Source organism: Antedon bifida, chromosome 10, assembly GCF_963402885.1.
Source record: "Antedon bifida chromosome 10, ecAntBifi1.1, whole genome shotgun sequence".
In the NCBI taxonomy this organism is placed as follows: Eukaryota; Metazoa; Echinodermata; class Crinoidea; order Comatulida; family Antedonidae; genus Antedon; species Antedon bifida.
In genome coordinates, this window is record NC_136235.1 from 14,896,971 (window position 1) to 15,041,149 (window position 144,179).

A 144,179-nucleotide genomic window follows, 5' to 3' on the forward strand; every position below is an offset into this window, starting at 1 on the left:
CGAATGATATTATAAGTTATAGATAAAACGAATAAAACAATCGTATGTCACTACCAACTGTTCAATGCGTGTAATACAGTGAAAACGTCTTAATGAATTCCACACTAAACTATACAGGATTACATAGATCTAGTATACCACTTCACAACCGGATTTTATAGTCTAAAATATTGTTTCCATTTATTTGGAATGATATTATAATAACCGGAAGTTTATATGTAGGATGTAGTGGTGATTATAAGCATTTTGTTTTAAGTATTGGAAATGTCAGAGTTTCATGCCTACGAATTTACAAATTATGAAGATTCATTGAGTGTAAATATATTAATTAGCGTTAAAATAACGTTTCCAGGCTTGTTATCGTTCAATAACTCCTACTTAAGACATTGTTAAACTTTTTAAATTTTTGTATTTTATAAAGTGAATAGAAGTAGGCCTAGCCCATAATACATCATATTAAACTTGAAAACATTTTTTCGAGGTTTTATTTATACATTTTTTGATCGAATATTGAGAAGACTTCAAACTACTTATATGTCAGGCCTACTAAAATAAAATTTGAGGAGTTAGGGTAATAGCTAATGTCGTCTCAGTTAAAAGGTCTGTCCGTCAGTGAAATCATTAACTTACTCCGACAATTTAGTACTATTGAAAATTCTCATCGGTGAATTACTTTTGTGAATGAATTGAAACACATTTGTTCTCTCTTCGTGAAACAGAACCTTTACTGCCAACCTATGCATGGTTTAAATTAAGTACCACACAACAGCAGAAAATAAGACAACAAAAATCAAAAGGAAATCATGACACAATCATCATCAACAGATGAAGTCTATCGTTGTCATGCATTATTATCAACATCTCCGCCATTATGCCTCCCATTATCCAGGGAGTTGTAAATAAGTAAAGTAAATAATTATTTTACAACTCCCTGTTTATCCACCTTTTAAACACTATCACAGCTGCACTTTCACCATTATCAACGTTCAATGGAGAATTTGAGAAAATCGTAATTGAATCAATTGTGTTGAATCCGTTAAGTTGATTGATTTTTAATATGAAACCATTGTCATATATTGTGCATCACTCTGCCCTGGTCATATTAATAATGGTGTATACAAATGCGATTATGATTTCGTTATATCGTAAACAGTAGAACCTCTCAGGAACACTGTAAATACAACATACGATCCTTTTATGGCGGAGAAACCGTAACGGTGAGTTTTGCCAAATTGTATATTTGTATTCGATCGCTAGTAACAATTGTATGCAATTATTGGTCTTTTCATGTGCTTGATAGTACACACTATAGCAGGCCTAGTGAACTAATAGGCTTATCATCCTCCTCCTCGGTTGGTGAATAACTATAAGAAAAATAAATCTTAAGTTTTCCCAGGGAAGAGGTTCACTCTTTCCGGGTTCTCCATTATCACAATTCATGTGACAACATATTATGATGTACCAATATAATTGGACACTATAACATCATATCACTACCATATTGGGCATATCACTACCATAATTGGGCACATCACATATTTTTTGACAAACTAGTTTGATAGTGTATACAGAGATTTACACGAGTGCTTTAATGGCAATGACGATAATAATGAAAATTACTTTTGTTATGAAAGATTATTATTATCTTCATTATTTTCTCACAGATGTTATGTTATTTTCTAGTAACATACGATAATATTTTTAATAATCGGTTTGAACAAATTTAACACTTGAAAAATATGAAAACATTCTAATAACTTAACTAAACCATTGTATTTACAGATGACATTTATTTCAAAATGACTGTCGAAATAATAAAGTAAATTTATATATGTATGTTTATGGTGCTTATTTTTATAGATTATAGTACATTATATAATTTGTGTTCACAGGACATGGAATCTCGTTTAATTTTGTGCATCCTTCTTACTTTTGTGTGTGGTGGTATACTATCAACTTACGTCCCGCATTTCAAGATAACACTAACTGTGGGATACACCAACCACTCAAAGATCACATATGTTTCAAAGATGAATGACACAGTAGAGAAAAGATTGGAGGCGAACAACGAAGTTAAGAGCCCAAACGAGAGAGTGAGAAATATAAATGATATTTTTGAGAGAATAAAACTTAAAGAAGATCAAAATAAAGAATGGTTCAGCAAGAGAAATCAACCAAAAGGAGAAAATGATAAACTTTTGGAGATATTAAATATTATTGAAAGAATAAAAGAAAAAACAGACATTATTAATACATAAGATATTCGGGTATTGTGTATGTATACAATTTTTATAAATTAAGCCTAAACGCTTTCTATGATAACACACTGCCATCTCAATAGAGGAGGAGCAAGGACCATAAATGGTGATTCAACTGCTTGTTGACATTGCACGTATTCAGAGGTTTGCCGTGGATTCACCATAGCTCACGAACAACTAGCTAAAATGACTCTTGTTCTGTTTTGGGCCAGATGAACTTCTGGGAGTAATGGGAAATATCCAGAATGCAAGAAACTATATCAATAATACTCACAATTACATAGTGTTTAGTGAAGCGATCTATCTATACTGTTGGCATATGTGTATACTTAAATTGTACTAAAATGATATAGAGCAACTGTTGCAGAAACAGACAGTTGTTTCGGTAAAACATATTTTTGAAATTCAACAAATTACTATTGCTTCTCAGAAATCTAATGGACGACCTGCAATGAGTAAACGTATACTGCAAAAAGTTTACCTTAGAATTGTAGTCCGACATATCTCAAACGTCCCTTTAGATTAACAGCATGCTAAATACGTGCGCCTTTAGAACGCTACTATCATAATTATTATTTCTATCAATTTAAAAGTAAACAATTAGTTTGATGTGCCACAAGACACACGAGAGGAAATTGTATAATCAGTATAATATGTAATAATAAATGATTACAGGCCTAATATAAACTTAAGCTATTACTAAATCCAACCTCAATTGTGAGATTCTTTATACATTAACCATACAAACACCAAAATCGAAGCCACTGCAAAGATTACGGCAGCAGAAATAATAAGAGCAATTGCAACTGTGTGCGGTTCCTGTTCTTCCGGCGGAATGTCAACTACAAACGGAAAAAAAATAAACAAAACAAAACAAACACTGTAAGTTTCTTTCTCATTAACTTGTGTAGTTAAATATGTATTGGTGACTAATGAATATCAATTGTTTGATTATAAGTTCTAAAATATAGGTATGACAAATTTATATATGCTAGTTGCTTGGAAATAAATAATATTCTGGATATAATCCTAAAATTACTACTGGTAACTTATTGTTTCTGTTATTATGACATGCGATAACAGGAATACTCGTTATAACAATGCTTTATATATTAAGAAAAAGATTATGTAAAACTTACAATATGTTCTGATTCCCCCATAACCAGTTCGCCCTCGAATGTTTGATCCATCTTCGCCAATTACAATAGGAGTAATCTAAAAATATTAACATAAAACAAACCATGGAGGAATTAAACAAACCGTAGATGAAGTAAACAAACAATGGAGGAAAATAAACGAATCATGGAGGTAGTAAACGAACCTCGGAGAAAGTAAACAAACCATAAAGAAAGTAAACGAACCAAGGAGGAAGTAAACGAACCAAGGAGGAAGTAAACAAACCATGAAGGAATAAACAAATCATGTGAATTCACTAATTGTTTTTCGAGAACTGCTAAAGATTTGTTCCTACGCAACGCGAGCGTGTTGACCAATGACAAGCGACAGTTCGAATAATCCATCACTTGTGATTGGTCAAATCACTTACGTTACGTCCAAAGTTTGTACCATAATTTATATCTGTGGTAATTCATTATCACATCTATATATAAATTTACGTAAGGGCAAAATTCGGTAAATCGCGCGTTATTTCCAGAATGTTTACTCGATGGTATATAAAGTTGGTTAGAATCTCGGTACTGATTTTAACCACCTGATGTAACCCTGTTTACTAATTAAATTTAGTTAGATAATTAGTTATTGACAATTAAAACGAATTTAGGTTCAACGATTTGCCCCAAATAGGGGTGTTTTCCGATCGTGGTATACACTGTCGAATGGATGTCCTCATGAAAAATACCTGCACACAATAATACGAGGATGCTTCGCATTTTCCTATCTCCTCCTACGATAATTGTTTTTAATAGCTGAAAACCGGTTGAACAGCTCGAGTACAGTATCATAATGTTGAAGACAGGCCGATTTTCTTTAAAAAATACTATTTTGATAGATTTAATATACGTTTATACAAATGTATTGATTTGCGATGAATGGAACATTCCAATCTCTCAGACTCCCAGTTTGTAGGTAAATTTATGAGCCCTTGGTTTAACACAAGTAGGTAAATTTATGGGCCCTTGAAGAATAAAACTTATATATAGTATTGCAATACTTTGACAATATTGTAAATACTGTACGTATTAACCATTTTTGGTCGCCATCGAAATTGTCTTACTGTGAATGTGAAAAGAACAGTTTAAAAAAAGTATTATAAATCGTAAATGTTTTACTGTGTTTAGTGGTATATTATTGATAGGCCTATAAAACATTTAAAACAATATTTCGTTACTGAGTGGATAGAGAATATATTTAAAAATTGTTCTTCCCATCTTCTTCCCCATCCCTCAACTCTAATGTTATATACAAAACACAAATTGGTTTTGTTTAAATGAGTTCAAATAAAAAAATTGGACACATTTTTAAGACAAGGCCTAATTCCCAGGGTGCTAATTTTACACAAATCATCGTGTCTATTTAATCGTTTCTGTAAACGACAATGTACTATATAGTCCTGCGGTACGTACATTTTTTACGCTGAAATTACTGTGTATTCGAGAACCATCTGTGGACACGACCTAGATGGTACGCAAGCGAAGCGAGCATACCATCTAGTTCTTAACATTTTCCCGAATAGCCACATTGTGTGTTGGACTCTCTTGCACTCCAAATCCCCTGCGAGGCCTCTGAAAATCTATAAATCGAACTGTAGTTTGATGGACCAACTCCATTGTCTTGGGTTCATCTCCGTTGTCTAGATTGTGCCACGAATTTGACGCAAAAATAACTTCCATTGTAGAGCCACATTATTATTAATTCGTATCATAATAATATTTGAATTCTCGGATTAGGCCTAAATGTAACCACAATCATCTATTTTTATTCGCGCAACCTCATGTCTACATAATCAAGAATGGTTATATGAAATGTTCATAAAACTTAGGTTTGTCAATTTTTAAAATGGTACTTACCGACAGTGAGTACGATGTATGCACAAGTAGATTGTTTAGTTCTGTCATAACGTATCCTCCTGATTCATATGAAATGTTCTATGTAGTAAAGAAGAGGCATTAGAGCAAATAGTATTAAAACATTTGAAGTGAATAATACAACGGCAACATAAACTAATTATTAGACTTTATTATATAATATTAACCCAGTTAGTTAATTTTCGCAAATCTTAACTATTAATCCAGTGTTACAGTTACGGGCCATCGTATATTCTAGTATGAGATTGTCATTTCTGGGCAGCATCAGTAACAAACTCTCAACATCAGTATGTAGACCCATTCATTAACAAATACTAGACTCAACTTGATGTGTATCTTCTTCATCGATAAGTATCCTCTCAGGTACTCTCTCGCGTCCATTCAGACATTTTCTCTATTTTAACATATTTAGTAATAATAACTTTTCTTAAAGCGCCCCATAAACAACTTACCAACGCGATTTGCATTTCCGTTGAACCTCCTTTCCAAATGAATTCATAATAATTTAGAGGTGTCTCTGGGTTGATGTTTGCTGACTGACGCCATGTTATTAAAACAGTCACGTGTTCCCTGTCGTCGTGCAACTTAATATTTGTATCTTGAATATCAAAAGGCTGCCCAGCATATTGCACGGCTAAAAACGAAAACTATATCAATAACTGTATGCAATCCAACGTTTTACCAGTTATACTTTAGACAAATTTAAAATTACATTACAAATTAGTATAAAGCTCTGTCTACACTATCAAACTAGTTTGACAAAAACAAGTGACGTGCTCAAATAAGGTAGTGATATGCCCAAAAATGGCAGTGCTATGACATCATCATGTCCATATATTTTTAGGCCGTCCATACCTTGTTCCTGGCAGAAAGCGAAGTTACGCGTTCTGTAAATACAATCTGAAATTATTAAAGTAAAAACAAAATGTAAACGAGATGGTATTATACAAACTGAATCTGATCTGTAAGCGATGTTTGTTATGAATTTGCAAGAAAAAATATCGGCAATGTAACTGGAATAACCATGAGGCGGAAGACATGAGAAGAAGATCAGAAGTGAAGACAGAAGTGAAATACCATCACCAGACTTGCCCAAAACAGAATAGAATGGAAGATGGTTTCAGGCCTTTGCTCCATTGAGGCGCTATCAGTTAATAAAATCGGTAGTGAATACAAATCGACTTAATGTTGTTTTAGAGTGATGGTTAAGAAAGATTACTTTCCAGGAGAATCTCGAGTAAGACTAGCGTATGGTCCTCTTTGTACTTCTCCAGCTTTTACAAAATACACCTACAGAAACCAAAACAAAATACAAACATGCATTACTTTTAAAACATGGCAACTACACAATATTTAGGTTGTAATAGAAAATACAGAAATAATTACCTTAAGTCTGTATAAGAAACCAAACTTTAAGCCGTCAACAACAATCACGTTTTCATTCTGCAAAAAGAAATCAACAGATTTACAGGACATGAAAAAAAACGGTTTAAAAATAAAAATAATGGTGATTTAACAGACTACACAGTGGCTATAACGAATGCAACGCTTGTCAATAGAAATGTTAGCATTCAGAGAAACACTTCATATACTGTAGTGTTTGTTACTAAAAGAGTGCTACTAACTACTGTATTGATTTTAAAAAAATCTATAGATCTATTCCCATTCTAATTGTTTCACATTTATATGTAAAAGTCGCCGACAGCTCCCTATAAGCTGCCATAATAATGACAGCGTCGTATAATAACATTTTTTTTCAGGCAATGAACAAAACATTATAATACGCAATATAATGAAAATAAAAGTGAAATAATGAGGCGGGGTTACATATGCTATGAAAATTCGAGAGGTATTTCACATTGTGACACATACTCGAGTATGTTCTCCGTTAAACAACATAACTTACGGTAGCATTGCCTTGTAATGTACACTCAGACGAATTGCAGTCCGAGCTGTTACCAGTTGGCGCACTGTACGGCTCAAATTCAACATCATATCTAACATAACCTGTAAGTTATAATATACATGGTTTCATATATTCTACCGGATCAGGAATAATTAAACTTTCTTTAACAACATTCTTCATCTTATCTTATTTTCATCTTATCTTATTCATTATTTAAGTTTTTGAAATATGTAGTTTAAAAAGAAATCTTAAGATAGAAATGACATGCATTTCATAAGAAATAGCCCTTTTTTTACTCAATCAATCATAATGTTTTAAAATGTATTATTGATCACTATGTATTTTATATATTGCAATTATATCCAATCACAATTGATTATAATACAATATTTAGAAAATTTAAAAGAAATATTAGAAAAATTTTATATAAACATTAGGCCATAGTATTATCCTGAGATGAGTAGTAGTAATTTGTCTTGTTTATTTTATTTCATTTATATGTAATTTTTACTTTCTATGGACCAGAGATTCCGAAATAAAAGATTGAATGAATGAATTATCCATGTTAAGTGTTAATGGAAATAGCAAGTTATATGCACTACGCCGAAGGCCCTGTGTCTCTACATACAGTACTACAATATCCATCAAGTATCATAGGAATATTTTGTAATACAGCATCTCATTCATATCACATGATGTGGCGCCTGTATCATCAAGGTAGATTAAGGGCTAGGTTATGGTATGATACTCGAAGATACATGTGACACACATATATGATGTTGAATTACCAAATGTATTATGATACTGGAGAAATCTAAACACGTAGGCCTATATTATAACATAATGTAAGGAAAAAGAATGATGTGACTTACCATCTACAGCTGTCCAGGATAAATTGGCTCGTAAGTCCCAAAACGAATCGTTCAGTTGAACTGTATAAAAGTTTATTATAATAGGCCAATTGCTTATTTCGTCATAACCTGTAGTAAAAATAATAGTTATCTTGTACAATTTTAATTAATAAAAACTGTTAAAACCATTTAAATCTGTTACTTCTTTACTTTACTTCTTGATTTGGATTCTTTGGAAATAGGCGAACGTTTGAATTTTATCGGATGGAAATGAGTTAACATTTTGGGACTTTTTTGGTGTTTATTCTATAATTGTTTTCAATATAATATTGATAATAAACTATCTGTATTTATTTCACAGCTTTCATAACCCATAAACATGTCAAGCGGATGAATTCACGTATAAAATGTCAAAGAGAATTCCAAGTGTTCACCTTCTAATTCGTCACAACATGTTTGCTGCGCTGCAGACAATGGTAGGCATGTGTAGAAACAGCAGATCAGAACAACCAGCGCTGCAACGTATCTTCGTATCATTACGATAGTATCTATAGCAAAGTTAATAACAATAACAATTCAGATGACAAAATTTCGTTTTTGTAAAAGCTAAAACGGAGTACTTACTCTGACGTTTCGATCTCTATCAGAGATCATTCTCAAATGACTGCGGAATGTTAATGCAGCTTGGTCATGTTTGACGTCATCTGTTGATGACGTCGTACGCCTCCGGTTGTAGATTGGAGGTTGTGCGGGGCTCGGCCAGGTGATGTGTGAAGATAGACACATCACCTGGCCGAGCCCCGCACAACCTCCAATCTACAACCGGAGGCGTACGACGTCATCAACAGATGACGTCAAACATGACCAAGCTGCATTAACATTCCGCAGTCATTTGAGAATGATCTCTGATAGAGATCGAAACGTCAGAGTAAGTACTCCGTTTTAGCTTTTACAAAAACGAAATTTTGTCATCTATATAAAATCGAAGCTAAATGAAATTTTTCCAAGAAATAACAATTCATTTTACTAAAACGACACTTGATTAGATGGTGAATTATGATCCAAATAGATGATCCAGTTAAAAATTCAGTGCGGTCTATTGAAATATGGGTTTGGTCTCTAGACCTATATTACTACACATCATAGAGATATTATATATCTCTTATGTACACATGTATGGTAGAGTAGATAGGGCTACTATACTATGATTATGGTTACTTATAGTAATATTATTATTCATTCTTACCTTTTTTATCAATAACAATTAAACTCTTTCTTGTATGTATCGGACACTGCTAGGCTAGGCCGAAGTCTAACAGCAACTGTCTAAAATTCATTCCAGAAACGCTTGTTTTTGTTTATAACCGGATTTATGAATACTGTATATACATTAAACCACAACAACCGGATTGTGGGTTCAGAAACGTAATTGTTAATCTCAGCTCCGGGTTAGTCATAAGTTGTATTGTTGTTGAAACATGCTGAGACATGCGCAACGCGCTGAAACGGGAGATTTACGTAGGCTATAACCATGCTGTATAGCTTTGTTACCAATTGTTTGCCTTTCAAAGAAATTGAAAACAGTAAAGCCATAGTACAGTATGCCTATTGTGTAAATAATCCCCTTTCTGACGTAATAACTGGCATTGAATAATCCAAAATGTTGAAAATATTTTTCCGGTGAGAATAGTATGCGTAATACAAGTGTAAATAATCCGCTTTCTGGTAAAACGCAAAAATAAGATAGCATGGAACGCGTGAAAACCTCCTCTTTACAATACGTTATATAAAAATAAAACAAAAACTACACCATACAAAACAAAATTAGATAAAATGTTTCAAATTCAAAATCATTTCAAAGCAGATACATATTGCGGACAGCACATCGCCATTCATAAGAAACTATTAAGTACAATAAAATTACAAAATCTGATAAGCTAATATTATAAAACCATTAAACTAAAAGTTAAAAGAGACTCAAGGTGATTAAAAATGGATGGAATGTGGGTTACAGAATGAAAGAATCTATAAAACATTATTACAATTTCAAGAACGTAAATTAATACTATAAAGTATAGGCTATGAAGTAGGTACACATAATATTTGGTTTAAGATATATTTTTCCAACGTATATCGTATTCATAGAATAATATGATTTGATTTTTTGCTGGAATGTTTAATGTACTGAAATCAAATAATACTTTCCATTATGAATATGTTAACATTTTAACTTGGAGTAAGTTTTAAAATCGTCACTTACACTATGAACAATATATGGAACAATTAAAATTAATAAATAAATGAATAAATGTCATTTCATTTCATCAAGTCTTTATGGACAATATAAAAATGGACGGCTTAAGGAGACAATTTTTATGTAGATGACAGTTCATTTTAAAGTCAAATATAATACGGTACATACTTCTAAACGGACGGATTAGAATTTATTTTGACGTTCCTTTTGGACGGTATTAAACTAAAAATACGTTTTATTTTCGAGCATTAAGCAATAGTGGACGGTTTTATAAAGAGAGGTATGGTTTGTAAAATTATCCATAGTCTACCATAATATATAACAGCTTCATGTTCATGCATAAGAGTAATGTGAACAAGAATATTAGATAAATTACATTATAAATATGTTTTTAACTTTAGTTGATTGTGACATGTTGCAAAATAAGTGATGTATATAATTTAAATTTGTTTAAATAATTTATATACAACATAACATTCTTATGCAAATTAATTCTAATAGTATGGTAAATTAAATATTTTGATATTAAATTACTTAAGTCCACATGATTGTCATACATAATTATACAATTATTCATAATATTACCAGAATATAATTAACCCTTGACCTAGTAAGTAATAAAATATTATTTGCTGCATTACCTAGAAACCTATAAAAAATAAGTACTATAATATATTCTTAATATACACTCACACACGCACGCACCTACATTATAATAAAACTTATGTATGTTAGACAAATTATCCTAGGCTGTAGTTGTGCCTCTAAAAGTCTGGAGCTGCACAAGATTTATGACTAGTAAGGGCCAGAGAATCCCTGGCTGCTGCACTCAAACATGCACATTCCTCTAATATACATTACTGTATCCGAAAGACAAAGCTGGTTAGCCATAGTCATCCTATATATTGACCACAAATTCCAACTATAATATATAAAAAACACCACAAATTTAAATGACTCATTGATCAACAATGATTCTTAACATATCCCAAATGAATGTAAACACTTTAAATCAAATCTTAATTTGTAAGAGACATCATAAATTATAATGTTGATGATATATATTAGTGTATAATAATGGACATAATTATTAGTAATAAATGAATACAAAATCATTGTACAAAACAAAGCAATAAATAAAAAAGTTATTAATAATAATAAACACAAAAATCAAGCAGGCTAAAATTATTATTTAATAACAGAAAAATACCAAACAAGCAAAATTGGAGACATTTGTTTAAAAAAATACATATTTACATATAATATATATTTTCTTGAAAGTTGGTTTTAAGATCAAAGGTGGGTATCAGCGATTGAAATTCTTTGGAAACCATAGGGGTCATCAGGGTCATTTTGGGATCCAGTGTCACGTGACACGTTGTGCCAATCACTAAGACGTGAAGTTGACCGTTGGTCTGAATACGTATCGTCCTTTGCTGGGCTATACGCACCACCGGTTTTTAGAGCAAAAATCAAATCATCAAAATCTTGCGAATCTGTTTCATCTTTGTCATCGATTTCTGGTGGAAATACTGGGTTCTGATGGAATGATGGTGTTGGGTTCTGATGGAATGATGGTGTCGGGTTCTGATGGAATGATTGTGCCGGATTCTGATGGAATGATTGTGCCGGATTCTGATGGAACGATTGTGTCTGGTTTTGATGGACTGATGGTGTCGGGTTTGATTCAACAGGCGACACTACTGGATTCTGATGAAATGGCGCTGGTGCGTACATGTTGCCATTCTGGAGGGATGAACGCTTGCTTCGTTGGCTTTGCCGACTTCGGACACTGTGATGGCTCTGGTTACCAACAGACTGGGCATCCCATTCCAACTATAAATACAAATAATATATTATTAATACTGTACCATTATAATTATTTTGTTTAGACAGATATTTCAATAGACTGTTCAATATTACTTCTGAATCTATGAACATTTTATCATTTATCAGCATTGTTGATATTATTATCTTATCATTATTATTCTTAATGAAAAATACAAATAATAAAATATAGAATACAGTATACTTTTGACAATTATCAAGAATACTAATAATATATGAACAATTGAAAGCATATATAGTTCAGAAGAAGAACATACAAACAATATAAAAAATAAATAGAAAGAAACTGACTATTACTAGAACTTGATAATATAAAACAAAATAAAAACTGTAATGATAAATCTACTACAAAAGTCCAAAGTGTACAAAATACTACGATTGGAATTTACACATAAATACAGAAAAAACAGGGAATATTATAGTTAACAGAGTTATTATTACTAAATAGTAACTCAACTAATCAAAAACATATTACCAAAATATATAATTAAATGAAAACATATATAAATAGAGATTTATCAAAATTGTTATCATTTTAATCAGTAATTTATAAAACAATTAAAAACATTAATCAACCAATTAAACAATACATTAACAGAGTAAAGTAAGAATCTTATGTACAAAATAATGAAAAATCTATGTGCAAGCGGAATAAAAGCACACATACAGGAACATATATGAAAGCAACTTAGAAACATCACCTTTTGTAGGGGTGGTGGTGGTGGATGGGGAATTTGAGAAACAGAAGAAGACGGCCGAACCTGTTGACAGAACCAGCAATTCATTTAAAGAAATTTGAAAAATTATAATTGTTGGTGCATTTAATTAATAAAAGTGAATTAATATAAACCAAAGTTGGGTAATAAAACATTAATATAGTATATTTACAATAATAATAATAGCAGATATTTGCTTAGTGCTAATTCCTGAAAATCAGTGCGCTTAATAATATTATTATACTATTTATAACAACAATGATATAATTGTATACTAATACATATATTATTATAATGTTATAAACCTTTTCATTACTCATTGTGCATTTTGGGATTGGACCGTATATGGTATGGTTATATGGTATGTCTTTTTCTTTCTATGTATGTACATTTTTGTGAGAATTTGAATAAATAAAAAAATAAAATAAAAATACAATAATTATTACTATATTAATCTTGTATGATGGGAAAGTAATGCAATAGTGATGTGATAATGGTGAACTATTTCAAAAATTGCATGAAAACTCCACTCCTAAATTGATAGTGGTAATTAATATACATGATCAAAATACCATAAATAATAAAATTGTAAATAAATAAACAAAATGTGGATATTGATCCAAAGCATTTTGTCTCAATGAGAATGAACTAATAATATGCAAAAACCCCAATGCATGTACAATAACTTACCTAGCATTAGTATAAATTATTCATATTAATTATCAATTAATTAAAAATTATATTAATAAATAATACTAACAAAGATTATTCATTCTTCACAACATTTCTAATGTTTAAGAAAAAAAAAACTGAAAAAAACTTGATGTTCCATTCAAGCATAGGATAATTCTCATGGCCAAAGGTCAAAGTTCGAACTAATGTATGGCATAATTTGGTATTAAAAAAACTTACATCTTCAGTGGCTAGCATGGCTAACCTAGCTTGGTCTGCCTTTGACAATGATGGTGGACGTGATGTTTTATTGACACTCACAGCATTACCTGCTCTGTCAAACTGGCTGCTCTCAAGTAGCATAACCGTGTTGTCGTAGACGTAGTTAGGCGAGTAGTTGCCTTTAGAAGGACGGCAGAGTTGATTGCGTAGGATTGTGTAGATCAGAAACACAAACAAACCCTGTAATAAATGATATATAGATTGAAGATGTACTATGAATCAAATATGTCCTTTTTTTTCTTCAATATTTTAACATTTGCATGTGTACTTTTTGCATGAGTTAATAGATTGAGGTTTAACAAATAGGTGGTAGCAATGATGTTGGCATGGGGAAATATATTGAATCAGTGTACTCAAATTATTAAGTCATAGAATGACTAGTTTATAACCATAAGCTAACACAACAACATTATAAAAATGCATACCATAATTAAATTGAAGAGGACTAATAATACAAGCATCCATTGTTTACTGTAGTACATATGCAAGCCTCCAAACAACCATGTGAAAATTAACAGCATCCAGAAAATCAGCAACAAGCGGACCTCTGTAGAAAAAACAAATTAGCATTAACAAAATATATATCGTCGATTTGAGTGGCCGAGCGGTTAAGGCAGGTCGCCACAATCATAGCAATGCAATGGGCACAGGTTCAAGGCACTCCTCGACCATTGTTCTGGTGGTAGATTCTTCTTGGAATGACGAATGGGTGCCATTTGGTGGCAGCAGTCGACACTAAGGGACGCTTAGGAGAGAAGACAGTTGTGGTATGTGTCGTCTAGAAGGCAGGTTATTCCCCTATTTACGTTTACATATACTAATCTTAACCAAACAAAATAAGTTTGAAAGTAAAGGTTGAGATTCCAGTCACCTGACACAACACAAAAAGTGAATTAAATGATTATCTGTAAGTGGTAGGCATCTTCTTATGCTTACACGCCAGTAAACTGTAGCGCAATATTATTTAGTAGAATTAAAATAAAGTACCTGTACACCAGATTTAAATTATGTTCAAATATTCATACATATAAAAAATGAAATGAATGAAATAAGAGTCCATAGCTCGAAATCATACCATACATGTCCAAAGTTAGGGAGGGAGGGTAAGAGAAAGAAGCTGGTAGGAGTGAGTGGGACAGGACTTGAACCTCTAACTTACTGGTTTTACACCTCACCGGTGTCTTTGCAATTGACTCTGATACATGACCACCTGGACTGGCTAAAATGTATTGAAGTAGTTTCACACAAATTATATTCTTACAAATGTATTACAATAAAAAGTGAAATAGGCTTAAGCATGGGTCTAGGCCCTTCCGAAGTTTGCTCTAAAGGTTAGGAGATTGATTTTTTTTTTCTTTAATTTTTATATACGTATACAGTAGTATACATGATTAACTTTTGTTTTACCAATAACTAACTGTAGACTACACATTGCTATACCCAAACTAACAATACACATATGACTAACCTGTTGTATTGTAGCTACCCATGTAGACATCATCGTAACGCTTCCATTGTGGTTTCACAAGATATGCTTGAATGAATACCGTCATAACAGCCATGATACATAATACGACTGGTCCAACAACACTGGCAAGCATAGCATTTACACTCGGCATAAAACAGCTATAGAGAAAACAATATACATGTATAATATCACTCCATGAACAGGGTAGCCTGGATCGTGAGTATTGAATGGCTATGCAATATGATGGAAAAAAATACTTACATGTCACCATTGCCGTGAACATCACCATAAATAACCTCTGGGTTGGTCAAATTAATGAGTAAGCTATCTTGATGGAACGGCCAGTCAAATATGGAGTAAGTGATAATGATGTAAGCAACGATTGCAACTGCTGGTGTACCTTTGAAGAAAATAATTGTTTAAAAAATAATAATCAATTTAATCATTGGATCATATTTGTAATAAAAGTATTATACATTTGATAATAACAAGAAACTCTCTTGAAAGCAGACTTTTCTTGAGGCCCAGAGGGTCGCAAATTCTTTTTTCGCATTAAAAACAAAATAAAAATACCAGAATTTCTGGAAAACTAGAAATGTTAGGCCATCCTAAAGGTGTCTGGTATTGGAAGAGTTGGCTGTATTACACTAAAATTATACAATATTTGAAAACGGTTTTAAAATATTAAATGATAAACTGAGTTCAGTAACTTACCCCATCCCAAAACAAAAAACAGGACATAGAACCGGTCTGTGTGCTCATCATTCAGCACAAGAATCTTCCATAAATTTATTGACTAAAAATAAAAACAGTAGTATATTAATTAACATTTGGAGCAAACATATCAATGAAATGAGGTCAAATATTGAAAAATCATGATGGCCAACTTTAGTCAGCATAGTCATGCGTCATTTATTTTAGTCCAGGTAAGATTATGCTATTATCCCATCCCCTTTATTTGCAATGTATGTAGATGCAATCATGATTCCTACTGTATAAGCCATGCAGAAAATATTGAAAACATTAAGGTTATAATTGTTTTGTATACAGTAGAACCCCTCCTTTGGGACACCCCTATTGAGGGGACACATTTTTGTGTCCCAGAGGTGTCCCCTTAATAGGAATTCTACTGTATCTATAAGCAAAGGGAGGTAAGATAGGTTTCTTAAACAGCGTTTATCCACCTGCCATTCAGGCACTGAATGCTTTTCAGTAGAGTTTCAGTGAGTACAATTTTAATTGTTTTTTTAAATCTCTTTTAGTATATCTCAGAGCAAACATAATTTCTATGTATATTTTATATGCAAATGACAATGAAAATAATTTTCCACTGATGAATGAATGAAGATAGAGGGACAACATACAACCTAATTAATTAAATACCAAATAAAGACTGCTTGCATTTTTAAGTGGCAGTTTACTTACCTGTACTAGCATCCATATAAACTGAGAAAGGAAGAAATAATGTAAGATGGCGCCCAATGCTGCACACGATTCTGATGAGACATTGTTACTGATATACGCTGAAACTACAAACACGATCTAAAAAAAATAAAGATATATAGCGTGTGTGATGTATGTTTGTCGTTTAATATGTCCCTTTCCGAAAACCATATTTCTTATAGTGTAAAAAGTAAAGGTAAACTGGGGCTGTGTAGTATTTCGAGCTTTTGAAACAGGCGATGCATGACTGTACAATGTGCAATTTACTGTGCGACAGGCTTTGCAGGAAGGAATGCGAGGTAGCTTGTGACATCACGGCATAAACACACAAGATGCAGAAATGGATATTGAGACGATTGTATCTCATAAAAATCGAAACAGCTTAAGTTGAGGCACAGAAGACATACAACCTCTCATCTCTCCACATCACTATTTCGATAGCATCCTATTATCTGTCTAAATCTGTCTAAAAATGTCTTTTGTAACCATATGAATGAAATAGCATATCAATCATCTGGGATGAACAACATTATAATGACTTTAATACTCCTAGAATCTTACCTCGGTTGCCATGATAGCAAAGATGAGGTGCATAAGTAACTTGGCTGCAAACATTGTATGAACTGAGCAGACATGATGCGCTAACAGCGCCATCAGGAGGCAGACGATGGTGATAAAACATGAAATGTAAATGTAGGTATTATAACCAACCAGATCATCTGTCTCTGCTAGGACAGCAAATGCAGATAGATGGTCACATTCACACTCGACATAACCAGTCTCAACACGCTGTGAAATAAATCATCGTCATAATTGATAAAGGTATCGGATATCATTATTATTATTCCATTAAATTACAACAATGAAATGAAACACTAATATCTATAGTATTGAGAGCGTGCTTATTAGATAAGTTCTTATTTCAATGAAATTTTATTGGACCGATTTTTATTGGACTGATAAACTTACTCATTGAATGGCAAAATAATATATTTGGGCAAGCTAAACTGTTCAAATTAATTTGTTATGATAATAATTATTGTTTTGTAATAGTATCTGGTTATAGTTAAATATATATTTATATAAATATATTATTATCTTTTTATAACAATTGATAAACTATGTCATCACAATTTTCTATTACCTTCGCCTCACAGAAAGTAGACAACCATCTTTCTGATGGTCCGTTAAAGATCACACACTCTGCTCCTAGAGGTGTAACTCTAGCATCTTCAGTGTAAACACGATATGTTACTGGATTCAAAAGATTACTGAAATCATCTTCACGCCCTTTTATTCCAACCGACAAAACCTATAAAAATAAATATCAACAAAGAAATACGTAAATGTTATTTGATGCATTCACGTCTACAAAAACAGTTGTAATTACAAACTGTATGAAAGAAAATTTGTTAACATCCCACAACAATTTTGTTTCCTACAAATAGCCATTATCCAACTGAACCAATGTGTATATGTACCTGTTGATTAACTGTAGTGGGCTCTGTGAGTCCATAGAACCATTGTTGAGAACTGTACTCAATAAAGTGTATATCTTCACAAACGCTTGTAGGAACATCACCTCTACCCACCGAGTTATCTTCCATCAGTAAGTTGCTTGGTAGTGCAAATGTATTTTTTCCTCTGTAAATATTAGTAAATTATTTAAATACAAATGTTACATTTACATATTCAACATCTTGATGATTAAAAGAAAAGGATAACACAACACAAATAACACACAATAATAAAATATACATGTTACTGTTTTTTTTATATTTAGACTTATTGACAAGGATAACCATAAGCAAATTCAGTCACTATCCTTCATAAGATGGTAATCCTGTTCACAAGACAAACATATACACAAGATGCTCTACATAAACAAAGTCTTATTACAAGTCTTTGAGAGTGGAGTTGTAATTTGTCATTAGAAAAAATCCTGATACTGACAGGACTTTTACCCACGACCCTTGGATTGGTAGCCGAGCATCATAACCACCAAGCCGCTCAAACTCCACTCAATTTAATCATTTAATCTTTATTTGAATGCAATTTATGTGGCATTATGTGTATATTTATAGGAAACTTTTTTGTAGTTTCCTTCTTCTTCAGAGCATGTAATAGTTTCATAATATTGTTACTGACCTTCCATTAAATGAATGTCCATTGATTCTATCAGGCAGCCATCGAGCAACCTGGACATATGCCAGTGAACATGAATCTAGGATCTTTGGTTGAACGGTTTCACAGTTGGAATCTGTTAACAGTGTGTATGCAAATGAGGTGAAAGATTCGGCCAATCCAAAAGCTCCCCTATAAAAGATATAAAATGACATGTTGTATGATGTAACTACTTAAGACTTCAATGGTAGCACTGGGCTTTAAATTTCTATTGTTTATATACCTTTGCAACAGCATTGATAATTATCTGACTTATTTTTCATCAGCAGTGAAGCAGAATGAGGGTTGTGAAAGAAGTTCCTTTCTTAAAAATGTGTGGCGACTGCTGCGCGTTAAAAAACAAACCTGTACTGGACAATTATCTACCGGCTCTACCCTGTGGTAAAATTTAGAGTGCCAAATTTTTGTTGTGATGGGCCTATGGACTAGCCTTCAAAATACACAGTAGGTGTGTTACAAAAAAAAAGAATAATTCTTGAAGTATTTGTGGAATATTCTCATCCATTGCACTTATATATATATAAACATTCATCATTAGTATAAACAATTCCATATAGTATGATCGCATGAAAAAAAGGATAATAAATGAGACAATAACAAAGAATAGTTTCTAACCTGGTGTCGGATCGGTCAGAATTCATGAGCTCACAGTAAACATCCATCATGTCTTGTTGAAGATTGGCTGGTAGTCTAATATGAAAGAAGTTCAAATACCAAACGTTATGTATTATATGTTTCTTTTATTATTTTTATTGTTTGTTGTTTTCAGATTTTATTTTCATGTATCATGAGACAAGGTTTTGCTTCTAATGAGGGTCCCTGAGTTATTCTTAACTGAATAAATGTGAAATGAATGTATGAATGTGAATTGATACAAGATTTGAAAAAAACAAAACAAAGTAAACCAATTTAAACTTTACAAAACAGTTTCTGTAGATGGATAATTCAGGCCGTAGCCCTGTTTTTACCACCCACTCCAATACCCCTGTACAGATCGTCATATTTATATTAATAATTATATTTAAAGCATCTTTGCCTCGTCTGTTTTTATCCTCTCGCTACGGCCTTGTAATTTGTAATAGACCAAGGGTGGAATCTCAAATTAAGTCTTAAATTATAAGCATTGTACTTACAATCTTCGCTCAGCCTCCCCAATAACATTGTTTAAAGTTTCTATGGTAACAGCAAGTTGTTCTTCTGTCAGCTCATTTCGAATTTGATTCATAATAGACTGCAGAACTCTAAAAGAATATCAAATAAAATATTTTTATTATTTATTAACTTATTAGTACAGCTAACTAAAAACTTACTTTGTGTACTGTTCCTACAAAAAGACCTACACATTGTCGAATTATTTATCATGACACCTCGATACTTGAGCTATGACAGTGTTCTCCCTGAAGTACAACCCAATATTTGCCACTGTCCTTTAGATAGATCGATACAATGAAATTGATGAACTAGCCTGTTCACACTCACCTGTTTATACCATCATCAGACAAGTCTGTCAACGCCTGTTTCCATGTATCCCAAACATCATTGGTGTCCTCATCTTCAACAAGTGTTATGTATGCTGTTTTTTCTTCCTCATCAATGCTATGAATACAGAAATATAACATACATTTATAACATAGAATATATCAATACCAATAGGAATGACAGTGGCCAACTCAGACAACAAGTTCTGACTATTTACAGGTTAGTCATGTGTGTATTTAAGTAAAAAGCAAACAAATTTATCTTTATACCAGGGCCAGTGCAACCAGTACAGTTTTTTTACAGGACACAATAATTATAATTATTAACAATGGAATATTTATTCCTCAACAAAAAGTCATTAAAATGTGACTAAAATAAAAGAATGGAGTTCCTGCATCTCCACAATGCTTAGTTGTAACTTGTAGAAACAAATCATTGTTTTGTACTGTGCTTATTTGAGTGCAGTGATTACCGCATGAAGAATACTCAATTAATTTACCTTGCTCCACCAGTAGGATTGGACAGTACCACCTGGAATTGCTTTGGCCAAGTATCAGACGATGCAGGTGTTGATGACAAGATTATGATGTCAATAGATGCACTCCTCTGTAAAACCAAAGGGAATATAAGAGTATTTATTGGCCAAATATTGAAAATAGTCTGATTATATTAACTTTCCTTGCAATTTAATATAATAACAATTACATACATCTTCCAACTAGTGTATAAATAAAGAAAATTCTATCTAAAAGAACACATTACGTTACCTGCCCTACAGCAAAATTAATAACTCCTTCATCAGGTGCATAGTCAGCATCTTCAATTGCAGGTTGAGTCTGTACTCCACCCCATTCTATGCTGTCTGTAAGCTGTCTTGTACTCCAGCTGATTGCCACCTCCTTTGTACTACCGCCCTCTCTTTGGACTGTCAGGCCCACTATGTTTGATTTGTAGTAAGTTGATTGAATTCTGTAATTAAATAAATATACAGTATTATTAAAACACTCTGGACAAGTTTGAAAATTAATAGCATTCTGCTGAATTATAGTATAGCTTAGAATACCATAGTTACTTTCCTTTATAAGGTGATTCATTGTAAAATCTCAATACTACTTGAATGCAAATTGTATTAAGCTCTACCTTGTTTCTGTAGAAAATCTAAATATTCCGTAAGGATAGTCACTTTCTAGCACGCTAATGTTGGCATATTTTGCCTCTTCCTGGATGACTGCACCTTGTCCTACCGACAACAATTCCACCAGAAAAAAGCTGGCAAACTCAGGTTTCTGTCAAGAAAGCATACCAGGTATAAACATTTGCATGCAATTTTAATTTCTTTCCATAATGAAGGTTGATGTCTCCAGATTATTTTAATATTGAAACAAACTTTAGTTACAAAACTTACATCATCTTCCTTTAATGTGATTGGTAGTTCACACTGAGCTTGACCTGAAATGCAAATTATTTGACCTTCTGTAGAAAGCAGTTGTTCATTTAAACCTTCATCTGTTGGTGTTGCTAAGCTCTTGATAGCTCGCCAGTTCACAGTCACATTGTCAAAGAATGCTGAGCCTCGGTTTAGGTAAAGAATAACAGTGGGTGCTAGATCTTCATCAATGGTTGACTGTGTTGAACCAGATGCAAAGCCTATCTCACCATTGTGATCATCACTGCCTGCAATTGTTATCATACTGAATCCCTGAGAAGAGAAATATAAGTATATTAAATTATAATACATATTTAAGAGAGAAAGCCTACAAGTTTAGTAATAATGAAGTGTCAATAAAGTTGAATTGAATTGATGTAGTACAAAATAATAAAACATGACATCATCGTATCTATGATAGATGATTCAAATTGAAAGATTTCATATTTTTATTACCTTTCTGCCTCCATCCGGCTGACCTTGAGCAATGCGAGCACCTGTTGCTGGTTGTACAAGATATACAAAGAACACTTCAGCAGGCTCTGCTAGATTATCATCATAAAGTTTCACCTGGAATGTCTCTTCAGTCTCACCCTCAAAGAAGATCAGCTCTAGTTCAAATGCTTCATAGTCAGAGCCTTGTGTTGCAGCATTTGCATTCAGCTGAGCATCTGCCAAAGCATCACTTATTGTATTGATGGTATCTGTTTGTGGGCCAATGAGGGCGTCCTCCCATATCTCTCCTCCTCCTACAGTTCTGACAGTTATACGCTGCTCAGTGAAAGATCCACCTATAAACAAAAAATGTTATATATTAGCCAAGGCTTAATGGGAGAAAGCTGAAACATACAATATAATGACTTCACATCAAAGATATAGTATGCTCTGCTTGAATGATCACCTGATCTGAAAAAGCTATCAACTTACCTGTTCTGATGGCTGCCAGTGTAACCAGCTTAAATGACCCATCAATGCTTTCTGTTGTTTCTACAGATTCAGGTGTCAAGTAGAATACACCATATGGATCGTTGCTGGCTTCTATCGTTACTTCAGCAACAGGGTACAATGAACTGATCCGTGGACTGATACCTATAACAAAAAAAACAAAACATTAAGGTATTGTTATCATTACTTAATTACATTTTTTTATTTAAAAATGTTAAATTAAATACTTACTTAACACTTTACTTAAGTAAACATAGAGTAGGGCCTCTTTTTTTGGGACATCCCTATTAAGGGGGCTTTTCTGTGAAATGAACCAGGGAAAATATATGTTTTACCACTATGGATAAACCCTACTCTGAGGACACCTCTATTAATACGGACACTTAAGTTTCAAAGGTGTCCACAAGGGTTCTACTAGTAAAAATCATGTATTTATATGCTAGGCCAAAATATAAATAAGTAAAATGATCTGAAAACTATTACAAACCTGGTGCAGAAGCGGTTGACACTCTTGTACTAGTGATGTTGACAAAGAACACCTCTGGTAGTTCAGGATTCTCTTCTTCAATTAGAGTTATGAAGATCGTTGCTGAACGCTCCATGTTACCAAAAGTAACAGCGCCATCAACAATCTCCTGATAGTCTTGTCCAGGTAGTGCAGTGTAAGCGTATGTGATGTAACGAACCAAGATATTATCAAATGTTCCAAGATTTCTCTCAAGTGTTAATGAAATCTAGAAGAAAAGAATGTGAACATATTAGTGGGATGATTGATATTTCAAAATAATTGAATATATTGTGTTCTTTATTGAAAACCATACTGTATATAACTTTGTACAATTAAAATATAAAATTTCTTTATCATGTATTTTTTAAATTTTTAAAATTTCTCTATTGTTTATATCAGTATATTAGAATATGAATTCAACGAATCCATGATTATTAATATGAATTAATGTTAACAAACTATATCTCAACACCCAGACGTGACATGTATTCTTACCTGGCCATTAACTTGTTTTTAATTTGTGTGCTCTGCTTGGAAAACCAACATTTTGTTTGGCCTAATTAATGCTTTAATTAATACATTTTATCACAACATACAAAGTTATAAATTTGTAATAATATTTTTCACAAAATTAGGCTTACCTGTCCATTAACTTCAGTTACTGACATTGATCGAGAATTATCTGCAAATCCAACAATACCATGCTTTTCAATTTCTGCTGTGATGTAACCATCCCGGAGGCGAGCTCCACCATCAACAGATGTGTCGATTACGTTGAGAAACACAGCAAACAGCTCCGAGGCAGAAGAAGTTGGACTAAGCTGTATCAGAATGAAATATACCATTTGCAAGAGTTATTTTATATAATATATTATACACTTATTATTATTATTAGTATTATTATTAAGTATATACTATAAAATCTCCTTGTTAACAGTACTAAGGAGTATTTGTTTTAATGTTGTATACTAATTAAAGAAAGAAATTAAATGGCAATGAAGCACTGTATACAGAAAATTCATATTTTGTTATGTAAATAATTGAGTCATGGTTTTATCATTTTTCTAGATATATGTGTAGGATAGACATAGTGATTTCTTTCAATGTCCTCAAAGGTGGTAACCCAACCACAGCAAAGATATACACAAGATGTTCTATATAAACAGTCTTATTAAAAGTGTGGGGCTGACAGGCTTGAACCCAGGACCCTAAAGATGGACAGAAGGAAAGAAAGGAAAGGTAGCTTACTAGTATAGAAATAGTTTCGACAGCTTGTCCATCATCAAACACCACTTGACCATTACTAGGGATGATGTTACCAGGAGTAAATCCTGCTGGTAACTGACCTGGTGGGTAGCCAGCTGTCCAAGACACTGTCATGCTGCCATATGAACCGATTCTCTCAATGGTCAAGAAAGTTTGGTAAGTCTCTGAAAATGTATTCATGAAGACAGTGTAAATAGGTTGCTCACATTTCTTTAGTCAATAATTCTTAAATCGCTGGTTTGCATTTTTTTCAATTAGTTTATAGCATTTAAAAAATAATGATACAATGAATTTCTTTCTGCATTTAAAAACTTACTATTGATGTTATTTTAATCACGATTAATTAAAATATAAATTAAGATTATTATATTAAAGAGACCTTCATACACAATAATTACATTTAAATCAAAGCCAACAAAAGAGTTTGCTTTTAAAAACTTACTATTGATGCTATTTTAATCATGATTAATTAAAATATAAATTAAGATTATATTAAAGAGACCTTCATACACAATAATTACATTTAAATCAAAGCCAACAAAAGAGTTTGCTTTAAAAAATTTACTATTGATGCTATTTTAATCGTTATTAATTAAAATATCAATTAAGATTATATTTAAAATACCTTCATTCACAATAATTTCATTTAAATCAAAGCCCACAAATGAGTTTGCAACTTCTTGCGTCACTAAGATTGTGGCAGAACCACCACCAGGCTTGATCACTGGAGGAATGTAAGCTGAAAGTAAACAACCATTATGAATAATAAACACCATTTTACTCTGAAAATGCTTGTTTTATTATTTCAAATATATCGCTAGACATCAGAGACTATAGGAGGCATTTTAATATGTGCTGTACAAGGAAACAATCAAGAGGAAGGCAAAAGATGATATGGATGGAGAAACAGCAAATAATGGTTGTAAAGATGTGGAAACAGTTGGCACAAGATCATTAGGAATGAGAGGCTGCTCAACGTTGGCACTGCTGCTCTGACATCCTGAGTCATCTGTATAATTGTTCCAGACACAGTTTATATAGCAACTTAATAGGACACTGAAAATAACTTACGAATTCCCACATACTCCACAGATGTCAGACTAACGGTAAACGTGCTGTCTCGTGCTAAAAATACATTGTTACTGACCAACAGAATTTCAGCAATACACTATAAGAAAAGAAAATGAAAATAATTTGATACGTATGAACATAATATTTACATGTAATAAAAAGTGATTTTCTTCAAATCTACTACTACTACTACTTTTGGTGTATGGCATTTTATGTTAAATCAAACAAACTGATACAAGCTTACCTCTGATTGGCCATTGGAACAGACTACAGTGGCAGTGTTCTGTATGTATTCGATTCCTGGCTCAGCCTAAAAAAAATAATTAATTAATAGTTAATAATTGTCATACATAGGATTTATAAAAGAGGGTTATAACTGATGAAAACTGCTCATTTGAACAAAGACATCTTGAAATGTCATCATGAGTCAGTAGATCCCATATTTACCAAAAATAAGGGCAGTCATAAATACCTGATCATATTCAAGAGTGAAATCGACCCTAACTTGACCTTCAGTTCCAGCTTCACGTGTAACCACAACTTTTAGATACCTGGTTCCATCTTCTTTCATCAAGACAGCCTGAAGATCATCCTGAACACTGAACAAGCCGTGTGGGTCATCACTTGGTCTATGGATTAAAGAAATAAATATATTAATGAGGACAATTAAATAGACAGCAAGAGGGCTTGTAGGGGCTCTCAGTGAACTGACCATGGCAGGCACTGCAATCTGTGGCTGCTATGGACCTGTAGGTGTGCATAATTGGCCATAGGCATCATCTATAGATGGGTATTGTGACCGACAATAAAAAAAGTTATTATTAGTAATAGCCACACTCTGTAATGTGATGGCCATGCAGCTCAAAGAAGCAATTTGTGTGGTTACTCACTCAATGAAGAAAGTTGAAACATTGAAATTTGGATCAATTTCTGCTCCTCCATCTACAGAGACCAAGATCATCTGGAGTTCTTCTCTCAGCTCTGGCATTTGATCAGCAAGAATGTTGATAGTAATCTGAGAAGAGGCTATTCCATCAAGAATTTCAACCGAACCACTTGAGGGCGACACATCTGATGAACTATCACCAAATGTATTTCTAACCTCCCAATACACCTGGAAGTAAATCCAAGAAATATGCCATTAAGGTTAAAGGTTTATTACAGCGAATGTACAAATACATAATAGGATGTTCTTTCTTTTGGCTTATTATGCTTTTAAGAAGTCTACTCTGTCGACTCTTATTCCCTTTCACATAATGATTATTAACACAGATAAATTAATTTAAATTATTATGCATTTATTTGTGCGTGTTTTTCAGCACTTACTAGTACATCTCCAATGGTTCCTTCTCGACGTCTTATAGGAAAGACTGCGGGTGAGCTACCACTGCTGCCTGCAGGTTCACTGAATGAGCGTGTTTGCAAAGAGTCAGCGTAGAATTGTACAATACCATTGGGATCACCAAACTTCAAAATCTGAATAAAAAAACAACATTTTCAAACTAATTATTCTTTATAATCCAAACAATTAGTTACATGATTCAATGTTTTGTTTCTTATTTAATCATAACATTTAATTTAACATTGTTCTTCTGATAAAAATCCAATTAAACATTTAAAATTGTAAATAAGGACATGAACCATTACCTTTAACTGAGCTCTAGAATTCTCTTCTGTTACTTCACCCGCTCCAACCAATTGGTAAATCTCAATGATGTATGTCTCTTCCACCTCAGGGCCAGGATAAGGCTTAACAACCAATGTGAAACTCTTTGTTGTCCTTTCACGTGCGGCAAAGGTCAGCGACCCTTGAAGTTGGCTTGTTGATGTTGAAATGTCATTGGTTTGTTGGAGAACAGATTCAGAATTTGGACCCAGAATCCTCCACTTCACCTATATAGCAACACAACAAAATTATTTATAGATAGCCATTTTTATTCTTAGTTATAATGCCTCTTATATTGGCAAAACAGGTCGTCACTTCATAACGAACATTTAACATTTATGTATGTTTATACTGCATATATTTTTTGTTTTTAGCTACCAAATAAATAGTTATATTATAATGGTGAGCATCAAAATTGTTGATTCTCTTGTCCAATCAACCTTTTAGACAATATACATATACCTGTACAACCTTCTCTATTGCTAGTATTGTTTTAAGAACATACATTCCAGAGGATAAGAAAAAAATGTTCTGTATTGCACAAAGTCCCTAAGACCCCTCTTTTAAAGATGTATTGTCCCCCAAAAATATGAAAAATGAAGATTAATTAAATCAGACTTTGAATAGGTTATTTTGTAGTTTTAATAAAGTCAATCCCTTCCGTAAAAAAAACAACAAAATAATGTTTTCTCAAATTCAACCAGCCAATTTGACTATTTTTTGCTTTAAATTACAGTTTTTTTAAGTAAATAAATTTGTTTTCGATTCAATTTTTGTTCAAAGTGGATAACTATTATGTGACATTAAATGGCATATTGAAACAACAAAAATGTTAAAAATTATTTTTTCAGAGGGACAATACATCTTTAACCTGTAAGCTTATAAATAAAATTTATATTTTACCTCTGCTCCTGTAAGGAACTCATCTATTCCACCTGAAAGCTCTACTGTGAACACCATTTCCCGATTCAATGATGGGTTTGGTATAATCCTTGACAGATCCGATGGTATAAACCCAATAAACCCATCTGGTCCGTCACTCTTTGCTATGGTCACTGTTGCAGTCAAAAACTTTTGCTGCCCAAGTGTAGCACCACCTTCAGTATGTGTCAGTGTTATTTGAAATGATTCTGCAAACTCTTTGATTTGGTCATCGATGATGTTGACATTGATGTAAGCGGTAGATTGACCATCAAGAAATATTGCCTCACCATCAGTTAGGATGTAGTCGACACCACTTGGTATGGCAGTACCTCCAACAGATGTAAATGCAACGCTGACTATGCCGAAAGAACCACCAGTTCTGATTAAAGGTACCATTGCCGAACCCACACTTTCTTGCACTAAAATAATTAAATACGAAAAATAAACAATACAATAAAGCACATATATTTTTTTTACAATGTTAAATTTATTTTTTTATTGATAGTGGCAATAAAAGGATTAAAACTAACATTGAAAAAACATTCATTGTCTTTTCAAAATTATCTCATTAAAAAGAACATATGTGAAAGCTGTGAAGTGACCTAAATGCACAGTTAATTTAGAAGGTAATTGAGTGAATAAGTTAAATAATTATAAATATTATATATATATATAATGATGCTCAAATTATCTGCCTTAAGTCAAGTATACACGGACACCTAATATACATACATTGGTGCTTATTGATCATTTCCCTACTTTTCTAGATGGAAAACCACAGTATTACATTTGTCATCGTGTAACTTACCCTCAAATGTTTCCGCTGCAAATTCAATCACACCTTCAGCATTGTCATTCTTCTCAATAATAACAGTCTTGACTGATAAGTCTCCAAGGATGGGAGGCATATCAAGTTGTAAGCCACCTTGGTCGCTGTAATCATTACCACTGAAATAGATTTAAAAATAAATTAATAAACATTTAACATATATATATACAATATGGGGATAGGCATTTCACTAATAAATATAATCGTAGCATGTATAGTTGAAAAATTGATCGCCGCCAATGTTATACTAGTTGGAGAGAACAATTTACTTTTTGACAAAGCCAATGTCAAATCTACAGACTAATAAAGTATATCATGAGATGTAATATTTTAAATTCAAAGATTGAAAACACATAAGAATATGCTAGATAGAACCACGAACAAGAGTAAATTGATTGGGGCCAATGTTATAATAACTCGATAAAAATATGTTGTCTTCGTTTCAAGAAAACAAAACAGACAAGGATGATGATACATTTCCTATTTTCTATATCTGAAGGAGAAATATAAAGTATTTATTATAATGAGATCAAATTGACTGTTGTCTGGGAGACCCATGTCTTTGCTCGCTGGAAACCTGGAGGACTGTGGTGGGGTAAATGTGTATGTTTATTTTGCCACCTAGGAAATAGCAAAACCTAGAACCAGTGGAGCAGTAGACTTCAACAATGAAGTTTGCTCCTAAATAGAAGAAGAAGACTTACCTTGGTGACCTTAACTGGATGGATGTAAGATTAACATAGAAGTCCTCTGGTCCTTCTGGGACATCGTCAGACTTCAAGTTGATGACAATGTTCTGTGTATCATCTCCATCATTGAACGTAAGGGCTGGGAACAAAAATATAACTACAGTTATTTACATGAAAGTGCACCCTTAATTTTGTCACACGAAAAGCAACATATAAAGCTCTGTCTACACTATCAAACTTTGTGAAAAAATTGTGATGTGCTCATATATGGACATGATGATGTCATATCACTACCATATTTGGGCATATCAGTACCATAATTGGGTACATCATTAAGATTGCACAAATCAGTCAACTTTTAATAAAGATTGTGTAACAAAATTGTTATTATTTTTTATTTCCATATCGTACTTACATCCTGATTTTGAATCAAAATCTTCTATTTCTGATGCTGTTCCTTGGATAGTGGTGTAAACAACATGAACAACACCAATGCTGCCAGCATTGCGCACAACTTCCAAACTCAACTTTAGAATAAAATATTTAATTAAATCAATATATCATAACATATTCTAAATAAATAACAAAACAAGTTACAATCAAAATACATGAAATACATCAACTCCAAAAAATATCAACTTTAAACTTGTATTACCTTAGTTTGTTTACAGAAAATATACTGTGTATGAATAAATTTCACTTACCTGCAGACTGTCCTCAGATACAAGTACTTCCTGTTGACCTGCGAACTCAAACACCCCATGTGGGTTATCACTGGCTACAACAGTGATGCTTGCCCTATCAGCATTGTTTGAACTATCAATGGTAGCTCCACCCACAACAGATGAAAGGCGTAATGTGTACACTTGCTTCAGCTCAGGTAAATTATCATCCAAAGTCTAAAAAAAAACAACATTAAATGACAAATCTCAGGAATTGGATATCTGCATCCTGTCTGGAAATGACTTGTGGACCTGTTTAAGTTTCACAAAATGTTGTTCTGTATTGCATTGTAAGACATTATAGCAAACACCCACATAATTTATTGTTTTTAACAACAATTAAGTAAAGAAAAAGTCTACAAGCTATTATCATACCTGTAATTGGATAAAGGCATCGGCTTGACCATCGCTGAACTCTACAGAGCCGAAAGCTTGAGCAAAAACACTTTCATCTCGTGGATCTAACTGCCAATTGATAATTACTTCACCAAATATACCACTGCCACGTGTCAAACTGAAAACAAAGAAACCATTAATTTAATTAGTTAGATTTACATATTTCTAAAAATTAAATGGCTATCTATTTTAACTGTAAAAAACGATATTATATTAGCAATATTCAAACATACAAAGTTAGTTTATTGCTGTTATACTCACCCTACAACAGCTATGCCGTCATAGCCATTTTCAGGTTCACCAGTGAGAACTTGTCTTGATTGAGGCTGGACAGAAATTAAACCTGCTGAGCCTGCATTGGCCTGGATAATGATTGTCATAACACCTACAAAAGAAAAATAGCAATCAAATTAATGTTTTTATATTATTGTATAGGCACTTCATTATTACACAACCTGATGTGATACTATTTGGTGGAATGCTAATTAACAAACACAGTCTTATGTTGTTAATGTTGATTCAAACGACGAGGTCAAACAATTCTATTTTAATAAATACTGCATCGTTGTTACACTACACATGGGTATTTTTAATCACCATCAAAGTGATCTTATTAGTTAGTAAAACAAGGATATTCCAACAAAATCTATAAAAAGTAAAATGAATAAACTAACCATTAACAGGAGAGATTTCAGCATCATCAGTAACAGATTTTATAGCTACCATAAACCTTTCCTCTCCTTCTAAGATGTTATCAGGCACAGCTCGCACGGTAAATGATTGGCTTGTTACACCCTAAGAATGAACAGATAAGTACATTACTAGAGAAACAAGCACTCATTAAAATATATATCTATATATGTAATTAGTATATTCTGACAATCATAAAATATGTACTTTCACATGTTTCTGCATATATTCGGAAGGGAAAACATAGTATGAAGTTTGTGTAAATGTAATGGAAAGCCATTAAGAAGATATTTATTAGAGATAGCAAATGAATGAGATTCAACACAGAGCTAGGCATCATCAACCTTAATAACAGAACATCATTTACAAAACTTATATGATTACATATAGAAACTCACATTTGGGAAATTAAGTGTTCCACTGCTGGGTGTGATGTCATCAACTCCAGATGCATCCAGCTCCCAGCCAAGTTCAACATCACTTTGCTGACCTTGTGTGCGCTGAATTGTGATGGTGATGACACCGTTTGGATCCGAGTTAGAGGTTGATTCCGCAACTGTTGTCTATATGACAAATAAAGATATTAATATACAATCCAAAATAGCTAGATGACACAAAATTAAATGTGGTATTTGGAAAATGATCCATGGCAGAAATGCCTGACCTTCGGTATATTGTTAAGGCTTATACATAAATAAAATAATATATAGTTATTTACCTGTGTGTTTGTGAAGCCAAACAAGCCTTTAGGAGAATCATTCTTCAAGATCTTAATAGTTGCAAATGTATCACTGCCAAGAACAGCGCCACCACTTGGGCTATTTAACTGGACAGTAAATGACTGTTGAAAAAAGTAAATAATTATGGATAATGATAATCAGGAACATGTTTATGTAAAAGAGGTTTCCCATGTGTAGCCATAGTGTAATTTAGCATTCAGACGATCAGCTGAACAAAGTGGGTTAGTGTCCTACAGTTTATACTCCGTGTGTGAATACTAAAAGTCAGCTATACTCATCTTATATTATTCTAAAGTAACATACCTCATCCGTTTCATATAAATTATCATCAATAATTGATATATCAATAACGGCTTCTTGCTGTCCTTCTGCAAATGTGATGTTACCAGACACAGGTGAGTAATCAGCTGTGGTGGCTGATGCTGAGAATGCTAGCCAGCTCACACTAACAATACCAAAACTACCAGCTGATCTTAGAACAGGCAATGACAATATGCTGCTAGTTCCAGAGCCTTCGTAAACTTCTACCTCATTTGCCGAATTCTGTACAAAATTATCAGTATAATTTAGTATATATTGATCAACATTATAGTGTATAAGTGATCAATATTGTGTATATTTTTGCAATGTAGTAAATCAATATAGAACAATCAAAATAATTCCTTTAAAAAGTCTTCAAATAAAGGCAAAGAGTGACATTCTAACAAACCAAGTAATAATGATGAAATAATGTTGAAAACTGAGATTCAAATTTTAATTCTTTTTGTATTAACATAATCAATTCTGCTGAATCGAAATTATAGACAATTATACATTCCTCTGAATTTAAACCACTAATACTTACCCTTTCTACACTAAACTGTAAGATACCATTAGCATTGTCATTTTGTGATATAACAACCTCTGCCACATTCTGATCATTCTTCACACTGGGTGGTGCTCCACTAATGGGACTTCCTGTTAGTAATTCAACTGATGTTAAATTTACAAAGAATGTCTCTGGCCCTTCTGCACTAGTGTCCTAGAAACATGAGAACATTTAGAGTTAAATAGTGGATATAGAAAAAGAGTAGACAGGGCTTGATTTTTAAAATTTAGTTACTAGACCACAGGACTCTTAGTTCAATGGTTTAGTAGCCACTTTCATGGGCTTATAAGATGTTAGCTTGACTAGGATAACAACATTTTTATTAGATTTTGTATATTGAGCTAGTGAAATATTGAGCTAGTGAAATATTGAGCTCTGGTACACTCCTGAAAATCTTTAGTTCATAACAAGAAATAGACAATATCTGTCTATGCTTTTTAGAAGGATAAGTTATAATAAAAGTAGCAGATGAATTGAATAAAGTTGACTTTAGAACAGAGTAGATGTGTCATAAAACAAATAATAAATGTTTTGTATTCATTGAAAATGTTGAAAGTCTGACTGTTCTATCAATAAGCCTATCTTTTGAATATAGAAGCAATGTTTCAACTCATGAAAATATCCCCATTCAACCTGCAAACATTCATTATTTGTATAGTATTCAATTTACATAGACAGACATAAAAATAGAATGGAAAACGTTGTTATATATAAATGATATACAATTACTTACAGACAGAATAGTGATAGTCACAGAATCTGATGAAATTCCATCTCCCATGGTTACATAGCCTACACGAGAAACATAGTCCCGGTCACTCTCTGCTTGCTGGGCAATTGGAAGACCAACTGCTTCAAAAGTACTAACAATAAAAAATAGATAATTCTAGTTATAAAATGAGTAATAGGTAAAGAACTGTTAAATGAATTTCAATATTATAAAATATGTGCAACTATGAACTAGCAAAACGTGTAGTGGAGCTGTAGCTTGGTGGTTAACATGCTTGAATTCTAATCCCAAGGTCCAGGGTTCAATTCTGACCTAGTACCCAGGGTTGTAATTAACGACTCTTTCAACTCCACTCTCTAAGCTTCAAATGAGACTTTATAAGCAGGATAAATTATAAAATAGTTTATCCATCCTGTAATTGGCGAGTTTTTACTCGCTGTTGGATGTGTATGAAATAAAAAAATAATAATAAAAGAAATCTTTTGGTATAGAGAGACCTGTGGCATAAGGCTTACAGGTTTTTTTCTTTCATTTAAACTTACCTATAGCTGACGGACACTGTTCCTTGCAGCCCTTGCTCTCTGATAACCTGCAGCCCGACAGTGAACGAAGTCTGCCCTTCCGGTTCAGACACTGAAGTAAACAATGATCCAACTGACCAGGCAAACACACCATGTGGTGAATCATTGGCCAGTATGGTCATCTTAGCAGTATAATCAGTGGAACTTATAACAGCACCTCGATCAGAGTGAGGCGTGCCAGGGTTGACTACATGCACCAATGAAACAAACACAGTTTCGTCAAGTTCTGGTGTACTGTCTGCTTTAATAGTGATAACGATAACAGCAGTTGACACTCCATTGGGAAATTCGATCTATATAAAGTAATTTTTGGTAAATAACTCAATGTACATAATGGGAATTTCATCATCAATTGGTAATAAATGAGAATATCATTCTGCAGATTGATGGTGGCATTTCAAAATATGCTATACATTAATCAGTGCATTGAACCAAGTGGAGGCTCTTACAATAACTGTTTATGAGACGCATCGTGATGTCATAGATAAATACGGTCACTGCTGGAAACAAAGGTTATGAACTTAGCATTCTGAAGTTGCCATTTTGTTGGAATTCAAACATAAACAACATCAAATCAGTCTAAAGTTTATCCCACAACCTCTAACTTGCCAATAAGTCATTTAGAAGAATTTCAAAGTCATTCTCACCTGTCCAGAAAGTGGTGATATGTCATTGATATCATTGTCACCACTAGCCTGCCATTCAATGACAACCAGACCTGCTGACCCTCTCTGACGCTCAACATTCAGTACAACCACGTTATCAACATTCAGTTCATTTACTTGCTTATCTAATGAATCCTGAAACAGAATACATTTATGGTAGTTGATGGTAGTCAATTTACAATGATTATTGTTGCTTTCTGTATGTTATGTAGTAGCTCAAATTTGGTTGGGTCATAAAACTGTAATGACATATTATGTTTCAAAATCATAAAATCTGATAGGTATAAAAATACATATATTTTACAATTAGCTTGTAGAAATAAAGAAATAAGTAATATTACATTTAATATTCAGATAATTAGTTGCCACAACAGTGTAGGCTTGCATCTAAAATAGACTGATTTATAACTAAATAAATTTATAAATAAATTGTATTGTTACCCTTGAAAAAGCAATCAAGCCATGTGCATCGTCATTAGACAGAATGTTTACAGTCACCTGACTCTGTGAGCCAATGATAGCACCACCTGTTGGGTTACTAAGAGCAACACTAAAGCTTTCATCATTTTCTGGATCTGCGTCATCAGTGGCTACCACTGCAAGCGTCAATTCTGTCTGACCATCTTCAAAAGTAAGCTGACCAGACCTGAAACATAAAATAGAATAAGTGAAGCAAGTGTTTAGGCAAAATATACAGGTAAAAAGGGGAATGGCGAGTTACATTTGGCCAGTTCTTGACATGAATGACTGTCCGAGTAAGAATGCTTGCATGAACACATTTATACATATATTCTAAATGTGTAAAGTGTCTTCCATCATTGAAAATCAATCAAACAAAACATTACAGGTGAATTACCTTGGCACAAAATCAGAATCAACAGAAATAGAGACAGCTTCATATATAAAAGACTCCAAAGCACTTGAACCATCACCGTAATTAGCAGAGGCAATGTACAAGTCCACAGAGCCAGCAGTTCCACTGATCAAAATAGGTTCTAAATCATGTGATACAGGTACACTTGCCAGCTTGGTGAACGACAGTGCAAATGAGTTCCAGGCCCAAATAGTGGAGTCTCCTTCAAGTTGAGCTACAACTAAGTGGGCTGTACCGTCTAGGCCAGTGTAGTGCTTGATGCTCTGAACACCAGGGGTTGAAATTGTCTGGTGCTGGGCAAACTCGGCATTGGCAATGTTCCACTTATAGATAACTGATGCTCCTTCAGTGCCTTCAACTATAAAGTAATATAATAGCAATTATAGATATAGATTACTGTAAACAAATTTGTACAACCGCTTAACTACAAACATGTTGCAAATAGAAAAAGTGCCTAATTTACTGTTAATGTTAGACAAGACACAAGATTCCAAATGATAATAATAATATTCGTTCTTATATAATATAGCACTTATTGCACAATGCTTCTAAGCACTTCACATTATTCCCACGGTAACTTTTTTGGATCAAACACGTATGGAAATACCGAAATGCAGCTAGTAATCAGCGCAAAGTTATGTCTTGATCTATTCTTACCACTGGTTCGGCTATTGCCGATCACTAGATAAGTACTTGAGCCAATCACAAAGCTCTCAACAGAAATTGCACCATTAGTGTCAATTGATTGATATTCCACTAGTTGACCATTCTGAAGCCTAAAGACAGTTGACCTACAAAAGATAAATTTATATTGACAATTTAAAACTTAGAAACTTGCAATACAATATTACTTGTTTTCTGTATGAGCCATTAGATCAGATTTTTTAATGGCAGTTTTTTTAGCCCAATTTTCCAAATCCATGACATAACTTGACCCACACACATTTTTCAAGTAGTCACTCACATCAATGATAGAAATTTAAATTGATAGAAAAAAAAAGAAAAAGTATCATCCAGATACAATGGATGAAAATCAATAATTAACAAATTAAAACCTACTGTATCTGTGTAGTTCCAAGAATCTGATCGTACGAGTTTGCCACCGCTACAAACTGATCAATACCGATTCTGAATGCCACTACGTCGAGGGCACCGGACGTTGTAACTTGTTGGTGTTCGGTGAATATAACACCGTTCCAGATTAAGAGAACTGAATTGATTCTAGTTGCTTGAGTGTTGCTGATTTCATTTGTAATAAAGAGGTACGTGTTAGAGCCACTTGAGATGAAAACAGCATCTGAAGCGCCCTCTGTCTGAATATCTTGTATCTAAAAAATACAATAAATGATGGGTTATTTACCAATAAGTAATACCATTTGTATATTTGTCCATAAGGTCATAGGTCATTGTAAATCGTCCTTATTGTACAAACAACAATTGTAATTAATCTTACCACCGAAAGTTCTCCAGTTAAGCTAACACGATATAAGCGAGATGAAGTCTGAACTCTACGGAACCCGCCATGATTAGCAACAACCAGATAGGTTATACCATTAATCACATGACTTGAAGACTTGCGAGCACTGTTAGTTTCAATAGTCTGTTGAAAGAAATAAAATGCATTTTATAAAAAATGACCATAACAATAGAACAATAGAAATGCTATACAAGCTTATAATATCTTACACAAACATTTTAGGAAAGTACAACAGAATATATGCCTTCATTGTTTTTATATAATTCATTTAGGTTTTCCAAGACTGAACTGGTGATAAGCAGTGTTCAACCAGACATATTTAATTTGTCAGATGTTTGCTCTACTTTGACGTAATTGTACTTGATGCTAAAAAAAATAAGTAATTCTCAAGTGGGACTCAAACCCATGGCCTCCAGATCACTAGCCTGGCCTCCAGATCACTAGCCTGGCATTCATGCCTCTAGAACACGAATGTTTATGAGTGGACCCTATATAAGGGCATATCTGTAATCTATAGCAGAGTGCTCTCATGAAAAGGATTATTACTAATTTAAAACCATTTACCTGTACTGGAACAAAGACTCCTTGCCATCGATATATCATAGAATCCACAACTGGTGTGGCATCAGTATCACCAGATGATCCATTACTGCCAATGGTTGTTGTTAGTTCTCCAAGACGTTTACTATTGGTTAACACCAAGAACACTTCAGATTCTATAGTAAAGCTATACCAAGATTGAGCTGATATTGCAGTGATGTTTTGAGAAGCTGCTACAGTCAAACTAGTACCAACTGTGATGGAATAAAATCATAATATAACTAGTAAGTAATAATGAGATGTGAGATTCCAATCCCAGGGTTATAATCTTGTCTGACCTTGTCAAACTTTTGTTTGTAAATCTTTAATGTACATTTTTGTTCCATGAATGGATTGACCTACAATTTGGGACAGATTTTTTCTATTTTTTATATTAGAATGTTCTTTTAATTTATTCCTTTTATGGTCTTGTAATTTCTTAAAATAAGTAATTTTAAATAAAATAATTGTCCATATATTTCGCAATTCAGACTTCTGGCTGTCATATTCTACATGATTTAAAACTATTTATGAAATCAAAAAAAAAAAACAAACATTATATTTAACATAAAAAACAAAAAAAAACATTTTTACAAACAAAGTGTGATGTGCCCAAATATGGTAGTGATATGCTTAAATATGGTAGTGATCATCATTATGTCCAAATATGGGCACATCACATTTTTTTGTCACATAAATTTTGATAGTGTAGACAGAGCATTATCAAATAACCAATGTTTTTTTTGGACAATATTAGAATACAAATTTCTTATACAAAAAATGAGTCACTAGGAAACGTTTATTAACAGAGATACATATATACTATTGCATTAAATATTCTACTTATAATAAACTATAAGTTACATACCTGAAGCAGTGGCTGTTCCTGAAATGGTTTGCCAGTCTACTGTAATTTGGTTCAATGTTCCATATGACCTTTCAACTGTCAAGTACGTAGGTTGACCTGTCTCTTCAATGTCAGCAATACTTGATCTAAAACAATAGAGAATAGAAATAAATGAATTAATCATCTGAAGAAAGGCAGATAGCTAATAATATATCAAGGATTGCTGAATTGAAATGTTTACAACATAACTATATTAAAATGTACATACAGTACGCCTGGCTACTGTTACATTTTGATGGTGATCTCTCAATTAAGGTAAAATGGCAGTATATTATGAACAGAAAGTCAATGACTACCAAATGTCTTAAGAAGATGGTTAAGCAGGAGGAAATTAATGCAATGTCTGGTTTGGTTTCCCAAAGTTTATATCATCATATATCAGAAGTCAGAACGGATTATGCTATTATTATAATTATCATTACATTATTTCGTACATAATGTATCTTTTTGCTGATTTTAGAATATAAGAAACAACAAAAATAATAACTGTACCTTGAACCTTGTGGATAGATTTGTATCAAACCATAAGGGGAATCATTGTCTGCAACAATAATAGTAGCATTTATGGTTGGGCCCAAAATAGCACCACCAGTTGGTTGTGAAAGCTTGACGAGAAACTCTTCCTGTAATTCCGGATCATTGTCAAGTACAGCTGATACATGTAACACCTAGTTCAACAGAAAAATATAATATATAAAAGTATAATATAAATAGTGTAACTCCCTATTCTTCCTAAAGATGTACTGGGTTCTTTAAAGTACACACAAGCCAGATGTGTATACTGGACCTCCAGTTTTAAGTCGAGAAGATTTGTTCTACCACCAGAACAATGGTCGAGGAGTGCCTTGAACCTGTGACACTCGACTCAACTAAATAATAATTAAACAAACATTTGACATTTTAACCTGTTAAGTATTTTTACCTTTGTTTATAATCAGCAGGATAGTACACATTATATTTGGTAAAATGTTTTTTATTAAATTAAATTTTTTGGGTTCATACCGTGGTTGAAATTCCAGGTGTAAATATAACAAATCCTGTTGCCGGGTTCAAATCATTAATTGCTGACTGGCCATCTAACTGCTGGACCTCAAAGGGTACTTGCACCTCTCCAAATGTACCTTCTTCTCGTATAACAGTAAACTGAGCCACACTATTGGCAGAGCTCATGTCGGTAGGTTCGAGGATAGTGATGGATGTTGGCCCAGTGAAAGACACAATGCCATATGCATTGTCATTGGCTAAGATTGTGATAACAGCTGTAAAAGAAATTAGAAGGAATATTATTGTAATGTACATATCATCTTTAGTAGTAAATAAATCAACTGTTTCAGATGATTCCTTCAGAAATTGAGACCAACCAACATGGTCCACAAATATGCTATGAATTCATTAGTTTCTATGAATAATGTAAACGGTAAACCTGTGTAGGTTTTTTAACAGATGCCCACATTAGGTGTATTTTTACAAAGACCAATAGACTCTTGATCAAACATATCAGTCCAAATCGAACAAAGTGTCTATTTAAGTGAGTACAGTCATTTTGTTTATAGATTATAAATAAATCTAAAATATCAATACCTTTTCTGGGATCTCCAATCTCTAATCCTCCATATGGATTATCCAGGATAATCTCAAATGATTCATTATCCTCTGGAATAGTATCTTCAAAGATCTGTACTGTAACTGTTTTAGTGTTCTCACCACTGGCAAAGCTAAGGACCTAATGGAAGAAAAAAATAATTATTATTTTAAATGCAACACTTGCCCATAATACTAGCTAATGTACTGACTGCATAGCAATAAACACTATAAGGTAATCATTTTATTATACTGTAGAATATGGTTCACATGGAATATTCCATTTATTTTCGAGGGATGTCTGGCTTTGGAATATTGGTATACTATGGAAATGGTAATTGTCATACTCTTATTTAGCGCATATTCAGTAAATTGTCTTTAGCACTTCAAAATCCATAACCATGTTATGTAGTGTATATGCAGGGTTAAGGGTCATTTACCTTGTCGTTAAAGCTATAGTCACTGTCACGAGTTGAATCAAGAGGCTGGCTATAAATAAACACTGAAACATCACCGTACGTTCCTTTATCTCGCAGAACAGTCAATGTAAGGTTGGTTATACCTTCTTCAACAGAAATACTAGAAAAGATAGATTGATTTTTAAAATAAAGTGAAGACACTTGTGCATATGCTTCCTTATTATTTGTACACTTACATAAAGTATTAACCAATAGAGTGTGGGTTACACATATTCTATGAACTTAATAATTTGAAATATCTTACCTAGCCGTGCTCTCAGCAAACTTGACAATACCTTGTGTCCCGTCATTTGCTCTTATAGTGACCTCCGATACTGTACCAACTTGATCTATTAAGATTAGACATTTTCATAAAATTAGCATGAATATCATAAGTATAGAGCGTTCACTTTGTGATGAATGAGGAACTGAGGAGTAATATTACATGACATGCTAATTCATCGTGTGCATCCTATCCATCCTTCCTATCTCACCGGATGGATTCTGGTCCAGATGAAATCAATGTTACAATATGCATAGGTCGAAGGTCGTCACAAATCATAAGCTCCCCATCTTCTAGTCCAAGATGGCAACATACTAGATTCAAAATTGAAACCCAAACAAAAGTATAGGTTGGATTTCAATTTTTTCAATTTTTTCAATTTCTGATCAACTCACTGAACAATTAGCTTACCAAGTTTAGGAGGTGTGTCAGTAGTTGCTGGATCTAGAAGTTGTATGTCAGTCAAGTTTACTAAAAACTTTTCATCAAGTTCAGGAATTTCATCCTGAAAACAAATAAAAAATTAATAATAAAAAAATAATGTATACAGTCGTGAGGTGTTTTCCCAAATGATCTTGAAATCGAAACGGTACTGGGTATGATCAACAAGTGTTCTTATCACCAACTAGCCACCCATTCATAGAAGTACAGACGTAGTAGCCTATCTGTATGGCGACTTTAGAATGGCCTTGAGACATGACTTACCATGAATTTTGGTAGATAGAAGATTGAAAAAAAATGTTATGAAGAGTTGTACATGGATGTTTTATGAAATTATGTCAATAGTGTTTTATACATACTAATCAATTAACAGTAATATTTGATAGTATAAACAGTTTTGAGTTAATTTAGATATAAGGAAGAATGTATTTTGATGAAGAATGCATGACTATGGAAATCTACTGTATGGGTGTGGTATGCCATAATCAGTATACTTTTACAGGTTAGTGAGAACTAACATTTACATAAATCTGCCGATAAAGTCTATGATGTATGAAAGTTCCTTTACATAAATAAAATAAATATATCATCACAAACAATGATACATGTGCTCACAAACATTCAACAAATGTTTATCTCTATTTTGTATTTTTTTTTAATTTTCCAAAATAGTCATACATTTCTCTAAAGTTGAAACAGAACATACAGACAGTTTGGTCTAATTACGATAATAATAATAATAATAATAAATAACATTTATAAAGCGCAAGAGACAAAGGTTTCAAAGCGCTGTGTTTTCCAAGATATGTGCAAGTAGTAGCGTGTGATTATGCTTCTCTGAAGAGATGAGTTTTGAGTTTAGTTTTAAATGTGATTACAGATTTTGATGATACAAACAATTGAATACAATATTTGTAGTAAACTTAAATAATATGTAACCTTACCTGTAAAATTGTAACCATGATGGCAACATCACTAACACCATCTTCAAAGTCAACAAATCCAAAACCATCATTGAAATCCTGACCACTGAGAGCTTGGTTGAGAACTGGCAGGGGGTCAAGGGTCAAAGATCCCTCAAGAACCTCATAGTAAACACGAACTGAGCCTAATCAAGCATTAACAATTATTTGTTAATGATATTTTTATCATAATTTCGTTTATTGATATTTATATAAATTATTATTATTACAAACTTTATAATAAAATGTGATTTGTAGATTTCTCCTTGAATAGTAATAGTATTTTAGTTTCGCAGACCAATGTCGAGGATTTGGATTACGCCCTCCACGGCAGTCAGCAGTGCAGTGGCAACCCAGAACAAGAATGAGCTAGTGTAAAGTGTAATGACCAAATGTGTGTTTGTATACACAGTGAAAAACAAAAATATAGAATTGAAGTGTGAAACAGATGGTTCCTTTTGTTTAATATCGCTATGACCCAAATTATTTACCTATGTTTCCAAACTTCCTATCAACAAACAGTTGAAGAGTTTCTTGGTCTTCCGAAACTGTTATCTCATTGGATCCTTGAGCAAAGCTAAAGACACCATGTGGTTCATCACTGGCACTGATAGTTATGCTAGCTACTGAACCTTGAGGATCCAACTCAGCAGCACCAGTGGCAGACACACCTGAAAGTTAAATATAATACTCATATATAGAATACATTTAAATACAGTATCCCTATATAAACCAATGTTCAGAGATTCAAAGATGAATGTGAAAATGTTGAGTTGGTATTTTTTACACTACAAAAAAAAAACATTTTCTACAGAATTCTTGTTTTCAAACATTTGTTATGCTATAAATCTGGATTTCAATGATCTGTTAAATAATGCAACATATTGTTTTAACAATTACAGGTTACTGTATATTAAATATACTAGAAGAAGATACTATATATATAGAAGAAAACACATGGTTTACAAAAATATATTTTCACAAATTCAAATCTGGTTACAACTGAAAACAATAGTTTATTTTTTGTTAATAAAGACAATGCACAAGGGTTAGCCATTATAATACACTATTGGTAAACAGTACACTATTCTTGGTATTATTGTTTGCGAAGAATGAGACGATGCATGTGTACTACATAAAGCAGAATCTGTAAATATTTTGTCTATAAAGAGTGATCAAATTAATCCCTGTTCATATACTAGCATTAAGTGTCCCTGGGGTGTTCAAGGTATTTGGAATATTACAGTACCTTCAGTCTCAACATTAGACAAAATGATGGTAAACTCTTCATTAACTTCTGGTGTTTCATCAGACAATGCGTACAGATAGATGACCTGTTCAAGTTGACCTTGACCAAATGAGACTTTGCCAGCAACATCACGGAAACTCTGAGAAGGATCAAGATCACCAGTTCCTTGGATTAGCCAATCGACTGAGACTAGACCGACAGCTGGGAGTGATCTATCAATGGTTACATTGAATGCTTCACCTAAATTATAAATAGAGAAATAAAAAAAAAAACCAGAGTAAATATTAATTTTATTCAAATGGTGAATAATATCAATGCTCTTTTATAAATATATTAACATACATTAAAATTTAAAAAAAAAGGTGTTTTATAATGTGATAAACAATCTACATTTGGTATGTTTGCCTTAATGTAATGTTACATTTTGTATATTGTCATTGTGTACGAAGATAGATACTATATTAATTTAATCAAGAATAAGAAAGGTATGTATCTTACACTGCTGCTACACCCTACTGAATTAAATTTTCAAAGAATTCAAAGGCGTATAATAGGAAGTAACAAATGATGTAACCTCATTCTATTGTAAAGATTGATAACAAGCCAACACCTAACATTGTCATACACCCTCCACTCTAAACAATGGTACAGTCCATAATGGATGGGTATTATCCTGGTGGTTATTATCCAGGTGTTTATTGTTCGGGTAGTTATTGTACAATTTCCTGAACATTAAACAGAAAAAAACAACTTACCTTCCATGACAATATAAGAAAGATCAGCGAACTTTAGTGTACCAGCAACAAAATCATTAGACAATATGACAACAGATACCGAACTATCAGTTCCAAGAACACTGCCCCCTTCAGGTTCGTAAAGCTCAATTACAATTGTTTCATCAACTTCTGGTATTACATCATCCTTAATGCTGATACTAATTACTATAGAACAAAACAAAGAAACATTTATCAAAGAATATTAAATATAAAAAGTCCACTGTTTCAAAATCCAATTCTCTGAAAATCTGAAAACTCTCCAAAAACTTTAATTTTCTACCATTTAAAATTCCAGACTTCCTAGGAATCTGGTTTTAGAAGAAAATGGCAGCCTCGTTTCAATCTGTAATTCCAACACCTATTTTACAAAATAAATGGTGATGCCTTTATTGGGCATATAGCATATATATTTTGTGTTTCAAAATCTTACCACGTCGACTTTCACCATTGGCAAATGACAGAGTCGCACCACTAGCAACGTAATCATCACCAATATCAGCTGAACCTCCAGAAGCCTGCCAAGAAATTCCAACATCACCAATAGTTCCTCCTATAGAAACAAAAATGTATACATAATATGCAACCTTCATTATTTGAGATTGTGGGCTTTTCAGCCCTATGAGTAATGATCGTTGGAATGGAGCTTTTAAAATGGAATGCTTGATTGATTTATTTTATTTACTTTGCTATGAATTACTAAGGTACACAATCAACACGTTTATGTTGACCTCCTAATCAAAGGCTAAAAATAATTGCATTCATCTGATAATTAATCAATTTGAATACACTTATTGTTATAGAAACTTGTTTCAAATTAATGACAAAAATAAAAAAGACGGACCTGTTCTCTCAATGGTTAACTCCACTCCAACTGATATGCCATTGCGTTCTTCTACATGTATCGTCTGGCCATTATCAGTTGCGTCTGGACTATTGCTATATATACGCCAAACTCCGTTAGCATCATCGTTGGTCTCGATCACAACACGTGTCTCGGATTGTTCTCCAATGCTGGGCTCATTCTGCAATGTTGCTGTGCTCCCAACTAGCTGAACACTGTCTAGTTTTAGCTGTGAATGCGATCAAGTGATCATGATATGTATGACAATGGTGGATGGATATTAGACATTGTGATCACAAATGATCATTGCTAATAATATATACTGTATGAGTATGATAACATGGTTGAAAATGTGTATGAAGAAACAAATAGTAAACACTAAATTAAATTCATTTAATTGAACACTTTTAACAACAACTAAATGCCCATTTACACAGACGAGCAGTAACTGTAATAAAAATATAGAATCTGTTATTCCTTATGACCATTTACACACAACGCTGAGCGGACAGACAGATTTGCTCAGGATAGATACAGATTCTAAGTGGGACAAGGTTTTCCGCTTACCCTTACCACTTGTCTGTGTAAATTGGCCTTAAAGTGAAGCTTGATTATGTACACCTAAAAACAGTGCATGTTGAAAAGTTCACTGAATTACAAACTACAAAAAGAGAGCACTATATTCTCAGACAGCTTTCATGTTTGATAATTGTAAATTACAGGTAAGATAAAAAATTTAATTATTCTTACATTGAATGATTCTGCCATTTCAGGTATTGCATCATCAAGTATGGTAACAGTCACAGTGCCTGTGTTAGCCCCATCAGGTATGCGGACAACCTGACTCATTACTGGAGTGTAGTCTACACCAGGCTGGGCTACAGAGTCATACAACAACTGAGCCTAAAAAAGCCAAAATAAAATATTTAGAACTTCAAAAATATCTTGAAATAGTTATATAGTATAAAACACAAATGTTAGTTGAAAATCGATATAACTTTAATGAAAAAAAAAAGAAGTTTAAAATATATGCGATACATGTTACAAACATATTTTTTATAGCATTTATGTTGTGTTTAACAAAGTTAGTAAGAACATTCAATGATGTTGGTATGAAGAGGTAATGGCACCTACGATTAGTTCTTTTTTCTGTTTAAAATAAATTGCTGTGTGCAGAATATTACCTTTGCAACATCTTTAATGTACAGGGTAAAACCAGATCCAGAGTCAATATTATCCCCATCAGCTATCACAGACCACAGGCAGCTAACTGTAGCATTTGCCTCTTGGAACTCAAGAGCCGCACAAGCCCTTTCCCTCAGACAAAAGTCAATGCACATGCCTAAGGGGCTTGAGGCTCTAGATACATCAAGGACAGTCTTAGAGACATCCATCTGAGAGCCTTGGATTGGTGCATGGTAAAAATCAGTTGGTTCTAGGCCAGTTAGATAGGTTTCATCAACAATGTCAAGTGGTTCACTGCTATAGATAATCTCTAGCTCACCAAATAGTCCAGCACTAAACCAAGAAAAAACATGTTTCAAGTTGTTCGTTTACAACTAATGAATGTTTATGAGTGCAATGGGGCAATTCATTTCATGAGGTGAAAATAGGTTTCTCACAACACAACAATATATGTATATTGAGCATCACATGACCCACAATCTTCCAATCAAATGACAAGGATCTATTCGGGTGTGTTATAATATTTATTAATATTACTCATAAAGAAATATCTACACACGATAACTTAATTAATATTAAAGTTTTATTTACCTTCTAATGATTTCAATATTTGCCAAACTATTCCCATAGATATCTTCCAGTACTGGACTCACTGCATTGGCGAACTCTACTGTTCCATGTGGATTATCATTGGCGCTAATTGATATGATAGCTGTTGATTGGCTGCCAATTGAACCACCTCCATCTGCACTAACAAGGGTCAAAATAATATCCTACAGGAATAATAAAAACAATAATTAATATATTAATAATAAGATAATATTAATAATTTAATTAAAATTATTCATAACATATACCATGAATAATCCTAATGGTATTTAAAAAAAATTGTACATCTTTAGGAACATCTAGCCAAGGATTACCAATAGTAAACTAATCACTGTCCTATCATATAGGTGGTAATCCCCCTGATACAGGGGCTATTTGTGAAACAGTACACCGGAGTAACCCCTACTTGTCTTGAATGATGAACTAGGTTCTTTAAAGTGCACACAGGCTATAACTATGTACACTGGACCTATGGTTTATAGTCCTTATCCGAAAAGATTTGTTCCACCACCAGAACTAGGAGCGAATTGGCCTCAACACATGCTGATATTCTTAGCTCTTTAGGTATGGTAAACATCGCGTATGTCTCTGTATATCGTAATAAATTATTACCTCATTTTCTTCTGGGATATCATCTGCAAGAATATTTATGTTGAATGTTTCCGTTGTCTTTGTTGTCAAAAAATAAAGAGTTCCTCCAGTTGGGAAAACATCTTCAACAGCAAGTTCACCTAAATAAAAGAAAAAAAAACTCATAAACATGTATGACATTTAACAAATGTTATGTGTCCTTTGGTTAGGAATATAATTAAGTTGGTGGAACAAGGAACTAATAGGGAGATAATAGGGATCTTTTGCACAAGCACATAATGTTAACGGATGACATCAACATTCTACTCATTTGCATAACAATGTAGTTCAGCAAACAGTTGCGTTATCGTACTATTATGAAGAAAAGAAAACACACCGTTGATTGTGGCTTGCCATGTGACTGCAACCACACCAATATCACCAGCACTGCGGATAATACTGATTGTCAGTTCAGTTACATCATCTCCTTCTGGTTCATTGACCTCTAACTGTGATTGTCCAAAACCTTGAAAATAAAAAACATTGATATAAAAATATTCAGCCTATATGGCCCTAAAATTACATTAAAATGTTGTCATAGATACAAAACATAAAAAGCCTCATAAAAATCATTAATTTTCATTACATATTCAAAATGAACTAATGTTAAAAAAAGCCACAGATTGAACAGTAGACAAAAATATACTTACCAAAACTGCCATTAGGATCATCAGAAGGAGTGATAATAACAGAGCATCTACTGGGTGAACCTAGAGCAGCACCTCCAGTAATGTCATTAAGCAGAATGATCTCAAACTGCTCCTCAATCTCTGGTACTGGATCATTCAGAATCTCAACTGGCAGTGCTTTGGTTGTCTCTCCTTCCAGGAACACCACATTTGATGAGGTGATGCTGTAATCAAGACCGCGCTGGGCAGAGTCAGGCATTGTTTCAAAGTTCACAGAAATCTGAGGGACAAAAATGAATTGTAATAAAGCTCTGTCTACACTATCAAACTAGTTTGACAAAAAAGTGTCTAAATATGATCACGACCTCAAATTAATGGTACGTATTTTAAGATTAATCTGTGGACGACGGTGGGTTCCCGCTGTCTACGACCAACTCATTTCATCTGAAAAGCCGAAGAACTTTGACAAATAAGGGGCACTAATCTGCAACCAGCGTAGCTACTCCTAGCAATCACTAACATCCAGTCATTGCCAGATGAAGACCTGTTAACAATTGCGCACACATATCTTTTATGGTTAAATGTAAAGAATTGTATATATATTACATAAAATTAGATGAAACCATTTTTTGAAGATCCAACAGAATGGCAATTACAAATTGCTTATAGTCACTTAATGTTAATTTTTTTGATGTATATATATATATATTTAGGCAAATTGCCAAGGATAACCATAAGCGAATTTATTCACTATCCTTCTTAAAGGTGGCAATCCTGTTCACACGACAAACATTGTCATATACACAAGATACTCTACATAAACAGTCTTTGGGAGTGAAGTTATAATTTGTCATTAGAAAAAATTCTGAAACTGACAGGACTCGAACCCAGGACCTTTGGATTGGTAGCCAAACATCATAACCACCAAGCCACAACTCCATTCTGTTAATAATTGATATTCATTAATGCTTTACTAGTTCATATGATCACATTGCCTATTGCATATAACAGAGAAACTGACCTGGCCAAATGATCCAGCTGTTCTTGTAATGTTAATGAAAGTTCCAGAGAAGTCTTCAGATACAGTGATCTCACTCACAGACAACTGAAGGATGCCATTAGCATTATCATTGGCTGGGATGATCACTTCAGCGATGCTTTGCTCACCAATGCTAGGTGAATCTATGACTACAAATCAATTCAACATTTATTTCATCAAATGCCATACAAATAATACAGAGCATAACATGAGGACCAACCTGGAATTAAACTTGTTGGGCCCTTTGACATGGTTACAAAAAATAATAACAAGACAACAAAAAGATACAAAATTAAGGATTTACAAGGATTAAATTAGAACGTGTAATGTTAAAAAATGTATATATTAGCTTAAATAAAATGACTATGAAACTACTTTAAGGTAATATATTCTGTATATTTCCCTAATCAGTAATTAATGTGGTGATCATTAATTGCTCTGGTCATGTAAATAATTTGGAAGATAAAGATTTAAGCAAAAAGATTTGGAAGCATGGTGTGTGCGCTCTTTTAAATTTGTATAACTTTGACGAAAGAGATGAAAAAACTACTTTTTAATTTCAACTGGTTATATGATCGACAGAGAGAGTTTAAAACACTGTTTTTACTGTATTAAGTAATACATGTAATACATATTGTCATCAAGAAAAAAAAATGTCTACATTGATTGATGTTGTCTACATACCAGGTTCCAATTGTGGAGAATCTATCAGTGCAACTCTTGTTAAATAAAGAAACAATGTCTCCTCAGTCTCTGGTTGGTCATCCTCTAGAAGTGTGAGCATAACAGTGGCCTCTTGTTGACCGTCTGTGAAAACTATTGACCCTTGGGCTGCTTTGTAATCTACACCTTCTGATGCTCGACTAAAACAGAAAGAATATTCAGGCTTTTTAATTTCAAATTAAATTTATTAGCATTTAAGTAGAGTATTTTTTATATCAATTTGTTGTTCTGAACTACATTGATGGAATGACCATGAGTGACCATAATGACCAAATATTATCTCTTCCTGTTTTTCATAAGAAGAAACATTATAATTAAATAGGCTGTGTGCCTTATTTGCTCATCAGGACACTCAGCTCGCTTTGCCAAGATAGGAACTCAAAATAGTCCTTTGATCTTATGTCTGGCTGTGATAAATACCAACAGTACTGTACTATGTACGTATTCTCTGTGGCGCGGTGTCTGTTAACCAAACATTTGAGAAAGTCAATTAACCAATCGAAAATCTGTCTAGGGGCTGTGGAACTGATTGTATCACAGCCACAGATCAACCCTTTGATCTCCAGGGCTCAGAATCCTGTTGTTAGATTGCTTTGGTTAAATTAATTACAGGAGTAATTACATAAAATTGTGAATACAAGAAAAATAATATAGAAATACTCACCTTGTAAATGGTGGCATGTTAGGAAGTTCTTCATCATCTCGCAATGTTGAATAAAAAACCTGAATAGTGCCCACAGACCCAGCTTCACGAATAATCTACAATAAAAGAAGGTCATTGTATTTAATATAGGAGCAGTATTATAAAGATGCAGATAGCAAGCTTAAATAGTTAAAGGTCAAAACACAACAAATTCAAGAAGTTCTAAAGAAATTATAGCTGTTAAGAATCATCCAATCAAATATGCCGGTTTAAATCCCACCCCTTGCTCAGCTTCATCACATAATGCTCTATTGTGTGCAATATTTTTGTAACCTCATTATTTCAATCTTTTTTTACCAAAATATACATTTTTTTTATAAAGAATACCGTATTCATACATTTAAAGAAACGTTCTGGTTGGCCTCAACTTGTACGATCTCGAGGGACTCTTGACTAAAGATAAACCTGCCATATGGATCATCACTTGCTCTAATGGTCAATTGGGCAACCAGGTATTGGCTTTCTCCAAGGTCACCATCACTGACTGCGATGAGATTGACAAAGAATATTTCATCAAGTTCAGGAACCTGCAAAAACACATTAAGAAAGTTTGTAAAATTAATAATAAATGTACACATATACACACACATTTTTTATTTTGTACTTTTGCAATTATGACCAGCATCAAATCAAATACTCTTTGAAATATTGTAGAGTTTGAGCCATACTAAAATCTGAAATTATTGAAACAAAACTTGTTATTTTGTTCTATTATGTGACATTAAAATGGCATATTAAAAAAAAAATGTTTTAAATTATTTTTCAGGGGGACAATACATTTTTTAATTGAGATGGATTCTTTCGTACTACTAACTTCCCCTGTTTCATTCTTACCTTTAGTAGTTTAAATATCTAGTACATCGTTTATAGATAGATTGAAGGGATCGTAGGGGAAATGATTTGGGTCCAAATTAAAGATAAAATCAAGTTGAACCAATTTGGTTGCTCTAAGGGTGTGTCTACCACTGACGCTCTTATACTTTTGTTAAACGAATGCTTTAATGCTACTGACCAAGGAGATGAAATGAGATTATTATTGCTTGATTTCAAAAAGGCTTATGATTTAATTGACCATAATATATTAATTGATAAGTTGTATAATTTAGGGGTCGAAGACCATCTAATCTCTTGGATCTATGCTTTTCTATGTGATAGAAAACAACGTGTTAAACTAGGCGATGAATTGTCCCCTTGGACAGTCGTTAAGGGTGGTATCCCCCAAGGATCCTGGTTGGGGCCCATGTTGTTTATCATCTTTGTCGACGATCTTCTGGATGGGGTGCCGTGCATGAAATACATGGACGACACCTCCATCCATGAACGCGTCGGCAACGATGGGGCAACTGTACTCCAAACCACTCTTGACGAAACTGTCCAGTGGGCTAAGGATAACAATATGTACCTTAATATTAAGAAAACGAAAGAGATGAGAATTAGTTGTAAAAGGTCAAAGACTGCTTTTGAGCCACTCCATGTTGGAGATTGTAATCTGGAACGTGTTGACGAATTTAAACTTCTTGGTGTAATTATTTCTCATAATTTGTCATGGCAACCTCATATTGATCAAATGATTAGTAAATGTAATTCTAGAATGTACTTTCTCAAACAGGTGCGGAGGGCAGGCCTGGATGCCCCCGCACTTGTCCAATTTTATACTAGTATCATTAGACCAATATTAGAATATGCGGCCCCAGTTTGGGGATCAAATATTACGAAGCAACAGAATCAACAACTTGAACAAATTCAGAGAAGGGCCTTTAAATGTATTTTTCCGCATGCTACTTATTCCGATGCCCGCAGCTTCCTTGGTTTTTCTACCTTAGAAGACCGCCGTGTTCGACTGTGCAAGGATTTTTTTGTTAAAATCAAAGACCCCAGTCACAGATTGAATCATTTGTTACCGGAGGCTCCTTCTGCTGCTTATAATCTTAGAAGACTCCGTGAGTTCTGTATCCCTAGAGTTAAAACTAACCGTTCAAAAACGTTTATTATTAATCACGGATTATTCCAAAAATGGTAAACATTTTGTGTTATGTTTCCGCGACCTTCCGTACCTTTGTGTGTAAATATTATTGAAAATTTTTGAAGTTTTTAACATTTTTTAAATTTGTAAACATTTTTAATACTTTTAAATTTTTATCCTGCAGGCCTATGTCTTTAGCTATTTGAATTTTATATTTATTGTTTTTATAATAAGTGATTTTTTATTGTAATTTTGTTTTAATTTTTTGATTGTATGTTCTACATTTCTGAATGTCTTTTATATTTGTATATTGCATTTTATTTTTCTGAGTGAAACGCTTTTGTTAAACTTCAATCTTTCGTTTGATTGCAATAAAGTTCTATTCGTATTCGTATTCGTATACTATTAAAGACTGGTATTATGTTTAACTGCTAAATTAATGAAGAATATTGGACTTTTCAATAATAGATAATAAAGTTCCTTACTTGATCCATAATTGGCTGGATTTCAATATTTACTGCCCTCTCTTCAACATTGAATGTAACATTTCCATCATATTCTTGTAGGTCTGTTGTAATGTTTGCTTCTGGTGAGTTTGAAGTTACTTGCCAATAGACAACAGATATGCCAAGAGCACCACCAGTTCTTGTTACCTGATAACAAATTTAAAAGTATTATGCTAATTATTATACTTTCTCTGCTACGGTTACCAAGAGCAAATAGGTAATTCGTTGTCTTAACTAACAATATGAGAAAAATGAGTACATTGTATACATATTAAAAACATAATATTTAAACAAGAGCACCCAAGATGAGGTATAAAGTTTATTGATTTGGTTGAGTTGAACAGAAGAAAGAAAAGGAAAAGAAAAAAATATAATTCTTAGTAACCTTATTTAAAGGTCTGCCTACACTATTGAAAAAAATTGTGATGTGCCCAAATATGGTAGTGAAATTCCCCCAGATATGGTAGTGATATGACATCCACATGTCCATATATGGGCACATCACATTTTGTTGTCACATAAAGTTTAATAGTGTAGACAGAGCTTAAGGAGAGTAAATACCTGTAGTGCAGCCGTCTCTGTTTCACTGATGGTCACATCAATGGAATTTTCAGCAAATTCAAACTTTCCATAAGCCTCATCTGAATTCAAAATTGTTACTTCTACAGTTGAACCAATGTCCAGATCAGCTGAATGTGGAAATTATTAATTATTACCAAACAAACATTAATACAAGAATATGATAATAATAAGGTAGATAAACATATATACAGTCAACTCTCCCAATATCCAGACACCTTTGGGCTGGCCAAATATGTCTGATTTTCTGGTATTCAGAATGTGTTTTTAATGGTAAAATTAATTTGGAAGCTTTTGGTTTTGGGAGAGTTTCCGGTTCTCAGAAAGTCTGGTATTGGGAGAGTTGACTGTATAGTTGTATACGATTTATCTTTTGCAATTTTTGATAGAACAAAAACGTGGTTGGGAAGGGATTTGTAAGTCTATAGATATATGATATTTGTATCTTTGAAAAGTCATAAAAAGCAATAGGTACAGGAAATATAAAAAAATTGTATATTTAAGTAAAACTAAACCCCAAAACTACAGATATTAAATAAATGAATAAAAGAGTGGTATCACAGTGAATTATACAATTCTTGTAAATGTAAAGAAAATAAAGTCAATGGTTTTAAAAAGATCTGGCTAGAAAAACTATATTGTCGTGCACCTTTGAATGAACCAGTGATGGAATAAACTTGAAAAAATGAGGAATAAAATTGTGAAAGGGGTGGAAAGGGTATCACATAATACAATAGGTCAAAGGTTAAATGTAATATTTGCAATTAATACTTATTACGTATGCAGACACACTGTGAAAGCCTCATGTTTAATATCCAATATTATATCCAAATCAAACGTTATTTTCATAATGTTAGGATGCCTTCGTTTCAAGCAAAATCTAATTCTTGCTTTGTAGAGACTATTACAGATTTTCTAATGTTTACCATTTGACTGCGAGCTATTGTGTTCCATTTAAATTTAAATATCATTCATGCTCGGCTTTAAATATGATTTATTTTTACTTTAAAAAAGGGGGGGAAAACGTGCAGAGTGGATATGACATGCTGGTAATCATGCAATGAATGAAATGTAATAAACTCACCGTCTGATTCAGATTAAGATGAACAAAAACATGACAATTATTAATACATATTATGATAGACACACAAACTACAATGTATAAACTATATATTCTATTTTCAACTAAAACAGATTAAAATACTTGACATGCAATGATATTTACAAATGCTAACAGCAAATACATTTTTTTAATCAGAATTTTAATATTTTTAAAGATTTGAAAAATGAAGCACACATCTTTTAGACCAATCAGTATTGACAATTAGTAAGTGCAATACAAAACTCCAATAGATTTACTATAAAGAATGGGTTTTAAAAAACACATCATTCTTTGAAATATTATATCCAGATCAAGTGTTTCCACTACCAAATGTATACTACAGTATGTACAAGCTTTTGCTATTATTTATATTATGTATTTTTTTATACATAATTATATTGTGTATAAAATCATATATTAATAAAGTTTGGTAAATAGTCAATATTAAATTTGTATCATTAGTAACTGACATAATTTTTAAAAGGATTTGATTAAGATACAGATATGTTAAGTATGTGAGACTAATTAACACAACACTCTTAGATGGTCACTTCTTATTTCTACACTGAGACTTACCTCCACCTGTTGGGTTGGACAGTTGAACACGGAAGGTTTTCTCCAGCTCAGGGATATTGTTGTCAACGATGGTGATGTTGATGTAAGCATATCGCTGCTGATCCTCAAAGGTCAAAGTTCCTCCAGCACCCTAAAAATTAACAATTATTGTGAACTTATTTAACTATCATTCACACATTTGATACTCTTACAGGAGCCGAAACACGAGTATTGGTCTAGGCAAATCCATTTATTTCATACTAATTTCTGTTCAAAATTCAAAGTGTTAAATCCAAGCATCATCTGACTCCCTATGACATACAGCAAAGTTTTGCCCTTTAACCTTTGTGAGGACATAGGGTAACCCCTTCAACCATTGATAGTGACCTAAGGGAAATCTCCTCTTAAGGCAAAAAGGCAAGGACAATTTAAATGTTCCAGTTATGTCGTTTACTTACAACAAAGTCGATTGGATCTTTTCCAGCAGACACAGCAGTTCCGTCAAGAGTGCTCCATTCAACTGCAACAGGTCCAAGTAATCCTTGTGCCCTCACAACTAAAAGCTGGATGAACTCTGCCTCCTCTTGTACGGACACTCTAACAATGTCCTCTTCTACTGGTATTAAAGGATCACCTGCTTCTGGTGGAGAACCAACTGCAAACTGTAGAAGTCCATATGGGAAGTCATTCAAGGCAAGAGTGAGGTTGTTTTCAAAGTTGACAGGATCGATGCTGGCACCACTTGTGTCTGTGGATCCAATTATGCCATCATCAGACATAGGATGCGATGTTAGGAGCATGATGGTAAAGTATTCTGTGAGTTCTGGAACTAAGTCTTCAACAGCAACAAGAGTGATTTCCTGTTAAAATTAATGTTACATAAAATAATTAATAAAAAAAACAAAGCATATATCAATGGAAAACTATTAAATTAACATAAAAAACAATTTATATAAATTCATTGTTTGGAAGCGTGGACAGGAACTGGCCACCCCACCACATAATGCAGATGCTAGAACAATGAGCTCCTAACAACTATTCCCTTACATTCAGAATGAACACACATTTACCTTTGGTTTGAAATATATTATTATTATTTGAAATATTGAGTATATAAATGTGGTATTATTATTATATATTATAACTTACACTGAACATTACAGGGAACATAAAAACATGATGATAAAATTATAAATTTTTAAGTTAAAATAATAGTAAATGGCATACCATTTCTCTGATGCCATTTTCAAAAACCAGCAGGCCAGAAGCATTTACAAAGTCAGTTACAGCAACCTCTCCTGTCTGCAGATTTGTGATTTCCCATGGAATGGACACAATGCCCTCATCACCACGGCTACGCACAACTGGACATGTGTATGTGACAGACTCAGAGGAGAGTAAATCTGCTATTGATGATGAGCAAAGACCAGAAAACCCAAACAATCCATTTGCGTTGTCACTTTTTAGTACTGAAATTAAAAGTAAATAAAGTTGTCAATAAGTTTCTGCTTGATTTTCATATAAGGTACAATTATAAATTATATGATTTCTTATGCTCTGTCTACACTATCAAACTTTGTCAAAAGTATGTGATGTGCCCATATATGGACATGTGATGTCATATCACTACCATATTTGGGCATATCACTACCGTATTTGGGCATATCACTACCATATTTGGGCACATCACACTAGTTTGACAGTGTAGACAGAGCTTTACACACACATTAGCTAAATTTAAACACAACAAGGATGTAATAAGGAAAAGAACAGAATGTATGGGCATGCAATTAACAGACTGTCTGCCAACAAATAGTTAAGTCAGCTGAAAATTAGATCACAATTATGCATGTTATAAAAGTATGCCTTAAAATCTTCCTTTTCTGAAGTCAGTAATAATCTGGAGAGATTCTAAATTATGTTACCTGTAAGAACAGCAGTATTGTCCTCCAAGTCTAGTCTTGCTCCACCATTCACTGTGAGGAGAATGACAGTGAATACTTCATTACCTTCCTCTTCGGTGTCCTGAATGGAGGATATATTAAAGCCTTCTATGCTCTCATCAGGGTTAAAGGTCACATAGCCTGAGATTGGTGTTACATCTTTGGTAGCAGGGTTGTTCCAAATTTCACTTATTTCACTAAAGGAAAAAATACAGAGAAAAAAGAGTATTATTATATACAGTATTTTGTATACTGGATTGTAAATGATAAATAGTGATAATGATAATAGTTTATCAATAAGGCCAAAAAAAAAAAATTGTTGTGTTGGCCACGCCCGACCGACCCTAAACTGACGAAAATGAAGGTCGGCATTTTTTTTTTTTTTTGTTGGGAGCCAAACGGCAATTGTGAAACGAAATGGTGAAAAATATTGTCTTATTTGCCAAATTGGCGAACATATTTCACCTGCCGGACGTGTGAAAAAGAAGCGTGCAACAACCAACCGTGAATCAATCATGTGATAACCAGAATACGCGATTATCAATTTTTGGGGGATCCAAGTTTTAATTAAATAAACGCCTTGATTACACAGTGGTTGAGACAGTTTTTTAATAGTTATCACATTTTTAAACACCCTCTTAATTAATGGACTCTACCAACGTTGATCTGCAGCATGCAAAGAACAACATATCGTACATCGCACGAGGTTGTTGATGCAGTGATTTTTGGTTTTACTGTACAGTACTACGATCCGATTACGAACTTGTTAAATGATGTAAAAGTCATGGATTCGCCAAGCAAGTAGGCCTAGGCCTATATACGTTTAATAAAAAATTACCTAAGATTGTCGTAAGCTCTTTTGTTTAAGCTTGTTATTTATATAGCGATAATCCATCTGTTCCGGCATGTACGTAGCCTCTAGGCCTCTAGCCGGCGGACCTCTAATAAGCCTATGCCTACTCCTCGATCGATCGATGTCTCTGGTTGAGGGAATTTCCCCCCGACATTTTAATGTTATATCTTTAATGCCAGTGTAATTACGTATGGATAAAACAATATAAAACTCAATATTTTTCATCTAAAATAATATAATAGGTTATGTTAACTTGCCGCTTGCGTAATGCAGCATTAACACGGAAATAGTTTATTTCGACCTTGATTGTTTTTGTTGGAAATGGTAGCTAGAGCCTAGGCCTTTTTGCCTAAAAAAGCTAGGCCTACGTTTATTTAATAAACATTTTTTAAACTTTTGTTGAAACAATTATAGAGCGTGAGCCTATGGTGCTATGAAAAGTGTTTAAAAAGTCTTTTTGTATCATTTGTGTAAATTGTTTATTATTTTGCCGGCAACACATTTTTGGTCTGGAAAAAAAAAAAAAAAAAAAAATTTTCGTACCGACCTACCCATTTTTGGGATTTACCAAAAACGTGGCCAACACAAATTTTTTTTTTTTTTGGCCTAATTATAGAGTGTGGAATTTTATTTCCCATAGTAATAATAAATGAAATACATGATGACCAGTAATATTAGTTCTAAAACTCACTTCAATGTTAGCCTCCTACTGTACAGTCTTACATCTTGTAATAATCCTTTGTAGTTATCACTGGTTGGGAGTCTAGCACCAACATACACCAAGCCATCACCATCAGCATTTTGATCACTGAGGATCCTGAGATGTGGAATAAAAAATAAAGTTGTTAGTCCCATGCAAGGTAGTTTATGACGATTATTTCATATTTACATTTTTTTTCTTGGGGTAAAGAAGGCAGTATTTGTATGGCAATATTATATTAATGAAGGATTTCTTTCTCATTTTAGATATAAAATAATAATAAAATATATAATTGGCATGGAATGAAAATTGTACAACAAAATTGGATAAGTGATAACTGATTATTTAATTTTACCACACTTTAAATATTGAATTTATATGACTAAGGTGAAACTCACAAATCTGCCTGGAGTTGACCATCTACGTACACCTTGACCATGAGGTCACCAACCACTGCAATTAACTGATGCCATTTGTCATCAGTCAACATTAAATTACTGAACGTGGCACCTGCTGATAAATTCACCTGTAAAAGTAAATATATTTTCAATTACCATTAGGTGAGGTGGATGTACTGTAATGACAATTATTGTTATGGTTTTCATTTTCAAACATTATATTCTTGATCATGTTGACACAATGTTACAGTCTTCCAAAAACAATCATGGTTGTATATAGTTAATAAAGAAATTATCAATGCAGCTGTCAACATGCTAAAAGAGTACAGGGGCTGCCTCCTGCACAGTATGCTTATCTGCTAGTGTATTTATCAACAAATATCTTGGCTGGTGTTTATGTAATTTAGTTTTATGTGTTAGTTTATGTAAATTTTTAGTACTCAGCGAACAGTAAATAAATAAAGCATAATCCATTAAAAGTTGAAACTCTGTTTAAGTTTTACAGTTATTAGTTCAATAAAAAACCATGTCGACAATAACAACACCATAAATTGACTACTCACAGAACTATCACTGGAATATCTAAATTCAATATAAGCAGATGATGTACTCTGAATTTCTAATTTAAGACCATAAAACATCTTAATGTTGTCAGCCGCTGAGACTTTACTGATGATAAACCCATTACAATCTAATGTAGGCTTCACCCAAGCACTGATAGAGAACCCTGATGTAATCACTGATGGGGCTAGATGGTATTCGGCAGCCACTGGCAGGTATGAATCTGAAGGCAAAAAAATCAAATCTAGGCTTAGCAAGAAAAATTACTGGTACATTATAAAATAAAACAAATATGATATTTATTATTATTGTTTAAATTAAGTTGTTTTTTCTTGGATTATAAGTTCCCAGTATTAATAAACTGAAGATTTTACCAAGTACAGTATTATTACCAAAAAATGAAGCTAGGCTACTAGACATGTAAACACATTATTGTATAACTGAAAGATGTAATGGTTATTGTTTAAAGATCTACTGAATTAGAAATATGTCAGCTAGATGCTATGATATAAATTGAATAGATTAAAATTTAATTTGTTCTTGAAATAGTTATTTTTAAAAACCCAATAACAATAATTGAATCAGATACTCTGGGAACATACCTGATCCTCCAGAAAATGAAAACACATTTGTTCCTGTGTGAGGTCGTCGTTGGTCAGGAACTGATATAACTCCACCGCCAGGTATGTATTCAGCCACAAACAACAAGTCGGTCACAGATGGTAAACCACCAGATATAGAATCTGTGAAAACTTCCCATAATGCCTAGACAAATAAATCAAGTTTTACTTGAATTATTATTATATTGTTAAATTTCTCTTCTGAACCACTTTGGAAATCAATACTTTAGACAGCATAAAAAAATAAATTAATGTAAGAAGATTATATCAATGTACATACATTATACAGAAGGAATGAATGGCAAGTTACTTGGAGATTATGCATTATTATACATTTAAATATATCTTTGCTATTTGATTTGTTGATTACAATTCGACTGCCAAGCATTAGTTGAATCCATCCTTACAAATGGAGTACATTTCACGTCCAGGTTTGTGCCGACATTTTGAGAATTTGTGTGCAATGAAGCGTTTGGCGCAGTGTGTTGGACTACTGATCGTGAGACCGAGGTTCGAATCCAACTCTCGCCGCATTGCTTGTATCCGTAGGCAAGATACTTTACTTACGTTTGCCTCTCTCCACCCAGGTGTATAAATGGGTACCCGGTTAGATCAAGACACAACTTTGCGCTGATTACTAGCTGCATTATGGAAGCATGTTTCCATACGTGTTTGATCCAAAAAAATGACTGGGGTAATAATGTTCAGCGTATTGAGAGCTTGCTTATATGCGCTATATAATAATGAACTATTATTATTATGACCAGTGTTTAAAATAAATAAAACTGTATACATTCACATTTATTCAGCAATGTATAGTTATATTGTTACATACAATATTACAAAAATCTTACAGAGAAAAGTTTATTTTCTGTAGTGATAAGACCCTTGGAAAAAAAATCACAAAGAAAATCATTAAGTAAAGTTTCATACAAGTTGAAAAAAGAATATAATAAAATATTTACCCCAACATCTGAAAACAGTCCCTGGTCTCTAACAATGGTGAAACTTGTTTCCGCAATCGATTCATCTCCTGAATAAAAATCTTCAGCAACATTTTTTTCTCGAGAGTTTGAAGGGAATCTTAAGACTCCATAAGGGTCGTCATTTGGCAAGATTGTGATCACCACTGATAAAGGTCCAGTCTCAGAGAGTCTTGGTACATCATTTGGATATCCACCTGTGTTACAGAACATCAAATACAGCTGTTAATTGTATTCATGCCTTAGATAAATACTTATTTAGACAGTGGTGGATACAGGATATTGAAGAAAAAAAAAGGGGAAGGATTGGGGTGGGGCAAGACCTAAAAAATGTGAAATGAAAGGCTGAGCTTAATATGATGTCCTATCTTTTACATTACAATTTGTGAAATTTAGGATGGTAGGTGGGGCCCAGGCTGGTGGTATCCACCACTGTCAGACATACACACTCATTAGATAAACATATTTGTTAACATAAAATAATTTGAAGATCTACGTAAAAGTAGACGTTACCGGTCCCTCATATCTCGTACAGATAAGTTCTGCAACAGCTTCCGTTCCGCTGTTGGGGCACAGAATGTACGAGAATGATATTACTTTTTTTGTCGAGATGGTTGTACTTTTTTTTATTTGTAAGTATTTGTGTCTCAGAGGAACACAATTTTCTATGTATGTTATATATATGCAAATGATGATATGATTATATATATGATAATGGAAATGATGTTTCCACTGATAAACAAATATGAACTGTATTTCATTGCTTTATCAAAAGACATTAAAAATGGAATCATCTTTCTTAAACGCATTTATAAATGGTCAACTAACCTGAAACATTTACAAGCTGGACTTCATAATACTCAGTAAATTCAGGAATGGAATCAGCCAAAACGTTGATACTTAGAACTTGTTGTGATTGACGGTCAGCAAATTCCAAAATGCCCTCAACCTTCTCAAACTCTTGCTCTTCATTGACCATGTCGAGAGTACCGTTATAAACTATTTGCCATCCAACTTGTACAACACCATAATACCCTCTATCTCTTTGAACACTGTGTATATAAAAATGATTACATGGTTGTATAATATAGTATTAAAATACAATTAGACAGCACAAAATCAACAATTAGGAGGATACTGTATTAACAATATTATAACATACATCCTTATTTATACCTAAGATACTAAAATAAATTGTGCTTGGAATTGAATACCCATTTGAATCCTTGTGCCAGAAAAACAATGTATGTAAAGTATCTAAAGCTCTGTACACTATCAAACGTTATGTGACAAAAAAGTGTGCTATGGACATGATGCCATATCACTACCATATTTGGCCACATCACACTTTTTTTATAGTGTACAGAGCTTAAGTCAATAAAGTACTGTAAGCAAATATTTCAAATTATGTCATGAATGTTATACTAAAACAGCTTAACTGTCGCTTCCATGATGTATTGAATACAGTAGCAATTGATGCAATTAACTTGTTAGAAAACATAAGACGCAGGAAAAAATGGAATAAAATATTGTATTACGTACAAGAAGTCAACAGATACGCCTTCAGTTTGTGCTGTCTGGAACAACGGTTGACTGAAACTAAAGATACCACTTGCATCGTCATTAGGTACTATGGTAACCGTTGCTACAGGTTCACCATATACAACAACATCACCTACGATGAAAAAAGATGTAACATAAGAAAACTGTAAACATTTAACGCTTTCTGAAACTATTAATAGACGATGAAATAATGATAGGAGAATGAGAAGTGGTCAAACTTTAGATGAATTTGCTACAGTGTGTATTTCCTAATTCTTGCACAAAGTAATTGCTTTTAACTCTAGCAAAACTTAAAATGTGTATAGAAAAATTCTTGAAATTAGATCTGAATAATGTGTTAACAATATTTGTGCCATACAAATAAATAATACCGGTATGTATTCTCATTTTTTTTTACTGTTATTGGTATTGTTTTCATATCATTTTCCTTTTTTTCAGTGTTTAAATTTAATAAATAAAAAAGACAATCTGTTAATACCCATTAATAAAAACACAACACCATCAAAGCTTAAACAATTCTATGAATGGCATTCAACCAAAGATTGAGTGTAAATGCTCAATTATGTAAATTAGAATCCTTAATTAAAAAAATTGGCTGAAGAAATAAAGGTCAAAATCAAGAAATTGAGGAAAGGGTCGAAAAAGAGCCAAACTAAACCAGCTACTCTGAGAGTCTAATAAACCAAATTTTCAAAAAATAACTTCACTGCTTTTCAATTCAGATGGATTTTAGAATATCAAATTGAAAATGTAGTTAAACCAACCAGGCAATGCAAAGAATACATGCATCTTTTTCAGTACATTATATACATTTTTTTTATTGTAGAAGTCTGCTTAGCCGGAAGGTTAGGTTTAGTAGGAATTACTATGCATGTATTAAAAAAAAATCATGCAATAAATGTTTATTCAATAAATACTTACGTCCTCCAAAACTAAGGACTTTAAACAAAACAAAAAAGACAAGAAAAATAGGAGTAAAGAAACAAAAGTTAAAGAAAATATTTAATTTAGTTTTATGGAAATTCATGCTCAGTTCAGTGAAGTTAAATGCTTATTCTACTCTTTAAAATGTATTTTGGAAACAAGGCTAAAACAGATTATTTTCAAGTCCCACAATTGCATTTGGGAGACAGTACTAAAAAAGTAATATTAGCCATTACGACCTGTGACCCCAAAATTCAAACATCACCATGTTGGTGAAATGTTTACGCTGCAGTACATCTAGCTAGTATTACAGTTTCAATCTAAGCTCGGTCTACGCTATTAAACTTTATGTGAACAAAAAATGTGCCCATATATGAACATAATGATGTCATATCACTACCATATTTGAGCATATCACTAGCATATTTGGGCACATCACACACATAGTTTGATAGTGTAGACAGAGCTTTACTTTAATTGAGTCAACTAGAGAGATATTATTTTTTTTTCTTTAAACAAATTAAATGTATATTAAAAATATGTTTCTTACCTATAGGATTGAAGAGTTCTACAATAAAAACTTCAGCTTCTTCTGGGTTGTCATCCTGAAGAATTGACAGTGTTATTGTCTGAACTTTAACCCCGATCGAAAATGTCAAAATCCCAGACGCATTCTCATAGTCTTGTCGTTGATCCAGAGCGGTGACACTAACTGTTCTATACTGAACTGACACAACGTCGGTGGCAGTACCATTGCGTCTTACACTAAGAACGACTGCACTGGGCTCCATGGCATCAACTTCTACTGGTTCTAAAAATGGCATTGTAATAGAAAACATCAATGTTTTAATGAAGATTTCATTTTTTAATATACTGCATTACAATACAATATTGCATATCTTTAAAATAAAAAACAATTAAATCTAAAAAGAACCCACCCTAGATGTAGTGCCACCTCATCTATACACTGGCATTTTTAACAAACATAATTTGAAATTGTTATATCAAAACAATAACAGTTTTTATTTAATGAAACAAAAATTAGTATTTTCTCAACTACGAACATATATCGGATCATACAGGAACCTTTTTGAACTAAAGGAATAATATTTTGTACAACCAGCATTTTTGTAATATTGTGTTTCATGACAAATTTAAACAGTGATATTAAGCTTACCTTCAAAGAAGATGGCATCATCATTTTTATTGATGTTAAGGTATGCTTCTGCATTTGTGCCAATTTCACTACCACCCGTAGCATCGTGCAAAGTTATTGTAAACTGTTCAGATGCTTCTGGAATCTAAAAAAAGCAAAAGATGATGTTAATAAAAGTTTTTTTAACTTATTTATACTGTATTATAAATATATATAAAAATATTTAATATAATAAACATTATGATTATTCGATATTACTACAAAATATTATTGTAAAAATGTTTACCTGATCATCTTGGGATGAGATTTCGATGTAAGCTAAAGTTTGACCTTCAACGAATGTTAGTGACCCATTCACTGGGTTTACATCAATAGGTGACATTTGAGGCGACACAGTCCACGACACTGTCACAGTTGTAAAGGAGCCTTCTGAACGAATGACTGGAAAACGTGCAAGTTCTAATGGTGTTCCTTTACTCTCATCAATATAAATAACAGTTGGAGTTTGTTCAAATTGGAACACACCATACGGCTTGTCATTCTCTAAAATTGTTACCATTATGTTTGAATTCGGTCCGATTTCACTCGGTACTGAACCAAAACTTTGAAGAGTAAAGTTAAAAACCTCATCTAACTCAGGGATATCATCATCAAATGCAAGGAAAGAAATGTTTTTGATTGTTTCACCAGGTTCAAAGGTCACAACATTTGGCACATTGATAAAATCAACAATATTTGATTGCCCTGAGGTGTCAACCATAGAATACATAACTTCACGCGTCGCTAGAGCTGATCCGGTACGGATAATTGAAACTTGAATAACCTGAAAGGATTCGGTTGTCACGTATGGTCCTGAAGAGAAAGAAGCAAATTCGAAAACTCCTCCAGGGTCATCGTTTTCAAGGATAGTAATCTCAGCTGTCACGGATCCTTCTTTGAGTCGCTGGTTGTCAGGGTTTATACTGTACAATTCCACTTGAAAGAGCTCCCCAAGTTCAGCAAAATCATCAGCATTAATTTGAATATATATGTACCCTCTTGCAACACCTAGAAAAAAGAAGTCAACAATAAAAAATATAAATCTGAAATATTTCTTAATCTAGTAATCAATTTCAAGAAAATGTTCCTGTAATTTCAATGTTTTTTTTATATTTTATAAGTTAAGGTAACATCTTTAAAAAAAAATGTAATCTGGTAAACCGGGCTTTATTTAATGTCTTTAGGCACATGTGGCCAAGGATTACCAATAGTAAACTAATCACTGTCCTATCAGATAGGTTGTAATTCCCCTGATACAGGGGCTATTTTGTGAACCAGTTCTCCTTACTCGTCTCGATTGATGATGAGCTGGGTTCTTTAAAGTGCACACAGGTTTAACTGTGTACACCTGACCTACTGTTTATAGTCCATATCCGAGAAGACATGTTCCACCACCAGAACAAGTCAGCCTCGAACCCATGCCGATATTGTTGGCTCTTTAGGCACGGTATTTTTACAGTATTCTACTATCAATTATTCTCTTGTAAAATACTACAGTAGCCAATATAACATGTGAAACATGATATTTACTGGAGGTTGCCTCTAGCTTACCTGGTGGCATGTAAACTGTTCCAGATGATGGGGACAAATCAGTAATTCTGTCTGTAGAGTTACCACCAACCTCTAACACACGCCATAGAAGTGATACGTAACCAGATGTACCTTCTCTTGTTAAATTCAATTGAATCTAAAAAATTAACAATTTTTTCACATCTTATAAACCAAAATATAAATCCATAAACCATATATAACCATAAACAAACAAATAGAAAACATAATATTTTAGTTAATTAGTTTGCAACAAAACAGAAGTTTAACAATTTTTTAAACCCTAGGACTTGTTAAAGCTCCAGAGATAATGTACAGTATTATTACAACTTGTCCCATATTCATCTATGAACGTACAGTGAGCTGTTAGCTCATTTTACTAAGCCTTGGCCTTATGTGGTAGGGTGGCCAGTTCCTATCCATGCCACCTTATAGTCCCTAGTATTTTCAACCAGGTACTCATTAACAGCTGAGTAGACTGGGAGTTGTCGAGAATTGAATCTAGGCCTCTCTGTATGACAGTCAAGTGTCCTAACCACTCGTCTACCCAACTCCAACAAAAATATTTGTGAACAATATTAATGGTGAATTATGCCGATATGTTTTGTGTATAAACATGAATAAATATACATTCTACAAACTCTCTAAAATTTAAAGAAGAAATTATTATTCAGTATACAAACCGTAAGAGCATCTTCCTCTGGTTCCTCAACCTCTAACTTAAGACTATTCTGATCAAATCCAACATCACCATTAGCCTCTGCTGGTGACACTTCCAAAGATACAACATCTTTTACTCCAATACGTGGGCTGGATGGTGGCAGTATGGTATCGTAGTTCAGAAGATCTACCTCTTGTATGGTTGCCTTGAAGACTGCATTGACACTGAGGTACGCATCATTTTGAATATTGATAGAGAATCTATGAATGGAGAGATCTTGAGGAAATACAGTGGTTTCTGAAGCAATATCCAAAATATCTGAAAGTAGACATTTTTCTTGATTAAAAATGGTTAAGTTTAATAACATATTGAGGTTATTATAAATCTAACTGCAAGAATAAAAATAATTGTTAACATCAACTACTACTGTACAATTTTATTTTCAAGTATATTTCTATGTAAAACATGGATTAAAGACACCAGAAAAAAAAACATATTACTGAGCCATGTGTACAAATCTGTCATGCCAAGATATATATATATACTGTACTGTGTAATTGGTAAAATCATCTTTTATTTCAAATAAACATAAGAATGTAACAAACATCCCAGATCAAGCATATGCAAAGAAAAAACAGACAACAAATACAAAACACTTACTAATAAGAAGGTAAAAATATTAGAAAACACACCCAAAAGGCATACAATGTGGTTTGTTATAAAAATTTACATTTAAATTAGGGAATAGTTTTCTCAGAATAAAAAAATTCTCCCAAACCAAACTTTTCCCAAGTCTCAATTATTAAGGTAACACATTCTATAGCTAAAAGACCATGTTACATCCTTATTAATGCTGACAGTACATAAAATACAACCTGAAAACGATGTCTGTGTTATCTTCAATCTTACCTTCAATTCTTATTGTTGACTCTTCCTCATCTGGAAGTTCATATGTTACAGTAACATTGACTAGAATATCTCCTATTAATCCTCCACCTCTAGTCAGAGTTAACTTTAATTTTCGAGGTGACTCAGAGGCTGCAATACTTTGATCAATGTCAGATGAAAACTGAATAACACCATAAACATCGTCACTATCAACGAGCAGCAACTGACCTTCAGTTGGCGCTCTCACAGATGCTCCACCAGTTACCGTTGATGGAAGAATTCTAACAATATATCTCTCGGCTTCTTCTGGAATGTTATCGTCAATAAAAGTTATATTAATTTCTGAAGATGTTTGTCCTTCAGAAAAATAAACAACTCCTTCAGAAGGAATCAAATCATTGCTAATATCATCAGTGTTCGAATCATTTCTAACAATCTCATAATTTATGCTGACATCGCCAAATGTCCCGCCAAATCTTTCAACAATAAAATTTGTATTTACACCGGTGTCTTCACCAGTCGTCACATACAGGGATGAATCTTTCAAAAATAGCACTCCATTTTGATCATCATTTCCTAAAATTGTTAAAACAGCTACAGATGGCTCAGCAATGACAGCATTTGAGCTGGAGTTTGCAAGAATAATTTCAAAGTCTTCACCAATTTCTGGTATATTATCGGATAAAATTGTAATAGTGATTGTTTTAGTATATTCTCTTGGTAAGAAAGTCAAGGTGCCATTTGATGCTACTGCGTCCAGTCCTAGAGTTCCAGAACTGGAACCCATAAAATAACCTACTGTGACAGTCTCATCATCTGGGCCTAGCTGAGTAACTCCATCTTCTGCTAGGCCTCTGTTAACAGTTATCAAAGCAGTACCAGCATCCTCTTCATACAAGTAAAATGCCTGGGCGAACCGCAGTGGACTATCATTTTTCAAAATCTTTACAGTTATTTTTGACAATGATCCATCTAACTTGGCACCATCTGTTGCTTCTAATAACCTTATTTCAAATGTTTCCTCATTCTCAGGTATCTAGTAAACAAAAACAAATTTAAACGGTGGTAAACTGAAATATTTATTTTATTTCAATTGTACTGTACATCCAACAGCCAATTACATGATGTCTGTAACAGTAACATTTTAAAAATTCATATTATTACACAAAAAAATGATTGGTATAGTACATTAAAACTATAAAAGTTACACACATAATAAAGATAAAAGTACTGACAGTATTAATATTATTACATACACAAAATAAATAATTTAATGGCTTCTTTAATTCCTTGAAACATATATTGTTTTAAGCTAATTTTTCAACTTAATAAAAATAATATATTCTTTATTAATTTACTGTACATCATACAATGGTGTAATGATTTGTTAAAATGAATGTAAATAGAAAATTAATTTTAACCTGGATTGAGATGTTTTAAAGATTGCTTATTTTATCCAATCTAATTCAAGTAACTGCAAATGGTCGGTCAGGTATTTTACTATTTGTAGATTGATTGGAATTGCGTATGGAAAAAGGATAATGACGAACACTCTACCTGGTCTGGAATTATACGAAGTGACAATATGCTTTCACTTTGATTATTCTTGAAAACCACTGAGCCAGAAGAAGGTAAAATGTCATCAGGACCACTGCCATCAGTTAGTTCAATACCTATTATCTGGAGAGAGTTCAAACAAGACAAAATATTAGTAAAAGATATTAGAACTGTTTACAATGCACTCTGTAGATGTGTAAAAAGTGAAAACTTGAATTGATATTTCTGTTTGTTTAATTAAAATACATAAGTATAACATATTAAATTTGGATCACTATAATCTTTTATGAGCAATTCAAATTATTTTTATGAAGGCATTTTATTGGAGCTATCTTTAAGACTAGCAATATATATTATTTGTCATACCTTACCAACACTTAAAATGTTGTAATAAACCTTTAATATCCAATTATGGTATAGAATTTAATTTAGTCCAGTAAAATTTACCTCAAATGTGGCAGATACCGATGAGAATGCTCCTCGTTCACGAGAACAGGTTACATTAATGATGGTTCCTTCAAATGGATCTTCAGAGATGACCAATGGCCCAACCTATAATGAAACAGAACATAACTGTCAAAACCTCTTTCTTTAATTCTTTTTTACAATGTCCAGTACAGGACCAAGATCAGCATACTGGCACAGCAGATGTAACACATGTACTGTACACAGAACAGGTGTACATCAGATGGACAATTTAATGAAAGAGGTCTTAAACCCTTAAACCCATGCCTTTATAATCATAATCTAGCCATTCCTACAGATTCTGCTCTCGTCTAGAAGCTCTTGTCTATCCAGAACCCGTCTCTGCACAGATACAGGACCATTTTTGAGAAGTTTGTCAGGATTTTAAAAGAATGAGGAGACTGTATTTTTATTTTCTGGAATATTAAATACAGTGTTATTAATCATTTTAAAACAATTACTAATTTAGCTTTGAACAAGCTCCACAACTTACTGAAGAAAAACCAATAATACCATAAGCATCATCATTAGATTCTATTGTAACCCTTGAGATGCCTTGACTAACAGTTACTTGTCCAGCACCAGACAAGACACTAAGTTCAAAGGTGAAGACTTCATCATCCTCTGGTATATCATCATTCAGTATGTACCATGTTGTTTCTATTGTTTCCACTGCATCTCCTGCACTAAATTCTATAAACTGATTGTATGGCACTCTGAAATCATTTACAATTCCTTCTGTAGGCTAAAAAACAAAGAAAATTGAATGGTTGGAATGTCCTAACAAGAGTTTGAAGGAAATCTGATAAAACTCCTAGAAAATAGGAAGCCTTTTGCCATTTTTCCCTGACTGTATGTTGTTGAAAAATATGGCAATGTTATATGTGTTATAGTTAATAGCAAAAATTCCAAGTTTGGTATATGGACCATGCTTGATGAACACAGGCTACCAGTACCAAGCACTAATTTATTAATAAACTTGAAACACTTACCCAATATCAAAGATTATCACCAATTTTCTACTGTGGACCCGATTTTATAATTTATAAAATAATACTGTATGATAGATAGTCACATATGGCAGGGGTCCAAGACCCACATTAGGTCCCTTGTGGGGTTAGTGAGGCTCAATGGCTTTAAATGCACTAATCCTTTTTAAGTTTTTCTTTTACATTTTCCGTAATTATTTTCTATGATAAAGCAAAACTATAACATTATGTACAATAGAGCTGGCTAGTACCAGATAAGGTTCCACTGTACAACCATAACATTTTTGACATACTGTAATAGTACAGTATTCATATTTAAGCGTTCGATGTTTTGTCACAAATATATTGTGTAACATCATACGGTCATACTGTATATTCAAATTCTATTCCATAAATAAGAAGTTTAAACCAATTGACACTTACATCAACTAATATTGTAATGCTTGTATCACTTCTGCCTGTTTTCTGTACTCTTAAAGTAAATGATGAGTCATCAAACTCTCCAACAGATATAGCGGTTTCTAAAAAGGAGACTTGTGCATTCTGGGCCAGCAGAATGGCAATCTGGGATAGCAGTACCACTAACAGCAGCATGATTCTTCTTGATAATGATGTAATCTTAAAGAAAAAATAAATAAATATTAGGTGAACAATTAATATATTTAATAGAATTATATATTAATAAAACAATATACAGTTCACTCATTTGCAGGTAAAATAAAGACAAAGTAGGCACGAGAAAAAAAAAGAATTGGATGACCAGGTGACTCGCAACCCAAAGTGCGTCACCCATCACCACGTAGAAGGCTGTACAAATCCCCTTAACTACCCATCCAGGCGAAGGGTGATGAAGATACCTCCAGACATCAAGAGTGAATTGAGAGGAAATTCAGAAGAATCAATTTGATGCGTTAACATTGCCAAATAAAAGTCAAATTAAGTTCAATGACATTATAAATAAAGAATATATTGATAAAACACATTGATAAAAATTCAGTTACTGTATGATCATTACAGGCTATTGTGTCAAACAGACAGTAATGCATTGATATCAGGATTGCCAGTAAGTTTAAATACTGTACAGTACATTTTTTCTGACGAAGATTCAAGCTAAAGTCATTAAAGTGATGTGTTATATACTGTAAAATAAAAGAGTTAATTTTAATCTAATGTACAGTGTATTATCTATGAAATTGATTTTTGACAAACCATGGATTTTTTTATAATTAATAAATGGATAATGGGTCAATTGTAAAAAATAATAATTTAAATACAGTACTGATAGTAGGAGTACTGTATACAGTTAAGGAATATAAGTTAATAGTACTGTAGTTGACATTTTATTTTACTAAAATATGTAAAAAAAACTGTACAGTATACAAAATTTACAGTAACTGTTGGTTTTAATCCTTCTATACGAACTGCCACAGCTTTATGGCAATTGTGCAAAAATCAATAATTAACGTTAGCAAACATGCTATTTCTATGAATCATTGTATTGTAGTTTTAATGACACAAAGTACTACATATACTGTACAGTATTTAAGACAAATTACAGTTAATAAACTAAGACAAGAGGGTGTGCCTCTCTACATAGTAAGTGTACAGTACATGTGTGGTTCTCAGAAACTGTAATAATGCCTTGTTGTGTGTAAACTTGAGCAATGTATGGGCATTGCTAACACCGCAAACCTTAACAAATTTGGTTAAACAAAAAATGATGTTTTATCCCAAAAATACAGTAAGTAGTTAACAAAAAAAATTATTATTATTTAATTGACATCAATCAAGTGTGTAGTACACTACGCAATTCAGTAGCTTTTAATGTTGGTTTGATGAGGTTTGCTATGTTTTTTGTGAGGTTTGCGGTGTTTAGCAATACCACAATGTACCTACAGTACTGTACAGTAGATGAAAACAACGTTGATACTTTAAAATCAAATTGAAAACTATCAGTAAAGAAGATAGTAGTAACCATATACTGTACCAAGTATGAGAGCGCATTTAGACAAATACAGTAACCATCAATATAAAATTGAACCATAGACCAGCTACTGTACTGTATTTTAAAAAAACCGTCATCGCAAGACGGCACAAAAATATGGACCCAGTTCATGTACAGTACTTGGCTGAATGTGGAAGTAACCATTTGAGTTGTAAGCACATACCGTAGTATAGTAGAAGCATAAATTCTTCATTTTGGGGTGTTTTGAAATCAAAAGCCTCAAATTGAAAAAACTCTACCTAAAGATATGCTACACAAAATACAATGAAAACCATGTAATATCAATGTACTGTAAATTTTATTTTATACTGTAAAACAATGTTATGTTTAAGTATGCTGATGCGATACTGTACAGTACTGTAATACGTGGGTGGTATTGGCCCAGGTTCCCAAGTGTCTTGCCTAAGGATAAGAAAAGCGACAAGCATTGGATTCGAACCCAAGATCTAACGATCAGCGTTTTAACGAATTTCCAAAAAGACGAATAAATCTGAATCTATAGTTTTGGTTGTATTTTAGACATTTCTGAGGGTCGTTGTTTCAAAACATTTTGTTATGTTAATGAGACAAATATGAAACAATATTGTATGTATAACCCACTGGAACATCTGTTTATAAAAATTGCATTATTTCACAATGTATGTCTTCCCTGATGTACAAATTCTATAATAAAAAAAAAATCTATCTAGTTTCCTGGTGCATAGGTTACATCTGTGGTTAAAAAATACATATAACTGTTTAGGGCTATTTTGAATCAAACTGTATGTATGATAATACAATAATGCTCTCATCTATGTAAACAATACGGACAACAATACACCCTACTTTACATGACAATAGGAACGCATACGTTGACATGCTGTTTGCAATTTCAAAATAAAATCAATTGTGAGAGATCTCAGTTTACAATGTAGCTGGGATATACGCCTATATATGTATCAATACAGTTGTGTTTCATTGATCCAGCTAGGCCCAGTACTTATATCCCACCTGTTGATTCGATACCACGGCACCTAAGAAGAGTAGAAAGACTAAAATAAAACAAGTCAAAATTGTAGGGCCTACTGCTGTTTTGGTGTTACAAACAAGCCGAAGTAGTGGGATAATTCACACTCATGCTAAATATTAAACTAACCTGGGATCTCACCTGTTAATTTAGTAAATTTGATATTGTTTTAGCCCAAAATAACTTCATTTCTGCCTATATTTGGGAAAGGTTTAAAACATCTTACTGGATTTTCGACTACTAGCCTATACTTAATAAATTCCAAGGCGACGCGACGCTTTTCTTGTTTTGCTCGAGAATCGACTTGGACTCCACCAAAATGACTCACTTTATGGCGCCCTCTATAGGTTTATTATGTTCTTCCAAAGATCTTATACTAGGAGATAGAGGGGGCATATCACACAAGCACGTCGTCAGTCACGAATCAAACAAGCTGGTCGAGTTGTTTCAGCCAGGAGGCCTATTATTATTAACAAATTGTTTTGACGTTCTCAAATTATATTCTTTAATGAAATAGAGAATTCCACTCATATCTCGTCATCTCGTCGTCATCGCAAACGCCAACATCATTACCATCAGCATCACCACCATTTTTGGACATCATTTCCTCTATTATATGTTTTATTAAAAAAAAAGGGGGTAACCCAAAACAAATTGCAATAGTTTTCAAACCTTTTTTATCTGATTTAGTACCTAGTAGGACACTTTCTCACCAAAATCTACCTTCAGCATCACCACCATTTTTGGACATCATTTCCTCTATTATATTTCTAATAAAAAAAAGGGGGTAACCCAAAACAAATTGCAATAGTTTTCAAACCTTTTTTATCTGATTTAGTACCTAGTAGGACACTTTCTCAAAATCTAATTAGTGGAACATATAATTTAGGGGTCATTAGATGTCAAATATATCAAATTTGGTATTAATTAATCACGTTTATATAATATGACTGAATAACATATTTTATCAAATGAAGCATCCAATAGCTATTCAAATGATAGTAAACTTAATATGTTTACATGCACACATGGTATAGTTTTTGGGTGAAAATTATAATTATTTTACATTTTTATCCAAAATTAAAATTTTTCAATAATTATATTTTAGTAAAAATATAAATTAATGACATATTTTTTAAACAAAGTTTTACAGATCTTTTGCCTATAATTTAGTTATGTAAAATTTACAATATAAAAACTGAAACGTAATTTGGTACGGAATTACAGGCATTTAAATAGAAACAATCAAAATTTGAGGTCAACTAGGGACATTTTTTGTATTAATCATTTTTAGACATAACTTATGACTGATGTAACATATTTTATGAAATATAAAGTATCATATAATAGCAATTATAATTATCTATCTAATGATACCAAACATGATATGTTTACATGCAAAAATTGTAAAGTTTTTTGGGGAAAATGGTATTTTTTGAATTTTTTTATAAAAATTTTAATTTGTCAAGAATTATATTTTTAGTAAAAATGAAATTCAATTACATATTTTTTATAACACAGTTTTACCAAGATTCTGCCTATAATATAGTCATTTTAACTTTACAATATCAAAAGTGAAACGCAATTTGGTACAGAATTACAACATTAAATAGAAACACTCAAAATTTGAGGTCAAATGTTACATTGGTCCAACCCAGGACAAAACTGCGATTTTTCCCTGTCAAAGTTTTCTCAATAAAATTTTCCACTCGGAATTTTCATCCAAATACCATAATCTTTTGAGCCACGCTTCCTTTTTTTCCAAATCCAAGATGGCATCCAAAATTCAAAATGGCTGCCAAAATGATATAAACTGTATTCTTAATGGCTACCCAGTCAAGACATGATATAAACCACATATCACTATGATATCAGAAACATCTCACACGACTGATATCGTACATGTGATACAATTAAGATATCAGTCTGATATCAAAAAATTCACACTAATGATATCATACACATGATACAACTCAGATATCAGTCTGATATCAAAAAATTCTCACACTAATGATATCAAACAATATGATATAATTGAGATATCATTCTGATATCAGAAACTTATCACACTTTGATGTCATACAATATGGTAAAACTCAGATATCAGTCTGATATAAGAAACTTATCACACTTTGATGTCATACAATATGGTAAAACTCGGATATCAGTCTGATATAAGAAACTTATCACACTTTGATATCATACAATATGATATAACTTAGATATCAGTTTGATATCGGCAACTTCTTACACAATTATATCATACAATATGATATAACTCAGATATCAGTCTGATATCGGCAACTTCTCACACAATGATATCATACAATATGATATAACTAAGATATCAGTCTGATATCGGCAACTTCTTACACAATGATATCATACAATATGATATAACTAAGATATCAGTCTGATACCGGCAACTTCTCACACAAATGATATCATACATTATGATATAACTCAGATATCAGTCTGATATCGGCAACCTCTCACACAATTATATCATACAATATGATATAACTAAGATATCAGTCTGATATCGGCAACTTCTTACACAAATGATATCATACAATATGATGTAACTCAGATATCAGTCTGATATCGGCAACTTCTTACACAAATGATATCATACTTATGATATAACTTAGATATCAGTCTGATATCGGCAACTTCTTATACAAATGGTATCATACTTATGATATAACTAGGATATCAGTCTGATATCGGCAACTTATTATACAAATGATATCATACTTATGATATAACTAAGATATCAGTCTGATATCGGTAACTTCTTACACAATGATATCATACAATATGATATAACTAAAATATCAGTCCGATATTGGCAACTTCTCACACTAGTAATATCATACAATATGATAAAACTTAGATATCAGTCTATTATCGGCAACCTCTCACACAATGATATCATTCAATATGATATAACTAAGATATCAGTCTGATATCGGCAACTTCTTGCACAATGATATCATACAATATGATATAACTAAGATATCAGTCTGATATTGGCAACTTCTTACACAAATGATATCATACAATTCGATATAACTCGGATATCAGTCTGATATCGGCAACTTCTTACACAATGATATCATACAATATGCTATAACTAAGATATCAGTCTGATATCGGCAACTTCTTACACAAATGATATATTATACAATGATAAAATTCTGATATCAGAAACTTTTAATTTTATGATATCATCCAATAATCTCAGACTTACATCAGTCTCATACCTTGGGATAACATTTTATTTCATACCTCGCCATGCTCATTAAACTCTAACAAAATATATCCCTGGGCACAGAACATAATTTCAAAGTTGAATCATGAACGTTAAAATTTTGTTGATGTGTTGAAATGATGTTAACAGCGTATTCTAAACGTTGATTCAACGTTGAAATAACATTGTCTTTTTAACTAACCTTTTACCTTTATTTATCAATGTTAATTTAACGTTGAAATAATGTCAAATTTAGTTGACATTTTTGTTTAAGATTACAACACGTTTTCAACGTTGAAAAAAGGTTGAAGTTATGTAGTGTTTTTAACCAACTATTATGTTTGTTTATCAGTGTTATTTTAACGTTAATTTAACGTTGGAATTCATTTGACAATTTTGGTTAAAATGACAACATGGTTTTATATATTATACAGTATTTGTTTTAATACAAATGTTCTACATAATGTATAGCCTATACCAGTTGTATTGAATCAAAATGACCTTTCACGCAAGATCAAATTTCATAAGATACAAGCTTGTCATTGGTTGGTTTCATTTTGATACACTTTTTAAACTGTTGTCAGTTGCTTGGTGTTGATGGTGGTGGTGTTGAGACAAAGACTCATCTTTTTGATAATTGTAAATAAAGGTAAGAAAACAATGTTGTTTTTATTTAGTAATCTACTAATTTATAAGCTTAGTCCTTACAGTTTAACTAGTTTACAATAATAACTATAGCCTTAGTCCACTTGGCTTGTGATAATAAGAAAATAACTAGAGCCTGGCAGGGTGCTGAACTCAACTGTATTACAATTACTGGATACTATGCCAAGGATAACTCCAGTACTTTTTATGAAGGTTATAAAATTGTATGTTGTAGGCCTGGCTAGGCTGTCTGCAGCTCCTATAAACACATGCTTATTTAGGTATCACAGCTATACAATACACTCACTCACTTTCTTTTTTCAGATGTAGAGCCTAGTAAGTAGCTAAGTAGGCCATAACAAGCCATTAGCTAGAAAAGACAGCAATGGAATAATAACTGTTTTAATACAGTTAACTGTAAAGTGTAATATCTTCTGATATACGTTGACGTTTGTTTTACATTAAAAGAAGAAGTAATACACTGATACTGTTGAAAATAATATGAGCTTTATTGAATTGAACTAATGTTGCTTGTCGGAAGACTGGAGAGAATATTATAATCTATAAACTGTTCACTGAGTTGGTATATTGTGGAATTTATAATTGCTCTAATGGGATTTCTGATGGGAGTTACTATAAACAAGTGTTGCTGTCCAGTGGTCCAATTTGCCCTAGCTTTCACTGAGGTGAAGGTGATGTGACATTAACCTTCTCCATGATGTGCATCTAAATATACAGATGACCATTGAGATAATATCTCTATGGGATGATCAATGATTTCAGAAATAAAAGGTTGGTATTTAGTGCTTAACTCACTGACTTGATAATATGTTGTGCAATAATTATTACACTGTTGTAATATTATTTATATTCATTTATAATTTGATATATAGTGATTGTGTATGCATTATTTATTTAGTACAGCAGTACTACATATTGAACTATTTATAGGCCATACATAACCTTTCAAAAAAAAGTGCTGTAGCCCAATGCTTATTATAAATACGAGATTAAATTATTGATTTTCAACGTATAATGTGGTTGGAATCTATAACTATTAACTTTAAATCTGTTAAAAAATGTTTAAATTTTAAACATATTACTGACCAAACTCTGTAGTTTTTATAAAATAATTTTAAAATAGTTTTAAGTCCTTTTTCTAGGTACTACATATTGAAATATGTATAGGCCTATGTAGATGTTTAGTAAAATCTGTAGCCCAATTCTTATTAGAAGATTATATACCCGGTAGTATTAAATAAATAACCTTAACAATAAATGTTATGAGCCCAATGCTTATTAAAATAGTATATTAATTATTTTTTATAATGTGATTGGTATCTACTATTAACATTAAATGTTTAAATTTTAAACATATTACTGACCAAACTCTGTTAAAGATATTAAAAGCATTTAAAATAATAGTGGTTTTTTCTTCGAAATAATGGATATTACTATTTATACGTACATGTTAAAAGTAAATATTATATTGTAGCCCTTGCTGTATTAGTGAGAGTATATGGATAATTGTAGTCATTGACATGTACAGTAAATATTTAATTAAATAAAAAGCATAAAAATGATATAATCGGAGAAATATGGGCCAAGTAGTAAATACTCTAAAGGGAATTTATAATCTATGCTATTTAACACAGTGTCCTAACTTCATAATACAGTACAAACTAAAATCGAAGTGTCTAATCTAAAAAAATGTAAATCCAAACATGAATAAATGGAAGAAAAACTTAGCATAAAGACAGAATACATTACACAACAGGATATATTGCAGGCGTGACTGTACACAAATATCAGCGAATTAGAAAGCTGTGTTTTGCAGTATTTGAAAAACTTTTTATTTTTACTTGTTTACAGTTAGGTGTAACATTGGTTAGATTCCAGAAAATTAATTAAAAGGTTGCATACATGACTGTACACAAACTATCAGCGAATATTAGGAAAGCTGCATTTTGCAGTATTGTTAAAACTTTATTTTGATTTTTTACAGTTAGGTATAACATTGGTTGGGGCGGGTAAGGGGGTGTCAAACTTTAGTGGGTGGGGTGTCTGTAAGGACCAAGGCAGTGTATAGGTGGTCTGTAATAGGCCATTTGGTATTCCATACAATGTTCTATATCATGGCATTTATTGCTGGTCGTATCTATATCTAAGGCAGGCTACTTGGGGTAAGGGGGGTCTCTAGTCAAACTTTAGAGGGGTCTGCCAGGGCCAAGGCAGTGTACAGATAGTCTGTAATAGGTCATTTGGTATTTCTTACAATGTGCTAAATCATATAACATTGGTTGCTGGTGGTATCTACAATATCTAAGCTAGACTAGTTGGGGAGAAGAGGGGTCTCTAGTCAAACTTTGTCTGGCACTTGCGGTGCAGCGGACAATTAGTCTGTCGTTACCCATTTAGTATTGTATGAACTCAACTTGTTCATTTGGCATTAATTGTGAGTGGTACCTCACTCATCTACTGTATGCTATCCCCATTATTTTAGGCCCTCCCCTGGGGGTTTAGCGGGCCTATTGCAGCGGAGAAAATGTCTGTCGTTTGTGATATTGGTATGAGGATGCCATTGGGCATCCCATGGTGGTGAAATTAGGTGGTATCTCTCTCATCTAACTGTTACCGATTTTTTAGCACCTTTCGGGGTCCCCCAGGTCTATACGCAGCGGGGGCTACCCGGCAGACTCCCATTTTTATTGACTTCAGGTGACCCCTAACACACTTAAATAGTCAGATATTGGTACCTGTGCTGCATCCAGATCTCACTCAAGATATAAGTGTACAGTACTGTACACTATTAAAGCTAGAAATGCTTAGTCCTGTGAGTGGCCCGAATCTTGGCGAATTAGATTTGCTTTTGAAAGGGGGGTGGCACATATTTCTCAAATTGGGTAGTGCAATAACTGATTTTTTAATAAAATGAAATATAATATATTATTTATTTTGCTGTTTCAGCTACAGTGAAACACTTCCACAAGGATGACAACATAAAAGTGAAGAGGGGAAAGGAGTATATCAATACAACAGTAAAAATGGAAGCCGGAAAACAGATGGAGGTTTTTCTTTCAAATGCTGCGAGCAGAATTAAAAGAAAAGCAGCCCGGCCCCACCAACTCCAAGACACACATGGAACTACTATTTTTTTAACAATAACATTATTATAACTCAGCTTTAACCACGTGCCGTAGATCCGATAAAATATACCAACAAACCAACATGGAATAACAACTTTTTTCAGATTCCTTTTTATTTTTAATAGACACTTTGCTTACTTTTTTTTGTTTTAATCAAGATTTTAAAATAGCTTGTAATAATAAAATGTTACTTGCCTATTATTACATTACTTGTATTTGGTTTATTTATGACTCTCGCGGTATGGGGAGGATCATGTTATTGAGAGTGTAACATCTAGTCCGCAAGAATAGGCACTAAATCAAGGATATGTCTATGGTATATTTATTATTGTCACTCTGGTATCTATTTGTGATTTCAGTATGATATCATAAGTGATCTCTAAAATATCTCAGAGGCTGACATCAATGTTGAGATCGCCATGAGACCATTCTATGATATCAATTGCTGATATCACTCTGGTATCTATTTGTGATTTCAATATGATATCATAAGTGATCTCTCAAATATCTCAGAGGCTGACATCAATGTTGAGATCAACATGAGATCATTCTATGATATCAATTGCTGATACCACTCTGGTATCTATTTGTGATTTCAATATGATATCATAAGTGATCTCTCAAATATCTCAGAGGCTGACATCAATGTTGAGATCGCCATGAGATCATTCTATGATATCAATTGCTGATATCACTCTGGTATCTATTTGTGATTTCAATATGATATCATAAGTGATCTCTCAAATATCTCAGAGGCTGACATCAATGTTGAGATCGCCATGAGATCATTCTATGATATCAATTGCTGATATCACTCTGGTATCTATATGTGATTTCAATAAGATATCATAAGTGATCTCTCAAATATCTCAGAGGCTGACATCAATGTTGAGATCGCCATGAGATCATTCTATGATATCAATTGCTGATATCACTCTGGTATCTATATGTGATTTCAATAAGATATCATAAGTGATCTCTCAAATATCTCAGAGGCTGACATCAATGTTGAGATCAACGTGAGATCACTATGAGATCAAATTCTTACCTGGGTATTTTAATATTATTCTAAATTGAAAGATACATGCTTGCTGAAGAAAAATGTTCTTTCCCAACTTTTTAAAGTGGATATGTCATCCTCAGCAAGCATGTATCTTTTAGTTTAGAATGCAAGTTCAAATCCAAGATGTCCTTCAAAATCCAAGATGGCCACCAACATTTTAAATGGCTGCTAAATTGACTTTTATTTGACATTTAATTTTGCCTATTAAATAGCCTTTCTAAACTGTTTAGATGGGTATGTCATCCTCAGGCATGTATCTTAAAATTAGCATGAGACTCAACATCCAAAATGGCCACCATATTCATTAATTGTATGGAGTAAGAAGCGACTAACATTCTTAATAAAGGTATCTATTTCTTAGGTTTATCGAAAACCGAGACCACCCTATAGAACATAAATATTGAGAAATGTTGACGGGGTCTCTACTCTATAGAACAAAAATATTCAGAATTTGTAGTGGGGTCAGTCTTTTAAGAAACCTTGATAACATAACCACCCTATTATATAACTAAATATTGATAAATTTGCAATGGGAAATGTCCCAGGGAGAAATCAGCCTGCTCCCCCTACTGTGTACTGTATAAATGACATAATATTGACAGTTTAGTGGGGTCTATGTTTTTAAGTAATATTGGACTCCACCTAAAACACAATATTGAGAATGTTTAGTAGGAATCTCTGTGGTCATAATTTCACAGAAACAGAGAAACACCACCCTTATCTTGAACATAATATTGTGAACTTTTTGTGAGGAGGGGTCTCTATTTTCAAAAACCCGGTACAGAATATAATATTGAGAAGATTTTTGAATAGAGATCTCTGTTTACAGTAAAATTTTTCAATAATTGTGTTAGGTTGGTCCCCCTGTTTTCAAGGTCTCTCAAAACCCCTACTGTGTTTTACGACAAAACAACAAAAATCGTAAAACTTAATATTGTAAACTTTTAGTGGCAGTCTCTGTTTTCGAAAACCGCACAACAGAGACCCAGTATAAATACAATATTGAAAATATTTTTAGTGGGGATCATCGTCCCCCCCCCCCCCCCCCGCCCCCGCAATTAGACTACACAACACTGACTTTCAAAGATAGGTCATTAAGTCTGTTATCGTTATACTATGTATGAATGATTTAATAAATCGAATCTGAATCTGAAGCTGTGTCTACAGTATTCTATAAGGTGGTCTCGGTTTTCAAGATTTCTCAAAATCATATATCGAAATGTTTATTGTTGATCTCTTATTTTACAGATCTCTGGGACGGTCCCTAGAACATAAGATTGAGAAGTCTTAGTGAGGTTTTCATGAAATCTCAAAAACAGAGACCACCCTATAGAACACAATATTGATAAGTTTTAGTGGGGGTCTGTGTTTCGAGATATCTTATGGTCTCTGTTTGAAATGTATTTTTTAAAACAGAGACCGTCCTAAAGAACACAATATTGAAAAGTTTAGTGGCGATCTCTATTTTCGAGAAATATCGATAATCACACACAATAATATTGGCACATTTGAAAAGATTCTCTGTTTTCAAGATTTCTCAAAAACTCAGACCTTCATTAGAACACAATTTTTAGAAGCATATTTCATGAGCTTTCATTTGATACCCAACAGTTCTTCCAAACACAGAGGCCCCCAGTAGAAATTCTCAATATTGTGTTATAGGGTGGTCGATATTGTGTTTCCGAAAAAAAAAATATCACTAAAATTTGTCAATAGTAATACTAGTATGTTCTATGTTTTTTTTTCAATAGATAGCATATTTTATGCTCTTTAATTTGTCCATTTACATTTTAAGGAATAATTTAACCTGACAATGTATTTAAAAACATTTGTCAGTAAAAGAATTTCCAGTCATTTTATGGCTAAAAGTTGTGTTAGATCAAATATAAATATGTATATTCTGAACAATTTAACACCAAAAACAAATCTGTATGACAAGTGGTTGTCAAGATATAAGAACCACACATCTTTAACCTTTGACCCTGATTTTAGCCATTTTCTTCCCAGATAGCAAATTTTTCACACATCCCATGTTGTTCTTTGGGGTGAAATTAACCTATAACAGTTGAGATATTCTCTCCTAAATTAATTGCATACATATCTTACTCGGGTCCTTGACTAAGAAGAAATTAATATTTTTTTCCCAAAAAAATGTTAAAAATACAATTTTTATTGTAAAAATATACTTTAATCAAATGTAAATGTGATATATTTGATGTCATTTGGTAGATAATTGAAGTTAGCTACCATGTGGTACCAAACATGATAGTAGATAGTATATCAATCTTAGTTTATATTGTTAAATATTGATTATTACCAGTTTTAGACACATTTGACCTCAAATGACCTCTATAATATATGTTCCACTAAACCGATTTTAGTAGATTTTGAAAATAAAACACTGCAATAACTACAGAATCAGAAATAACAAGTTTTGAAACTATTGCAATTTGTTTTGGGTCAATCCACAGATTGCCTGGACTATTACTCCAATGAACAATAATAATAATTATAACAACAATACTAACAATAATTCCATTTTAATAATTTTGTAAACATTAATCATGTTTAGTTGTTTATTATTTCTGATTATTATTTTTCTATAATTGTAAGTATATACATGTAAAATATTAAAATAATGACGTACCGTACATCTAAGCTAAATATATTATTGTTCATAATTATCAAATATAAAATCATTATAGTTATCATTATACTCAAAAAGTCAGTGTGGTATTAATTCACGTCACGTATTTATCATTGTTATTAATTTTTCTTAAATTAATTGATTAGGCCTACTAAACGCCATTCATCTGACTAAAAATGTTTTATATAATGCCGTATCATAACATTACAGAAATTTATATTGATTGATTATTATGACAATAAAACAGATAACAATTATAAAGAGGAATTGTATTATACATTAAAATTATGATATATTTACATGTAATTTTACTATTTATTTTGTGGCACTATTTGTATAAAATAATTTATTTTTAAAATAACAATGACGTGAAAACTGAAAGTAATTGAAAGCACGATTGCTCTCCCTCTAGCTCTTCGAAAAGCCTCATCATAATGATTACCACCAATTCTGTGTTGTTTTGTATTTGTTTAGCGTAAGTGAATATATCTTGCATATCTCCGGGATGGTAGCTAGCTAAGATGAATAATTAGTGGCAAAATCGTAAAACGCCATAGATCATTCATGCCTCGGAGAAAAATCATTTTTCCCTTATTGGGCACCATTTCAAATTGCGAATGTGTCACTGTCACCTGGGTTAATGATATCTGAGAATTCGACATATTTGTGTTCCTTTTTTTAATTTTAATTTGTATAAATCTATACCGAACCATTTATAAATTATACATAACATATAGATAATTTTAGAGCTATTAAATCAATTTAATTGATCGGATTAGGACCAAGAAATATTTAAAAAAAGATCGTTAGGCCACAAGAAATGTCGACATCTTCAGGAGGCCTAGTATACCCTATGGCAAATGGTATGTTACTCAGTATATCGCAAAACAAATCAATTGAATTGAAAACATTGATATTATGTGAAAGCAATGACAACAGGAATAATAAGGAAGGTCTGAAAGAGAATTTGGAGCATCTACCATGAGTAGTAAAACAAAATATTATCCTGATTAATACTACTGTAGCCTACTTAATGAATTGTGTATGTTATGTTAATATAATACTAAATAAAGTCACAAATTAACTAAAACATTAACATAAATACACTTATATACAAATGTTAAACTAGTTGGCCTTTATTAAGCTAGCTAAATACATATTTTTTCATTATTTATATAGGCCTAGTTTTCATATTTATAATTAAATGAGATGAGTTTCTTAAAATTTACAACAGACATTTACCTCCATTCATTTTATTTAAAATGCAATGTAGGCCTACATCTGAGCTAATTATTGTCTAATACTGGGTCTTAACTTCTATTCGTATGACATTTTATTTATTTTCTTGAAATTGCACAGAAATTAGGTGGGCTACTACTGTATGTAGCCGATGATGCATTGCTGACTCATCTGCAGAAAAAAAACATGAAATTAATTACGCATAAGTGAATTCTCTAGTATGAGTATGCGTAAATTAACACAAACACGGCGACAATTTGAAAAGCGTCTCGTGCTGATCGTGCTTGAATCGTTGGGTCCCATAGTTTTCGTTTATACGTTCCTTTGTTACGTTGTGTTGCGGCAGAATTGTTTTTTTCTAGAACCATGTACGTAATAGGCCTATGACAACTTTCAGTAGACCTAAATCGCTTAACCGAGTTTTTTTACTCAATTGTGTAGGAAGTGTGTACATATTATTTCGAAATTCACTAATTAATGCTTAAGCGTGGTTCCCACTAGCGACGCAACACAAGGACGTAACGCAACGCAAGTGAATTGACCAATCACAAGCGATGGCTTATTCGCTTGTGATTGCTAACTGTCTATAACTTCGCTTGTCATTGGTTAAAACGATTGCGTTGCGTTTACGTCCTTGCGTTACGTTCTAGTGGGAACCAAGCTATAGTAAAATTCGTTATCTGAAAATTAAATCCTTTAAATTAATATATTATTGGTAAAATTGGCAGATCTGTTAATGTTTTATATGTTATACATAAAAACAAGCGATAGAATACTAATATTTATGTCTGCAGTATTAATGATTGGTGAACGCCTGCGCAGGCTATTGCCGTAAGTGTAAGAAAGTACAAAATACTTCACGCAAGTGTGGAAGGGGTGTAGGCGTATGGAGTATTAACATTACCGGAATTGTACTGGAAAATGTTTTAAACTACATTTGAAAACTGCCAGTGAGGGGGTTGTGCATTTGAAGCAATGTGATATCAGCATACCGGAATTATACTGGAAATGTTCATTTGAAACAGGTTGTTACATAACCGTAATTTGTAATTTTAACTACCGGTATGGTTTATAATTTTAAAGGGATATAACATAACCGGAATTTGATCCCGGGAAGGTTTTAAATTATGGGGTGATACTGACGCATGAGGTATAAGAATGATCGTATTTGTATAACTTGGAGGTTTTTAAACTACAATTGAAAACCGGCCTGGAGCGGGTATAGGCCAACTTGCTAGTAGTGGATTTTGGATGTAATTTCACTCTTTCCGGATCTTATAGGCCTACGAATTGGTATTGTTCTGGTTGCATCATGCGTATATCGGAGCACTGAACAATGGTATTCATGACAACGGGAGTACCATAAATTATAAAAAAAATCAATATTACAATGATTATGTGCGCTGTACATACTCTTCTTTCTCATTATATGAATTGGTTTTGTTCTGGTTGCATCGGATCAAGGTACGTATTATAAAGTATATTAATTTTTTTTATTGTAGGCCTAATAATTAATCGTTGAAATTTCATATTGTAATAATCTAGGCTTACTGTACACTATAAACTATTACAACACATCTGATATTCTTGTAATTTAATAGTGATATAATTATTGTAGGTTCTAATGCACGTTCAGCTTTTTGAAAAGACAGACCAAGTTTAAGTCCCACCGGGGAAGCAAAGACCGCCCGGGAGGTCGACTATTGAACATTCCTCTTATTAGCATCGATAATTCTAAAGAGGAGAATACTCGGTAATACTACCGCAATAGTTGACGGGTACCGGCCCGCTATGGTTCTGACCAGGGGTCCCGACTCAAATAGGTCATGAAGAAACCGGGAGAGGATCGATTTCGTAACCGGCACACCATCGATAAAACCGCTTGAGGCGGCTGTTGTATTGTGTTTTTGTCGAATCCCGTCGAGACTGGGCTGCCAACATGGCAGGCCCGTCTGGAATTCCTGCACTTCTAAGGCAATTCCTGACAAGGGCCAGGTAGTCAGCGTTTGTGTAGGCCCAACCGGGCCCGGGATTGAACTAGGAGATCGGGCCGAATTGGCAGTGTCCTGGGCTGAGAGTAAAGAAGACTCAGCATTGTGGGAAACCAAGTTTGGCGAGACCACCAAGGAGCTACCAGAAGGATTTTGCATTGAAGGCGGCGAATGTTAGCTATGGCCAGGGATGAGGGAGAGAGGCGGAAAGGCATACAGATTGACAGAGCGTCGGTGGTCCAGGCTATGGCTTCTGGGTACCGGGAGCAAAAAATCGGAAGTTGAGCATTCCGGTTCGTCGAAAACACGTCGATGAGAGGTCGTCCAAACGTTTGACGACGGCCGTCGATAACATCCACTCGGTCGGAAGTACAGAGCCATGGCGACGGAAGAGGGCATCGGCAACCGTGTTGAGTTTGCCGAGAATATGAATTGCTTTTAGGTGGATCCCCTGCTGATGGCACCAGTTTAGGAGCTGCCATGTGCAATAACACAGGGTCGGGAAGTGCGTCCAGCCCTGACGGTTGATGTAAGATACCACCGTGGTGCTGTCGGACAGCACCAGGACGGCCTCTCTGTAACATAAGTGGAGCAGGCTTTGTAGAGTATTTGAAATTGCTAGAAGTTTCAGAACATTTATGTGAAAGGCTGATTCCAACATGGTCCAGGTTCCCGCTACCGGAGGGCGCATGACCGCCCCACCCAGAGAGGGAGACGTCGACGGTGACTCGCACCGACGGAATAATAGGATCGGAGAATGGTTTTTCCTCGTCCAAACCCCCTGGTTGAAGCAACCACTACTGAACCTGAGAAGCTACGAATGTACTTAGCAGGACCTGGATGAGAATGTCCCTGGAGGAAGGGGAAAAATGATGGAGGAGGTGGAGTTGCATCGGACGCATGTGAAGTCGGCAGTCCGGAACTAAATCTACGAATCTCGAAAGGTACCCCAGAAATTTCAGCCAAATCAGGGCTGGAGATGACGGTCGGGACAACAGGAGTTTTATCGCTGCCCGACAGGTCTCTATGTGAGCTTGTGATGGGAACGCCACATGGGCACGCCGAATCAGATCTAGACGGACCCCAAGAAACAGCGGGGACTGAGACGGGGTGAGAACTGATTTTTGATAATTGATAACCTGCGGCCTCGGTGATCTTCAAGGCCTACGTGGTTTAAGAGGACTTGTTTGGAATTTGCGAGAATTAGCCAACCGTACATGAAGATTCTTACCCCCATCGAGTGGAATACTTCCTCCGACGTGCTTTGACTACCCGCGAGTGAAGATCCGTGGGGCAGTGGACAGTCCAAACGAAAGGGCTCTAAACTGGTATAGTTCCCGTCCAGGAGAAACCGTAGCCAGTGACGGCCCTCTTGGGATGGGAATGTGAAAATAGGCGTCTTTTAAGTCTAGAGATGCTGCCCAGTCTCTGGGAAACAGGCCACGTAGGACCGTGACCAGCGTTCCCATTCGGAACCTTACCGGGATTATAAATTGATTTAAACTTCGGAGGTTGTGAGAGTAATACGCCAACCCCCCGATGCCTTGTCTGTGATGTGTAGAAAGGTAGCCTTTAGTACGGGATGTGAGGGGGAACCGTGAGATTGCTCCCTTCTGCATTTATTTCTTTGACCCCGTCGAATAAGGCCTTCTTACTGATTGGGCAGGAAGGAATTTGAGTTGGCCTCTGTGGGCCCATATGCGGAAGAGAGGTGAATTATTATCTTGTAACCGGCGTACAGGGTACTTACAACCCAACAGTCTACTCCCATAGACTCCCAGACCTGTGCGAACATCCCTAATCTTCCCCACCAGCTTGGTTACAGAAGAACAGAGCCCATCTCCATGAATGTCACTTCTGTTTCCTACGGCGACCCCGCCGCCGACCTCCCCCACGGGAGGCATGTGGGGCCGGGTGGGAACTGGCCAGAAAGGGCTGGGGAGAGTAAGCTGCAGTGCCCATGAGAGGTGGTATGGAAGAAGTGGAATGTGGCTGACCTTGAGGCCTCTGTTGGCGTGGCACCTGGTAAGGGTTAGTGGCCCAATGTTGCGAGCGAGAAGTTCGACAGTCACGACGCTTTGCGCCGCGCCAGATGAAAGATATTAATTAAAGCATATCCGGGCTTAGAAGAGGCTGCGGCATTACGGGCATACATGCTACAATAAGGTTACTGTTGTTTTAGGGATCTCACAAAATAGACAATAAAAGTTTTGTATTCGTTAAATGGATAAATATTGTATTTGTTAAAAGATTGACTGCAACTCTAGAAATAATATCACCATCCCAACTTATAAACATTCATTATTTATATATAATCACGTATGCGAGTGATACGAAATTAACCAGTCAGATAATAAAGATACAAAAGATGTGTTATAGTGATTGATTAATTAACTAACTAAATGTTCCTTTTTTTACAGAAGCTGTGTTTTCTCTTATTTCATATATCGCTTGCTTACATTGAGGAGACTTGTATTTATACACGAGGATGAATTTCTTAAACATGGAAAACATGTAGGCCTACGATTTTATATGTTTTACGTACTTAAAGATCATTTTGCCCAACAGACAAGTTGTAGAATCAACATCGTTAAAAAATGTTAACGACTGAACTCACAAAAGGAGGGCTGGTAGTTTATTTCTTTATTCATTCATTCATTTTACTTTCATTTTGGATTCGTATGCTCATAAAAAACAAACTGCCTATAAAGGCTAAAAAATACCGCCGGTATCAGATTATCTCATGATCTCCATCATTTTTTTAAAGTCAAAAGATGATAATACCCTAATAAATTGTATAATTTCATTTTGGCTATTAAATAGTAATACATTATTATGTTTACCTTAGGAATCTAATCAACAAGAAATATTTCTACAAAAAACGCCGCTCGCTTGTTGACGTAACAGTTTTAAAGATTACAAAAATTATACATTTTTTTTCTTCAAATTTGCTTTTTTGAATGTGTCATTTTAATGTCACATAATAATTATTCACTTTAACGAAAACAATGGATCGAAAAAAATATATTTACCTTAAAAAATGTAATTTAAAGCAAAAAATATTAAATTATCTGTCAGACAATGGTTTTTTGTTAAAATTAAAGGTTTCTTTCTCTTTTTATAAGGGTAAGTGAAATAATTGTGTTGTTTTGTTTTTTTTACAGAAGGGAATAACTTTTAAACTGCAAAATTACCTAGTTAAAGTCTGATTTTATTAATCTTCATTTTTCATATTTTTTGGTAGGACAATACATCTTAAATTATTGTTCTTTCTTCAGAAATAATTATTTATTATCAATTATTTTTGTTTAACAACAACTAGTATTAAACATTTTGTGTAACGTAAATATTGGCCTACTGCACAGAACACAAATATAATGATAATCTAAACTATATATAGTGTACTGTGAGTAGATAGTAGTTCACTTAACCACACAAAAATATAACAATAAACCGTGAGCCCTCATAGACTCTTTTTTCCCAAACGTTTTTTGGGTCCAGCAGCTGGGATCTATAAATTATAGTCGAGTTTACAAAGTCGCAAAACTGTCGGCCTTAGATAGTATAACTGCTGCTTGCTTTAGCTTATGAATGAGTAGTCCTCATGGTACGTAGCTGGCTAGAGCAGCAGCGTGAAAAAGGTATCCACTTCACTCAAAGCAAGTACCGCCAATGTGGGTTATATCGAGTTATAACCAATACGTTATTTTATTGCTAAGGTCAAGTCTGGGGGTCGATGTAGATGTCAACAAGTGATAAATGGCCAGCGATACCCAAAAGTGCTAAGGGACATCCAAGTGTGAACAAATTGTATCCTATTACAAGTGGCGTGACGATAATTATTTTCATTGATGTTTTATTGGGGAGGTGTTCCGGGCGTTTATTCAAATAAATACCATCCTAATCGGTATAATTAATACATTATTCCGCGACACAGTGAGCCGTTTTGGCCTAAGAAGGAAGACGTTTTAGACGGCTTGCAATATAGGCAGAAGTATCCAGGGTCCTGACGGGACACAGATAGCGCATAGTATACATGAGTCCTGGCAGCTTACTCAACAACTCGGCTATCGGGTTTTCATTCGATTTCAAACAAAAGCTCTTATCATTAATTCTCTCGATGTAATTTTATATAATTATAATATAATAATAATACTCCTATGTTTTATGAATATATTTAATTTGATCTTTATGTACTACAGTAGGCCTACTATACCTTCACACTAGTCCATGGGATTTAGACTTTTAACTCACACAAATTGCAAGAAAAGGTTTTTTTGATGAAATGTGTTCTTTAGACCCTACTGAACACATTTATCAACGTTAGGACATTTTTCGACAACGGGAAGTAGCCTAATTTACATAATTAAAAATGGCCGCCATTTTTAATAACGTACTCTGTATCTTGGAAACCGCTAGTCACAGATACTTAATTATGGTGTAAAAATCGTTAGAATATATGTTTTTATATTCACTTTATTGAAAAAGTTTGTCCAAAAATGAATGAAAGTGCTATTTCTAACATTATTGACCTTTGACCTTGAATTCTCATATCTCAGCAACCACTAATCGGAGATATACAAATTAGGGCTTAAATTGTTCAGAAACTACACATTTATATCCAGTCTAATGGCATGTTTTTGCAAAAAATGGCCGATTCTAACATTATTGACCTTTGACCTTGATTTATCATATCTTAGCAACCACTAATCTGAGAGACACACAATATGGCTCAAACTGTTCAGAAACTACATATTTATATTTAGTCTAATGGCATGTTTTTGCAAAAAATGGCCGATTCTAACATTATTGACCTTTGAACTTTGCACTACATAAAATCGCATAACTTTGAAAATATTGTACATATGAAATTATTTTTAGTGTCAAATTGTTCAGAACATACATGTTTCTATAGAGTCCAATGACACATTATGTCCAATAATGACCTATTGTATGGTTATTAACATTTGAACTATATTTGAAAAGGATTTTTAAACCCGGAATCTTCTTCATGTAGGCATTCATTAAAACATGTGATTTGGCACTACTTTTTAGAATAGTTTAGAATATGGTGGTAATTTAAAGTGCATGTACAGTAAGGATAGCATCACTCTTGAGGGCATTCTTTTAGGTTGAAACATAGTCTTATTAATAAGGCCTTTTCTACTACTAGACGCATTGTTGACAACTGGAATTTTAAAAGGTCGATATTAATGCAACATATTTAGTTTAGTTTAATTAATTGGCTATCGAGACTCATAATTAGGCTGACCACCACTTGCAATATTTTCGCCGTATACAGTAAAAACCTCAGTTTCTTATGGAATTTATTTATTTATTTCAATAACCATATACAGTATGACTACTATAGTGGTGTATAGTTTTTAACCTTTTATAATTTGTTTTTGTACTTTTTTACGTGAATGTATTGTGTATGTACCATGTTTCTATGTGGTTTAATTTTTACCATTTTTTAACCATCATTTTAATGCTTTTAATATAAATATCTTGTAATTCAGCTTCGCTGCGAAGACGATAAGAAATAAAATAAACAATTGGTAAACTTGTAGGCAGTTTATGAATGAATGCAATAGATGCTTATACATTTAATGTACCATGGCCTACTTTAAACTAAACATAAGTCAACGTTGCAACTCTTACATTTTAGAGTGCCAAATTACATGTTCTAATGGATGTCCACATGAAGAAGATTCCGGGTTTAAATCCTTTTCAAATATAGTTCAAATGTTAATAACCATACAATAGGCCATTATTGGACATAATGTGTCATTGGACTCTATAGAAACATGTATGTTCTGAACAATTTGACACTAAAAATAATTTCATATGTACAATATTTTCAAAGTTATGCGATTTTATGTAGTGCAAAGTTCAAAGGTCAATAATGTTAGAATCGGCCATTTTTTGCAAAAACATGCCATTAGACTGGATATAAATGTGTAGTTTCTGAACAATTTAAGCCCTAATTTGATTTAAATTTGTATATCTCCGATTAGTGGTTGCTGAGATATGAGAATTCAAGGTCAAAGGTCAATAATGTTAGAAATAGCACTTTCATTCATTTTTGGACAAACTTTTTCAATAAAGTGAATATAAAAACATATATTCTAACGATTTTTACACCATAATTAAGTATCTGTGACTAGCGGTTTCCAAGATACAGAGTACGTTATTAAAAATGGCGGCCATTTTTAATTATGTAAATTAGGCTACTTCCTGTTGTCGAAAAATGTCCTAACGTTGATAAATGTGTTCAGTAGGGTCTAAAGAACACATTTCATCAAAAAAACCTTTTCTTGCAATTTGTGTGAGAAAAGGGTCATTTTTTAGCTAAATCCCATGGACTACACGCGCGGTCCGAAAATAAACAAAAAATCAAAATGGCTATCGCCACCAATCACCAACGGCCAACTTAGTTGAAATAGGGCGTTGTTTTACAACTCCCTCTGGTTGAAACCAACCATGCAGGGAACTTGCAAGGTGATTGACACACCTTACCGTGAACCCGGAAATTACTTACCTCGCGTAGAGTTAAAATTTACCGATTGAAATCAGAAAATTTCTTATAAAACCCTTTATAATGTCTTCCTAAGATAGAAATATGGAACAATATCGTAATAGTGGAAACTAATGTTATAAAATCTACGTTTCGCGGTACATCTGAGATAGATAAGGTAGGTATCCAAGGCGGAGATTAGTACCGAAGTTTTCCATTGTGCTCGCCTATGTCAGAATTAACCATAATTTATATATAGATATCAGCCTAGATTGTAAGTAAATTGGGAGTCAATGTGAATACCGACCTATAGGTTGACAGCAAATATAAAGTTTTGATTATTTGACAGTGATTATTATAATACCGGCCTAGGTTAACAGCAACAACAAAGTCATTATTTATTTTAAAGATTTTACAGGTTACCGTCTACATCATGCATCTCAATAATACTGTATTATCAGAAAATGTTTACATATAGACTCTCTTTTGCAAGACGTGCCTTGTGGTTTGTAATTTGAGCATGACCCGTCCGAGTTTACACAATTCCAAAACTGGTTGCCTCTAGAAGTATAGCTTCCGCTTAATATGGCTTCTGAATGAGTAGTCCTTTGGGAATTATTCTTAATTCTGACATAGGCGAGCACAATGGAAAATCCTCGGGAAAGATCCTCGCCTTGGATACCTACCTCATCTATCAATCTCAGACAGATGTACCGCGAAACGTGTTCACTATACGATATTGTTCCATATTTCTATCCAAGGAAGATATTATAAAGGGTTTTAAAAAAATTTTTTTTTCATCGGTATAGATTTTCAACCGTACGCGGTAGAAGTAACTTCCGGGTTGGTGAGTCATCATTTACGAAGTATTTGCTGCCGTTAGTGGCGATATTAATTTTTGCTGTTTTGTTTATTTTCGTGTTAATCTCGTTTTAAGTTAGCAAAAAAAAAAAAAAATTATACTGCAAATTAAAGATCAAATGAAATATAGTCATAAATCATCGGAGTAGTCTTTTGATTACATCGAGAGAACTGATAGTAAGGCCTATATTTGAAATCGGGCGCCGATGTTTAAACTGAGTAATTAATACAATTAGGCCCGTATTTATTTGAATAAAGCACCCCACCATAAAACACCATTTGAAATAATGGACACAGCCTGACCCCTTCCCCATCTAATCAACACGTCAGTATTGTATTATAACACAAATCTATTAGTATAGAATTCATAGACTGCAATATCTACAAACCAAGCATTTGAATTGTAATAATCATTTTGTTGTTATTGTTCATAGCTAGAGGAATTTATTTAATTATAAATGTTACCATATTATTACAACTAACACATTTAACGCTTCTCTCGAAGCCCCTCCCTTTGAATAAATGACCCCTTTCCCCCACCCCCAAAAAACCCTACCAAACAATAAACACGGTACCTTCCTTTTAAATATTTTAAAGAAATGAACACGTCGTGGCCAGCCTTGTCTTTAGGTTGGGCTCAGAAATGAAGACGTCGTGGCTAGTCTTGTTTTTACGTCGGGCTCAGAGAGATGAACACGTCGTGGTCAGCCTTGTCTTTAGGTCAGGACCCAAAAAATCCCCTACCAAACAATAAACACGGTACTTTAAAAATGTTATAATATATTCATCATCTAAGACGCATTTCAATAATGGTAACCGACCTCCAAAAAACGTCCACGCCAGAACATCCTTCTACAACCTGTGAGGTTTTTATCCAAGTCATTATTTAACTTTCCGTAAACCATCGTCTACTACACCTACTAGAGGTTGAGAAAGCGAAGCGAGCTCACCATCTAGTCAATAATAATTTACGGAAAATCTAATTTAAATACTTGCTATCGTGGCTCATATTACTAGGTATTACCATTCAGTAATAGTTGATTTTGCATATATAAATAGGGATGTTATAACTAATATTAATACTCAAAATAAATTGTTTTTTTTTAGAGTTCTTTACACTTTGCAGTTCCGTCTTGTACCCGCAAGAAATGGTGGGTGTATACGGAGCAGTGAACCTCCAACTTCGACTTTAAACGATCTTCTTATCAAACACATTCCCGGTCCACACCGTGGGATTTTATATATTTCTTATGATAATTATGGTATGGGGCAACCCGAAAGACTTCCTCAGCAAACGCCTATCGGACAACTTCATGGACGCCGTCAAATTCTGAGGCTAAAGGTCTATGTATGTATTGTAATTAATTGCAATGAATACCGTATTTATTCAAATAAACGCCCCATTAAATAAACGCCCCCATAGAACATCTGTAATAAATGCGTCCACGCCCGGGCGTCTTTTTTTCCGTGAATAAACGCCCCACCCATCACATACACATCATAATTAAAACACATTTATATTTGTAGAAGAATTCATCGACTGCCATGATCTACAATTTACTAAACATTTTGATACAATTTTTATTGTATGTTATCACTATTTTCTCATATCTATCGGGAAATTTGTTTTGTTATATATATTTAAAAACATAAACACCTCCCTCGAATAAATGTCTCCTAAAACCGGCCTTTAACCACCTCCTGAACAAACACGACCCGGGGTGTTTATTCGAAAATCCATCCCTTAAAACGAATGTGCAAGTAACGATGAGATGAACATGAAAAGCTATACCATTAGTTTATTATCAAACAATGACAGACACACACACACACTCACTTATGTGACGTGTTAAAAGTTATTTTATTATAATTTAGAAATTAAATTAACTAGTATTTACTTCCTTTTTTTTCTTTTTTTTGTGTAAATAAATAATAAATAAAAAACAATAAAAATGTAACGCAACGTATGACCCATGTGAAGAAATAAGACATTTACAGGAGTTAGAAAAACATTTTTATTAATAATATTTTTAAAAAAAACACCTAAATATACATATATATTTATATGCAGTATATCAGTTATATGACGGCTATCACTAGATATTGATGAACTATTTTGATATTGTTGTTTAAGCCATAGAATATTTTTAAAACAAGCTAAAAAATGATACCGATTTTAAAATATATACTATGAAAGTACTCAGTACAATGCATACTGTATATTTATATATGGACTGGTTCAAACATTAAATGTCGACATTTTTGTACCGATATTAATATTGTGTATGATGATGAGTATATATATTTAAAAAGAGACAATAAAGGTGGGTTATCCCACGAAAGACACAAAAAAAAAATTAAATTAGGGATTAAGAAACCAAACTAGATATGCCTATTATCATAATTAACTACGGTAATTATAATGTTTTTATTTTTTTTTTAATTTTAAAGTAATGACAATAACCAAATATTAATAGTTATTCATTATCATTATTACCGTATCGTCATTCTAAATTTATGACAAAATATTTTCGTATTAACTTATGAAACCATTTTACTTTTGTACATTTTAGAGAGCTGATGACCAACGGTAAAAGAATGATGGCCACAGTTAGTACTACGGTAAAGATTTTGGCAGTTAGTCTCAAAGATATTTCTCCAGTTTTCAAGGGGTTTTTACGTACATGTTCGATAAAGTTTTTTCAAGGGAAGTTAGAAGGTTAGGTTTAGAGTCAGATTGAGTTAATAATTAAGAACGATTATTAAGAGGGTTAGGTTCAGTAATAGTGTTTTTAATTTATGTAATGAGTCTCGCTTTAGCAGCTCAAGGTAAATCACATACTCCAAAAAAGAAAAATAACAATAAACCTGAAATTGAGAGATACTCGCACCGGTCCTCGTGCTAAACCGGCTACTTGCAGTGCGCAATCATAATAATATTTGCAGAAAAAACAATATCAGTCCTTCAAAAAACATTCAATTGTTTGTATAACGCATACTTTGTATAGATAAAGTAAAAAGGGGGAAAGCTTACGAAATACGAGTTGGAGAAGAGAACACGTCTATTTTAAATGTATCATAATTTATTCATGAGCAGAAGGGTACAGTAGCTTTTTTAATCGTGGTACAAGTTGAATAAGCTAGTGGTTTTAATGATCACTATTATTTTGCCAACATTGGTTCAATTCAAATAGGCCTACTGAATAAACCATGGAACTTGTTATCATTTTACAATTACCATAACAACATGGTGTCATGAAGATCAATATGAACATGGTTTAGCAAATCGATGTGTATGACACTTTCTCAGTACTATACAAATTTTGTGGTTTTGATTGACAGGGTGATGTGGCACTTTGCAATAGTTGGGATAATGATGAGTTATTATGCATCTTTCGACTTTCTATAAACTAATTCATATTGGTGTGTAACCACGAGTTCTCATTATTGTAAGTGTTGTTTTGTTTAATAAATACTATTGTGATGGGAGAATAAACACAGAGTTACAACAAATAACTACAATATTGAATGAAAAATCGTCTTGTCCAACATCGATATAATATAATATAATAAAATGGATTTACACTTTGTTTCTCATAATAAACATAGATATTTGATTTGAGTTTTTTTAGTGAAAGTTGTGCATCTGTTATTTCTTGGTTGCTTATTTCCAAGCATAAATGCTATCAGTATTTTACGTATTTGTATTTAACTAATGTGTTACTACTAGTGCTGTTGATTATAATAAAAAAAAATCAATGTAACATTAGCTTTGTCTTTACGTTATTTATTTCTTAAATTAAAAGGGAATCGAATACAGACTCTAGAGAAGAGCCTGTTTCAACATGCATCGTGAAGAAGCGTAAGCAAGATATTTGAAATATTATCAACAACAGTAATAACAAAAGTTAATTATTTTATGGGAGATTAAAACAAGACCGACGACAAGTCTCTGAAGAAAATCAACTCTCTGCATTAGCGGATTTCGAGATATTGGAACGCCGTAATGTTACCGTCTAATTTGCGTATTTACGTAAATTACATAATAATTACATATAATTTCAAAGGGATATCAACATAACTGGAATTTGGTCTGAGGTTTTAAATTATATGCAAGCTACTGACGCGAGGTATTAAAAGTATTGTTATTGCGCAATGGGAGGGTTTTAAACTACAATTGAAACCCAACCAGAGGCGTGTATACGTGTATATATACTGGATTAGTTCTGAAAAGAACTGTTGATTTTCTCGACGTTTCGATCAATATGCTTTGATCGTCCAGAACAACTATTACACGTGGTGTACCGTAAACTTTATATCAACATTTGATTTCGCCATGCAAACCTTCAAACAATACAAGTGTTATTCATGACAACGAGAGTACCATCAATTGTAAAAAAATCAATATTATAATGATTATTTAGCGCTGTACACATGCTCCTTTCGCATTATACGGATTGGTTTTGTCGTATCAAGGTACGTATTGACATACAGCCTATATTAATTATTTTCATATGTATTTTGTAGAATTTAACTGTTGAAATGTCAATCTATTCTTACTTCTACTTAGAATATAAAATATACAAAACTGAATGTAGGGCCTATGACTTGAATGAATCTTTCATTAGAGTCTCGTTTTATAAACTATTATGGTAATAACTGTTGGTTCAACCTTTACGAAATATTTTCACCAACTTATAAACAAAGTTATTATTTGTGTATAATCACGTATGCGCGTGATACGAAATTAACCAATCGGATAATAAAGATACACAAGATGTGTGATAGTGATTGATTAATTAACTAACTAAATGTTCCTTTTTCTACAGAAGCAGTTTTCTCTTGTTTCATTTATTGTTTCGTTACATTGAGAGGAGACTTCAACATTAAAAACATGTACGATTTTATAAGTTTTAAGATAATTCCGTGAAAATCCGCCATGCTGGTAAAACAATGAATATTTGTAATAGGCCTATGTCTACTGATAGAACTTGTAGAATCAAACCGTTAAAAAAATGTTAACAACTGAACACACAAAAGGAGCACTGATCTGTATAGTTAAACAGTAATAGTAATACGTTATTATGTTTATCTATTATTAGGTAGGCCTATATAAATCAATAATAATTACGGAAATTATAATATTGATATCGTGGCTCTTATTACAAGGTATTACCATACAATGCCATCATTCGTGTAATAGTTGATAATGTATGTATACAAGGGAATTCAAATGATATTACTAAAATTAATAATAACAAAAAAAAATTGTGTTTTTTAGGGTTCTTTACATTCTGACATTCAGAGAAAGATCCAGAGAGAGCGAGGAACCCGAAGAGTCGACTTTAAACCATCTTCTTCAGAAACACAATATACATGGCAACAACGGAGATGGCAACTACGTTATTGCTCTTGATAATGATGGTAGAGAAACCGAACGAATTGATCAGAACATGACTATCGGACAACTTGCTCGTGGTTTACGTGTAAACGAAAGCCTGAAACTAAAAGCCTATGTATGTATTGTAGTTAATTACAATGAATACTGCATTTATTTGAATAACCATTAGAAATAAGTGCACCCCTCGAGTAAACTTTCGCCGGCAAGAAACGCCCCATCCACATCCATATCATAATTACAACAACACATTTCTGCCATGATCTACAATTTACTAAACATTTTGATAACATTTTTACTGCATTTTATCACTATTTTTTCATATCTACATGGAGAATCTGTTTTATTATGTATGCTACCATTCACTAAAAAAAAACAAAAAACAAAAAGAACATCTCCCTCGAATAAACCACCAGTTAAAAGCCTTCCTGAACAATAAACGGCCTCTAAAAAGCCCCTGAACAAAAACGGCCCGTCGAGTTTAACCTATTAGAAAACTAAACTAAACTAAAACTGGGTTTATTATTACACACATACACGTATGTCACATGTTAAGAGTTATTTTATTCTAATTTAGAAATTAATTTGAGAAAAACAAACTAGATATGCTTATTTCCGCTATTGCTATTATCAGAATTAACTAATTACAATTCTAAATTGATGATAGTAACCTAATAATAATAATAATAATTATCCTTTGCCATTGTTATCGTTTGTCATTCTAAATTGATGATGATATTTTCGTCGTAACTTATTCAATAATTTTACTTTTGTACATTTAGAGAACGGATGACCGACTGTTAATTATGAATGCTGGCCACAATTAATACGGTACTACGGTATAGATTTGGCAGTTTGTTTCAAGATATTTCTTCAGTTTTAAGGGTGTTTACGTACACGTTCGATAAAGTTGATTATAGATTATTATTTGTTTATAAGGGTAGTTAGAGGGTTTGGTTTAAAGTTAGATTGATTCTGATTATTCGGTTCATTAAGTGTTATTTAATGCGTCTCGCTTTAGCAGCTCAAGATAAATCACATACTCGTACTATGCCTATATTGGAAAAACATCCCTATTCGGGGTAAATCGTTTAACCTAAATTCGTTTTAATCGGCAATATTTAGTTATCTAATACAAGTTGGTATACTGGTTTTTATTGGGTGTTAGAAATTAGTACCGAAAGTATGTACCAACTTTATATATCATGTAGTAAAATTCTAAAAGTTAGGCGCGGTTTACCAAAATTTGTCCTATTGATTTATATATATAGATAAGGAACTATCATGAAATTGATGTCGCAAAGAAAATTCCTAAAGAGAATAATATGTATAAAGTGGCAGGAGAAAAAAAAGGTCTGTATAAAAGAACAGGAGAGATTGAGTGAAGAAAGCGCACCCTAGATTAATATTCACACAGCATGAATTCCCATATCCAGTATTGATTTCATTTTGTAGCTTAAACTACAGATATTTCAAAATAAAGGAACACTTCGTTATAACAAAATCAATGGCTGTAAATAGTCCCGAATTTTATTCTTGATAATTTGTTTTTTCTTTTAATAATAATTTATCAGAGTTTGGAAAAGTGCGCGTTTATTATACTTAGTCATCCCATGTGAATTAAATTATAAAGGCAGACACGGGTTACTACTAGATCTCAATTTAATTACAAAAGTACCAAATAGGTAACAAATATCTCACACAAACAAATTGCAAAATATCGAAACCATTGAAAAAACCCCAATTTAAATGAATAAAAGTGAACACACACATGAACAAAACTATTCCAAACGGTTTGATGTATAATTAATACACCACAAAAAACACCCACAATAATATAGTTTGGCATTTTATACTTTCGTTAGTGTTTGCGCGAATCATCTAATTCACACAGATATTTAAAAGTGAAGGGATAGTGTATAACAAAATCAATGACGGTAAAATAGTTACTAATTTTATTCTTGATACAATTTGTTTTTATTTTAATAATTTGTCAAAATACTTTTATCAGAGTGCGCTTTTATTATACTTGCCCATGCAAAGTATAATCACCACATATTAAGGCAGAAAAAGAGCGTGCTGAGCACGAGCTAGTATATAGTTATTTACTCATTACCTTTATGTGCAGTTACATGGATGCATGTTCAGTTACTAAATAAACCTTTTAAGCCAGAACTTACGTTGTATGCGTTTTATTTTTTTGTATATTGTCACTTCACAGTCTCCGTGTAGCAAAAGTTTATTCTATGGAGAGGGTAGGTACAATCTCAACACCCTCCAGATTGCCCAAACCGTCATGATTATACCAATTTTAAAATCTTTGATTTAAAACTATATTTCTTTCAGGATAAACTTATACTTTGAGGTTTAAACGTCTTTCGCTTTATTTCATGTTTAATTATATTTATTACCATTAGTATTATTATTTTTTATTTAATTTTTTGTTGGGACACACAGTGACATAATATTATTAGAATCTTAATTGACTATCAAATCAGAGGTAATTTTAAGTCCTTTCAATCGGTTTACGAACGTAGAAATGTGATGTCATACTCAAGAATAAGAAGTGCTTACGGTCTGTCCGTGTAGGAACTATACGATTGATTTATAATCTAAAAAATAATCGACAGTTGCGAACGTAAAATGCATATTAATTGGACATTTAAGGGATTTTTGGGGTGGCGGGTGGGGGAAACCCACAGAAACAAACTACCACTGAATGAACTACTGTATACCTTCTGTGGATATGTGCGTAAAATTATTGGGGTTCTAGAGGAATAGGCCTACGGAGATAAATGTTATAGTGCCTCCATCGCTAAGAGCAAAAAGCTAATGCGCACGCGTAAGCAAAGATTTGTAAAGTAAAATTTACCTAAGACAATTTTTCTGCTAAGACTGTTTGATAAATAAGATTAAGTTATTAGCTTAAAGCACTTCTTAAATATTTCAGCTTAAGCAAAAATATAAGCAAATATTGAAAAATTCCAACCCTGTTGCTTAAATACCATGAATTTCGAGGGCAGCTTCGGGGGATTTTATCTCCGATATACTGGTTATGATGTCACAAAAAGAAACTCTGACGATAAACTCATCGGAGATCTTCCTAGACATGACCTGACAATTGATGTATGTTTCACCATTGCCACGTCTCATTAAAATAAAGAAAATAAGTGCAGGTCATTCTAATACATCGTAAAGCCTTAACAAACGATAAGAGATACGATATATTTTAAAAACGTTAGTATCAATTCATTGAGAATTATTTAGATTATTATCATAGGTTTATGCTCTATATGATAAATGACATTTATTTACATTCAGTGCTCAACATGACCATATGAAATTGTCTACACCATATGTACAGCATAATACCAAAACAACCTTAGACATTATTTGTAATTTTAATTATTCAACACTGGTTTTATTCCTTAATGTTAAAGTATGAACCCGTCTGTATTTCTCGGCACGAATTGTGTAAGCTGCTGGTACCAGAGAATCCGAAAATCCTAGAATCTAGTCAGCAATGATTCACACGAAAACTGAACGGCGCCGGTTAATAATTTAATTTTTGGCGCAAAAGGGACCGAGGTGCACCTTGCAGATTTGCCGTCTCCCTATGAATTATGACAACTATCTATAGGCTATTCTGGAACAGCTAAGGTTCGGCATTCAGACTGGAAAAATCCCTCGGGTTATTTTAAAATTTGCTCTACTCTTTGATTACGTCATGGTTAACAATAGTAAGTGACATAGTAGGCCTATTAATTATTAAAATTAAAAAAGAGGAAAGGATGAGTTGAAAATTTATTGTTATTCTCAGTCGCAGTGGTTTCGAAAACTATTACTTTTTAAATCTTTAACTGAAAACACTTTGATCACTGCCACTTCATCACACTCGAACTAACCGATCATTACACTGATCATTACATTTTTTAACTCCCATCTCATTATACAGTAGTATATATTATTAATATTAAGCATCATACTCCAATCACACAAAGAAAATGGTTTTAGTACCGATCCATGTCTGATATTTTCGAGACATGCTCTCGATAGACTGGAGAACATTTTAATTAGTCTTTATGATTATTTGATTGAACATTTTTTTTAAAGCCACATTTTAGTAATTCTCTAGTAAAATAGTCTTGTTACTTGCTCAAATAATTTGCATGCTTTTTAAAAAAAATTGAATATTTTGAATAGTATTTCACATTCAATCTTCTGATGTAGTCTTTTTTATTAGAAATGACTAATGTTATATGTATGTTTTAATTTAAAATTGTAAATTTGAAAATAGTAGTAGTACTTGCATTGGTAAAAATAATAATAATACATGTAATATGATTATTGTTAAATCAACATAAATCTTCCATTATTTAACAACACGGCTCTCTTCCGTTCCGTGAAGTTTGAATGTAACATAATGCTGACTGAACGTACAGTAGGATTAAAACACTTCCTAAACATTGTAGGTACATTTAATTCATTATATTATATGTAAGATTCAAAACTGCATTAAGATATTTATATTTCTTGTTATATCAAAACAAACGATGTCATAATTATATGTCTATGGTATCTGATAGAATGCAGTGTTTACGGTAGAGCACAGGCCTGCACAGCTAATTGCTGTTAGCGTTAGGAAGTAGTCAACATTAACGCCTACATTACTCAGTAACATAGTTTTTTCTGATGTTTCAAGCCATTGAACAACATCAGAAGCGCCATTTTGTGTTCCAACAGACACTTCATAAATTAACGATGAATTTGCTTGGAATGTTTCATCCCAGTCTAGCTTTACATTTCCCGTATTTGGCCATGTCAGTATAACATTATCTGAAGAGAAAAATATATACATGTTCGATATATGAAAGTATTGTTGTTATATGTATGTATAGTATGTGATGAAATGATATCTAAAGGCCTATCATACTATTTTCCTATTTAAATGATCTTTAGATATGACAATGGTTCATTATGCATATAAATTGTTGCAGCAACATTTACAATGTTTGTAACACCAGGGCCTAGGTAACGTAAGTAAGTTTAGCCTACAGGTCAAATTACTTGTCCTGTGCGTAGACTATACTCCCTAAAACCCATCAAGTAAATTGTCGCAATATCGAACTTAAATATTTAAAGTGACCCACAGGTGAATGACCTATAAATTTGAATTCATTATTGTGTGTGTGTAACTTACTGACAATCACTGGCGGTAATGTCTCTATAGAAACTTCTGCAGCAACACTATCACTAGTCATGTTGACTTGGTTCACAGCACGAACAAACACAACATACTTCATGTGGGGCAGTAAAGATAGATCATCGATAGTTGCCTGTGTATCTTCGGACGTTCCGCAAGTGATCCACTGCCCAGTGCATGTTGTAATGTTAGTTCCAATGCAGCACTTTATAGAGAACATTACATTGGAACAAAGATTATTTTTTAGTAATTTTTCAGTAGGCCTACAGATATGGAAACGCGAATCCCAAAGTACCATAGATTTTGTTTAATCCAACACCGTACCATTACACTGCGATCCCAGACGAATTGGCAACTTTGTGACATCATTTATTCGGTTCAATATAGGTCTATAACTGGGATCGTCGTTCGAAGCTAACGTTTATCTCTACAGTATATAGAAAGAGATACCTGCACCACCATAAAACTTAGGAGTATAGACCAATTAATACTTTGTCTGAATATTTCGACATTGATTATGTTATTATCAATTTACAATATTTAAACTTTACACAATGATGAAATGTATTGCTAGGAGCACAACTTATTGTTTCATAAACGTAAGATGATCTTTCAATGTTTTGTTTCTTTATAATATTAGCACATGTTGATTATAGAAACACATTATCAAAAGAAGAATACTGTAGTTCAGAAACTTACTTCATAACGAATGATTTTAACAGGAGCATAGAATCCATCCCACGTAAGAACTAACCGAGTTGTATCAGACTGATAATACCCACGTTGTATGTACGGAGATGGCGATGACGTCAGTACCCGAACATTAGCATTTTCGACAGTTGGTGGACGAGTTACTATAACAACTCCATCGGAACTTTGTCTGGAACTCATCCCGGCGTTGTTGTGAAACTTCATCGTAGAAAACAGTGGTACATTTTCATATCTCGTTTCATTCAATAAAGATAATCCGAATTCTTTGTCACAATCTACTTCAGTATACTTTTGAATTTCGTCCGTTAATGGATGATAACCTATATTAAGAATAATAACTTATTATTAAATAGATTTTTTTTTAGTTTATTCCAAACTCGTATACATTAAAATGTTCACCTAACTTAATCCTTAAAAACAAACAAACATCGTATTTTTTTTTTATTTATTCTTTTTTAACAATTCCGTCAACCTCTAAATAAAACGTCACAGAAAGAGTTGTTATCATAAGATGGTTTGTGTTTTTAACATAAATGGTTATGGTACAAACCTATTGCCCATTCACACAAGTATATTCCACTTTGCGCATCGAATGCTGACCACGTGATCATTACATTGTGATCAGTCTGATAGTCAATATCAAAAGCGTCTAAACCATCATAAACGAATTCAACAACTGGTTCTGTCATATCTATAGTTAATGGTGTACTTTTAACTCGAGTGGATAGACCAGCTGCATTGGTTGCAATCACAGTAACGTGTACTTGGACGCCATTTTGTAGAACTACGTCACTATTGATTCCTTCATTTTTGGTGCCAGTAGATTTGAATCCTTGGATTTGTGTTCCTCCTTGGACAGTACCTAGAAATAATTCATAATTGCCTATATTTTATTATTTATTTAAGTATTTTATTTAAGTTTTTAAACGACTAGTTTTGTAGGCCTAATTAATCTACCAGGCCTGGCAAGCTATCCTAAAACATGGCTGTTAAAGTAGTATATAGAAGCCATCTAATTTGATTACCGATTGCCCATGTGTAATCCACAATTGGGCTTTCTGGATCAACGAAGTGCCACATTGCATGTATTGATGACCAATCATGTATGAACTGAGTTTTAAACTGAATAGCTCCATCTCCAATCACATCTGCCGTATCTTCATTGTTGTCATGGTAGGAATATGTTGCAACCTAGATACAATAATATAGTGTATTTTTTGTTTTTAACCTACCGTATTCATTAGTACTATAAAAAGCAATCATAACTACAATATTTAATTTCATTGTATTTTTTTTTAAAATAAAATACTGCTAAGCCTACAAGCAGCAGCTTACGTAGTTTATACTGTAGGCCTCCACATGCACACTTTTGAAGAAAAAGGCATTGGTGTGCTTTATAATGTTTTAACAAAAATACTAGAGCTAAGAAATAGAATGAATGCACACAATTTGATTACAAGAAGATAAATGAACTGAATTATTTACAATATGAATAAGTTAGATTGGAAAAGAAGAAAAGTGACACTTACAGTTAAATTGTCTAACAGCATCAGTCCGTTTGTGCTGACTGTGTATATGGTAATTTCACTTTCTATGGAATTGGCTGTAAAGAAATATACGTGTCTTTGCCAAACATCACTTCCATTAATGTCATTACCATTGTATAACTTGAATATATGATGCACATCGGGTGCTTCAACTGCAGCTTCTTGTCTTACCAAAGGCACTGATGACGATGTCACAAAATGTGTGTAAAACGTCAACATGTAGTGGAAACCTGATTGTGTATTGATGGATTGAGTTAGTCCACCTTGCAATAACACAAATGTTGTACCATCTTGAGCTTTGTGTTCTGACGTATACACAACTACTCTAGAGTTGTTCTTTAAGTACCATCCTGCTGGAACATCGGATTCTATGGTAGGGATGTCTTCAACGTGTCCACTCCAAGGTATAGTATACAGACTTTCTTCAAATGAAGGATTTGTTAAAATATTTTTACCGTAAAACACCCTTTCCATTGGAACTGGTGGTGTAGCATCAACAATAAATCCATCAGATACGGCGATTGGTGAAACATGACCAGCCGCATCGTAACTTCTAACTTTTGCATACCTTTGGCCTTTTGTAACAATAAAAAATCAGTAAATGTATATAAATTAATTAAATATTTGATTATATACGTTATAATTCTACAGTATACATATATATATATATTATAGTATACATATACTTTGAATACATTTACAGTTAACTTATAACGTAACAAAATAATGATCCTACCAGATGTGACATTTCTTGTCAGATATACGGTAGCCGAGTTACCAATCTTAACTTTCTGCCACTTATTGATGTTGCACTCGTTTGGATTTGCTGTTTCGCCAATACAATATTCAAAATGACTTATAAATGACTCAAAGTCAATAAATCCATGCCAAGAAGTCTTGATATCCATCGCTGATGCCTGATATTCGACATCGTGAAGATCTAGCAAAAATAATAATTGTATTTATTACCTTCGTCAAATTTGGAAAAAGGTTGAAGAATACCAAAGATGACATACGTACCCTTTCCGTCGAGAACTATTCCTGCAATTGGAGGCTGTAGATCAACGATGAATCCGTCGGATACAACTAAAGTATGGAGGCCAGCGTGGTTATAAGCTCTGACATTTGTATAGTAGCGTTGTCCATTCTTCAGTGTTAAGTGTTCAAACGTACATTGTTCAATATTTCCCGGTAATTCCAGAAATGTTTTTACATCATCACCTAAGAATAAACACACGTTAGAGGCTGAAACATCTGACGAGATCTCAAAACCAATGATGTTCTTGTATTAACATTAGACAAGCATACTATCAATGTTATTCTAATTACAAACTTTGTTATTTGATGTATATATATTTATGTTCCGTTTTTATATTTGCATAATAGCAAAACATTTAATAAAGATAATAACTTTACTTAGGCCTATAATGTTTTCTTCATGATACAAACATTTTTTTCTTAGAACTTACCGCCTGGAAATGTACTGAGTGAAACTTCATAGTGGCTGATGCCTCCTGATTCATCACGAAATACATAACGCCAAGAAACACTCACGTGATCAGTTTCAGTTAGAAAGTCAGTGTCGACTGTGGCATTATCGTTTATGTGTTCTTTCACCTAAGCATTTATATTAAAAATTAATAGACAAAGCTTATTTCTGGAAGTGGTTTATTTAAACATATATTTTTTTTATTATTAAATATGTTGCTGTTCTTTTAACAAACAAAGATACATAGAATAGGAATAATTCAACTTAACTAAAACTTACAGCAATTCCTGTTCTTGATGTCACATCTGGAGGACGGACATCTACTACAAGTCCGTTCGACCGATAAATTGCGTAAGAGTTGGGGGAAAACCAAGCTCGTATGAAGAAATAGTACACAAGGTTTGGCGTCAGTGGTTTATCTGAAAAGGTTTATATAATTTTGTTTGGAACATTTTATTAAATAACAATGATATTGTACACCTGTAAAAGACAACTAATGATAACTTCCCAATGTGTAAATCATGTCAACAAAAATTATTTTGGAGTGTACCTTTGTCAAGCATAAGTACCGCAGATGTTTCTTGACCAACGTCAAACCATACTTGATCTACGGCAGCATTGAAGATTCCTTTCGGTTGCTTTAATGTTGATGAGAAGTCTCCTGCACTCCACTCGTACCTGAATTGTATAACGACTATTTTAAATATTTCATATAATAAAATATTTTACAAAACAGTCAATACATATTTGATGAGATTTGTCTAAAGCTTTTAAAATATGAATGTTTACCTTTCAACTTGACGAGCAGACGATCCATTAACTGACCAAGTTGCCGCCAGCATACATCGACTGAAAGTAAAGTTAACATCTGATTTCTGATCGTCTTTGGTTAGGAGGTTTAGATCAATAATATCATTTACAATGATGTTCTCTGTACCTGGGTCTGTAAGATATCAATCAAAATAATAATGTTATTTATAGTTGTTATAGTTATAGCTTTTTCGCATGGTCGAACCTTGGTACCTGATATTAGGGCAGTTTTTTTTTACTTAGGCTTTGCCTACTGAAAATGGAATTCAATTTACCGATCCCTATAGCGATGGATAGCTTTGTTGTTCCTTGCAAATAGGTTGAGAGAAGTGAAAACCCAATATCTGGTCTCTATATTATGGAGCCACCCAAAACGTAAATTATTTTATCAATTATTAATTATTTTAATATGTTTGAAATATAACGAAAGTCGATCTTTTCAATAATTTCATTGAAACTTGGTCATATTTCAAAGGCAGTTACTTCTAATGAGATTGTATAGTAATTTCAAAATAGATATAGCAATTATTGAAAATGAATAGATTTACTGTAGCTAAACTTAGTCTACCCATTATTTGCATGATTTAACATACCATCAGTAATATCTTGGCAGTGTGTATTCGCAGGAGGAAGACAGATTTGGTTTTGAGGTGCACATGTACAATGACCTTCACAGGAATAAGCCGAACATCTTCTTACAAGCAGCAATGTTCCTTCATTTGTAACGCCAGATGAGACGACTTCAAAGGCAGAGTGTGCTCTTAACGATGAAAGACCAGCCTAGTATCAATGTATAAGAGAAGATGAATTTAAAAATAAACTGAATAAACAAATAACCATATATTTTTAAAATATAATAAAAATTTACAGTGAAACATGGTGTTTACTAATATAAATTCAAATTTAATATCAAAAGAGTAAATTTGACACAACTACTAGAGAAAAAAAACTGTGTGCGGCGTGCCTCTCTAGATCCGCCATGTTGTGCTTACATATAGGTTACATCCCAATTCCTACACAATTGTGTAGGTAAACTTTTATAAACAAATGTTCTGCTTTTTAAAAAAATATTATATAAATAAAGGCTTAAATCTTTTTACACCAGATTTGGAGTTATAAAACCTTTAAAATTATAGTACAACTTACACCATTTACGGCCCAAAGTGAAATGTAGAGTACTACTGATGACTGTATATCACCTATTACGGGTATTGATGCTGTAAAAACTTCATCGCCATCTACTACTACTACAGTATTGTTATCTGGTGTAACGTCAATGGGCCCATCCTATAGTATCGTAATGAACATTAATTTGACATTATTATCAAAATAATTTAATAACTTTCTTTATGATTTAATAAAATCATTCACGGTTCTTTTATTTTAGTTACATATCCACTGCTAGTTGTGTTTCTAGATTGAAACTTAAATGAACTGTAATAAATTAATTTGATAAAAGTAAGAAGAAAAACTCAAGAGGAAACTGGTCCACTGCTAGTTGACCAGTTTCCTCTTGAGTTTTTCTTCTTACTTTTATCAAATTAATTTATTACAGTTCATTTAAGTTTTAATCTACAAACACATAGGCCTACTGTACGGTTTTTTAACAGATAAATATTTTTTCTGTGTGCCTATGGAATTATAATTGTTGAGGCTTATTTGATGTTTTAATAATGTTAATACTTTTATCATAAACTTACAGGGGATAAATCAGATGCCGCGTAGCTGCTTCCAACCGTAAATCGGTAATAACTCACGCCAGAATGAGAATCAACAAAGCCAAGCCACGCAAGATTCAGGACGCCATTGGCAGGCGAGTTTTGCTTCCATGTCATCCAACCTGATTGGTGTCTGTCTAGATCAGCAGCATGGTCGGTATCAACAGCAAATGTACCGACTGTCGGAGCTGTGGAATCAACCTTTCAACAACACAAAAGTAAGTTATGCATTTAAAAAAAAATGCGGTCAATACTAAAAAAAGGAAATTAAACATACGCCTGTTCGACGCTACATTCTTTCGTCCCTATTTGTTATATCTTAATATCTCCTAGATAAGTTAATGCCAGTAATCAACAACAATTTGATCTAAGAACAATTCAAATGTATACAGAATAATAATTTCATAGATAAAGTTACTTTATTTTTTAAAATTCAAGAAATAAATAACCTACTGGGGTAGAACTATTATTTTATTTACCAATATTTCAGGAGTTGACATTTCAGTGCAGAGTTCAGCACCATTACAAGCTACCACTTTGACTTGGTATCTACTGCCGTCATGAAGGGCCAGATCTGTGAAAGTGTAATCAATTTCTGAACTTGCAATCTGAAACAGATAACATGTATTACAACCTATTCTACAATGTATGGTTTCCTTTTTTTTAACTGGTATTTAAAATTTGTTTTGTCAAATCATTATTGATGAAAGATTTTTTTTAAATGACGACATGTATAGTCTCTGTTGGTCCTTGTCAAAAATGTATGATGTGTTTAAAATATGAGAGTACAAACGTCAACCATGACAATAATGTGGATTTTGTTTCCTAACATGTCTAGGAGGCCAGATGCTTACCGTAATATGAGCGATGTTGCATTTTGCAATAAAATATCAATCATTCAATAATAATAATAATACAATTACGCAATTACCTGTGTTAGTGGAACATCAACGTCTCCATCATGATGTGTAAACACCGATAAGTATTGTCGTTTAATGCCACTCTCACTGTCATTAAATTCCCATTGTACGGATAGCAACGAATTCAAAACCTAGTTCAATTCGTAATGTGAAGAAATAGCATATTTATAATGAAACAGTTTTAGTATCTGATATATTACTTACTTATGCAAAAAGATAAAAACCCACAAATGTATTATGTGTGAACAAAAGGTAGACCAAAAGCAGAGCACAAACAATTTAGTGACTTTTGAACGTTAACATTTGAATTAAGAAATGTAGTTCTTGAGTATAGTACTCATATGATAGGTAGAGGTAGGGTTAAGAGGATTACGTAGTTTCCGATTTTATCAATATTTTATATCAATAACTATTTCTATTTCATGATTACTATTAATAATAATTAGTAATACTAATTCGACAAAAAGTAAAGTGATCAACTGAAAATGTATTATTGAGGATAAAAAAATGTTTGTTTAAATTTCTCTAAATAATTGTATAAGAACCTGTCTGTTTCTCATTTTGACATAAGATATTAAAACACAAATCTACCTGTGTAGATGGCACAGCACTTCCCGCTCTTGACGACACCTCAATTGACCTGATAATTTGTGGCGCCGTGACATCAACTTTGAAACCATCAGATGTTCTTTCCACTGAAAGGCCAACCTTATTATACGCTTTCACTGTCACAAAAATGAATGTATTTAACTGTAAATCAAAATTGAGAGTAGTAAAGACAATCTCCGATAGATGATGCGATTGTAACGCCATGATGTCATTTCCGCCAGGTGTTGTGCCAGCCCACCATTCAAAATAAGACAATCCGGAATGTGGGTCATTAAAGCCCCACCAATGTGCTTCTAAAACACGTCTATAAAACAAAAATGAATACAATAAATGTTAGCCTTGGCAAAAGAAGGTAAAGAATAAAAATTAGGTTAACGGCAATCGTAAAACAATTCGAAAAATTGGTCATCGTATTTTTAACTGTAGGTAGATATTAGCTGGACCACGCCTAAGTAAAACCTTTACAAAAATTGTGAAATATTACAATTTAAAACAAACAAGTCAAAGCAAGAAAAAAAATCACCTAGAATTCTGGAAATTGATGTCACCCCCAGAGCTGCCATCAAAAACAAATCCAGCGACAGGTGGAGAGTTGTCTACAAGTATTCCGTCTGAGCTTACTTCAGTACATAGATCTACCGCGTCACATGCAGTTACAGTTGTATAATAAATGAGACCAGCAACAAGATTCAAATAGTTGACTTCTCCATCTATAGTACATTGTATAAAAACAAACAAGCTTGTTAGCAATACTAGATCTGTGAACCTTAAAATGATGATGACGAACGTAGATAAATGATGGGGTGCGCCCGGGGTGCGATATGCATGGCTACTGAGGGCACAGACAACATTACAGAAGAACATCGAAAATAAACATAGCCCTACTAATATCTATTTTGAAGTAGGCCTACCCATTCTTTACTTAACTATCAAATACATTTAATGGAATGGGATACAGAAAATATAATGAAAAAAACAAATAATGTGTGATAGTGTGAGTAAACGCTTAACCTTACATTTTGCTAAACCAACATTTTGCTCTTCCATGACATCATCACATCCACGACATAGCCCAACTTTCCAACTGTAACTGATAACCTGTGTTCCACGATCTATAAATCCATTCCAATAAGCGAAAATAGTGGATGTGTCTTGCTGTGTATCTTTATCTTCTTGCGGATCTGTTAATGGTCCATCATACACAAAACCAGCGGATGGTGGTGATGTATCAACAGTTATTGCGCCACTGCACGTCATTGAAGACAACCCAGCTCCATTGTATGCCTAAAATGAATGCAAACATACTCTGACATCTTGTGTTTATTTTCATGGGAATTAATAATCAAGTTTACGTACTGCTTCAATTTAAATGTTACAGTTAAATTATATTATTAAAGTAAAATTATTTGTGGAATCCGGAAACTTCCAATCTCTTTGCTCAGAAAAGAAAATTTACGTTACATTTTTAAGATCAGCGTGAATTTTTGAGTAATGTTTTTGTGACTACCTTAACAGTAATGTAATAGTAATGTCCTGCTTGTAAATCCAAAGGGAAGTTTTCATTTGTAATAGCCTCCTCTGAAGACGTCACTGTATTTGGATATATGTCCGACCAGTAAGGGTTTGAACCAATGCTCCATTCGTAAGAAGAAATACCACTTTCATGGTCATTGAAAACACCATTCCAACTATAACAAAAAATCAATTAGTTAATCTTTCTTATACTATTATGTTGACCATCATTGTTCATAAACATTGACAAGACAGTTTTACAGACCAAGTATGTCAGAGGAAAGGAGAAGATTATTTCTTGACGACGACATAGACGCCGGCGCAGACTTCCTTGATCTGATAGTTTGTCCATAATTTTGATCATACTACTTAAGGTAAACCTTTTAAATAATTGTCATATAAGCAACTTAAAGAATTGTTTGGTATAAAAACCGGATAACTATTTACCTTGCTTCGACCAAAGACGTAGAATAAAAAACATCGCCATCAACAACAATATTACTAGAACCCATATTAGGCGATGTACTATCAACTGTGATTCTCTGAGATGTTTTTGACGATGTTAATCCAACAAAATCCGTTGCTAGAATGAAAAATAAAAGTTATTGTGTTTTTTTCCTAATATTTTCTGTTAAAGATGTATGCCCCCACCTAAAAAATATGAAAAATGAAGATTAATAAAATCAGACTTTAAATAGGCCATTTTTGCAATTTTAATAAAGGTATTCACTTCTGTAAACAAAAAACCAAAAAAAAACAATTATTTCATTTATAAAAAGACAAACGAAACGGTTAATTTTAACCAAAAACCATTATCTGACAGACAATTTAAATATTTTTTGCTTTAAATTACATTTTTTTATATAAACCTTTTTTTGTTGCTATCCAGTTTTTGGTCAAAGTAAACTACTATATTCAACAGCATTAGCATATTTAACAACAAAAAATGGAAAAAGAAAAATGTAAGGGGTCAATATATCTTTATTAAGTGTACTCGTGTTTTATTTGTTGTGCTGACATTAATACAAAAACACATTCAATTTCTACCATGTAATTTTTAATTTATTCAAATACCTTTAATTGTAGCATAATAGTCTTTCCCATTATCAAGATGCATATCATGAACAATAATATGATTGGTGATGCCCACGTTTACAAAATCAACAATGTCTGTTCCTCCTGGAAATGTACCTATTTGATTAACAATAGAAAACATCAGTGCATATTAATGAGCAAGTTGATTTTTATATTGCTACAGTATAGTTGAAGTGTAGTGTACAGTTCACTAAAAGTATGTGCTTTATTATTACTCTATGCGTTTCCAAGCCCATTACGACGAAATTGTTCTTTATCTACTAAGGAAGTATCAACAGTATCTGAACACTTCTCTTCTTTTAGTTGGCGATAAGATTGATTTGTAAAGGCTTATAACAAAAATTATAATAACTTACCAACAGAGTATTGATAATAGCTTATACCAGAATGATGTGGCGAGGTTCCGTGTTCTTCCACATCAATAAAAGAGTCCCAGCTAATGCTTAAGTCCGACATTGAATGCTAAGTTTAAATAAAAATACAACACAAAAAAACAACAAATGAATACGTCGACATGAATGCTTCTGCCTAATATTTCATTTTAAAAAAATCAATCAAATAGGCCTAACCATTAATTTACATAAAACTATCAACAAAACAATTTTGAATAGATAACCTGATAAATATTTCCACGCTGCCAGCCTAACCAAACATCTCCGGGTGTTGGAGGTGTAAGGTCAATAACAACACCATCACTACAAGAAGACAACTCTGGTAAAACTTCTGTCCATTTCTCGTGATATTTCATTGTCTTCTCGGCATGTATACAAATAAAGTATTTTGACCCGTGTTTGAGGTTAAGTTTATCAACGTTTATGTACTCATCATCTACAAAAACATAACAATTTGAATAAATAGTATATTAGTATTTAGAGAAAGAAATAGCTAGATACTTGACTAAGTCTTTCAAATATTTATTAGCTTCTTTTTAATCAAAGTTTTAGTTAGTTAGATGTATTACCTGTTTGACCACATTGAAGTTTGTTTGGATGAGCGCATGGACTTGTTATACCTGCCAGATTTAAGTTGGTTGTATAGTCTTTAGGTGACACGCCAATTACAGCCCAATCATAAGTAAAATAACGAAGGGTTGGCCAGACAGCATGTAAGGATGTTTTCGCCCCACTGTAATCAATGTCCTCTTTCTCCCATTGTCCATTTTCTTCAAGTTCCACATGATCTAAATATAAAACAATAATTATATTAATTGAATTCTGCTGTTATATAGTAGGAAATAATACTTGTTAATATGTATTATTTTTTGATGTATGGTATGATGAAATTATTTCATTTAGCCTAGTAAATTCATTCTTCAGTGGGTCGTGTCACTGTTTGTACAATGTTAGAACTGGCATTATTATTAGTCATACACATTAATATATTATAGTTTGTTTAGATAATATATCAAATAAGCATAAAGATTTACTAAAAGCATCGATGACAATATTAGGATCAGCTTCTGGTGCTTTGTCACAGTCCCACAGTTCGCTAGACGTCGTTGATGAAAGTCCTGCTTTGTTGAAACCCTGGACAAGCAATCTTATACACGTAAACTTTGATATGTTAAACATCAATTCTGATTGGAAGGTAATCTGTAGTAATTGAAATAGAGAAGGAATAGAAACTAGGATGATAAATGAATAAATCGAAATCTTCAGGTACTTATTCGATTCTTTGTTGGAAGTTAAAAGAATTTAATGAGTAAATTTTTTTTCTAATTAGGGACCTCCATTATTTCGATGTCAATGTCTTATTTTCAAAGAAATATCTGTGTTAAATTTCTTACTAGTCACGTGTATTCTATTTTACTAAAAAATTATAATGTACTAAAAAAAAAGGATAGAAAATGCAAGTATGGAGTTTGCAGTTGTTTCCTAATAGAGGTACTCTAGTAACTAAAAAAATAAAAAGATGTCACAATGCATTTGTGAAAATTATGAAAATATGTTTAACTCAAGTCTTTCTCCGGTTTGTTCTCGCAATGGGTCACAAGGTTAAACCTTATACTAAATATTACCATGTCATCGTTGTCATACAAATCATCTACTTGTTTCCACGACAGTAACAATCCATTTGCTTCTTGACCGTTTGTTAGTGACCATTCATAATGATCCATTGTGTCGATGTTTATAGATCCCTCAAACACATCATGTAAAAACGGCTCAAATGCAACATCAATGCGTGGAATTTCATTCTCGTATACAAGCTCTACAAAAACTATACTTGGTGTCGGTGGTGCAGAAAGTACCCACAATCCATCAGTGAAATGTGGATTGAAACAGATATTTGAGTTACAGAATTCTACTTTTGACCTATAGTGTCCACTATACTCAAGATTTAATCCGGATGTCAATACGCTATTAACCATGCCTAGATATTTTGGGCCATCAATGATTGTCCATAGCTGGTTATCGACTATATAGAATAAAAAAGGTTTGTTAAAACTGTTGTATCTATTGTATTGTGGAGTTAATTTTGATAACAAGAAGAAATTATAAACTCTTTGGATATTCTCGGCTGTCTTCAATCAGTTGTCCGTTCAAATGTACCTTCGCATTCTACCTTTGAAAACACCGTTCGATATAGATAGTAAATATCTTTAAAATTTAATGAAAATAAATCTACTGAAATAAATGAATGAGTTTCTTACCATCAATTTGTTTTTCCATTGTCCAAATAACATGCGTGATAAATGACGACACATTATTAGAAATAGTCCAATGGGAACTATAACTTGTTTTACTGCTTTGGAAATCTTGATCTTGAACACAATAAGAACCTGTCAAAACCAACATATATATACTGTAAATTATTATTGTTTTTCATTTATTTTTTATTTAATATAAGATTGTTGCAAAAATACTTACCGTTATGTGAACATGGTTCACCGTCTGCAACCTTTATTCCATAAAGAGCGGTGTCTCTAGGAAGAATACTCACACCGTCAGAAGTTACGTTGACACTGCCAGCCGATGATGTGGCAACGACAACTGTGTAGTATATCTAAGTAAAAAACCATCATCAACATGTAACTTTCTTTTTTTAAAGAAATAGGTAATAGATTTCAATCAGTTCATGAACTACTGGGTGTAGATCATTCTACTTTTTTTACACTCTTCACAATAATCATCCTAATTGCTGATATACTCTCTTTTTGTTATTTGAATTATGTTATAGTACTGTCATGTCAAAGCAACTAAACATGTAAAACAAAACACGAAATCAATTTGTCAACAAACAAGACAATAGTTTGTTTTACTGTTTACTATTTTTACTAACATTCTTTTTATTACAATTATCTATATCGAATATATTATCACTTCTTACCGTAAACTCTGAAAGTTCTAAATTTTGTATTTTAAAATATTCTTTATTATCAACTTCAATAAACCCATCACTGACGTCACTATGGCCTGGGTTTGTTCCCACAGCAACTTGGTAACTAACTTCATCATGAACATTTTGGAAACCATACCAATAGACTGCTATAGCATCATCCTCACTCTGACTGTCTATATCAACGTAACTCTATCATAATGTAAATAAATAAATAAATAAAGCGATATTGTATACTGTAGTGAGTGTATAGGTTATAACCATAGACATAGACCTTTGGCGCTCAGCGTTTTCCCATTTAGTTTAGAACAAATAAATATTATTCAAAAAAACAAAATTCAAAACGTCCTTACCACTGGTACTGTAGATTGCGTCTGTTTAACAGAGATATCAAACACAATCCCAAGCGTCGGAAGAGCGTTACTATGGTAATAGGGCTCAGATACACCGATGGTCGAAAGACCGGCGACGTTTGTTGCTTTGATCGACACAAAGTAAACATGGTTAACATGAAGTTCCCAATCCAGTCGTGATATTGGTATTGCTGTACATAATGTCGATGTGTTTAACGTACACGGACTGTTAGCGTTGATTGGTTCATAGTTAAGAAGTTCAGATGTTCCTGCGGAATGCCCTATTCATAAAAAAATATACAATGTAAGAGGCATGGAAATTCCTCTGAAATCTCTGAAATTAGCCTGTTTCCAGTGGAGTACATATAATTTTGGAGTTATACAATTATTCTGTTCCTGTTAAATAAAAAAAAATGGTGTATTTGGCAGAGTTACCAACTGTTTATAGAAAAAGCCATTTAAAACAAGGAGTTATCCGTCAAGGTGCGGATAAATAATCTTTTAAAAACGTTCTCTTCCTGATTAAAGAATGTCCTTGTGGGAAATGTGCAATCATTGAGGTATAATTTCATGGTACAATGTTATAGCAGAAATCATAGGACTTGTATTGTACGTTATCCTTAGCATTAACATGTATGTTCAATTTGAATAAATAATTATAACTTTTCCTTACCAACTGCTACGTCATATGTAAGAGCTTCGACATCTTCGTTGTCAGTGAAGCTATCAACGTGCCATTTAGCTAAAAGATATTCCCCAGCAAGACTTACGTATATTTCGCCAATGAAAAAGGGAGGCGTAACATCCACAAGTATTGGACCAATAAGCTGAAATATAGTAACCACAATTTATCTAACACCGGACGTTTATTGTTTGAATTATCTTCCAGCCTTTACCAATATGTTATAACGTTTCAATTGTGTATTCGCACTACACTGCGTCGCATGCTTACTGCTACAATTATAACATCAGATGAATATTTCGTGACTTCAAGATATTTTACAGAATGAAACATTGTATTTATTAAACAAATAAACCTACCCTAGTAGTAGACATCTTCGCTCTGTTAAATGCCTGTATGATGATAAAGAATTCAACGCCTTCGCCAAGATGAGGGTGGTATGTTTTAAACATTGGATGACCCCCTGTAGATTTAAACGGCATTAGATCTGCACCAACTGTAGGCGTACTTGAAAAACCAATGAAGTAGTCAAATATTTCACTTTCAATGTCTGTTCCGATCCACGTGGCAGATAACTGAAATAGTATTAAAATGAATGTATTAAATGAAAATGTCTACTCTACTTCCATCATGAAAACACCCGTGATCAAATCCTTCCAATATATAGTATCTGCTACTAATTAAACTGGGCTGAATTGCGCACACATATGGACGGTACATACATACAACAACATTCTTCTACCCTAAGTCTTTTCGTTTCAAGTGCTGCCACTAAACGGCGCCCGTTCGCCTGTTCACAACGACAGATGCTGAATGGACCAGTACACCGGGGTAACCTCGTACTCTTTCAAAAGATGCACTGGTTTCTTTAAAGTTCACACTAGCCAGATGTCCTTATCCGAGAAGATTTGTTCTACCACCGTCAACAATGACGGCCGAGGAGTGTCTTGAATCTGTGCAATTTGGAATACTATGGGATGCCTTAACCCGCTTGGTCACTCGACTCGAATCAAATTCTAGTAGTAACTCGAATAATACAAACAAACAAAACTCTCTAATAAATCGATAATATATGTTGATTATTATGATTTGCTCTCACTAAAATATATATCTGGAATATATTGTAACATCCATGATGTTTAGCATAAGTAGTACTCACATATCTATCTTCCCTCAAGTATAAGTAATTAGATAGCGGCTTGTTTTCCAGACATTCATAATTACTAATCATATTAACTGTATCATTCGAAAATGAAATTGGAATCAAAGATAAAGTTGTTTCATCGATGTTGCGAGAGAAAGAACTGAAAAAACAAAAGGCTTTCATAATTACCCACTGTATTTTTTACGAATCTTGAGACAAAATGGTACAATTTATGAAAACTCAAGGAATGACAATGACGTACTATTACTCCACCAAGAAAATGTGTTTACTAGACAGTGTTTATGCTATATTCGTAATTGATTAATAGTTATATTTTTAAAATTATGAAACATTTTGTTTGTAGATTCCTTGTATTGGTTATAATTAATTATACGCAAACCTTACATGCATTCGTCAGATGGGCGCTCAACAAGTGATCTCTTGAGGTACTGGCTGATGAACCAAACCGTCGAGTTATCAATGCTCAGAAGTCCTGGTCTTACGTACAAGTTTTCTATGATGACATCTTGCAAAGTGGGAGGCGAATGGTCAATTGTTACACCGTCTGAACAAACAGGTTCCGATGGATCAACTGCATTATTGAAAGCAACGACTGTAACGTAGTATTTTCCTGTTGATGGTGCAGTCCATGTAGCAAAAGTTGATGTCGTTGTAAAGGTTGTCTAATAATATTAAAAGAATGATTGATGATAAAAAATCAATAAACCACTGTTTCTTTTGAATCCGCTAATATAGGGCCTTTGATTCAATTAAGCTTCAGAATACTATTAAAAATAATTCAAGCATAACTGTATGAGTTATAAATAAAACTCAATACTTGTTTAACTGTACCACAATTATTTCGTAGTCTATTGTTGTACATAAGATTGCACTTTTATTTCTGATGTGTTATTTTGTTTATGTATTTTTAGAATTGGGAGTGTGAATTTGAATGTTTATATTTATTATTCGTTATTACTTGTATTTTTTGTAACAATGTTTACTTAGTTGCAATAAAGGAATTTGATTTAAGATTAGGTAATTTGGTGTTTGGTGTCATTATAAAGATTAATAATCACTATGCTTGTTATATCTAATTCGAAATTATTCAGTAAGTCTTACCAAATTTACATTATAAAAATCAGCAATCGTCAGACATCTGCTACTGATACCATATTTATAATACTTAATCCCACTTTCCTTGTCGAAGAATCCCGACCAATGTGCATCAATTCTAACATCTTGTTGAAAATCAATATCATTTTCGCCAGGTAAACTTTCGAAAACTGTACCAGGATGAGGATTAGATGTGTCTATGGTTATCTAATCAAATCAAAATAACTCTTATTACCATGTAAAATATATTACACCTTCATATACATACTTCTAGGTCCGTTTTATAATATATACTAGCCTAATTACAAATATAAAGGCAGACACAACAATCTATACAAAACTCACATATTCAGCAATTACAGAACAATCTAAGTTGTTACGATAACACCTACCTTTCTTGTGAGATTTGCAACAAGCATTGCATTATTTGTTACGGTGATTTTTACGTATATTTCTTGATCGTGTTTAACGTTGCTGATGTTCATTCTGCTTAAACCTGGTTGGAAGCTATAGTTAATTCCGTAACAATCTCCTTTTGGAATACATATGCAATCGGGTGGAAGACATGCATAAGGTTTCTGTGAATATTAATAACAAATAATAGTAATCTTTATTTCTTTATTCTTGACCTAATTTTCCTCATAACACCATGTTTTTAAATACCATTATGTTTTGACATTTATTTAAGTATTTATTGATTTTCATCATACATCATCAAACAAAAACATAAGTATCACTTACACTGTGGTCTACAGTAAGATGATCTGAGCCAAGAACTATTACATTTCCTTCGTGTACATCATACACTTCCCATTGAATTATCTTCAGTCCACTGTGCGCATCAAATGATTGGAATTCAAAACTAAATAAAAACAAAAGTAATTTTTAAAAGGGGAAAGTAAACAGAACAATTTGTATTTATTAAGAATGTTATACATTATTTTGGTCACCTACTTCATTTCAAGTAAATCTGCAGAATTATGTACTGCTATGTTTCTTTCACGATCTTTTACTAGCCACAGATCTTGAATGATTGCTTCACTAGAGTCAACGTGAATCACCACAGAATCAACCAATGTATTCCACATGATGTCAGTTGCTCTCACCCAGAACGTTATTGAATCGCCATCAATTCGTGGAATACTATATGATTCTAATGTAGTTAATCCAACATCATTCCATGAACCTAGGTTGCAAGTTGAACATCCTTTATGATCCAATGAGAACGTGTCCTCAAATTTAACTACGCCCAATTTATTGGGTATGGCAATTATTCCTCTGGTTCCATTCCATTGATCATACTCTGTAATATATAATTTAGACTGAACTTTAGTACCAATATGTATTCTGCAGCTGCTGTCACTATCTCATGTGATTTTAGAAACGGGTCGAGGTGTATTAAATAATTTCAATATACGTGCGTATATTGTTACCACTTCCCACGAACGAGCGTTATATAACTTAGTAAGGTTAAAACAGTTTACATATTTCATTTTCACTGTTATTTTTGGATATTGAATCTATTTGAGCAATTCAAACATTTCATATAATGTCTGTATCATTGACAAGAAATATAGGCATAACTTTTATTTCATTTGGGAACGACAATTTTGACACGCGTAGGTTACAAAGAGGGAAGAAGATTTGTAGAGATAGAGTATGAGTTAATCCAAACTTGTCTAAAGTGTTTACCTGGCAATAATTCAGTACTATAATAATCTCCAATCTCATTCAAAAGCTTATGTACTTCATGATACTCATTTGTGTAATGATTAGTCCAATCTACAAGTACATTTGAATGTAAATCAGTCAACCATTCATATCCAGTATCAATTGAAGCTGAAATCACCAGAAGTGAGGTGTCCAATTTAAAAGTGACGTTGTTAATATCATCAAATAGAATAAACCTTCGAGCGAGTTGTACGTTTCCAGCCAAGTCAAACACTTCTAGCACTACTGAGTACAGACCTAAACAAAAGAGTGTTTATTATAAAGTTAGCAATATCTACAAGAATGTGGTACAAGTATCAATTCAGCTTTGTTGCAAAGTGTATTACAAAGGTGGGTCTACTCTGGATTTGAAAATGTTATTGAATCATGGCGATAACATTTAATTCATGTTCAACTTTAATGCAATGGTGATGACAAATTAAATTACCTGGGAGAGGTAACACAAAGTTATTTCCTCCATTGCTATCACCAGTTGCAAGCGGGTCCCTTGTCATAACTTCTTCTAGTTTACCATCGGATTGCAATGACATTGGTCTGATTTCGTACTGATATCTTTCTATACCAGAATCAGGATCAGTCCATCCAGACCAACTTACAGAGATGTTTCCCTGTAGAATTAACAAGCAACTCAACCTAGACTTATAATTTTTACTTAAAAGAAATACAATTGCATCTGAACAATGGATGTAAGGAAGAGATGAACTACATTGCAGTTTAAATCAAACATAAAGATTATTATTTTTACACAAGAAATCTACCTGTTTTGTGACGTCGTTGCCACAATCAAATAATTGAAAAGAGCAAGACGACGTCACTGCGCAATGACCTGGATCAACAAAGTCAAATACGTAACTGCTCTGTCTTTCCAGAATACGACCACTGTAGTAGCGATTAGACTGTGTGCTTGTGTCACGATCTTCAACAGTTACATATCCACCATTTTCAACTTCAACTTCAACAGTTAATCTAAATAACAAGCTTTAATTATTAACTTTAATAATTTGAATACTAAAAAAAATAATATTAAGTTTTACTATTGACGCTTACTCTCTTTTAAGGTTTATTGATTTTAATATTAGGTATATTTATCTAAAAACATAATAATGTGATTTATGATGACATTGTTAGGCCTCTGAGTGGGTAGCAATTTGTAACTTTTGAAAGTTTAAGACCACTGATTTTACAATTAAATAATTTGAGTAAACAATAAGGATTTAAATTACGATACCTGTCACCAGTTTTTAATATCCAACCTGATAAATCCAACGTTTCCACTCCGACGCAATGATACAAACTCTGACGTGGAGCAGTTTGCTGGGCTGTATCACTGCATGGAATTCGAGCGACCTCTTTCGATTTCGTCCTATCTATAATCAATTTGATAATTGTTAGTTAATAAATATTTTTTAAAAACAGTTGCATTATTAGGGAGTAAAACATTATGAAACATATACTAATTAACTTTATGAAGTTATACCACAGGTTGTGAGATACACAACTGTTAAATGTAGTGCTAATTAGTCTCATACGAATGCTACAAATGTGGGTTAGTGAGAAAGTGGGCGAGCAAATCTACAGCATTTATATATATATATGAGATTGTTAAAGAGTCGCTATCCAATCGAGTTTGAACAATACCATGAAAGTCCCAGTGGCCTAATGGTTAGGACAGCTGCATATCAAGTAGACGGTCCGAGTTCGAGTTTTGGTTTGGGCGACTTTTTCTCATTCTCACAGATTTCCTCATCTTTATCGTTTCAAATTAATTAATTAAATTTCTCTATATCACCGGGCGGTTTAGAATTAATGTTCTTTGCCTGATTTGTTTATATATATATATATTAAAATATACAACAACAAAATTAACAATGTATTTTTAGGCGCTGAAATGTATTGATTGGAAATCAGATGAGAAAGTAAGAGGTGGTTATCTAAAATGTTTTAAGAAGCATGGACATGTTAATTGTTATTGGTCTAACGCCTGTGTAAGTATATTTACCTTTATTATACAAGGTTGCTATGGTGACACCTTGAATCATTCCTAGAGCAAAACCTGATATATATGGCGGCAAAGGCTCATTTGGTTGAATATAAGAGCTTCTCCAATCATTTTCTATGTTCTTTAACGTTATCTGACGTACGTAATAAATGTGTTCAGAATCTACACACTGGAGTTCTAGAGTTCCACCAGAGGTATCATGGAGCTTTGTAAGGCAGTAATCCATACTTGGGGCTTGATCTGATGTCACTGTTGTAGAAAAAGAAAATTTGCTGTCTTTATATAGTTTTTTATTGGTTTATAATGTCTGTGTACAGTATAGTATCTAAAGTATAATGTTCTAGACATATAAAAAATATACGATAATTCATAAAAAGATTATAATTTATCCACATCGTGTACGTTATTTAGCAGGTCATAATAACTCAGAATGGGCCTGACCACTGTCGCTTGTGTCTCGAAATAACCTTCACGCGCTTTGTTAATTACCGTCCTCTTCGTTTAAGGTCCCTATGCGAAAGTTCCCTAATACAGTTTCGACGACACAATAACGTTTATTTTAAACGAGACAATGCTTAAAAAGTCACTAGTGTACTTCTGTCAAATGTTAATACTAATAGATTTACATGGAATGATACCAAAGGTAGCTCTCTATGATGTTCAATTTATGCAAATAGTAATTCTTCTCAATAAACGTTCCGAATTTGATAGGAAGAAATTTGACGATGAAACAATGATTTTTTTCAATCAAGATTATAATATAAATCAAAATTTCAATTGTTTATTAATCTACCTACTTGTTCTGCAGTCAGCTCCAGTAAAACCAGTTGTGCACGCACAACTGTCACTGCCATCTGAACACGTTCCCGGATAACAAATTGTACTACTGGTTCTCCAAGAACAATTCTCTATAATAAAATAATTTGCTGATTTTAACATGATTGTGTTTGTTAATGAATACATTGTACACTCAAGGATACAAACAACTCTGTCAGAATGTAAAACTCAGATTATGAACGTTTGCTGTTTGTGTTACTCCAAACATATTGCCTAGTTACCTTCACAGATTGGTCCTTTATTGAGGTACGCTTGACCTGTTAACGCCCCATAGTCTCCATTGCATTTCATACATTGCTGATCAGTTGATGTTGTGCAGCTTCTTAGATCACAGTTAGGTATAGCAGTACAAACTGTTGTAAACAAATAAATAAATAAAATTCATGAACACAATTCAGGATTTTCATTCAGCCGATTCTTTCTTCTTTTTTGTAACTTGTGCTTGCTACTGCTACTAGTTGCAGACGAAAACTACAGCACACTACAGTATGACCGGTACCCTTCTCATTTGTGTTTTTCATAATCTCTCTAAGTTGAGGGTAATATAAATTTTTGTATAATTTTTGGTGAGACAGACTTTGCAGTCTTTACTTTGCAAACTCCAAGGGCATTAGTTTCTTCGCCTCCCAAATAAACCAATCAACTGTTTTACATGTGAGTTCAACCATATATATAATAATATCATTTTGTGGTGATATGCTAAACAATTCTTATATTAAGATCAAATTTCCTTTCACAAATAATTGTTATAATCATGATTATCCTTTATTTTTCCAAAGATAATGTTAATGGTCAACTCAAAATAGAGTTTAAAGAAATTGTTTAACAGAGATTAAATGGATTGTTCAAAGGAATATAGTACACTATTTTCTTTTGTACATGCCCATTCTGATCGAGTCTATTATGATGTTCAATGATTTTGGATCCTATTTTTAGTATAGAGGCTCTATACTAAATAAATAGAAAGAGTACTATTTTACCATAGGCGAATTTCAATCAATGGTAAATTCATAGAGTGTTGACAGTTTATGGTTCCACTGCTCTATGTTAATACTTACGGCGACATGAGGTTGATGAAGCCAAATAATGCTGACTGGTACATGTAGAGCACGCACAACTACGAGGTTTCAACACAAATGACAGAGATGCACAGTTTTCAACGTTGCAATCTGTACGTTATAAATCAGCAGTTAGGAATAGGAAGCGGAATGCTTGGTTTATTCAACTTAAAGTGCATTGTAAAGTTAATGTTAATATTGTCGAATTTATATAGCGCATTTAACAATCAGCAGATTGAATTAGGCTACAATGAACTAACTAAAAGGTTGTTGATTTTTATTTAAAAGCTTTTAAGGTAAATTACAAAATTGAAAAGAATTGCTTTTGAATACTGTATATTTTGCAGTCAGGCTTACGCTATGCATGTGTAAGACAGAGAGGAAAACACAAATATAGAAGATAATAGTTTGGATAAAAACAATATTCTGAAAAGTCCTGTGAGCACGGATCACGGCAAAAATAGAAAATAACCTATTGCGATAAGTGATTAAGATAACATACTGGAATGTTACAAAAGCCGGGCAAAGAAATCAAATAAAGCAAAACAAATACAAATACAAATAAAGTGGGAGGGTTTGTGGAAAATAATAATTAAACTTTAAGAACCTGAGCACAAGTGTGCGGCTGGCGATGATTTAGAAATGGGTGAAGTGTATGAGACGCCAACCGTGCAAATGGCGATTAGTGTGTGACACCACCAATCGGACGATTTTTTTGTGTTCTCAATTACGTCAGAGCAGTGCAATGTGGATACTTACAAGGAGTTTTACATACATAATAAGCTGCTGGAATGTACCAATAAGAATCCCACCAACAATAGTTAATTTTCGATATATATGTATAGTAATAATGGTAACGTTGAACTGGATGACCAGGAAACCATGGACAAAAATATCTGTAAAAATAGGTTAAGAACATATTATGTAGAGGTCTAAAAATCCGATAGATGACAAGCGCCCACTTTAGGTAGTAGCACACTATGAATATTTTATATAGAAAACGAATATTTAGAAATCTTGCAATCTCTCAGATTTTCAGAGAACGTTTTTAAGAAAAAATATGCAGTGGTGGGGCGACAATAACAATTTTGAAAAAAGTAACAATTGAATATTTATAATGATAACAAGAAACACAAAAACAAATATAACAAGAAAAAAGAAAGAGAATAAAAAAAAGAACAAAAACAACAAGAATATATACATGATGTGGTTGTATTAAAATATTCATATAACAATAAAAGAATATTCTGTGAGAGAAGTAGGCCTAAGTGCCTTAATTTAAAAATAATTATAATTTTCCTTTTGATAGTTCTTTGTCAATATGGCTTTTCATATGTTTATTCAAATAAGATGTAATAATAATGTGCTTATTGTCAACTAGGACAGTTGTAACTGTTTTTCTATATTAAATGTAATCGACGAAATTTTTGGATGAGTTTATAGATATCTTATTTGCATTACACCACTTTAACTAATTACTTAATTAAGAAGATACTTCATCAAGATTTATATTAGTGGTCTGCATCATAAAGTATGCATACAAAAATATTTCATTTGCAAATAATTGACATGTCATTTTGTGTCATATTTGTTTACCATGTCAGAGACAACTTTGAGTTTTATGTTGTTCCATATTTCCGAAATTTCAGAAATTTCTGAAAACCTACCATCCATTTTGTTTAGCTTTCTAATTATATTTCTGTACTTCTACTACTAACATTTCCCTTTACACACTTACTTAGTACATTTCATTGTTTTTGTTTATATCTTGATTGCTTTGGAAAGCCAATATTATGTATTCACGTGCTGCATTTTGTGTTGTTCATTGTAATTAGGACAAACATTCAAAGATAATATTATTATTACATTTATTATAGGCTGCATTTTGTATCATTAGTATGATATTTGGTTATATAATGTAACACATATCGCATATTTTATCCCCGAAGAAGGACTTTAGTTTCCCGAAGCTACTATTTAATATACGAGGCCATTGCAGGTAAAGCGGTAATCTATCCGGATTGACAGTTGATTATTTTTATCAGTAGAATTTTATCACTAATATGATAGTACTGTTTTATCGTTTTTCTATAATAGTTTCAAATGAGTGTAACTGCAAAACATTATAACTGTAGCAACTAATGAAGAGAGTACAGTATATTGTCTGATAATATCATTCCTTTAATTTTGGATTGAGAACGTTTCACACGCTGTAGGCCTAATTATTGTCAGTGATTGTTAGTGTTTGTTATCATTTCAGCAATGGCATCAAAGACACGGTTGCTTGTTTTATTATTAACCACATACAGATTTGTTGAAGTTGGTGAGTTTATTTATGAATTTTATCAAAGTTTTATAACAGGGCAAATGTACCCGTCTGCGACTTACAGTTTAAACACTATACTCATTGCTGTTGCACTCTGTGTGACATTTCTCTATTTTGTTGGCTATAGACTATATCACTATACCAGGATCAGATAATTATATATTTCCTAGTGTTATTGTTTTTGAAAGAGATTAGAGTTACCCTCCCTTTCTTTCTAATATACACCTCTGACTTAAGTTGACGTAATCAAAATGAGAGCAAATGTTTGGGGTTTTCCAGTCCCGACTACCAAGCTTTATATGTTCCGAATAATTATAACAGTTTGTGTAGCAAGCACATTTTTTTTATAAAACTAAACCCGATACATGATAGTACATGATTTTATGGTTATTGATAAGCATTAATTTGTAAAAGAAAACATTGAACTACAGAAAGACCTAGTACAGCATTATACACAAATCAGTCCTTTAATCAAAATTTGAACTAAAAACAAAAGTAATGCTGTTTTATGTGTAGTGGCTATTGTTAACATTTTAACAATGACATCGACGCTACAGTGGCTTCTTTTATGTATAACCACATGTAAGTATGTGGAATTGGTGAATGTATATGTATCATCATTTGTGAATTCTTATACCTTCATGTTGGTTGCCCATGTTGTTGTTTTGTTGGTTCTGTCAATTTTTCTAATTCTGTAGATTGTATGTCTATGTGCCCATTTGGCTGGAGTGGCTCTCGAGCACATTGCTATAAAGGATTTGCGTCGCTTGTACCAGGGTCTTCAGCTCAAGGCAGCTGCGTTCAATGGGGGTCTAACGTCAATCTTGCTTCCATACACTCACAAGAAGAAAACGTAACTATATGCGCTTAAATTATAATACAAAATAAATAATGTTAATAATAATGAATATGAAGATGACAACGACGATAATGATGATGAAGACGATGACTATGATTACTAAGTTTATGCGTTATTTGATAGCCTATATAGAAAGTTTATTTAAGTTTCATAGACCCTTGCAATAGTCAGGTGCCTTCATTTTGTTAGGAGTCCCTTTTGTTATAGTCTAGTGCAGGCAGACAGGAACAAAAGGGCCGATAGTGAACACACCAATGCTAGTACGTAGGCTGTAGTATTATATAGCATATATTATTTGTTTAAAGGAAAGAAGCTCAACCTTATGGTGAGTCATTAAGATTGTTGTTCTTATATTCTGAATGTTATAGCTTTAGAATTGTTTTACTTGTTGTTCAGTAGACTTTGGTACAGGCTAAAATAGGTATTAGCTTAACAAATGTTTAGCATCTTGAGTTTAAGACAAGATTTATTTAGTTTGGCTGGTACACACATGTATGTATTTATGAGTATCATGTTAAAGTCAACTATTATTTTCTATGGTTTCAGTAAATCAGAACCCGAAACTCGGAACAGACCGAAAAGAAAATGAAAACTTTTGAGAAGTGAATGGCATTTGCATAGTCTAAAGTTTCATTGTTAGTAGTACAGTGATTAAGATGATAATAATGATAATGATGGTGAAGATGTTGATAATGACGAAAAACTATTTACAATAACCCAATTAAAACCAATTAAATAGGCCTACTGTGACCTCACGTCAAAACGTTTACCTATGTTATTATGTATTATATATAAGATTACTGTAATTTGTTTTTATTAGTCTTTTATCACAGAGAGAGGTTGGTTGCTTACGATGTAAGTTACATCAGTGTTGTCCGTTATACATTAAACTGGTGTTGATTTTTATTTACTACGTAAGTTGTTGGTGTTTCTACATTAATGGTTGTTTCGACATTAGCTGGCGTTTTCAACATAACGGTTGTAACACGCGTGCATTCCGATGTGTTTGATTCAAGATCAATGACAAGATATCCAGACGGTTTACGGATTGCGTCTTCGAACGCATCCTGTACAATTATATCATCTGTTTCGATAGTTCATGATTTGCGATTTTTCTCGAGGACATTTTAGCAGAACGATGTAATGAGAATTTAGAGTAATTGTACGAACGTCTTTAAATCCGTAGAAGTTTTGCATGATAAAAATAACAGATATATTTCTATGATGGGAATCTTCAGTGAAGATGTTAACGACTCGTTTATCTCTACTGCATTCTGTCATTTATATAAACTAGAGGGTGAGCTCGCTTCGCTCGCTCCCCCTCTAGGAAGTGTAGACGATGGTTCTCGGAATGATAATGTTCTTCTTGTACGTTTTCTGTCGGTTACCATTATTGAAAATGCTTGTCATTCGTAAAACTAAACTATTCTGTTTCACAGTGTCTTAGATGATTAATAACATTTTAAAGTATAGTCTTTATTGCTTGGTAGGGCCCTTATAGGGCGGAGGTGGGGAGGCGGAGTTCATTTGAGGGAGGTGCTTATTCGAGGAATATATGTTAAATTTTTTAGTTTTAATAATATGATAACATTTATAATCAAATGAAATCCTCTAATAGATATGAAAAGTGGTAAATAACAAATGCTTGGTAAATTGTAGATAACAGTGCGATGAATTCTACTACAAATAGTATAATTGTGTTATTATAAATGTGGATGGGATGGACGTTTATTAGATAGTTGGGTTGGGTGGCGGTGTGGGGGGATTATTATTCAAAGTGATGTTTTATTGGAGAGGTGTTTATTCAAATAAATATCATCCTAATAAGTATTAATACATTATTTAATTTAAACATCTTTTGAAACTAACTGCCGTGACAGAGTGGGCCGTTTCGGCCCAAGAAAGAAGACATTACGGCTTGCAACATGGGCAGACATCTCGGTCCTAACGGGACACAGATAGCCTACAGTTATTCCTGCCAGCTTACTTAATAAAACTCAGCTGTCGGGATTTCGCTCGATTAATGTCTTATCATCAAATCTCCCTATGTAATTTTATAATACTATTCCCCACAATATATTCCGATTCTTTATGGCGTATATTTAATTTGATCTTTATTAATTTGCAGTACAATTTTTATTTTTTAACTACTGTACCTTTCACACGCGCGGTCCGTTCCTAAAATAAACAAAAAACTAAAATGGATGACTAATGGCCAACTTAAGCTCCAGTCCTATACTATCTGTTTTTTTCTTCCGTCTTCCAAAGGGACACTGTATTGATTGATGGAAAGTGCCTGTTTCCAGTCACCTTTAGGGTCAAATCTATTATTTTAACTGCTCCCTTGTGTATAAAAGAGAGAAAATAGTTGAAACCATGTTGCTGCAAGGTGACTTAACGTAAAAAACCCGGAAATTACTTGACCGCGAAGAATTGAAATTGAGTAGAAATCTACTGTTGAAATCATTAATGTTGTTAAAAAACTCTTTATAATGTCTTCCTAAGATAGAAATATGGAAAAATAGCGTCGAACTGAACACTAATGTTATCAAATCTACGTTTCGCGGTACATCTGAGATAGATAAGGTAGGTATCCAAGGCGGAGATTTGTACCGAAGTTTTTGCATTGTGCTCGCCTATGTCAGAATTAACCATAATTTATATATAGATAACCACATTTTTTTCTCGAATCATACGATTCTAAAGATTCCATAAGAATACCGTCAACGAATAGTTTTACTCAATTAATCAATGTAATATCGTCAAAAAATGTATCGAAATATTTTAAAAAAATTTCGGACAAACACCGATTTTCCGGACGAAGTTGGTTCACGGTTTACAGCGGTGAAAGGTGTTACCAGATTGCAAGTCATTTTGGTATTACGTCTTTTCAGTTGTTATCATTGATTATAAAGTAAAATTAATCGTAAGGTTGACACATACCATAAAAATGTAGTAGATTCTCGATACTGTATCTATTTCCGAAGTATCATACAAATATTTGGTAATACAACATCATATGTGTTTCATATGTAGCTGTATTACCAAATATTCCTATGAAATAGAATATGTGGAGATACAGCACTGGGAATCGGGTGAACAATGATTCCTACTAAAACAAACAAACAGGAAAGATATTTTATTTAATAAATCAAAGTTTCTGTTTATTATTTATCAAATTCAAAGGTGTGAATAGTTTTAATTAAAGTGCAATGAGCTAAATGTATGGGCCCTTGGTGGATAAACTTAAAACCTTTATATATAGTATTGCAATACGTTGACAAAACTGTAAATACGTATTAGCATTTTTGGTCGCCATATTAATCGCAAATGTCTAACTGTGAGTGCGGGTGAGATATAAACACATATACGTACAAATAAACTGTATTACTGTGAGTGAGGGTAGGCCCTAATGTTACAAATTTATTTGTATATTATGTGTTTATATATCTAAGTTAGATATATAAACACATAATATACAAATAAACTTTATTACTGACAGTTGCAGACACAATATAAATAATACAAAAAAAAAACAGTTTCAAATTATTTATTCACAAAGCGGGGTCTCCAAAGAGATACTTTAACATTATGAATCTAAGGCACAGAACTGTAAATCACGCGGTGATCTACAGATTAGTACTTAATTAAATTACGATAACGATAACGATTATTTGCGTAAAGTAAAATATAACTAATTTACTAAAACTTTAATCAATGGTATAGAAAGTTAGTGGTTTATACTTTCTGTACTGATGTCATGACTTACGAAATCCAAATTAAGTTAATGATTAGTTATTGATAATTATTTATTATCTCAGAAAATATAAATGGAAATCAATAATATTGATAATACTGTCATTATATTACATGTGTCTAAAGTTGTTGTTTAAACCAATGTTTGAATCTGGTGAATTTACCTTCATTTGTCTGTGTTTGTTGTTTAGTATCTAAACGATCGTATAGCTTAAATGGAGAGTAATCCGGATTTTCAATAGCCTTCAACATTTCGGCCTCTTGTCTAAGTCTCGTCAGTTGTTCGACATAATCAGACCATCCGGGTTTTGCTTCATCCTTTGCATTTTGAATTAGGATATTAATATAATCAACTGATGACAATGGATTTGGAAGAAGAGCAATCTCCTTAAGACGATTCAGATTATCACGAATTTCTTCGGTCTTTCTCAGAACTTCATACCGGACATCATCAAATTCCACTTGAATTTTTTCCATGATTTGCTCAGCAGTCATTTTTGCACCCTTTGCATCCTCGTAACGCTTCTTTAAATCTTCATAGTCTTTTTCGACAGGGTTGGTTTCAATCTTAAATTTATATGTCATATTCTTATGCATTTTCCAATGGCATTTACTTGGGCATATCCGACAGTATTCATCTGTGATTGCCCAGCATCCGCTTTTAGATTCATCTTGTGGTATTTTACAAGGGTAGTGACATGTCCTGTTACATGTTATACAGTTGGTGATGTACGTACCAGCATCAATTTCTTCTTGAACAGTTACCTCCTCCATTACTGTGTACTTGAAATTTTTATTCATGTCAATTTCTTTCTGGTGTTTACGAAGAACTTCATTTGCTTTCTTCAGTTGTTCAAGTTTATTTAGTCCAGTTTGGATTCCTGCTTGTATTCCAGAAATGTTGACTTCCAATTGACTGCGCTCATTTAAGACTAGAATAAAAATGTTATCTTCAATATCCTTCCCAAATAGTGATAGTAATCTTTCAAATATTTATTCACAAAGCAGTATCCCCGAAGAGATACTTTTATATTCGGAATCTAAGGCACAGAACAAAGTGTAAACCACCTGGTGATCTACAGATTGTTACTTAATTAATTTTAAACGATAAAGATTATTTGCGTAAAGTAAAATTTAACTAATTGGCTAAAACCTGTAGAATCTTTGATTAATGGTATATAAAGTTAATGGTTTATATTTTCGGTACTGATGTCATGACTTATGAAATCCAAATTAAGTTAATAATTAGTTATTGATAATTATTTATTATCTCAGAAAAGGAAATTTTGGTTTTTACTATGTAATTGATATAAATGGAAATCAATAATATTGATAATAATGTCATTATATTACATGTGTCTAAAGTTGTTGTTTAAACCAATGTTTGAATCTGGTGAATTTACCTTCATTTGTCTGTGTTTGTTGTTTAGTATCTAAACGATCGTATAGCTTAAATGGAGAGTAATCCGGATTTTCAATATCCTTCAACATTTCGGCCTCTTGTCTAAGTCTCGTCAGTTGTTCGACATAATCAGACCATCCGGGTTTTGCTTCATCCTTTGCATTTTGAATTAGGATATTAATATAATCAACTGTTGACAATGGATTTGGAAAAAGAGCAATCTCCTTAAGACGATTCAGATTATCACGAATTTCTTCGGTCTTTCTCAGAACTTCATACCGGACATCATCAAATTCCAATTGAATTTTTTCCATGATTTGCTCAGCAGTCATTTTTGCACCCTTTGCATCCTCGTAACGCTTCTTTAAATCTTCATAGTCTTTTTCGACAGGGTTGGTTTCAATCTTAAATTTATATGTCATATTCTTATGCATTTTCCAATGGCATTTACTTGGGCATATCCGACAGTATTCATCTCTGATTGCCCGGCATCCGCTTTTAGATTCATCTTGTGGTATTTTACAAGGGTAGTGACATGTCCTGTTACATGTTATACAGTTGGTGATGTACGTACCAGCATCAATTTCTTCATGAACAGTTACCTCCTCCATTACTGTGTACTTGAAATTTTTATTCATGTCAATTTCTTTCTGGTGTTTACTAAGAACTTCATTTGCTTTCTTCAGTTGTTCAAGTTTGTTTAGTCCAGTTTGGATTCCTGCTTGTATTCCAGAAATGTTGAATTCCAATTGACTGCGCTCATTTAAGACTAGAATAAAAATGTTATCTTCAATATCCTTCCCAAATAGTGATAGTAATCTTTCAAATATTTATTCACAAAGCAGTATCCCCGAAGAGATACTTTTATATTAGGAATCTAAGGCACAGAACAAAGTGTAAACCACCTGGTGATCTACAGATTGTTACTTAATTAATTTTAAACGATAAAGATTATTTGCGTAAAGTAAAATTTAACTAATTGGCTAAAACCTGTAGAATCTTTGATTAATGGTATATAAAGTTAATGGTTTATACTTTCGGTACTGATGTCATGACTTATGAAATCCAAATTAAGTTAATAATTAGTTATTGATAATTATTTATTATCTCAGAAAAGGAAATTTTTGTTTTTACTATGTAATTGATATAAATGGAAATCAATAATATTGATAATAATGTCATTATATTACATGTGTCTAAAGTTGTTGTTTAAACCAATGTTTGAATCTGGCGAATTTACCTTCATTTGTCTGTGTTTGTTGTTTAGTATCTAAACGATCGTATAGCTTAAATGGAGAGTAATCCGGATTTTCAATATCCTTCAACGTTTCGGCCTCTTGTCTAAGTTTCGTCAGTTGTTCGACATAATCAGACCATCCGGGTTTTGCTTCATCCTTTGCATTTTGAATTAGGATATTAATATAATCAACTGATGACAATGGATTTGGAAGAAGAGCAATCTCCCTAAGACGATTCAGATTATCACGAACTTCTTCGGTCTTTCTCAGAACTTCATACCGGACATCATCATATTCCACTTGCATTTTTTCCATGATTTGCTCAGCAGTCATTTTTGCACCCTTTGCATCCTCGTAACGCTTCTTTAAATCTTCAGAGTCTTTTTCGACAGGGTTGGTTTCAATCTTAAATTTATATGTCATATTCTTATGCATTTTCCAATGGCATTTGCTTGGGCATATCCGACAGCATTCATCTGTGATTGCCCAGCATCCGCTTTTAGATTCATCTTGTGGTATTTTACAAGGGTAGTGACATGTCCTGTTACATGTTATACAGTTGGTGATGTACGTACCAGCATCAATTTCTTCTTGAACAGTTACCTCCTCCATTACTGTGTACTTGAAATTTTTATTCATGTCAATTTCTTTCTGGTGTTTACTAAGAACTTCATTTTCTTTCTTCAGTTGTTCAAGTTTATTTATTCCAGTTTGGATTCCTGCTTGTATTCCAGAAATGTTGACTTCCAATTGACTGCGCTCATTTAAGACACCCTTAGTCAATACTAAACTCTTTGGCTCAATTTCCGTCAACTTGTCGAAGAATCGATTGAAACTCTTATTTCCCATTTTCCAGAACATCTTATCAAAATCGTCCTCTTCTTTACAAGAAGTAGTCTCAACAAACAATGCAGAATTGTTGAACTTGAAGTGTTCTTTGTATGGAAGATTAGCCTTGTTAATACCTTCCAAAACAGTTGGTGTTTGGCCATCTGCGAAAGTGACTAGAATAAAAATGTTATCTTTAATATCCTTCCCAAATAGTGATAGTATTGAGTCAAAAACATATTTCTGTGTTGGTGTAAGTCTTGCTAATGAAGCTTGAGCCACGAATCCTATGGCATCTATATGGTCGATACCACCTGTACCTTTAGTAGTAAAAAACATTTTAATCTGTTTGGTTATTTGTTTGTCTCGACTGATGCCTGATGTGTCACCAAATCCAGGGGTGTCGATTATGGTCAAGGTAAATGGTACATTGAAACCTTCCTGGTGGTGAATTGTGTAGGATGTTATGGATGATGTCTGTGAAAATGCCTGTGTAGTATGTGTTTGTTCATGAACCAGCTTGAAGCGAAAATTGTCCTCCCAATTTACACCAAATACATAATTGATCAGCCCATTTATAAGGGTTGTCTTGCCTGCTCCTGTTGCACCTACAAGCATAATTACTTTTTCAGAAGTACTGTTCATGTTACCATCTCCAAACTTCTTTTTGTAGATTTTGTCTGAATCGCTAGCGTAAACTTTAGTCATCTGTAGTTCATACTGTAATGGTAGGGTAGCGGGTTCGGAAACATGTTTTGACATTTTCAATGTTTTCGTTTTAAGTGTAGAATGCCTTTCTTCTGAATCAAGTCTTACCTGACTAGGTTTTCTGAAATAGAAAAAAGTAAAAAAAAAAATAATATTCCTTGTTTAATGTAATGTTACTAAAATGTCTGTAAAGACTTTGTTTTTTGTTCTCAAATGGCTAGGATACAATTGTCTTATAGCCAGTAATTCTCAAAATCACGCCTTTGTTACACACCTCGACAGTATGCAAATTAGTAGTGCAAATTGCACAGATATGCAATTTATTGGTTGAAAGAGTTCTCATATCTCGAAAACCGTTAATGGTAGAGAGTTGATTTTTTCACAAACTTGTTATGAATGAACTTATTTGTATTTGCTCTAACAAATTTTACCCCAAAAAAATTAGTAGGCCTATTACGAACAAAATTCGACAAAGATATGTGATATTTGTGGTGATCATAAAGGCATTTGAAGGAATATTATAAGGATATGATTGTTTGATTACGCAATACAGCACTTTGCGTCGATACGTCGCTGCGTTGTGTTCTAGTGGGAACCACGCTTTTAGGCGTATTAGAGCAACGAGTTAAAGCATTGACACAATTCTTTACATGGTTAGGATTGACTAAGGCTAATGATTCCGATTAGGGACTTTTTCTTATTCTCACATATTTCCTCATCTTATCGTTTCAAATTAATTAATTCAATTTCAGTATACCACCGGGCGGTTTAGAATTTATTTTAAATGTCTAATGTGTTTATATATATATATATAATTAATGTTCTTTGCCTCTTGTGTTTATATATATATATATATATATATAAATCCAAAGGCGAATTACTGAAAAAATAACAATGCTGTGGGTATCAGTGGCTGGATCTCAATGGAGATACAAAAAAAAAGCGAAAAGCTAAATCAAAACGATAAAGTAAAACAGCAAGAAAAGTTAGCAGAGCTTTCGGGCAACACTAGCCCTTCGTCAGAACCAGGAGAATTAAATATAATCGTACAACGCCGAGAATGTAAAAGATTCGCTATCCAATCGGGTTTGAACTATATCATGAAAGCCCCAGTGATCCCGCTTCGTGAATAAAAATACTGATAGATGAGGGCGCATCAATTTGATTTCTGGTGCGCCTGCGTACAATTGAGGAACTAGTGCTGTTCCGCTGTACCACGCCGAGAATGTTAAAGAGTCGCTAGCTATCCACTCGGTTTGAACTATACCATGAAAGCCTCAGTGGTCTAATGGTTAAGACATCTGCATATCAAGTAGGAGGTCCGGGTTCGAATCTCGGTTGGAGCGATTTTTTCTCATTCACAGAAGAAAGCTGTCAACAGGGGACATCAATCACTGAAATAGTCTCTAAGGTGACCGTATCAAGAGACCAAAAGCATAGTTTGTCAACTGAAGTGACATTAGTGGATGACAGTGAGCGGTGCGTTAACATTTGTATCAAAATGATAATTATAATGACAACAGCATCTTGTTAATTTTGGAACAAAATGATTAAATTAAATAACAACTTTCGTAGCCTACTTATATAGCGGTCGTAGTAGACACCATTTATATATATATATATAAACAGACTTTTCTCATTCTCACAGATTTCCTCATCTTTATCGTTTCAAATTAATTAATTAAATTTCAGTATATCACCGGGCGGTTTAGAATTAATGTTCTGTGCCTGATTTGTTTATATATATAAAAGTATCTCTTCGGAGATCCCGCCTCGTGAATAAAAATACTGTAAGATGAGGGCGTATCAATTTGATCTCTGGTGCGCGTGCGTACAACTGAGGACTAGTGCTGTTCCGCCGTACCACGCCGAGAATGTTAAAGAGTCGCTATCCAATCGAGTTCGAACAATACCATGAAAGCCCCAGTGGTCTAATGGTTAGGACAACTGCATATCAAGCAGGCGGTCCGAGTTCGAGTCTCGGTTGGGGCGACTTTTTCTCATTCTCACAGATTTCCTCATCTTTATCGTTTCAAATTAATTAATTAAATTTCAGTATATCACCGGGCGGTTTAGAATTAATGTTCTGTGCCTGATTTGTTTATATATATAAACAGAGCAAGAAACTAAAATAATCGATAATATAAACATTAATGTCGTGTCACACCTCATCCTGTTGATATGCTTCCTATAGTAACATTGAATCGCACCAAAATTTGATAAGGTGATTAATAAATAGCATAAATAATTAGTAAAATTACTAAGACAGATTGTAGTTAAATTTATTACTAAAACAAATTGTAGTTCACGTAAAGTAATGGCCTTTAGAAAACAAATAAATTGTAGTTCATGCAATTAATTGGTTCACTATAATATCAAATTGTAATTCACGTAAAAGTAAAGGCCTTCAATGATTAAATAAATAATTAGTTAGTAACTAATTAATTACTAATTGAAATCAAATTGTAATTATCACGTAAAGTAAAATCCTGTAATTTTAGCCCAGCATATGTCATGCTACTCCCTATTTCATATAGAATTAATATCAATGAATTATTCATTGTGCCATGTAGGCCTATCCGTATTTTCTGGACTTATCGACAAATAAAAATATCGAATTCACCCTATGATATCTACAAATTTCGATAGGAAACGGTAAATTTTTAAATGGAAATGGAACAATAGCGTAATACTGAAAATTACGTTTCGCATTACATCTGAGATAGATGAGGTAGGTATCAAATGCGAAGTTTTGTCCCAAAGTTTTTCCATTGTGCTCGCCTATATCAGAATCTATATAATAAATGTTACTATAAGGGCAAACATTTGGTAAATCGCGCGTTACTTCTAGAATGTTTATTTGATGGTATATAAAGTTGGTTCGTATTTTCGGTACTGATTTTAAGCAACTGATGTACTGTAACTCTGTTTACTAATTAAATTGAGTTAGATAATTGACGATTAAAACGAATTAGGTTCAACTATTTGGCCCAAATAGGGGTGTTTTCCGATCTAATAATACGAGGATGCTTCGCATTTACCCATCTCCTTCTAAGATAATTATTTATAACTAGCTCGCTCCCCCTAAACTTAAACCAAATATTTTAAAACCATGTGCAATGCAGTTGTCGATTTTCTCAATTATTTTTAATTTGTGTTTCACAACTAGTTCACTACCAGAAACATTCAAACAATCATCTATTGTTCCTATTCCAAAAGGTCGTGTTATTAAGTATATGAATGATCTCAGGCCAGTGGCCTTAACATCAGTTGTAGGTAAAATATGTGAGAAAATTGTTTTAAAATGCTTAAAACCAATAGTCACTACGCATACTGCATGCAATTTGCATACAGATGTGCTTGAAGCACAGAAGATGCGATTGTAGTTAAACTTGAAAGGCTGTATCGTCATTTATATAAAACAAAGGTTGGAAATTCAGCCCGTGTTATGAATTACGACTTCTCCTCTGCGTTTAACACCATTCAACCCCATTTACTGGTAGATAAGCTGTGTAAGATGGCCATTCCTTTTAATATGATTCTATTTATTCTGAATTTTCTGACAAACAGAAAGCAGTATGTGAAGCTTAGCCCAACAGATGTTAGTGTGTCCAATACAGGCGCGCCACAAGGCACTGTATTAGCCCCTTTTTTATTTACTTTGTACACAAGTAATTTTAGATCTAAATATGATTCTTGCCCGGTTGTACGATTTGCTGAAGATACGGCGATGATTGGCTTGATTGAGAAAGACGGTTGTACTTCATATTTAAATGAGATAAATAATTTTGTAAAATATAG

The 144,179-nt window shown here is 33.2% G+C and overlaps 4 protein-coding genes and 2 long non-coding RNA genes across 8 annotated transcripts; 2 read left to right on the top strand and 4 right to left on the bottom strand.

Moving 5' to 3' along the window:
* Window positions 1-1,666: 1,666 nt before the first annotated feature.
* Window positions 1,667-9,588, bottom strand: LOC144854099 (uncharacterized). The gene is made up of 11 exons (XM_078711984.1): window positions 9,306-9,588; window positions 8,494-8,607; window positions 8,081-8,188; window positions 7,209-7,309; window positions 6,689-6,745; window positions 6,526-6,592; window positions 6,158-6,202; window positions 5,755-5,936; window positions 5,285-5,362; window positions 3,398-3,473; window positions 1,667-3,100 (listed from the first exon to the last, which is right to left on the bottom strand). The coding sequence occupies exons 2-11, from the start codon at window positions 8,594-8,596 to the stop codon at window positions 2,970-2,972; spliced, it is 948 nt and encodes a 315-aa protein (XP_078568110.1). The 5' UTR covers window positions 8,597-8,607; window positions 9,306-9,588; the 3' UTR covers window positions 1,667-2,969.
* A 295-nt stretch (window positions 9,589-9,883) lies between these two features.
* LOC144853691 (adhesion G-protein coupled receptor V1-like) lies at window positions 9,884-67,153 on the bottom strand. 3 transcript variants are annotated; one of them, XM_078711465.1, is made up of 93 exons: window positions 67,064-67,153; window positions 65,760-66,520; window positions 65,495-65,618; window positions 64,868-65,128; window positions 64,315-64,332; window positions 63,373-63,505; window positions 62,659-62,882; window positions 61,813-62,027; window positions 60,830-60,992; window positions 60,230-60,450; window positions 59,667-59,794; window positions 59,260-59,385; window positions 57,698-57,912; window positions 57,000-57,241; window positions 56,231-56,632; window positions 55,794-55,923; window positions 54,098-54,225; window positions 53,516-53,683; window positions 51,406-51,594; window positions 51,029-51,123; window positions 50,326-50,504; window positions 49,624-49,790; window positions 48,624-48,882; window positions 48,311-48,439; window positions 47,956-48,074; window positions 47,326-47,507; window positions 46,734-47,067; window positions 46,300-46,452; window positions 45,550-45,778; window positions 45,139-45,258; window positions 44,688-44,873; window positions 43,933-44,172; window positions 43,175-43,354; window positions 42,666-42,829; window positions 41,692-41,785; window positions 41,263-41,347; window positions 40,980-41,118; window positions 40,540-40,681; window positions 39,961-40,217; window positions 39,451-39,626; window positions 38,920-39,044; window positions 38,037-38,266; window positions 37,449-37,595; window positions 37,055-37,323; window positions 36,653-36,786; window positions 35,978-36,353; window positions 35,563-35,767; window positions 35,104-35,256; window positions 34,418-34,749; window positions 33,879-34,008; window positions 33,122-33,298; window positions 32,581-32,820; window positions 32,256-32,378; window positions 31,936-32,100; window positions 31,522-31,642; window positions 31,109-31,232; window positions 30,827-30,965; window positions 30,434-30,628; window positions 30,145-30,256; window positions 29,745-29,868; window positions 29,020-29,159; window positions 28,191-28,630; window positions 27,269-27,514; window positions 26,948-27,097; window positions 26,512-26,735; window positions 26,094-26,250; window positions 25,866-25,931; window positions 25,622-25,718; window positions 25,176-25,289; window positions 24,533-24,714; window positions 23,926-24,105; window positions 23,264-23,510; window positions 22,759-22,920; window positions 22,288-22,622; window positions 21,811-22,104; window positions 21,546-21,691; window positions 21,173-21,374; window positions 20,905-21,011; window positions 20,406-20,522; window positions 20,060-20,167; window positions 19,542-19,616; window positions 18,891-19,058; window positions 18,224-18,386; window positions 17,887-18,054; window positions 17,304-17,531; window positions 16,725-16,841; window positions 16,014-16,095; window positions 15,561-15,699; window positions 15,300-15,457; window positions 14,257-14,378; window positions 13,790-14,011; window positions 12,863-12,922; window positions 9,884-12,149 (listed from the first exon to the last, which is right to left on the bottom strand). In XM_078711465.1, exons 1-93 carry the CDS (start codon window positions 67,071-67,073, stop codon window positions 11,607-11,609), a joined length of 17,067 nt encoding a protein of 5,688 aa, XP_078567591.1. In that variant the 5' UTR covers window positions 67,074-67,153; the 3' UTR covers window positions 9,884-11,606. The 3 variants fall into 3 exon arrangements, with proteins under 3 accessions (XP_078567591.1, XP_078567592.1, XP_078567593.1); XM_078711466.1 differs by lacking the exon at window positions 64,315-64,332; XM_078711467.1 differs by lacking the exon at window positions 12,863-12,922.
* Window positions 67,154-67,704: 551 nt separating this feature from the next.
* Window positions 67,705-72,231, bottom strand: LOC144854514 (adhesion G-protein coupled receptor V1-like). The gene is made up of 6 exons (XM_078712466.1): window positions 72,044-72,231; window positions 71,125-71,376; window positions 70,614-70,718; window positions 70,167-70,289; window positions 68,631-69,645; window positions 67,705-68,039 (listed from the first exon to the last, which is right to left on the bottom strand). The coding sequence occupies exons 1-6, from the start codon at window positions 72,212-72,214 to the stop codon at window positions 67,705-67,707; spliced, it is 2,001 nt and encodes a 666-aa protein (XP_078568592.1). The 5' UTR covers window positions 72,215-72,231.
* Window positions 72,232-91,088: 18,857 nt separating this feature from the next.
* LOC144853707 (uncharacterized) lies at window positions 91,089-98,714 on the top strand. Its single transcript, XR_013614409.1, has 3 exons — window positions 91,089-91,129; window positions 97,101-97,341; window positions 98,567-98,714. It is a non-coding gene; the product is annotated as an uncharacterized LOC144853707 (long non-coding RNA).
* A 1,744-nt stretch (window positions 98,715-100,458) lies between these two features.
* Window positions 100,459-103,451, top strand: LOC144854634 (uncharacterized). The gene is made up of 4 exons (XR_013614643.1): window positions 100,459-100,469; window positions 100,823-100,889; window positions 101,275-101,509; window positions 102,174-103,451. It is a non-coding gene; the product is annotated as an uncharacterized LOC144854634 (long non-coding RNA).
* A 2,504-nt stretch (window positions 103,452-105,955) lies between these two features.
* On the bottom strand, window positions 105,956-130,935 carry LOC144854516 (uncharacterized). The gene is made up of 49 exons (XM_078712467.1): window positions 130,929-130,935; window positions 128,425-128,556; window positions 128,164-128,274; window positions 127,367-127,615; window positions 126,596-126,734; window positions 126,126-126,333; window positions 125,795-125,975; window positions 125,312-125,604; window positions 125,054-125,156; window positions 124,591-124,939; window positions 124,378-124,498; window positions 124,029-124,214; window positions 123,643-123,843; window positions 122,926-123,203; window positions 122,536-122,680; window positions 121,736-121,951; window positions 121,368-121,521; window positions 120,695-120,975; window positions 120,333-120,533; window positions 119,873-120,008; window positions 119,656-119,784; window positions 119,023-119,420; window positions 118,432-118,597; window positions 117,967-118,185; window positions 117,622-117,833; window positions 117,362-117,467; window positions 116,985-117,101; window positions 116,358-116,493; window positions 115,906-116,086; window positions 115,403-115,682; window positions 114,922-115,099; window positions 114,381-114,702; window positions 113,801-113,920; window positions 113,349-113,477; window positions 112,852-113,070; window positions 112,298-112,438; window positions 111,745-111,931; window positions 111,131-111,284; window positions 110,892-111,019; window positions 110,621-110,760; window positions 110,322-110,469; window positions 109,873-110,073; window positions 109,631-109,792; window positions 108,835-109,427; window positions 108,331-108,496; window positions 107,856-108,167; window positions 107,294-107,625; window positions 106,500-106,799; window positions 105,956-106,258 (listed from the first exon to the last, which is right to left on the bottom strand). Exons 1-49 carry the CDS (start codon window positions 130,933-130,935, stop codon window positions 105,962-105,964), a joined length of 9,864 nt encoding a protein of 3,287 aa, XP_078568593.1. The 3' UTR covers window positions 105,956-105,961.
* Between the last annotated feature and the right edge of the window lie 13,244 nt (window positions 130,936-144,179).

Excerpts from the sequence above, each read along its gene's own strand:
- LOC144854099 (XM_078711984.1), bottom strand. The coding sequence starts at position 8,596 with ATGATACGAAGATACGTTGCAGCGCTGGTTGTTCTGATCTGCTGTTTC. Across the intron at positions 8,189-8,493 it reads ATGTTGTGACGAATTAGAAG|GTTATGACGAAATAAGCAAT; the intron begins GTGAACACTTGG and ends TTTTTACTACAG. Across the intron at positions 6,746-7,208 it reads CATTACAAGGCAATGCTACC|AATGAAAACGTGATTGTTGT; the intron begins GTAAGTTATGTT and ends TTCTTTTTGCAG.
- LOC144853691 (XM_078711465.1), bottom strand. Across the intron at positions 53,684-54,097 it reads CAGAGACGGCTGCACTACAG|GTAACAAGAACTGGTGGTGC; the intron begins GTATTTACTCTC and ends ATTTGTTATCAG. Across the intron at positions 17,532-17,886 it reads CTACTTTCTGTGAGGCGAAG|CGTGTTGAGACTGGTTATGT; the intron begins GTAATAGAAAAT and ends TTTATTTCACAG.
- LOC144854514 (XM_078712466.1), bottom strand. The coding sequence starts at position 72,214 with ATGCTGCTGTTAGTGGTACTGCTATCCCAGATTGCCATTCTGCTGGCC. Across the intron at positions 70,290-70,613 it reads CGGTATCTGCCACATTTGAG|ATAATAGGTATTGAACTAAC; the intron begins GTAAATTTTACT and ends AACTCTCTCCAG. Across the intron at positions 69,646-70,166 it reads TTCGTATAATTCCAGACCAG|ATACCTGAGAATGAGGAAAC; the intron begins GTAGAGTGTTCG and ends TTTGTTTACTAG.
- LOC144854516 (XM_078712467.1), bottom strand. Across the intron at positions 116,494-116,984 it reads CTATTATGCTACAATTAAAG|CAACGGATTTTGTTGGATTA; the intron begins GTATTTGAATAA and ends TTTTCATTCTAG. Across the intron at positions 113,071-113,348 it reads TGTCAACTCCTGAAATATTG|GTTGATTCCACAGCTCCGAC; the intron begins GTAAATAAAATA and ends TGTTGTTGAAAG.